Consider the following 144,179-nt stretch of genomic DNA (forward strand, 5'->3'; position numbering starts at 1 on the left):
ATAAGCACAGAAACAAGGCAGAAAGCATAAAAGGTCAAAATGACCACTTGATTTTGAAGCAACCAGCAGAAAACAATTGCACAATGAATGACTTTTTACTTTTCTTTTCACGTGCAAGAAATGTGCATTCAAATCCATTGAGTTTCGCTGTATGAGCTTCAAAGAATGATGCATATGAACTAAAAAGACATCGGTATCCTTTGCAGTTGTATGGCAATGTGCATGCAGTAACTACTTGCCTTCTCAAAAATTTAAGTCATGGGTCAGAAAATAGAATGGTATTTTTTTACGATAATTTCCATTTTCAGTAGACAAATTTACAACCAATGTACCAGTCTTGCTCTGATTAAAGTCAGCAACAAAACTCTTATTTTACTTTAATCACTGCAGGATTATGTTCATTGCTAAGTACTACATTAGTTTCTCATGGTAAGGACAAATATGGATAAAAAGGCAAGTGTAATACTTGCAATAGTTTGGCTAATGTGATCAAAAGCTTCGTTTAATACATAATATTGGTGGTAATGATAGGACTTGCTAATGAGAAATCTTTAAAAATCATTGTTTCCAAGTCATTATCCACATATATTTCTATTCTGAAAAGTGAGAATGGACTCATTAAATATTTAGAAGTCTTGTGTTATATTTTTTCTACTATTATTAAGAACTCTATAGAAGAACTGTTAGTTTTTAAAAAGGTGTACTGTTATCTATATTTCAATTTGACAGGTAAAATACATTATCTGTCATCTGTCCTTCACTATGTAGAAATATAAATTCAAGATAGAATCAAATATGTTTACAGCTAACGTGATTTTCTATTAGCAAAGAACTTTTACAAGGTCACATTATAAAATCAAATACATATGAAAAGAATAATTCTTGTTTTATTTTATTTTAAGTTAGATAAAAAAGATCAGTTTTAAATGGGAAAATGTAACTGTATCAGTACTGCATACTAAACTCATACCTCAAACAGTGGTCAAGTCTTTTTAAACCTGTTGGGGCAATTTCAATAATCAAAGTTTTTCATATGTATATTTCTGTGAGCAAAGTAAAATGTCTCATTCCAGAGGCTGTCTTGCAGCAGCTATTGTGAAAAAGTATGTTGCATAAGTAACCACTTCATTTCACCTAAACACAAAAAGCAGATTGGAGATGCAGTTTGGAAAGAAAATGTGGAACAAAACAGCTTTGTCATATGTTTTGTACAGCTCCATGGTAAAAGTGCTTCAGGCTTTCTGCATTTTCACACTTCGCTGCAGAAGTGACCATTCCATAAAGGCTGTCCTCTCCTCCATACAGAAGCCCATTTGGAAGGATCTGTGCTCTCCCCTCACCTGGCTGCTGCTCCACAAGGATGCTGATCTTAGCCACAGTTGCATAGTGTTGGCAGCAACACCCTGTCATCACTGGATCAGCCAATGAGGATGATTGCATTCCCCAATTTATCTGCCAAAAAAAGTGCAATAACCTAAATCCACTAGTTTAAATGTTATCACTCACAATGCTGCAGCAAGTACTATATGACTTAATTCTGACATTCACTTATTCCCTGGCAACAGGACCAGGTTTCTGAAGCTGCACTACATGGGTTGCAGGGAATCTACTGGCAGAAGCATTGAGAGGTAGAGCTAGAAAGTAACAGGACTGACAGTTTCCTCTGAGGATGAGTTTGTTCAGGAGATAAAACAAAGTAGACTGATGTCACCTTTTGGCTGTCCAAAACCTGATGGTAACAGGACACATGAAGGAACAATTATTACTTCAGGTTTTTCATGTATTGTAGGGTAGCACACACACACACACAGAATCTTGCATCTATTTTCAGATAAACAGAAAACCATAATTGTTCTCTTTATCTTCCTCCTCCCTCTTCTTTTCCCAGTTTTGCAAACTGCCCTGGAGATACAGGAAGACCTTACTGAAAATCAAAACTCACTAGTGACCACTGTTTAAAATTTTTCCCTCTTCCTGCATGAATTTGTGCTTGTAATAAAACTGGGCTATATAGAACTGTGTATAAGACAATATAGATAGATAATTGTATATGTTTCTTTTGTGCAGTCAGTGCTATTTAACTGCAGAAGGCAACTGTAGCAAAAGCCTAGACAAAAATGCATCTCCCACTCATATCAGAATGCCTTCTGAATTTCTAAGGCTTGCAGCAGGTGCTACATGCAAATGCTATCTGCAGAAGCACTAATATTTGAAAATGAATAGGGATGTCTGAGTGAAAGCTGACTGCATTCAACATGTGAGTGAGAGAGTTTATGAAAAGTCATTTGTAGGAATAAATCCAAAATTTTGCTAAAAGGGAGTGGGAGGAGAAGGAAAATAAAGCAAAGGGAAATGAACATAAAGAATCTTTGTAAAAGCAGTCAAGTGTCATTTTAATAACTTTCTCCTTTTGCCTTTTAAACAAATAGGAAATTGCTGAATGGCAAAAGGCAAGTTACCGTCCTGACTTTCAGTGACTGATCGTGATAAAAAAAAAATCCAGTGGCATTGAGGCCTACTTGCTGAGCATGACTGAACAGAGAGACACATCTTGATCAGGTCACACTATGTGTTTGCAGTGAAAAATCGTAGGGACACTGGGCTTTGTCTACTTCAAGGAAAGTGTAACTAACTTCAGGGGAAAAGGGAAAATACTGGATGTATTTTGCAGCTTACAAGAAAGCCCTAAAATTATTATGTTTTAGAAAAAAGTCATTTTTTTAATGCATAGTATGTAATGTAATTATAGAAAAGATAGGAAGTGAAGTATGTTATTTATAAACTTCATTCTGCAATCTCAGAAAGATTACAAAAGGAGATGGGTGGCATTGTCTTCAACCCAGACAGAGATTATTGCACAGAAGGTTGAACTGACTTGGCCTCACTTACAGAGTAGCTTAGTGTCAGACCAAAGGATAGAATGGGGCCTCCTCTTTCCCAGACCTCCAGTTTCTCTGTATGAATGCACCAATGTTCATAGGAATAATTGTGCTCTAAATACTTAAACACCATAACCAGCCACAAATGTTTCTCTGAAAATATATTCCTGCAAAATGGAATGCCTCAAGTGATGGTCAGTGTATTTCTTTGCCGGTTAAATGCAAATTTCTCTATTTAAATTTCACACTTTTTAGTAGTAAGTAATTGCAACACCAAGACAACATCCCACTAAATACAGTTTTCCTTGTCTCACACAAACATAGCTTTCGTATTAGAATCTCCTAATATGAAAATGCAAGTGTCAGAGAGGTTTATGTAAGTACGAATTTTCTAGGCTCTAAATGATGTTCAGGTTGCTTCACTCTCACAAACCCTATTCAAGGGAAATAACACCAGCTTCATGGACTTTCTGCCTGGAAGAGTACTACAGTGTTGGACGTGCATATCATTGCTTAGAGACTCCAATTTCCAAAAAATACTGACAGCATTTTCCCATTACATGTAAGTTTGTTGAGAAAGAGCTCCTAAATTACCCGTCCCAATTCAACACACGCTCTTTGTAAATTATACCCAAGGAAAAGATTCCGTGAAATAGGGAAAATTGTGGGTGATGCTTTTATGTTTGGGGATGCAAACAGCAGGCCTTTCCATCATTTTAGACAAACTACACAGCAACTTTCATAAGGAGATTATCTCAATTTACATATTTTTAATAGTTCAGTTGAAGGCAATTAATAATGTAAACAAGCCAATCTAGCAATATGTACAGACATTATTAGATATAGCCATTAATTTCAGAAAATGATGATCAATTACATTGATAAGTACTGGTGCAGAATTTGACATTTGTATTCTGGCATCTCTAAAAAAAAGAATTCAATAAAACATCAGGTAGCATAAGAGTGTTCAATAAAGAAAATTTAAAATGTATAATGATTTAGCATCCTCATTTCAGGATCTTACCAAAATATTGGTTCTTTATTTCCTCTATATTCCATCATTCAATATTTGCTCCTGTGGAGATGACAAAGAGGTAAAGTGAAAAAGGTGCGAGTTTGGGATAAGGGTGATATTAATCCCATTACTTCTATTTTGAAAGAAAAAGTAGGCATAGTACAAATGAAAATTAACATTTTTAAATCCAGCAGTTATAGGTTGTATATAAGTAGAAGGTATCTGTAAACTACTCATACCTGAATTTAACAAATCAAAACAGCCCCAGTTCATTAATAGAATTCTTCATATATACACACATTCATACAAATGTATACACATATACAGACATAAACCCAAGCATAATTAATGTAAATTATAAGAAGAATGATAAAATATTTTCAAAAGGAATACATTAAAATGAGTTTATTTAAGTCTGCAGTGCTACTTACTGGCTGAATTTGTTTACCTGCTTATTTTGTTGTTTATCACAATATTTTTACATGATTTGCATTATTCTTTATAACAATACTTTATACTAATGGATTCAAATGTCGAGTTTTGTAGTGGGAAACTACTGTAATCAAGTTCTTTCTTCGTATTTTTAAGGCATAAGTGCTGGTTGTGGAAAATCTCTTGGAAATTATTCCACCTGTGTAGTAACAGAAAAAAAAATATCAGGAAACCAGTTACTTCAAAAGGAAATTCTTGCAGTTTTTTTAAATTATTTGTCAGGAAAGCTGTTTGTGTTTGTGCCGCATTTCAGAACCCCTATTCAGAATGACTAACATTTTGCAGTATGACTAGTCCCACTGAAGCCGGAAATTGCTTTTGTGCATTTCCCTTACCCAGAATAAAAATGAGTGCTGAATCTGTGTTTTTATGATTCTATCTGATAAAAATATATTCTTCCTCAGAGTAAAAATAAAAATATTATGTTACAGAAAATATTTTCCTATTTCCTGCAAGACTTGCAATAATCCTTACATTTGCTTCCCAAATGTAAAAGGAAATTTCACCTCTAATGAGAATTCAAACATGTTGCAAAATGGAAATTTATTTAAAAATTAATGTAGAATCTTCATTCCTTGCTGTTATCTGAATCCCATGGATTACCAGCAATTGAGCCAGATCTTGGTCCTAATGGTTTTATATTTGTGTGATACATGCCTTCTTTCCTAACCAAGACACATTTCTGGATTGTATTAATATCTTCTCTAGGGCTAAGATACTAAGTAAACCCCTTTGTGTTCTAAGGAAAATTAATTAGTCTCTTAATTTCTCTTCATGGAGATAAAACGTCTTTATCTATAATACTGAAGATACTGTTCTTTGCTTAGTAGTAGTAGTAGTAGTAGTAGTAGTAGTATCAAAGCTGAGAAATCACATATCACTTCAAGTAACAGTTTTGCAAACTTTTAATAGCATTGGTCACATTTTAATAAAACCCAAGCTTCTGGTGCTGCCTGCTTCCCCAGTCATAGTCCCACTGAAAGGTTTTCACTACTCATGATAGCACACCATCCCTGCAGCAAAGCAAAAGGACTTTCAAAGCACGAAAGTGTGTCATATTTTTTATGTAATTCTAACTACTTTTTAAGGCAGTTAAAGCGACGAAACTCTCCAAAAATTTTGTACAGCTGCTCTCAGCTACAAATAGCCAAAAAAACCCTACTGTTTGAGAACCCTTTCCTGAAGCTTTCATTCAGGAAAGGGGAAAATAGCACTAGGGAATTCAAAAAGGGGAGTAAATTATGAAGTGGCTAGACTGTACCATAGATTGAAGGTTTTGGCAAAACAAAAGAAACAAAAAGTAAAATTAAAGATGCCCATTCATAGTGTCTCAGATATATCTGGAAAGGTTTAATCTAATAGATAATAGCTTAGGGATGTACCTAGTGTTGCACATTCAGAAACACAACTGTTAGCACTTCTAGAAAGAAAGTCAGCACTCCTGTCAGTTTTACTCACTCTAATTATTTATTTGCCATTTTAATTTACACTCATTCCATTTACATTTACATTTTAAAGCAAATTTGTCTAATAGCCCCCTACAGAGAATAAACTTCTCAAATATACCATGGTCTTCAGTGTTCTTTTCTGTCCTCAACATGTTCGGATTCTAGCTCATACTACTTCCCAAAACTAAAAGCTTACAGGTAGAATAGATATATATATATTTTTAAACTACTTTAAGGATTAATTTTACTAAGCATTTGTTTGATTTAACAGTGAACTGCACTGCTATACAGACACAGAACTATAGTTACCTTTGATTACTCAAGAGATATACTCAGTAATAGCAAGTAATATATATAAATGAAGATTTCAAAGAAAACATACATTTGAATATTTGCTAAAAAATGCATATGAAAATAGGTAGGGTTTGTGTAGTTTGTGTACAGATCTGTGTGTGTATCACACTAGCAGTAGCATATATTCACAGCTTGAGTGTTAAACAGAACTAAAATGTGTGTTAAGGATTAACTAGTGCAGCATTAAGTTTCTGGTCTCATGACATAAAAAGGTTCTCAACTTCTAGTCAAAAAAGAATTTTACTATTTTTTACCTGGCAGAGAACTGTATAAACTGAGGGTAAATACCGAAGTGATATTTTTCTGAAAGTGCAGCTAGTTTGACACAGTAGCTATACGCTATGCATGTCACTGGGAACTTTCCAAAGACCAAACAATACAAATCCGGGGCAGAAATATACAAACAACTGAGTAACCCAAGGTAATTGTTAAAGGACATGCCTAGAGCCAACAGAAGAAGCGCTGTCAGCCTATAGAAAGAATCACTAGTTCTCTGGAGATGAGAGGAAGGGAGGCAGGCAGCCTTCCTCTCCAGAGCTTCAAGGGCAGATTCACGAAGCTGAAGCAGCACAAGCATTTGTGTAAACCAGTGTGAGAATCCCAGTTAGTTGATTTGAGCTCTTTTTAAATGCAGTAGTACTGTGCGCAGCTACAATACAAATGGGACCAAAATGAATGTTGCAGTTTATCTATACCCTTTCTATGCAAATAGCATCAGAATCATTAATTTATACAAACTGAAAGCTGAAATCTGAAAAAAAAATGCTTTTAAAGAACATAAATACTGGGACATTGCTGTAGAATGGAAAATAAATGAGTGGCATTACTTTTCTGCTGCCTTCACCTCAAGCTGATTGGCACTGATTAAATTTCATGCTAGTCAGTCTGTGAGTTTAGTAAGCAATAAAAAAAGTCCTAACATTTCATTTCTTGTGGTGAAAACATACACACATATATATGTGCATACATGTATCTATATCTATATTTGTACCTGTATTGATATCGATATCATTTTAGAGATAAAGATGAAATAGAGTTAGCTAAAGATTTCTAAAGATTTTCAGGTATCTATGTAATATGCCTCTATTTCTATATAATATCAATATAGATACTCTCATTGTAAGGTTGCCAGTGGTATATGTTCTAGTCAATATCAGGTAAGGTAAGATGCTTACGTGCACTGAACTGAGAACTCTGCAGACCATTTCAAGTTTCTATTTATTAACAGCAGATCCAGACTGGCAAATACCAGAGGAAGTCACAGAAAAACAGCTGCTCTGACTACACCATCAAGCCAGTATCATAGAATAGATTGGGTCAGAATGGAGCTTTAAAGATCACCTAGTTCAACTCCTCTGCCATGGGAAGGGACATCTTTCACTAGAACAGGTTGCTCAAAGCCCCATCCAACCTGCCTTTGAAGCCTCAACTGTCAGCCTCAGTTTATTCTTTCAAGATTTTCAGGAGACAATTTCCACTTCATTCAACAACTTTGTATTGAGGCAAGAATTCCATGAAAGAGGAACTGATGACTACATCATCTTAATACAATTATATGGCATGACTGATCACTTTCTGTGAAGCACCTGTACTTTAATACCCATACACTTTCTACCTGATTACATTTATTAACAAAATTCTTATCTTCAGAAAATTTAAGCAACTATTTCAAAATGGGGTTTTCATCTTGTCTGACTGTTTCTTACCTGAAGGGGCAAAGATTCAGGAAACCTGTAATCTTGTTATTACAATGTAGGTTTTGGAATATCTTCAGCTTTACTGTATGGTCATCTAAATGTTCTACCTCAAGGCAGACATAGCAATATCTCTGATAACTTTCACTTAAATGTTCATTTACAGTGCAAATACGAAGTTCGACTTTTTATTCCTACTTTACTTAATTGTCCCTGAAGTTTATCTTTATCCTGATAATTGACAGGTCAAGTGATGTGAGTATGCTCCTTTTAAAGAGAAATTTCCATCCCAGTGGCCACTGTCAGGTATCTCAAGGACAAGAAGGACAAGGAAGATATAAATATGTTCTCTTTCCTTTCCAGATAGTCTGTAGTAGTTAATTCTGAGGCACATTAAATGAAACATGAGGTTTTCAGATTGCCAAACAGCATCCAAAATTTCTTATCCTATTTATAAAAAATAGAATTGTAGATATTAAGATTTAAATAAAAAGGTAGTCATAGGACAAAGCTACCACCTCCATTTATGAACAATTTTCTTGTGAGGTGTGAGTAACAAACAACAGCATGTATCCCATTCAAAAGATGAAGAACTGTTATTTGGCCTGAAATAAAATGGTGTTCATCTTTGGAGAGAGCATGTATTGTAATTTCTTTTTTCCCTCAGGAAGCAAAAAGTTAACCATATGTTATGTTAAACTGTTGTGTCTGAGAATTGAGATATCCTAATACTTTGCCAGCCATATTCATTAATGCTAGGAGTAGATGTTTACACTTGCAGTTTATCTCACTGAAAATTTAATAAGTATTTGTCAATGTTTTTGTCAGTTTGCTTTATTGTGTCAGTATTTGTCAGTTTGCTTTATTGTCCAATATTCTATGACATTTTGTGTGAAAGAAATTTAAACTAAATCAGTGTGAAACCCCGCAATATTTAAAAGCAAGAACATACATATGCTTTACATATGCATATATGTGTATTTAAAGCATACATTTAAAAAGATGGAATTGACTTACTAGTGAAAGTCAGGTGCATTACAATTTCATAGAGTGCATCTGCTAGTGTGCAGGTATACCTCAGGATCCCAGTAGAATCTTAATTTATATGGTGTCAATTACCAACATTATTATCTGCCAGAATGGCAGCTTTATCATAATATTTCCAACATTTCTCTCTTCTCATACTCTGCACCCTTCCCTGTGGCCTGACCTCTGCCTTCTGGAGCAAGTGGCTTTCCTGTGCCCTGGCTGTGGTTTGAGCCGGAGGACTATCGAGTTTTATGGGATCAGAGAGATTTGACAGTTTGAAGAGAGGACAGTGAAGGGGACAGAGGTTTCTGACTAGTCTTCAGTCTGAGGGAAGCCAGGAAAATGAGGGTGGCACCTTATACTATAGGGTGATCCTTTCCCTTTGCTCTGGAGACCAAACTGGTTTAGCAAGTGGAAGAAAAGATCCTCCCTCTCACTCCAGGTCTCTCTGACCTCTTGTCCAAAAGAATCAATGTCACCATCATGTTTGTTTTAACACTTTATTGAAATTCAAAAGTTTCAGAAGGTCTGAACAATCACTAATGTGTGTAGTCCATCTTTAACGAGATCTCCAGGAAAGGTCAGGGACTGGGCTAAAGCATAGGATCCAACCTGACCTAAGTACATGCACCCACATCACTGGACATCTATAGCTTGTCACCCTATTAGGACAGTCATTGGTCAGTCCACCTGCAAATTATATAGTCTTCTATCATATTTATGTCTAATGACAGTCACTGTCTGCCTGTCCATCCGTCCACCCAGGAAAATATTGACTATTTCTGAAGTGAAAGTCAATCTATTATGTATAAATTAAAGACAATGTACCCACTTCTCATAGAACAACACAACACTACCTAGCTCATTAGGGATATACTTTTTTAAGTGAATTGTTTTAATCCTGTGAGTCTACAAACTTTTAAAGAGCCTACTTATAAGAGATCCACACAAAAATACATATGCTAGTTACAAGCAGGTTTAAATTGTCATATGGAATCCCACTTTCCTGACGGAAAATATTTATAGTGTCTGTAAACCATAGCAATCAAAAAGGAAATAACTTAGAACAATATTTGCCTACATTTTTGACAGATTTGAAGTTTATTAAAAAAGATATGTGGCCTAAGTAGCCTTGTGTTCATATACTGAAAATACTGGACGCACAAAGGGAGAGGTTGTGAAAGGACTTGAGAATAGGGAATTTTTTATTCAGACTTTGTTGTGATTTTGATATTGCTAATAAATCTGATGGGCAGGAGAATAGACAGGAAGGCACAGACAGTGCAGTTTTGAAAATGAGAAGTTTCAATCATTCCAGTTTTAACATGAAGCTACTGAGTTCAGAAACTTGCATGGATATAGGTCTGCATTTCTTAAGTTCAAGTTTTGTCATTACCTTCAGCTAAGAATAACCAAATAATTTTACTACTGAATTTCAAGTCCTGTAAAACTACCGGTACAACAGGAGAGTATAAGCAGTCATAGCTTACTGTTCAGTAAAAAAAATACACCAACTTGAATAACAGCTTTTCTCATTGAGCACAGAACACAACACTGAAATTAAATCTTGAAGAAGAAATCTGAAGAAGAACCTGGGAAAATTATACAAATAATATTAGGGCATAAAATGTAATGCCTTTATAATGATATGGTTCTATCCAATTACCACTGAACTGAAAGAAGATCAGTGTTGTATTAGAGACCAAGTAAACTGGTATTCAGGTGGTGCCCCTCAGAAATTACCAGTTACCAGTCAGGAATTACAACAAAGTATTTCAACACATTCTGTGAAAGCAGTGAAGTATAAGCTCCAGGTAAACAACAGAAATGCATATGGTCCAGATGGAAAACTCAGCATGGTCTAGCTGAAAATTCCCATGGACATCAGTAACATTTAGATTCAATCTTTAGAAAAGGAGGAAATATCGTCATGGTCATTAATAAGCAGAGCAGACAACCTGAGAGCTGCAAAGGGACAGAAAGGGCAAAATTTGCTGCACAGTTGAGCACTAGCTTGCTCAGGAATGCCTGAAGTGCCCAACCTGTACCAGAGTAACGAAACTAGGGGGGAAATGGTCAACTATTTTGTAACCAGGACTAATGTTAAATCATAAGAATTTTTTCTTTCCAGGTTCTTTATACCTTTCCTCCTGCACAGGGGTTGGTATGTGTACAAAATCTGCATTCATTTGTATAAAGTGCATGTGAATAAAATGTAAGTAGATAGATAATACCTATCTAAAAGCCAATTTACATAAAATATATCAAAAAAATATTTGGATACTTATTTTTTTAAAAAAACATGTTATCTTCTGCTCATAAGTCATCAGTATTCAAAAATAAGTAGTATAACTACATGTTCCTTGCAAGGTAAATGTCAGAGGAAACAGTATTGTAAAATGCCAACAAATACCGATTTCTGGTACATCAGAGGATGAAGTTAGAGGAAAATTCAGATGGTGTAAAGAGACTTCTTTCTGCGCAGACTAGGAAAGAAAAGGAAATTATAACTTGTTCAGCTATTAAAATGAGATTGAAATATAATTTCAGTATAGCTTTAAATGGGATAAATAGAATACTGTGACATACTGCTTATAAAAGTAATAAATTATCTTGTTAGACAAAATAAATGGTTACACTTGAGTACTGCATAATTAAAACAATAGATGAACACACAGTACAGATTTCAAATGTATACACAGGGCTAAGAAATCTTTGGTTTAAAAAATCCAAATCAAATGTATGTATTAGTAGCGTGTTGAAGTAGCCATTACTTTAGAAGGCATTAAAATGTATATATCATTGAAGAAAATTTCACTAAAAGACAGACACATTAAATGATTAATGCAAGACAAAAAGCAGAAAAACTGGAGAAATGCAAGAAAAACCTAACTGTAAGCCACTGGAGTGAGCAGAATCTTTTTACTGACTTACACAACTTGGAAGAAAATTTTAAAATTTCCTGCAAAGACTAGAACAGCAAAAAATATGAAAAATATTATACGCATCTGAGCAGAGCAAATACAGTGCCTGCAGGAAAGAGAAAAATAAAATAGAAAAACCACCCTTACAAAGATTAATTGCTTATCAAAATAATTTTCTGTGTAGGTGATGGAGGAAAAAAGAATGGAAATAAAAAGTACCTTACCACACTTTAGCTTTGAATGCATGCCAAAATAAGTATGATACTGAAACAAACACATCAGAAAAATCCAGAATACTTTTGCTTTCAGAAAGAAAAAGCAAAACTACAATTGTATGTTTTGTAGAGAAAACACCAGAAACTGGACATTTCAACTATGAAGTAACCACCTAAATTCTTATTAAGACAACCTTTTCTAGCATAAGTGCAGATACAGCCTACATTAGAAACAAACAATAAAGTATTGAATCATAACTCACTGTATTGCAGAGGACTTGCATCATTAAAATGAAACAATAGATTGAAAGTATTCATGGTTTTGACTTGGTAATGGAGTACTCAAAGTTAACTTGATGGCACATAAAAGAACCTCAGTTAACGTAACTGAAGAAAACGTGAACATATTTTCAAATGCCAACAGAGAAAACAGAAAGTAAAAGTATGGCTGGCATAAGCACTTTTATTTTTAATTACATTCACAAGCCTCACATCCAAATGAGGAAAGTTTCACTGTAGTACATTTTTCAATGCATTGTCTGTTATAAATTCAACCCTCACAAGCTGGTGTTAACAAATATATTTTCATATGTATTCATCAAGACCAAAAGGGAAAACTCGATATAAAAAAATAGGTTTAACCTCAAGCTCATAATTTCTTTAATGATGACTTAATAGCAGCTGATAACAATTTTTTTTTTAATTTTATGAAATTAACTTATGTGCAAAATTACTCTCATTATAACACAAGTGGGAAAGGGGGATCAATCTGGAAATTAAGATAAAGCATTTCATTTTGTATTAGATAACAAGGCCTTCAATAATTAAAGTGGATTTATTCTTTCATATTAACTCCGAAAGCATACCATGTCACAACAGAAGTGGTGAAGTGGAAAGCTGTTCATATATTGTGAGGCAATATAAGTTCATGAAACTAAATCTGAAGAGCATAAATTCTAAAACATACCAACTAAGAAAGTTATTTTTCACAGGAAATTTAGAAAAATACTAGTAATGAGAGTAAATTATGAAAGGTGATCAACTCTTAATAATAGCTTGTTGAACATAAATAGCTGTAAATGATCTTTTTCATCATTTCTGTTCAAATGTATTGTTGGAACAAACTATTGGGAGAGCAAGTCACAAGGTGTTCACCAAGGTGCATCATAGGCTGGAATGTCCTCATGTGATAGAGATATGTGATAAGCAAAAACTATCTAAAGAATTTCAGAGTGAAGAGGAAACTGCCCAGATGCTTTGTTCAGCTAAACTATTTTAAGGTGGAATTTTTATCCTGTCATGCTTTATTCAGTTGACTGCTTTTCTCTAAAAAATTTCAGTCCTTACCTGTCTACTTTGAAGTGGAATTACTCTTAAAATTTATCACAACCCAAGTAACACAGAGCTTTTCTTAAAACTTATCAATCAATACATTATATTGCAGTAGAAACTGTTAGGTGACTTCAGATACCACCGTGGTTAATACCGATTTCTGTGAAAGATGTTTATTCCCAAATTTGTATCTTTGAAGTTCCACAAAAAGTAGTAGAGGCTCCTAAAACACATAAACAAAATACTATTATTACACATATTTCCAATAAGGAAAAGCTTTGGACAGAAAAGTTTAAAGGATCTCAAAATAAATGACACAACAGATCCAGTGTAACATAGACTATTTTCAGAGTTGCTGAGCGTTTATAAAGCTGGTTTAATTCCTGGACATGCTGATACTCAGCAGCTCTGAAAAAGTCAGATCCATGTTTCTTGAACTAAAGAACTGAAAACAGTGATTCTAACAGACAGCCAAACTTTATCTAACAAATATATGTTATGAATGGAATGCTCACATTTAACTTCATACAATTCTCTGAAGCACGCTTACCTTCCTTTCCTGCAGCTTTTTTGTTCCCAAGTTTTCTATCTAAGTTTTTATTCCAAGATTTCTATCCTCAATCCTCTTTACTCCCACCCTTGGTACACTTGCTTTTTACCTTCCCTGTGCTCTCCTTCCTCTTTTATTTACTCAGCATTCATTTCAGAGAGGAGGGGGTGGGGTGAGGGTGGGGTGGAGAGGGGAAGAGACTTAATGGATTATACGGTACATGCAGGCTAGGATGTTTAATTTTACTTAGGAATAAGAAAGAAAAATGCTACAAAGAATTTTAAAATATCACATTCCATGCAAGGAGTTACATGTATTTTCACGTTTCATACATAATTTGATGTCTATTTGAGCATATTTGCTTTCAACCACAGAATTTATATATGGACTTGCATCACTAGGGTTTAACTTGGCATGTCCTTTCTTGCTTACCAAATAGGTCTATAATATCAACATTAACATTAGTTTCTGCCAATTACATTGCTATCAAATGAGATATGGTCATAGACAAACCAGCAAGATTTTTGATAAAGCAACAGGCAAATCAAACCTATGTTTTAGTTTAAAAATATTAGAAAGAGATTAAACAACTATCAATGCTTCTCTGATGCCAAAAATGCCAAAAGTCCCTCCTCACACAGGCTTACTGGGGTGTGCTGAACTCCCCATGTGGGACACAGACCTATCAGGAAGACACAAAGAGAATGCTCTCAAGAAATTACAAAAGTAAAGCAGGTGTTATTGATCACTCTGCACTTTTCTATTCTACTCTTTCAGACACATCTCAGATCACTGACCTTTCTGATATGAAGGCAATCCAGTCTATGCTTTCCAAAATATGGGTAATGCCTTGGTGAATACTGTGGTCCTCCAAGCAAGGGTTCCATAGAACTGGATGTCTCATCAGTTACTAAGAGCAATATTTTATGTCAGTCTCACTTTTTACAGAGACAAATAATCAAAGTATGTTTAGCAAATATCTCAAATATTCTTCTTTGGTAGTTATATTTTTTTTTCCATTTCATAAGGTGGGAAATGAGTACCCATTTCTCAAAATCCGTAAAAAAGCAGGTAGTGGAATCAAAAGCAAGATAAATTAATCCAACTCTTTTTTATTCCAGGATGTTTTTCCCTTGTTTAAACATATTTCACTTTACTACAACCATTTCACTCAGCTCCAATAAGATTATCAGCATGCATTACCTAGTTCTGAACTATATTGCTTATTCATACAAAACCAAAAAAGCTCAAAGCAAACATCATCTTTAAGTACAATTAAGAAAAAGGAACAAAAGAATATATACAGTTTCATTGTCTCAAAAGTGAAAAGATATAGTATAATGTTATGGCTCCCTCTTTTGGATAGATCATATCTAGTATTCAATAATAATAAGAAAACATCATGTCCTTAACACCAAAAACATAACACAAGCCTCTGTTACTGCCCCAGATCCTGCTTAACAGTGATAATTACAGCTGATAAGCCAAGCTTTTTATAAGTTTCTTGTAAAATATACATATTGCAGATCTCTACATTCTATAAAAATAGACAGGCATTTCCCAGCTAGGACTGTAGCTAAGATATTTTTGAAATATGTTAAATATTAGTCTATCAAGTACCTATAAAAACTGGAACATAAAATTATCTCATGGATTGCTCTTTATCTTAGCAGTGCTGTGAATATATAATGAAGAAGAACAATAAACAGAAGATTGATGGAAAGCACTTAATCTAACTTACTGTCTGGACAAGTGATCAGAAAGGAAGAAATTTTCTTCCTACACTATTATTACTTCATTAGGGACTGTGAATGAAAAGTAAAAGAAACAGTCATTTGGGTTTCAGTTTTAAAATCTTCAGCATAGCTGTGACATAATTGAAAGCCCACAGACTTATTGGCTTCAGGAAAATTTTGAAAATACCCTTGAATAATTAAAAAACCATAACATTTTCAGAAAAAAAAAATCCTGTAAAATAAAAGCTGTTTTATTAGATGGGAAAGGTGAGGAAAAAGTTAAACTGTTAAAAGATATCAATCAACACAAAGAAGTGAATCTTGACAGATCCTAAACCCTTGCTGTTTAGGATTTTTTCCTCATGTAAGAGTAGTAATCAAACAATGTTGGCTTTATAGATATAGTTATATACTTCTGAGTTTGGATTTTTGCTTTCCCAAGTATTGGATGCATACCACCATCCTTCTACGTAAATATCTAGACACAATTTCACTTGACAAAAAAGGCTCAATTTTCTCCATGTCTCCATGTATGCTATTGTGAGACAACTAGAAATAAACTTTTTGGCAAAAAATGTTCATGAAAAATTTAATACCACTATTCGATAACTTCAGATGTGTCAGCTAGGAGACAGACTTCATTTCACTCAAAAAAATCCTTCTCATTGTTTTCTTATTACCATTATATGAAATATGTTAGGCAGGTATATATAAATCAATTGTTCTATGGGCTTTGTTTTGTACTTCCTAGGACTAGAAATAGCCACTCCTCAACATTCATGAAGATACTGGATTATACAATGAAAAGATTAATTGATTTATATCAACTAGCTTAAAATTTTTGTATCATGATGCCTTTCCTAATTATACCATTGCAGCACGTTTTCCTTTCACAGCATCTGAACAAGTACAAGGACAATTGTACTTGACTATGCTGGGCCAATATTATTCACTTTATTTATGAGTAGCTGTTAATATAAAACGTTTATTTTAAAACCATAGCTGTAGTAATGACATTTAGATGAAGGTACATTCTTTTCCATTAAGATCTGCCTGTAGATAGTGTGCCTTATGACAGTTCTTCAGTCAGAGAAAAAAAGGCAATTTAGCATGCTTTATTGACAGTAGTAATGAAACTGTTTCACTAACTGATACTGTGTACACCCAGCTATACTACAAAAAGTGACATAAAAATTTCTGTAATAATGATTGCAGACTCATAAAGATAAAAAGAGGGAGGAAATTCACATGTATGAAGTGTATGTTTCATGTAAAATTCCTATTCTTACATATAAACCAATGGAAAATCAAAAAATAGTGACTGACATACACATCCCTATGTACAGATTAAGTATGCACTGTCTTTTTTCCTCCTATATGATCGAGTTAACTTGTTTTCTGTGAAACTGGATGTTCTATGCCTTGTTTTAGCAGTATCTCGCCCAAAAATAGCTATGGTCCCTCATATACTCTTTTCCCTCGTCCTTTAGGAATGCTAGAAGGAAGGTAGACAGTCACAGGCACTTGAGTTTATGCAAAAAAGTTTTAAAACTTAAGTATTCCCTGCCTTGCCCCAGGCAAAGCTAGATTGAAAAATACTGCAGCAGACAACACAAAGCAAATCTTTGTTACATCAACTTGTTTTCAGGTATGTTTCTACTCTTTTTTCACTCTGAAACTGGAACCATATACATGGTTTCATGCAGTTGTATCTTTTGCTTCTTACTGAGTTGTAATGGAAAGGGCAAGAAAATATAAGCAGTAGTTCTGGAATGCTATCTGACAGGTACTATGTGTGTTTTGAATTAATCCAAATAAATTACAGGAAAATCTGCATGCTCTAGGAATTCAGGAGATACAGATTATTAAACTCTCAAGTCTGTTTCCGATTTTACTAAAAGAAACATTATCACGTCATTTGAAAGCTAAGAGAAATAGTTATTTTTACCTCTGGTTGCTAGAAACAAAGGAACCAAATAGTAAAACAGTTGGTATCAGCAATAACAACTACAGTCTCACCAGAGCACAATTAAATGGTTAAAAGCATATGCAGGTGATATATTTCCTCATCTTTAGACTCAGTTTCATATGGGTCTGAAGTCTTCTGAAGTTGTGTATCATGGTAGCAATAATAAACCACATATAAAGTCTGCACTAATGCCAAATTCAGGAAATACTATAGGAAATCTCAAAACCTCAGTGAGGGTGAAGGGAATATTTTTTAGAGGTTTTCTTTCCCCGTAGGGCTTTAAAACTCGAAGTAATCAACATTTCAATATGAAATTGAGCATGGAAGCCATACTCTGAGCTATTGATCAGAGTTCTTGGTGGGCTTCTCTGCAGGGCTGCCAAGCACTAGCTGGAGTTTGACCACATGTAGGCTACTAGCTCTTGGGAGAGAGCATAAACCCTTAGAAAACAAATAGCAGAAATGGGGTCCACTAGAACAGCCCATACAGCCAACATCCAGTGCCATGTATCTGTGCGATACTCTTTCATCAATTTCATCATTTCATCAAATGCTGGGGTAACATTTTGGTTTTAACATATTGTTATAATTAAACCCCAAAAACTTGTTTGGGAAGTTCCATGAAAAACTTTACCATCAGTACTATGCTTAGGCTTACCCAGTGTTCTGTGGTTCATGTCACAGTTTTCAGGAGAAAAAAGGAATTATAAACCCTTAAGGATAAAATGCTGGATTGTTTAGTTTTATTTTTGGTTGGTTGTTTGTTTGTGTGTTTGTTTGTTTTTCTCAATTTATTTAACCAAGGACTCCTCAGATTTAATTTCAGTACAGTGGGATTTCAAGTTACAGTAAATGTCAGTGACTTCAGGCATCTTAAAAATCTCAGTGATGAAACTGCTGAAATAATCATTTTCTTTAACTCTTCCCTTCAACTTCCTTGGTACTTGAAGGTTTCAAGGTATCAAATGTGATGCCAACTTTTTTCAAGGTATCACATGTGATGCCCCCACCAGTTCTACCATGGACAAGTTGCAGTAACAAAGTCTGAGGCCGAAACCAGTGAAACTGTTAGCAACTCTTATAAAGAATACAATTGCTGGACACATGACATACTGGGAAAAAGTCAGCATAGTTTTTGGAAAGAGAAGTCCTGCCTCATACACCTATCCGAGTCCTCTGAAAGAGTTCTCAGTCATATGGATAGCTTTGACCTCTTTGATGTGATCTAGTTGTGCTTCTAGAAGGCTTTTGACAGGGTCACTCATCAAAGACTTTTAAGCAGCTATGAGCTAGAAGTGAAGGTCCCTGCATATATCAGTAATTGATTAAATGACAGGATCCAGCAGGAAGAAGTAAATAACAAGTTTTCACTTTGAAATAAGGTCTGTTGTAGTGTTCCACAGGGATCTGTACTAGGGCCAGCACTGTTCAACATGCTCATAAATAAACTGAAAACAGGTTTGATCATCAAGGTGAAAATCTTCGCAAGTGACATTCAGCATGTACTGGTTTTGGCTGGGGTAGAGTTAATTTTCTTCACAGTAGCTACTATGGGGCTACGATTTGGATTTGTTCTGAAAAGTGTTTTTGATTTTAATGAGAAATTACTCTGTGCTTTCATGCATATGGTATTCGGAGAATACGGTGTACTGATTTTGGCTGGGACAGAGTTCATTTTCTTCATAGGAACTCGTATGGGGCTATGTTTTGGATTTCTGCCGGAAACAGTGTTGCTAACACAGGGGTGTTTTAGTTATTGCTGAGCAGTGCTTACACAGAGTTAAGGCCTTTTGTGCTTCTCATCCCACCCAACCAGCCAGTAGACTGGGGGTGCACATGAATATGGAAGGGAGCACAGCTGGGACAGCTGACCCCAACTGACCAAAGAGATAGTCTATACCATAGAACATCATACTTTGCATATAAAGCTGGGGGAAGAAGAAGGAAAGGGGGATAATTTGTGGTGATGGCATTTGTCTTCTCAAGTAACCATGAATGTGTGATGGAGCCTTGCTTTCCTGGAGATGGCTGAACACCTGCCTGGCCCATGGGAAGTGGTGAATGAATTCCTTGTTTTGCTTTGTTTGCATGCGCAGCTTTTGCTTTACCTGTTAAACTGTCTTTATCTCAACCCACAATTTTACTCACTATTACTCTTACGATTCTCTCTCTCATCCCACCAGGAGGGAGTGAGTGAGTGGCTGCGTGGTGCTTGGTTTCCAGCTGAGATTAAACCACAACACAGCATAATAAAGCCAAGAGGCCTTTGCAAAAGCTTGCAAAAGGATCTTATGGCTATGATTATACCAATATACTTCACCTGGCAAGGGAAATAGATTTTGCTATGTTGCTGACCATACTATTTTGCTGTTAATTCAGTCCCTAACATTAGTTTAACCTGTACCAACCAGCACTGTCCCTGAAAATTCCTGTCAGCGTTTGGGGACCAAGCCCAGGGTGATTTGATATAAATGATCTGGACATGGTAACCCTGCTTTGGAGTGAGGCAGGGGAGAGAAGAGGAGAGTTTAGCCATATGGATTTGAGCCTTGCCATGCCAACCACTGTCTACCTTACAAAGGTTTAATAACTATAGCAGTTTGCTATATATACTTTTGTAGCCTATGCAATACAGTGATTGGACATAAAAGTGATGGATGGTGAAATTGTTATGAAATTATGCAAAGCCACACACAGTAAACCCCATATTTTATGTTTAAAGGAATAAAGTCTGCCTATTGCCATTGGGGAATAACACCATTATGTAACGATTCATAATAACAGGAAAACATTAGCCCAGGGGTCTTCAGTGGTCAAAAAAAGCAAACAATGCCTTGTATCACAAGAAAATTAAGTAAAGAATATCATTAAGCTGCTGTTTATACATGCATGAAGCTCCTGAAGCTTGAATACTGCAACAAATTATGATTGCCAATCTCAAAATACACCAGAAGAGATTCAGAAGAGGGCTACAGGTCTGACCAAAAGTATGGCACAGCTTCCAGACAAGGAATGATTAAGCAGACTGTCCCAGAGCTTTTCATCTTGGAAAAGAGACAACTGAAGAAGTTTATTTAAGTCTATACATTCAAGAGTGGTAAAGAAAAGGAAGACAGAATGACTATTTACTATGGCTTCTAATGACAGTACTAGTTGTCTAATGAAGCTGTCAGTTATAATGTTCAAAAACGAATGAAAAGAGTTGGTTCTTTTTACAGGACTGTTAAACTGTGAGTGTCCTTGCAGACTGTTACAGCTTCTAGAAACTTACACTTTTCAAAGTAAAAGTGGGAAAAGTCATGACAAAGAGAATCTATTGGGGATTACTAAATAACTAATATTTGGAGACTGATAAAACGTGCAGGAGAAAAATCAATATATGCTTCTCCATGCTTATACACTATAATGGATATCTGCTTGTTGAAGACATCCTCATCTTGGTCTATCAGGTTACTAAGAGAATAAACAATACTTTGTTACACTTCTTTTGAATTTGTTCATGTTTTGCACTTGTCTTTCACTAACAAAAACAAACGAGATGCTAGTGAAATGCTTTTGGGGGGGGGGGGGATGATGGTGGTGGTGTTTTTTTGTTTTTAAGGAGGAGATTCAGACCTAGAAATAACAAAAAGGAAAGTCATTGTACTTTATATTTCTGAGTTCTATATTATTCCTGTAAGTGGTAGGTTTACCACTTATAGGTATTTCAGGGTGCTTATTATGGAAAAAAAGGCTAAAGCCTCAGCTGTACCAGACTTCTTTGAGATTAACTGAGATAATAAATAGCCAAAAATTATGTTAAACCTAGGCACTATTTCTGTGCACAAATTGCTATGTTTGCAAGGGGCCTCCTCAGCTATGAGGATGAGGCTTTTATTGATTTTGGACCCCATTGGAGACAGCAGAAGGGCCTAAAGGGTGTTGAGCCATGATAAATGACAACATGCAGCAGCTGCTCAGCTCCTTCAGGAAGGAAGCTGCAACAATGGTCTGCACTTACCAGTCCAAATCTGCTGGTAGATGCCTTTAATTGGTCAGCAACAGTTTTTCTAGTCCAGATAAGTGGATGTATATTCCTTTGCAAGTAGTAATTAAGTCTGATTTTCACAATCCTTCTCTACAGGAACAAGATTTCTAATGACTCAGATTTATATGAACAAATAAAGGAGTATGGGAGAGATTAATGGCTTTTAAAAATCTGGAAAATACTAGATTGAAGATGTCTTTATTCTGAGAAATTCTGGCTTGTAACAACCTCTTAGGCCATTATACCAGCTGTAGACTCAGAAAGTTTAGTAAGCTCTCATCATGGTACATACTACTATGCCCAGGAGATATGGAGATGTAGGAGGCACTTGATATAGAGTTTCAAACTGCTTTATTAGGATCTAGTTGTGTGACCAGAGCAGACTGCTGCATAATGAAGTGGTAAGAAAGAGGCATTTGGTGAAAGCACATAGTTCCATTTATACGGAGAACTTACAAGTATGTCCTCTGTCACACGTGAATCTTGTCTGCTTCATGCAGAAAACCTGGTGAGAATCAGTGCATCTGGAAAATAAAAGCATACACCTCCAGATACTCATTGGTTTTGTACCATGCAGATAGAGGGTTATGCTGTTTATTAAAGAAAGCAAACAAAAAAAAAAAAAACCCCAAAAAAACCCCAAACAAAAATAAACCCACCAAAATACCCCACCACAAAACAAAACCAAAACCCAAACCTCACAAGAAAACCCAAACAAAAAATGTTTTAAGTATTGCAGGGTATCAATATCAAAGTACAGCCAACCAATTTATGAGTTGAACTTGAGACAATCTTAAAGGGGAAGCAAAGACAAGAATTCTGCTTGATGGCAACATTTATTCTTTCTCCTGTTTCCGAAGGCTATTTTTAAAAAAACACAAATGTGATGAGTGTGTTGCATTTGTAAATAAGGTGTGGTATAAAAAATTATAATGCAGCTTCATTATATGATAAGAGTGAAATGTATTCCCTGTGGAGAAATATGATACTAAAGATCAAAGGAGTATCTTCAAAAGGCCTTGTTTTAAGGGTTTACAAGTGCTGTATTTCCTAGCTCTCCTTGTGCTGATGAAAAGCAGATCCTGTAAAAAAGTTCATTATTGGGGAAAAAGGGTGTTCTTTCTTTTTCAAAAAAAATGTGAAAATAGACTTTTCATTTTTCTATTCTAGTGACCTGCTGCCATATCATTGCTAACAAGTGAGAGACCCTTATAGGGAATGGGTTGGAAGCACTGCAGGCTTCTTCACTAGTTGGCAGAAGGATGGTTAGGGGAGAAAGAGTTGAGAAATAGTTTCATCTGCACCTCAGAAGAGACTTGCTCCAGAGGAGGGCAGATGATATTTTCACTGCCCAGGGACAGTTGCTTTAAATCACAGCTGTGTCTGTGGCAAGTCTTTGCCAGCAAGGATTGTCCAAATATGAATCAACACATGCTTTTGCCAGATCCACCCACTTAGGGAACTGGCATTAGTCACTGTGAGTGCTGTAAAGAAGATGAATCAAGCCATGTTGAGTTGAATTTGGACTAGCATCTCCAATGTATGTGCCCAAGATACTCTCTTGTCACGGCAAGATAAAAATTTCTTATAATGTGCCTGCAAACCATAGATTTGTTTGCCTAAAGGTATTAATTCAACAGATTTTTTAATACAAATTGCTATTAGTTCACATTCCTTAAAATTTTGTTTATATTAGTGTCACTTCTTGACTTATGCAGCTAAGGGAACCTGCACTGGTGTTCCAGACATAAAGAACTGCATTCAGCTGCTTCCTGACAAAATGTTCAACTCAGCTTATCTCCACTGTATATATTGCTGAACAGATCAGTAACCCAAGGGGCAAAAGCAGTTCTGAAAATCTGTTCTGGAAGGTTTGCAGCTGGAACTGCTGAGTAGGGAAATGTTTCTTTTTCAGTATGGCCCGTATTTCTGTGCCTGAATGGGATCTGAGTACTTGTACTAAAAGAACGCGTGTTCATCAGTCAAAAACCTGTCCCTTAAGTTTTGAGGATGCCTCAAAAACTACTTCAGCTCTCATAGAAATAAATGAAAGCACTTTTCTCGATTCTCTCAGGTTCAGTATGGGAGGTCAATGAAGATGCACATCGACTGTTTTGTTTTCACCCTTTCAATATTACCACCAAACCCATCTTTGCCTATGAAGGGTAGGAAGGGAAGGAAAAAAAACTTTAGGAAGATGAAAACAAAAGGAGCTTGCTTTTTGAAAGTCAGCCATTACTGATACATCCACAGTCTATATTCATGTTTGTAGGATATCTGCTCTCAGAGAATATTTGGGTGCTGTAGTCAGAGGGAAGCACGTGTATGCATACTTGGGCTATCGTTAAGTAGTTAGGGCAGTAATAAAAGTGAACCTATGGTGGCACAGATTTAGCCTCTACCTAAGTCTTGATATTATTGGTAGAAGTGTGCTGTTTACAGCACCGGTGTCTAGCTGTTACAGCTTTACTGTTCTTAGTATTCAGGCTAGGTAGATTAAAGCTACATTCAGATATTATTTTGTCAAAAGAAACACAGCCAAATGAGACCACTTCCATGCATACAGGCTACACAAGATCTATACTTGCTATATCCTGTTAAAATACATATTTTAGTTTTACAGTTTGTTTGGGTCATCCTGAACATCAGTTGCGTCTTTCCTATTTAAAGATCGGTGAGCGCAATATGAAGCACTGCTGCTGCAGTTAACTCTGCTATATTTAGCTATACAAGAGCACTACAGCCTTTTTCTTTTAGAACACAATTTTACCTCACTATTAAAAAATGAAATAAACTAATATGGAATACATTATTGAGTTGCCAAAGGTTAGCCTTTCTTCATGTCACACCTGTGAGTGACTGTGCTGCACTAATTAAAAACATTACCAAGGCAATTGCTATAGAAACATTTAAATTGGCATTATTGCTAACAAATCCCTACTATTGATCCCAGCAGGGCTTATTTCACACTACACATGAACAATCTAAATAGAATATTTAAAATTCAAAAGGATTTTGAAAGATAATATTTTTTCCACTTGATAATGTCCTCAGGAGAATAATGTCTTTCAAACAGAGATAATTCATTTACCTGGAACTGTGTAGGATTCTGATATCATAGTCCTTACTGCGATGAGAGATGTTAATGGTCCTAGGCTACTATTGCATATCCCTCAAACTGTAAAACATTAAAAACATGTATTGCTTCAAATCAGATCCTCTGATCTGCAAAGTAGGGAAAGAATGTAGGTTCTCCACAGTTTGGGACATTAAAGTGTTTAATATTAAAATATTAATATTAAAATTAAGTCCATCCCATCCAGACCAAGCACACATGAATACCACATCAATGCAACTAGGAAGAAAACCATTTCCATTGTTTGACAAAAACAATAGGATGGCCATTGTACTTATTAAATGGTGGAAGCAGAAGTGAAGCAAGATGATTTCATATATACTGTTGATCAGTTACTTAGAAAAAAAACCATTAAAATTATTCTCTCTGTTTTCATACCTAAGATCTTTGCTCCTCTTAGAAGAAATATCTCTTTATACCTAATAGATGCCACTATTGTAAAGATAATGGGTTATATCTTCCCCCTCCCTCACTTTTTTTTTTTTTTTTGGGGGGGGGTGTGTCTGTGTCCAAAAACTGAGTTTTACTCTTGACATGAAGGATATTACTTTTCTGCTCAGCAGTAGTAAAGCCTTTCTGTTAATTAGTAACAAAATCAGTAGAGGGCAGCACTACACAGAAAACCACACATTTTAAGCAATCTCAGAAGTTCTGCCCTGGCTGGACAAAATACGGGAACCTAGATTCCTCCTAGAAAAATAAAAAAAACCAAAACAACAAAAACAAAACCAAAAAAACCAAACCACTCTTGAAAAAATGGTGTTTGTCCAGAAATAACTTCTTATAGCAGACTCAGAGCATCTGTGCATAGTGTATTGTGGTCCTTTGAACAGCTGGCTCTTCTTGCTTTTCAAGACTACACCAGAACCGTTTGTTTCAGTATTAAAGTACACCTTCTGTCTACTGAACATGACTTTTATTTGCAGACTGCAAAGTAAGATGGTCCTAGAGAGTCTTTCTCACTGTTTGTCAGCCAGTGGCATATCTCTTGGACTGGCATGGTTATGCTCTTTGTTATACTGCCAGGAGCAGATTCAGCTGTGGATTTATCTCAGTCTAATGTCTGCCACAAAGCTACTTTGGTCACCATTGTCCTTCTCTGATTATGAGTAGGTTAAACTCCTGACCCATTCAAACAGCTGACTATCAGACAAAATGCATAAGCCAATGACTACCTTGAAGTATATCTTTGAGTACCAAGAAAAGAGTAGTATAAACAACTTACCCATTTGAATTAGTGTAGCAAATAGTGTTAAGACAGAAAGGAATGAAGACAATGTCAGAAAATTTAAATTGTGTAGCTTTGAAAAAGCAGAAGGGAAACATTTAAAATTTGAAAATTTATTTCCATTTGAAATTATCGCAAAACTGAACATGTAATCACACATTTTCAAATGGCGAAATGAAAATATATTGATGTCCCCTATCTGTCCCCTTGTTTCAAAACAAGGTAAAACTGAACCAGAATAAATCAACCGTTAGATTTGTCTAAGTTTTAAAATAATGTCATTTTAAGAGAAAATTTAAACTCTTTGACATTTTTGGATAACTTACTTTTCACAGCAGTCTTCCAAGTCTTAGAGAATTTGTACAATATATTTTTAGGATTTTCAAGTTTCATAAATCCATTATTTGTTATTTTTTTTCCAAATACATGTGTAGTTTTCAGGGATTTGTGGTTTGTTTTATTTTAATGTAGAAGAGCTGATGTGTTCCAAGAAATTAGATAAATAAGTCATAACCTTAAATATATGAAACCATAACATTTATCAGAATAGTTGAGTAGCAAAACATCACTCATATACAAAGCAAAAGCAATCAAATCCAAAATTTGATCAATGTGAATACCTGAATATGTTATTATTCAGAATGTATATAAGATGAATTCTTGAATACAGTCCAACAAAAAGTGCTGTAATGCAGCTATGAAAGAGGACTGTTTGAAGACACATCAAGTAAGAGTATCTCAAGAAAAGAGACTTCAGAGCTACTGAACAAACTTGATAATCTGCCTTTTGAGTAGAGTATTTTAAAAAGTACTTCCTGTTGCTGTTTACTTTCATTTTACAATATCTTAACCAGGTTCTAATTATAAATGTCTGAAAAGGTCCTGCAATCTGCCTCAGAGGGTACAGTAGGCTGGATTTGAGGATCTGGAATGATCATGTCTTATACACTACATTGATAAATAGTTTTATTTAGTGGTAAAAACTACTTCCATCTATATTGTACAGGGAACTAGAGTCATTAAATTTAAAGATGGATAAAAGGTTAGCTGAGATTTTTTTTTTTTCGTTTGATCTATATCCAGTAAATTTCAATCACAAGGCAAAATCATCATGTATGTGACGTATTTTCCAGTCGACATCAAAATTTACTGATATTAAATTAGACACAGGAGAGCTCCCCTTTGCCCCTCTGCACTTAGCTGGAACATACTGAGCATTACAAGGGAGAAAGCAAGAATTCAAAGTAAATATATCCATTAATTTATGTCAGGATCTATGTACATTTATTATTTGATGCAAATAGAATTAATTTACTTTGTGCTTTGATTCTTCAATTAAAATAAACTATAAGAAAACAAGAGTTTTCCAGCATTATATACATGATCTTCTGCATAAATTTGACACCTATGAAATTGTTTTCTTTTTGGTTTTGAACATGATGTTAGAAAGTGATAAATATTCCAAGCCTTCACGTCTTGCTCAGCTAAAACTCTGTTTGAAGTTGCTAAGATACTAAGACTTTGATCCTCCTTCAGGATTGCTAGCTAATATCCTGAGACCATACAGAATATCATAATTTTAAGGAAAACTTCACACAAGAGCAATATTCTATTAGTTTAATCATTAAAGCTTTTAGAGTAGAATTCACACAATGTTTTCCGTTAAACAGTTTTGTTTCTCAAGTGACTAATAATTTTCACAAAAAACATCTTATTTAAAAAAAATATATCTTTCCATACAGAAAAAAGACTCCTTTCCCTTCCCCTAAAAAACCCCAAAGTGCAAGTAACTGCTAGTAATGATGGGTTGTGGCAGAAATGAGGATAGGTATGTATGTTTTTTTTTAAATTTCAATATTTCAGTACTCTAAAATGTCTGGGTGTTGTGACTTCATGCTACTGTCACTGCTCATAGGCTAGGATTCCTAAAATAAATAATACTTTTGATGATGAATTATTTTCCTATACTTTCTGTAATATACAAGGACAGCTCAGCTAAAGATAACCTAAAGTAAAAACAGGCTTGACAAGAAACCCAGGTCATGGCAAAGACTGGGACATAAGGCACCTCAGCTGTACTGCTAAATAGAGTATGAGGGTTTTTTTTTTTTTAAAATATGATTAAATACTCTTTACAAACTTCTACACAAAACATCAGTACCAATATAAGAAAAATAATAGTAAGAATAAGAATCCATATCATGAAAATTTCCATTCATTCAGGAGGGGAAAAAATAAAAGACATTCCAAAGGCACAAGTCTGTCATAAATGCAGGATTTTGTTAACCCTAACAGGATTCCTATGAACCAAAACTTATTAGATAAGTACTTTCTCTTTCTTAAGGAATCTGTTGAAAGCATCTTTAAATTTCATCTTATATTATGATTTCCTTTGTGCAGAAACAGAAGCAGATCCTCTGGATAATTAGGGGCTAGCAAAGGGGAAAAAGAGGTTCCATTAATTATGAAGGAACAGAAAATTCAAGTTTGCAGGCAATTCCAAACAGATAGCAAGAGAGGCTGAGCTAGGAGTGATTAGGCTGAAGGTTTTTTACTATTTGGGCTGCTTCATTGTGTCAGGATGCTGCTGGTAGCTAAAGTTTTCAGATGAAAAAGTGTTTTACTTAGATTGTGTTTTAAATTAATGTCTATATAGAGTGTAAGAGAGTAAAATAGAAGAAGATAAGCAAGACAATAAAGAACTTGACTTAAAACTCTCTGAAATATTCTCATAGTTATGTGTAATTTCCGTGGGTCATTGTCATGATCACTAGGCTATTGGTATTCCTGTTTCCCTCAGACCGAGGCCTTAGGGAAACAAAATTATTGCAACTTAACTCAAATACTTTTCTCTATCCCCTAGGTCCTACTTACAAGAGGAATATAACATTTGACAAAATTGTTCTGGTGAATTTTAGAGGAGTGGAGACTAACAGCTTTTCTGTAAATGATGAGGACTTACTCCTTCTTGACAGTTTTGCTTTGGAGCTGTATGTTTCATGTGATTCATATGATGCCATCCCCAAAAAGGACTAACAAGCACTCATACAATGAAAGGATAACAGGATTGTCAAAGAATGATGGAAAAACCCTGCACCGCACCAAGCGTGGTTGGATGTGGAATCAATTTTTCTTGCTGGAGGAGTACACAGGTCCAGACACTCAATATGTGGGTAAGGTAAGTCTTGTGTTTAGAGGTGATGTATCTGACACCCTCAGTATTTTCCCTCCTTCTATATAGTTGTTTTGCCTTTTATACAACAATTGTCCCAATTTCTCATTTAAGTCAAAAAAAGAATACCAGGGACCACCTGAGGCTTCCTTCCATGATTGTCCAAAGTTATGAGAGAAATGAAGTACTTTAGTGACAATAAATAGAAAAATGTTTAGACTAAAATGTTCAAATTTCCTATTACATATGCCCCTGCAAGTTTTATCACTAAATAATTTCCAATTTTCAACTGTTAAACACAAATATTAGATAAGGGAATAGAGAAGTTATGCTTCCATTCATGTACCTCATGGCATTTACCAGTATACTGGGATGTGTACCTCCTCAAGTGAAATACAGAATTCTATTTATTAATAAGAAAATTGCTCTCTATGCAAAATATACATGTATAGATAGTGTTTGAAGAGGAAAAAAAAAACCCTGGTTTTCATAATTTCTGCAATAAGCTGAGATCTTTACTTAATGGCTTGAAAGATTCCATTCTTTGAGACCTATCTGTGTCAGTTATTGCTGACAACAGCATCTCTGAATTCCACCTGTCTGCAGTCCTATTTTTTTTCTGATAAGACACAACTCAAAGATTTCCAGATTTTTAGCCCTTTTTGGTGTCTCACCGTCCATAGCTCTGCCTTCTGCTCTGGTATAAATAAACAATCTTGATAGAGAACTAGGGTACACACAGCAACCACCCAGAATGACCTACAAACTAAGGAAAATTTTATCTTACTATCTTAAGTTAATAAATGTCCATTCCATATTCTGTCACTCACTACAATGCTGTCACTAGCTTGGATTGACAGGTAGTTCTCTCACTTTCTGGCGCCTAACCACCAAATGGATTGAGACATTTTAAATTCAAAGACCTCAAAATGTTTTCAACATTTGGTAATATCTCTGGTCATTGGAGGCATAATCATCTAGCAAATATGGAAATCATCTTTGTCTATTAAGAAACAAACGTCAAAGAAGCCAACCATGGTAACTATGAACTTGATTTATTCTGACCTTGTTTATACCAATACTACACCCATAAAATTCTGTTTTCAGTGAAATTAATTCTGACTTGCAGTACTGGAAATAACATGAGAGGAAACAATCCTATTGCTAGATCTGTTTATCAGTGTGTAAATTAGGAAGGTTTGTTTCAGGCAAAGGGATCTTTAGAAAAGAGTGAACAAACTGCATAGACAGATTTCTAAAAAAAATTTGGTTAGAAGTATCTTTTAGGATTGATCAAGCTTGCAAGGAAAACATTTGATAAGGTACACAATACTATCTATCTCCATAGCGGTAAGTTCTACCTAGATGCACAGACATTTTTTTTTTTTTTTTTTTTGTAGTAATAGAAAGCTGTCATAAAAGGCAAGTGTCAAACATAAGAGTTGATTCCAGTTTCAATTCCACTATATATCCACTGCTAGAGATGAATGGACTCCAACCTACCTATGTCATTCTCAACCTCAAATAAATTAAGCTTACATCAAAACTGTCATCACCGTCTCTGTTTCACACAAGGAATGCCCATGCAGTACGTTGCAACAGATGCAAACTTACTCTGTACTTACTCCAAACTAACCAGAAGCCAATGAACCTTACTACCATAGAGCTAAGTCCAGGAAGGAAAACAAATTGCTGCACAGCAGCTGGATTTGAGATGATTCATTTCTCACAACTCAGATAACATGTTGAGATTTTTCACATTTGACTGCAAAATATCATACATCGGCCCTGAGGGAGAGGTCGGTGCTACTGATTCTCTAAACAGATGGAAATCACCCCAAATATACCCCATGTTCCAAAGACATGGAGTTGGATTGAGGTGATAAACTCCATGTGGTTGCACTAACTTTAGAACAGTTTATAACATGTCAGAACGATCATAGTTCTTTCCTCAGTGGTATAAAAACACAGTAAATGTATTTGAGTTAGTTCAAATTATCCTGGGTACATGTGATACACCAAGAGGGAGCTGCTATAAGGATTTTTTTTTCTTTTTTTTTTTTTTTAATAATAATAAAAAACCCCCATGCACAACTTTTTTGAACAATATTATTCTGAGAAATGCTTGCATCTCAGGTTTAGTATTCTCCTGCTCAAAGTGATGATAATTAGCAAACTGGTAGTGTGGAGAGAACATTTTTATTCCAACCCATGGGGACTAGTTCATAGCAAGTATTCTTATCCAATCCCTTTTTAATATGGATATGCACAGGCAGATGGATTACTGGGGTAGAATAATAAATGTTATACTAAAAACTAAATGAACCGAAATGAGAAACTTTATCAGTTAATCAGCTTCTGAAGGATCATAGCCATAATACTAAAAAGTAGATTTCCCAGTCTAGTTCAATTTGCAAACAACTTTAATCTGTTAGGTCATTCTTCATGTTTTGTTAGTGATGCTACTTTGTTGATGCTTTATTTTGTTATGATTGCATTCTGCTACTGGCAGTGGGCTAGGGTGACTCAGTATGACATAATGGGATAAAATTTATTTATTAAGAAGCATGGGCACATGGGATGGAGAACTATTCTGTGACATCCACACAGCTCTCACTCCCAGCGCTCAGTCCCCCAGCACAGTTCAGACCAGCAGCAGGGACCCGAGGGAACCGGACGCTTGCTTTGACTGCTGGACTGCCCAAGTCCTGGCGGCAGTCTGGCCCCTGAGAGGGCATTTCTGCCTTGTGCTTAGGCACCACTTGTGTCACAGGTCCCTGGAGGGAGGAGTTTCTTCCTCATATCTGAGGTGTTCTCATCTCAAGTAGTGCTTTTCAAAATCAGATTGTCAGCAGTCAATGGCCTTACTAATTCCTTGATGATATCTTTCCCCATATCTAAAGCCAAGTAGCAGTTGTTACCCTTGCTACCAGCCTTACTCTTGCCCTCTGGTCTCCTTCCCAAATGTCTTCAAAGAAAGTGGTTAACAGCTCCATCATTCCTGCTTTTTTTGTTTCTTGCATGCACATACCAGACTAATCTAAACAGTTAGAGCTGGCAGATGCAATCACGGTCTCATTTATCTGTGAGGTGCTTGTGGGTAGGCTTCACCCTGCGACAAGAAGTAACTGAAAAAGAAAATTTGTGTACTGGTAAGGTAGATGAAAAACCCAGCTCCACACAAACCTGGTGCATGGCTCCCAAACTCCTTTACAGGGATAACGTGGTGTTAATCAACTCTGAACAGCTAGAACAGAGCTTATGTTCCTAATTGTAGATAGTTTTTAGACAAAGATAGTGGCAGTGATGATAGGCGACATAAAATGGAGACCAGTAAGTGCATCTAATGCACTTAGCAGAAATAGACAGTATTGTTTGATGAACAAAGGAATTTATATTAAAACAGTATCACAGAGCCTTGTTTGAAAATCTGGCCAAGAAAAAAAAAATATCTAAAACAAATGACCACATTCTTTCAAGATATTTGTTGCTTTGTATGAATGTTGAATATCTCAGTGAGATCGTTGATGTGAGGAACTTTCAGACTGGAGGAATTTTCAGAGGATGTAGGGAGGGGAACTGTAAAACTCATTCTGCCCACTAAAAATTCACAGGGAGGGGCAGGGAATAGATTACAATACAACATCCCAAGTCAAATGTATGAGAGAAGATTCTTTTTAAAGGAAAAGAAACAACTGGCAATTTTTTGTGGAACATAAAGTGTTTGAGAAAATACATGTAATACCTGACTGTATATGTCACTGTGGCATTCCTTGGTTTCTGGGATCTCCTTTTCTTTTGCTAGGGAGGGGCCATAGATCCAGCTTCTCAGCTGCGACTAACTGTAAGTCCCATGCAGAACCTAAGAAATAAAATCTAAACCACTGATCTTCTATGAGAAATTTCTAACAAATTTACTCATGTTCTAAACCAGCAATCCAAAGACATCAATATCAGCAACCGTTTTGGAAAATGCAGTCTTTTATGCTTTGCAACAATATACTTAAGTCGTAAAAGACTGCATTTTCCAAAACGGTTGCTGATTTTGATCCCTCCTAGGGATATTTTGTAAGGACTGGAGTTAGGGGTGGGATATTTGGCATTTTGCACAAGTGATGCCCCTTCAGTGGGTATTGGATAAGTTATTTAGAAATGGGGACACACAAAAAAAAGAGGTTTTTCCCTCCTTTAAGTCACCCAATTAGATTTTTTACATAAAAGCTAGTCTCTCCCTATATCAAACAGGCACTTCGCTAACCAAAGGCTAATCTTGAATGGCAGATAATGTGTGAAGTTCCATGCAATGTATGTTAGATCCAATGCTAAACGGTGCAATCAAACACCTGTCATATCCCGGAATCCAAAAACAATAAACAAACAACAACAATTTTGTATGCTACCTGCAAACTTTTTTTATATTAAGGGGGGAAATACAAAATCAAATTAAAAAGAACTGGCACTGCTTAGAATTAGCTGCTCCATGAATAACTTTCTGTTTAATAACTTCCATAAAAATAAATGAACTAGGCTTTGCATGTCATAAGTATCATTTAAATTGGATGCAAACTGAAGAAAAATCTCGGTTCTACCTCCAGTTAAGCAGTGAGTTTGATTCATGACATTTGCCTCAGTGCCTTATTAAGATACATAAAGTGAAAATAAAAATATTCAGAGGGTGGGTTGTTTTGTTTGGGGGTTGGGGGGGGGGGGGGAATGTGTGCGTTTTGTTTTCTTTTTCAGGGGAGTGGGATACAACATATATTTAAATGTAACCATTATTTCTTGTAGTTTTCACTTACAAATATTCAGACATCTACAAGTGAGGTTGCCTTATAAGTGCAGTCTGGCTTAAAAGAAAAGAGAGATTCAAGACCAAAGAACTTCATGTAACGAGTCAAGAAGTCTCACTGAACTGCCAGCCTCACCAGACTTGCTGTCATTTAATACAAAACTTCACTCAACTGCCCCATTATACTGTCTGTGGTTTTTGGTTTGTTGTTGTTTTTCCTTGCTTAATGGACTTGGATAGTATTTCCTTGTAAATAGAGACTGAAAATGTATTAATGCCTGAAAATATTATTTCACATTACTTCATTTGCTGCCCTAGATACACCACAGAAGCCCAGAGTAGGCTTCCTTTCAATATGCAAAGCAGCAGGGAACTCAGAAAACGGGATCAGTGAAGCCCTTACTCTTACTTACTTAGTCTTATTCCGGTTCATCCATGTCCTCTCAATATGTTGCCAAGGCCTTGGCCATTCTCAGCCTCCACTCCGACCAGTTTGGGAGGCAGAAATTTAAGGCCAAAATGGGTGACCCACTGATGGGCCACACTCTGTAGTAACCTGAGTTTCTGCATCCTGAAGCATAATGTTTCACACCGCCAAAATATCTTTTTATTAATTACCTAGTATTTTTTTCTTTAGGTACTGAATTTTATCTTAATCCTGCCTTTAAAGTATGTGACAGAACTTACTTTTTCACTCATGCCTTAATCAAGCTATGCGATTAATCCATAAGGATACCTTTCCAGCATTTGTTATTTTCCCTCCAAAGAGTCAGTTTAAGAGCTGCCTGTTCTTAGAATGAGAGAACATACAGGTGCACTATTCTTTTGTGTTTCAAGTATGCTAACCACTTTGTTACAGATGCATCCCACTTGTCTTATTGGAAAAACTGTTGCATTCAGTACAACATCTAAATGCTGCTAAACCCAGCATGTTTCTATGACATTTTTTGACTTAGCAGTATGATACGTTTTGAAAAAAACAACAAAATCATAAACAATCATACGTTGTTGACATACAATCATTTAAAAGTGTGATTCAGCTGGGGGAAGATGTCATCACATTCTTAACGTATTCCATCTAGCATGCACTATACCCCAAAGCTATCTTTTAAAACACAGCTTTTGAAGAAGCCTTAATAATATATTTTCTTTAGACTCTGTGCTCTTAAAGTAAAATAAGTATTTCACATTAAATAAAAGAAGAAAAATCAGTGGGGTCTCCTGAGTCTCCTCCTTTTGTCTTTCCTTTCTCAGACTCCAAGTTTTTGCTTGTCTTTGAATGAATACTGCAGAAATAATGATGTATCAAAACAAAAGGGAAAAAAGCTGTAAGGACAGAAAAGATCAAAGAAATAAGAAAAAAGAGTCTGACTAATATTTAAAAAAATCAGAAATGGAAAACCTATTTGATTCCAAAATTAATAAATTAACACATTCTCTCCATTTACATTGCATTTGTCAGCTAGCACATTTTTTTCAACAAACATTTCAAGCAGCCATATCTCTAGGCAGATGAATCCCCCAAAATAAAACTAAAATGGAAACAGGCAAACCTAGAAATAAAAGGTTAAAAAAAAGCTACAAGGCCCTGTCTCCAGTTATATTCATAACAACTACAAATACTAATGAAGATCCATAGCCTTACTTGTTCAAAAATAATTCATTTTATGAAGGTTTCAAAAATAAAACATATTGAAAAATTGTTGGAAGTACACCTTATTTTTGTCAAAAAATAGCAACCCCCAAAGTTTTCAATAAAATTTGATTGCTACTTTTAAAAGAAACCTGGAGAGCCAGGGAAGAAAACAGTGAAAGAAAAATCCTACATCTTCCAAAAATAATGGGACTGTTTTCCTTTGAAGAAAGGACAGAAGCTCATTTCTGACAACCTAAATACATTTTTAATTGCAGTTTCAAAAATAGTGAAGAGATCTAATCACATCATGCATAACCCAAGTATAAACAGTTTAAATACAAACTGTCCTGAATGTTACATTGCAATGATAGGCCTGAGTTAGAATTTTGCAAGCAAATTTGGATATCATATTTCACAGAGTAAGAATAATTTCTGAAAAAAACCTGCAATGATCAGAGACTTCAAATGCATGAATAACAAGAGTGAGTTGGCATTGTTTGGTACAGATAGAGCAGCTGTCATGAGATCTGACAGCTTCTGTTTCTTCAACTACATAAAAAGACTGCTAAAGAAATATTTTCAAGTTCTTATGTTCAGGGCAAGAAGTTGGGTTCATACTGTCATAAGGCTGATTTGCATTCAATATTAGAAAAAAACCTGATTTTAAATACAATCAACACACTGAAGTACTAGGTAAAGATCACTCAGAGAGACAGGATTATCTCAATACTGGAGGTTTTCATGACAAACTAAAAAATCACGTGCCAGAAAGTCCACACTGATCCTACCTGGAGCCAGGATGATGGCAAAGATTATCCCTTTTAGTCTTTTTCTGTTCTGTTTTCAAGGATTCTGTGTGTGTTTTTCAAGTTCAAATGCTAAATCAGCCAAATTGCTTGTGTAAAACAAAACTAAACCAAGAATAAACCCAAAGACATAAGAAACGAGGAAATCCTAACTGTTTATTCTAAACTCTTTCCTTTCCCTTTTTCCTTCCCCTCTCATCCAGTCCTCTCCCAGGACAGAACATCTAGTATGTAATGATTTTCAAGTTAAAAGAAAAAAGCAAAAGGCTGCCAACTATGTGCCTTTAGAAAGCCTTTGAGCATAATGTAAAAAGGAGAATTTGCAAGATAATTTTTGAGAATTTAGCAAAGCTAAGCAAAAACTTCATCCATAGCATAAATATAGGCATCTGAAAAATTACTAGCTACCTTTGATGCCAAAGCCAACATAAGACAATTCAATCATAATACCAAACAATAATAATTCCCCAATTCTTTCACCTCTCTCCCTCCATGCTTCGCCTGTCAGGTGTGGAAAAAATATGTTCACCCGATACCCAACATAGCAGCAAAGGCTACTATGTGGAGTCTAGCTGACTGTTCACTACAATGTTTGCTCTTTGCTTACTAATAGGTCCACTTCTCCGGGCATCTCCCAAATGTGCTCAGGCCAGGACAACAGTAATGGGTGCCTGTGCCTGCACGGGAGAGGTCTCCACGGGAAGTCTGCTAGGATTGAGGGTGTTGACAAACTAATGAAAACCAAGGCTCAAAGTAAAACCACATAATTTAAAGACATGGTAGGCATGGAGAATGGAGTTCTCTTCTGTCTCCAGTTTTAATTTTCAGTCTCCATCTGAAATACCATTTTCATTTTAATAAAAACTGGCTTTTCTGAGTTTAAAAGCCTCTTGGTCTCAGTAAGTTTCTTATGCAAAAACATCTAAGTAGGTCTACCTCAAAGACCTGGCTGGCTCAAGAACCTGCCACAATAGGTAATTATTATTCATAGGATAGCCCAATCTTCTTATTACAACTTCATAAGGTGGTATTTGTCTGCCTTGCAGCTTTAAGCCTGTGAGAAGAGAAGATTAGAGTAGTGGCAATCTACAGACCTATCTTCATCTGTTATCAGGCAATTATTTATTGTGCATGAAAAGGTGGGAAGGTGAAGAAAATGTGTTTCACAAGATACTTTTCATGATGTTGTGTATTTACTGCATTGATTACATTATGGGAGTGATTCTGAAGAGGCGAAGTGTTTTGAGTCTATTGTGGTTTACTGGTACTTGCCAGCCTGGTGATAAAAAGAGTGCAAACCCCATCAGAGCAAATCAATATGCGACTGCTTAGAAAGGGCAATTTGACTGCATCAGAGGCTGGTATTGTGCAACATCTTGACTGTTGGAGAAAGGCTTATGAGTACTCACCTTGAAGACAAAGAGAGAAGCTGTCAACAAGCAACTGTCAAGAACAGCAAGTCTTTTCTTCCTGTATGTGTCTGATACATCAAATCCTGTCCATTGCAGGAATCATCACACATTTCAGCCTTCGAGAAACTGAGAAATATATTGGTCTAGACAATGCAGTCAATTTAACACTATGCTGAGTATCAATCAAAAGAGTAATCTGTGATCTCACATCAGTAATAGAAATACATAATTATGGTTAAATCCTTGCCGTAGCAACACAATCACACTGGCTAACTTCTGCTCTCTCTTATATCAATCTATGGTCAAGAAACTCTGCTGAAATCTTTCTTTTCTGTTTTTACACAGAAGTGTGTAATAAAAAAAGCTAGGTAGCATTCCAGCCTCCGTGAACATTTCAGAAGTTACAAATTCCCCCTATCTTGCATCACATTTCAGGAACAGGTATGCCTATTTCAGATGGAAGCCATAATACCAGTTTTGTCAAATTGTGAATGTGAGGAAACTACAAACAGGCTGATGATATTAAATTTGGTTTAGCCTTAATTGAAAATAAATTGCTTTTATGTATTCTCCATTTCCATAGAGGGAACCTAGGGATAAATGACATCAATTTATCTGTATTTAAGTTTATAACTCTTAACAAAATATCAGAGGTCTTTGGAATGGTTGATTCGTCTACAAGAACAAAATTTTGACCCAAACCCTGCCATAAATTGATGATGCTGGACATAATTATTAATAAAATTTGATTGGATGTTTGCTTTATGTGAATTTTGCTTTATTTTTTCCATCTGTAAAATGCAATTGCCAACACTTAACTAATTAAGCTTTTCCTCAGAAAATGTCTATGTGTCAGTTGTTCTCACATCGTATTACAAAAAAGCTCTGGAATATCATGAAATCATAGCCATGATTCAGCCATTAGACTGAAAGCATGGTTTGGAAGTATTTGGTTTAGTAAGTTACCAGGGCACACTATGAAAAGAAGGAAAAAAACCCCAAAACCTAAATATTTAATAGCTACCTCCCTGGTGAACAGTGCTTGAATTTGTGATAGAAATGACTACTTTGACTTTTCCTAAGGCATAGAAATTACAAACACAGAAGTAATAAGCGGGATAATGTTATACTTCTAGTCAAGCATACATAAAATACATTCATGTAATTTAAAACTTGTGAATCTAGTTATCACCTGTAACCATTTCTGTCCCTGGAACTTTTAGCTGCTGCTAACTTATTTCTACTTAAAAGCTGAAATAGATTTAGTTTCTAAATACTGAGAACAAATTTGGCTTTTACAAAAAAGTTCTGTTTTACAACGTGTTATGCAACTTGCTATGCAGCTTATGTGGACTTAACACTACTATATTACACTGCTGCAACTACTGATGCAAGCTTTAAAAATGGTGTATTTCTGATAGTTCAGTCTTACAGGAATTGTAGAAGTAAGCACATTTTTCTTTTTAATAAGCGTTTGTGATGAATAAATACTGTCAAATACCATGAGGTATCAGAGCATTAATTTTTCAAATATAACTGGGTCAGGTAGTTGACTAATAGGACTGAATTAAAAATTGAAAAATAAAATACAGAAAGTATTTGCTTACCTTGTCTCTCTACCACTGCAGCATCTACATTCAATTGTTGAGACTAAAGAACCTTTAGATCAATAATCTGAAAAAAAAAAAAAAGGCAAAGTTACTGAACGTTCTATGTAACACAAGTGACTAAAAGAAATAATAATGATAATTTTGAAACTATATTAATTAGATATAAACAAAAGGTGTGAACAATAAAATTAATGTAAAGAGCAGTTTGGCATGGAAGCAGGTATTTCTGTATATATTGTTGCTGAGGTAAATAGAAGAGACATTGTTGCAAGAAATCAAAATAAATCATTACAGTTTTTTTAACTGTCCCTCTGAGTTTCACAAAACATGGAAATACATTAATCTTTGTACAGGCTAGTAATTGCAAAGTGGAAAAGGTCACAGTCTGATTCTCACCCATTCCATATGAAATATTTAGAATCACATTCAGAAAGGCATGAAGCAAAGTGCAAAATGTGAACCTACCCCAGAAGAAAATCTTTAGTCCTTCAAAAATACTGCTAATGGAGGGAAACAGGAATGACCCATTCTGTTTTCATTCTATTAGCGGTACTGCAATTAATTGCCTTTGTACCTCAGGTGGCTAAATCTGGTCTAACTTCAAAGCGTGTATGAGAAAAAGAAACAACAAAAAACCCTCACAGTTTAAAATAATGTTGTGCTTCTAAAAAGCTGAGAATATGTATGTGTGTATTTATGTATATGTATAAAACTCATTGTTTTCTCTTCAGGATAAAGAAAAGATTTAAGTTGATCTTTTTGATGAGGATAAAAGAGAAAAGGATAAATAAACCTTATAATGATGATGCTATGATTAATAATAATAATCTCCACTTATGTAAGTACCATTCAATGAAATATATCAAAGTATTTTATATAAAGTTGACAGTACCTAATGTGAGGCAGGCAATGTCATAATATGTATTCTTCCGAGGAGAAAACTGCAGCAAAGTTGCTGAAACAGTGATTTGAGGTCACAGAGCCAGTCAATGACAACAGTTAGATGCAGCACTGCATAGCTATTGCACAGGGACAAATTCAGCGTAATGGTAAAGCTTATCTATTTGAAAAGATCAGCGCAGAAAGGACAGCACACATCAAGAGTGAAAACCATTTGGAAAAAGAGCGGTCCTGATCCTTTATTTTTAAAATTAGCAAAATCTCAAGTTCTGTCATAAAACTTATCTCCAAATGGTCAACAAGACTGTGTTCAACATTGACTTCAGATGAAGTTATAGGATAATTAGCAAGATAATAAATTTTACTTTGTGTGCTTCTCCAAAGTACAGAGTAATTCTTTAGGCAAAAACGGATTTCAGCAAAGAATGAAGACTCCATTTTCTTCTAAAAAATTTTTATTTTTTTCATAAAATTAATACAAAATTAACATCGCTGCATTCAGATTTTTATCTGCTTTAACCAGACACAAATGCTCTGACTATCCATGCTGTTAAACTAACATTAGTTTAACTCATCCTTTATGCACCTCCTGCTGTACTTCCCTTTTGTTAATATTTGCTCTGAGAATAAATAAATAAATAAAAAATCCCTGTTAAATTACTCCTGCATTGTCTGACATCTCCAGATTAATCTCACTCCATCTGATCAGCTTGCAGATTCAGCTATTAAATTAAACATACCTCAACGAAGCAACACTGTTGGTCTGCAGGGCTTTGTGCTTCTTTTGGGCCTTATGCTGTGGCTTCTCTAGGCACTACTTCTCTTTCATGGAGTTTTCATTTGAAGCCTCAGGCAGCCTTATCCTGGCTCTCCTCCAAGCCACAGTGTGCTTAATCAGACAGGTGCAATCGGCCTGTGGTTTATGCAGAACCTGAAGCCCATCTCAGGTCCCTTCCAAATGGCATTACACTTATCAAGTTCTGTTGTGCCAGGAAAGTAATGAAGTTGTTTTGATAACTCTTCCAGCCACCATCTTGTCTTTGCTATCATTACAGTGATTGCCTTTCACAGGTGGTATTTTGAAACAAGATTTAGAAAAAACATACAAGTAGGTAATGCAAATTTCAATAAATATAAAATCAGTGACAACTAAGAAGAAGCAAAACAATGACCCTAAATACTTCTTTCCTAACTGCTGGTTTTCAGCATACTCTTCTTGAAACAACAGCTTCACTTAGGAAGCTACATTATCGCAAGAAAGATTCAAGGCTTGGTGCTTATTATACCCCAATCTGATTTCAGACCTTATGCTTTGATATACCTACCTTTGAGAATCTCCTTCTCAGATTTTATCAAGTGTTGGGCATGCACCTATGTGTCTGGGAACAGGCACAGGACAGGGGGATTTCATTCAGACTGAAGAAAGTATGAGATAGATAATGCTACAGTATACTTCCACTGAGCACCCTTCAGTTGTTAGGAGTTTACATTTCCAATACAGTCTGCAAAGTAGAGAAACAGCAATAATACTGTGTTTTTCCTTTTTGCTTGGGGAACTTTGCCAATAAATAAGCAGTAGCAAAAGACCTTGGTGATGCTTTAAGTCAAGCAATGATCTTACCTACTGTTCATTTGAAAGTTTTGTTTTAGATAAACAGGTAAGGTATTTAAAAAGTCACCATTTAATAACCATATACCAAAACGACTATTGGGGAATGGACAGATTATTTCTTGTGAGGAGTGTACAGTGTCCACAAAATATTTAGCTTATCATTTTGCAAACCAGGATCTTACGAAAAATATGCCTTTTAAAATTGTGATTTGAAGCTTTGTGGTAGGCATTATTGTGGATAAATAAGTATGGAACTCAGAATCATCATTTTGGGGTTTGAAATATATTCATGCACAAGTAAATATGATTTAGGATAATAAAAATATTTTTAATATTTCTAGAAACAACATATAGTTGAACGGTAAAGGAAAAATGCACATTTTGGGATCTGCTTCAAGTCAGCAAGCATACAGTCTGTTTTTGTTTGTTTGGTGCTACAAACCTGGAAGCCTGTTTACATATCTTAGGCCAAAAAAGACTCTTTGATCATATTGCCACACATCTTGATGTTTTATTCTATTACTCTTGAATTGTGCTGTATGACTTGCTGAAAAAATATTATCTTGATTTGTAGACACCTGTCTACAAGTACACATATATGTATACATATATACATATGTATATAGAGACAAAAAATTGTAATTAAAAGTAGTAAATTCTCCTGTTATTGATGTGTTCTTCAGATCATTGTGAGAGACTCAGAAATGGAAACAGTATAACATTGGTCAGTTCAGTATAACTTCAGTCAACGCAGTACTTATCTACAGTCGGTCAAGGGGTAACTAAATAAGTTCAGACATCAGATTCATAAACCGAACCAAATAAAAACAAAAAGACCCCCCTCCGTAGGTCCCTCTAGCATCCCTATTCTAATCTGACAGTTGCAGATGTTGGGGCTGGCGGGGAGGTGAGTGTAAAAGAAGCAAAAATCACAGTGGTCAGACCTGCACGCTCTCTCAAAACAGCATCTCCTATTGCCTCTGAGATAAAGTACTTGGGTAGACAAACTGTTGGTCTCCCCTGCTAGAATATTTCTTATATGCTTACTAGCCTAGAGCTGAGCCCAGATCAATTAGTTCTGTGGAGGGTAAGGGACAATTCATCCATATGACAAACTCATGTTTCCAGGGCCAGAGCTTTTATTCCTGCCTATCTCTGTGCAGATCTTTTGGAACTGCAGCACAGTTTGAGTGCCTCTGAAACAGCAAAAGGTATCACACACAGAGACAGATTTCACTCAGAAGTTTCTGGTGAGAGAAAAACCAATTCTTATCGTGAGGCCTTTAAAATAATGATGGATTTACCAGTTATTCCAGGGATTGATTAAAATGACAGTGCTTGAAGTTATGATGTGATAATTTCTGACCTGTGGATATAACTGATGACTTATAGTAACTTCCTGTAAACCTCTATCTCATTTTATGGAACAGCCAAATGACAGGGTATGGCAAACCATAAAAGAAGCGTTTGTTTCTTTTCATCGGGCTGAAAACCTGCAACTCAGCTGTTGATCTGGAGAACAGAGAGAGAAGAGCAAACAAAGAAATTCTATGTGCTCTGAAATCCAATTCTTTGTGCAGAAGAAAGATTGCAACCAGTTCTCCAGATTTGTCTACAACCTAGCATATAGGGCACAGGAAATGTAGAAAGTATGCATAGGAAGGAGGCACTTGAGCAAACAGCTCTGGTTTCCAGGACAACCTCCTAGGTATGGGGAGATGTAGGTGGAGGGAATTATTTTCCCTGTATTGTGTTTGTCTCAACAGAACCAAAAGACTAAGAATTCTGCTGAACCTTGCCTGAATTAAAACCAGATTTACCCTTACCTACTAAGTCAAAATCAGCACCTGCAGCTGATGTCAGCAGTGTTTTTCACAATGTCATTCTCTAGAGAATTTGTAACAATAGGCAGCTGAACACAAGAACCAGATGCTGGAAAACAGGAGATAAGAAAAGTAAATGTCATTTGCCTTGTTTAATATACAGTCACTTAGGTTACCATCACACACTGAGTTTGGTTGTTTAATTAAGTTTGTGCTGATGTCACAAATTCAAGTCAGGTAAACACATTGCCATTTAGCACATACATAAAACTTTTGATTAAACACACATAAATAGAAAATTAAAGCAATGCAGATAGTGCTACTGCAATCCACATTGAAGAACTACTGCAGTTATTAAGATATCTTTAGCGTTTTTAATTAGTTCAAATGCAAATCAAGGAGAATACTGGCGGAGCTGCTGGTGGTGCTCTATCCTAGCTGCTGTAAATCTCACAAAGGTCTGAAATCATACAGTGGGGAACCGGTTGATATCTTACCTGCCACTAGCACTCAATGTGTTTTCTGTGAGATTTTAGGGATGGCTAGGATGCCACAAGCTCTTATTTCAAGCTCATTTCTTTCAATTTTTATATTAATTAATTTTGTTCTAGGTAATACTCATCCATCCTCCTTTGCAAATACTATCTTCTTTCCCATCTCTATATGCATAACCTTATTTACTTGGAGTAAGCTTAGAGTGATAATTACAGTCAAGTTTCCTGGGGTCAAATCAATTTATGATTTAATACATATTGGGCAGACTTGGAAAACTCAATCCTTTTCTATGCCACAGCTTCAGAATAAATAGCATAGTACAATCACCATATATGAAAAGAAATTTGATGTAAATAGGCACATGGATTTGTAAATGTGACATACACATGAACTTGTGTTTTCCTGTATTATGCATGTAAAGTTCCTAGGCTTTAGCTAGAAACTGTGATGAAAAGAAATTTGAGGAATCCTAAAAGTACAGAAATCACATTCTCTCCTCTTACTTGGGAATAGCTCATGCTTTCCTGTTCCTTCCCAGTCCTTACTATTTATGCTTATTGCTTTTATATTTAGGAAGATATAAGCACATTTGAAAGAATCATACTAAATCTGACAGTTAATGACACTGTCAATGATTGTTTATGCCATGTACAGTCTATCACGGTTTCCTTGTACATTTCCCAGAGTCAGTAGGTTGGGATATATTACAGGTAAACCCCAACATTTTATAGCTGTCAAACTACTATTATAATGCTTCATTATGTTAAATTTATGAAAAGTTTTTTCAATCTGAAGTTATACATGGTTTGAGACTTTTGCCTTAAGCAATAAAGAAAGCAATGTTATGGAAGGTAAACTCAAGGAAAAGACTTCGTAGTGAAGGCAAAGTTGTGACTAGCATGTGGAAAACACCTTAACTGTACCACGACCTAAGAGGCTGAACATACAGCATTTGAGGGGGGTGGGGGGTGGGGGTGGGTGACAAAGTTTTCCATCTGAAGCATAAATTGCACATGAAACATAAAAAGAACATAGATGTGTTCGAATAGCTGCATTATGCTTCAGCAAAACCTTAAATAGAAATATATTTAGTGTAAAAAGACAGTCCCAATGTAACTCTTGGTTCAGCTTTCATTTTCACAGGGGATAAAAAATAATCTGTGACTTTTGTAGCTTCCAGTTTCTCCTGCTGACTTATAATGCCTCAAACCAAAATAACTAGCACCATTTACACTTTATGTTTTAAAGTTATGCCCTCAGCAACTGGCAGAAAAAAATCCCAGCAAGCAAACCCTAATGTCCTCCTTCAAGAAAGACCTTTGAATTGCACATACTAAAACAAAACCCTATTCCAGCCAAAATTAGCAGAGATTTTGTAACAGGGTACTGCTCTAAACATCTAAAATATGTATACAGGCATCAACAAATGTAAGATTTACCATTAGCATTTTCAGTGTTTTCTGTAAATATAAACGCAATCTAACTTTAGTGGTGAAGATGGAAAGGAATAACAGAGAAGATTGCAGTAGCCACCTTAGAAATTGATTTATGCAACTATAATATGAAAGAGGAATTAAGATTAGCATAGCGAATTTACAGACACTATGAAAATACCTTCACAATACTACAGGATGAATTTTAAAAATACTGTAAGGACATTAAAATTCTCTAATGTAATTTGTAGGACTTTTGCTCAAAGAACTTCCTTTCTTCTACTTATACACAACAGTAACTAGCAAGTAAGGATGAACACCCAAGTGCAAGTACTGCACAATATAAAGGGCAATGTTTTTGACAGTGAACACAGGAAGAAAGGTATCACACCATAGCTATACCTGACCTGTGGGACCCAGAACCACTTCTCCATGCCAAGAAAAAACTCAGATTTGCATCTTGCTCCCATTCTTCCCTGTCAAGGTTTGAGGAGAGCAAATAAAAATAGGTGAGACAGATTAAAACCTTTGTTCTTTATAATGTGTGACCAGGATTTTAGTGAGTTTAGAGTTTCAGGTGTTTGAGCCTGGGCCTGGGTATGCCCATGAATTCACTTGTTCTCCAGGTCATATATTAATAATGCCTATCTGATAAGTTTATGACACAACTTAAAAAAAAAAAAAATATCTGACTATAGAAGTCTGTATTTGTGGCCTTTGTCCTCACCATGTGCATCTGCATTCTAACGGTGATTGCAGCTCCATACAATCCAGCACCCTGGACATACTCTTGAAGAGGCTTGCTTGTGTTCTGGCAGCAGTTTCACCACAACAATATGGAAATCAGCATCGTGACACTGAAAAGAGATAATTTGACCCCACCCCAACATATCTTCACTTAAAAAGGAAGGAAAGAGCATTGTTCACACTTTATACAGGGTATTTACAGACAAATAGGGGCTGAGATAGGATGGCCATGGGATATCAGGATTCCTCCCTGGAAACAACTGTGTGGGTGGAGGCAGTGGAGGTAAGAAATCTCTAATAGCTCTTTTTCTATACTGTGATACAGAGGTATATTTTAAACCAAGTTGTAAGCATTAGTACAGTACCTACTACAAAGTAAACATCAATCTACCTTCTCCTTGACGTGTCTTCATCCTTCCTTCTCCCTTATCCCCCTCCACAAGAGACATCATACCTCTTTTCTGGATTTAGGTAACTAAATAAATGTTTTCACTGTATTTATTCCTAACAATCTTGCTAGTCTTAAGTAGCTCATCTTGCTCTTTTTCCCCCCGTTCTTCTGCAACAATAGTTGTATAGAAAGGAATTGCAAATAAAAGGAACTCTAAATGAAATCTGGCAATTTCTTGCTTCTAAATGGAGAAAATTCATTCATATGTCTATATAATTTTTTAACTGTGTCCATTGATTTTCCCTGCTTCTATTGATTATATGTCTGCTTAACCTGAAAAGAGTTACTCTTAATTACAAAGCGTGGAGAACCAGATCACCTGCACAGTTTTCAGGAAATTTATTTAATTAAAGCTGAACTCAGAAGAAAAAGTCGAATACTTTTAAACATGGGCCTTAGAGGAACTGTTTTCTAAGGTAATTTTTTTCCAATTTTTCCTTCATATTTTGCATTCTATACCAATCCCTGAACTTGATAATTTATGAGATATATTTTCCCTCCAAAGAATGCTGATACCGTCTCCACTGTGTATAATAATAGCACTTTTGAGAGAAGTTATGGATTAAACTTGGACATACTAAGAATGCATATTCAAATAATACGATATATATTGAGTGCCACATGAGGGTGAAGCATAAGGTAAAGGAGCAGGGTACTTAATTTAGAGGAAATAGAATTATGCTGGAGAACTTTGAGATAATCTGTTGTTTGCCTACTCACTTACTTATTGGAAATTGCAGTAACAGGGACCCATGTAAATTTATGTCAAGATTTCTTTTCAGAACATCAAGGTCTCAATTATCACATCACATAAAAATTCAGTTTCACAGAACTGGATATAAAGGCTGATTAGAGATGCACACTTTTCCTATGTAAATACAGAAAAAAGATTGAGAGAGCATTTTATGAGTATGTCCATATTTATAAGGCATACATTGTTACAGAAATAGCTAATTATCACTCCCATAACCATTACCAATGTCTTCTCTGATGATCCTCAGGAAAAGTTGCGTTGTGAATGTGTATAGAAGACTATAGAAAAAGAAATGTGTTCAAAAGAATATTAAGAAATCAAGATACCAAGCAGTGCATCTTCTAAGTTATGTCTTCATTCCAACATGTTTCAGATGAATTGATACTAGGTATTGAATGGAATAAGGATGACATTCGTTATCAGTGTGGCCACTATATACTGAGTAACTTATTATCTGATATGGGAGGGAGGTTGGTTTGTTTGTTTGCTTACTTTTATCAAAGTATTTCATGACTGTCCTCTGACCTGCCAGCTCTTCACAGAAATTACAGAACAATTTTTGATATGAGAAAGGATACATTTGACAGGTTCATTTTCCACCCATATAGAGGTTTTGCTTGCTAACCTACCCCACCACAAATAGAGACAAAGGATCACGTAGAGTAAAACAAACCAAATATTTCAATAGGAATGACTTTCTGCTGACAGTAAATGGTGGCCCTCCCTGTACCTGTTGAATCTGTAAAATGTAGAGGGAAATCACAGCAGTCAAAGATTACCTTGGATCAAATGTATGAATACTATTTTTCCAGTTTGAATATCTGAGCCTCCTTCACACACGTGAAGTTTCCTAATTTAAACCAAAACAAAACAGTTTACTAATTAAAATTTCTAGGATGTAGAAAAAAATTGTACTCCTGTTCCTTGGTGTTTGTGAATAAAGGCCATGATATTTTGTAAACTCATAACACACCACATGTTTGGACGTGATTTTCTTTAGGTAATTTTCTGTAGGCTCTTTGTAGAACAATTAAAATTTCAAAAGATGAAATCATCGTTTACATTATAAATTCAAAATATCTAAGCAGTTTATGGAAGATTACCAGTCATAGAGAAACACAATATAGATTGATCAAAATTAAATTGCAGTTTCTTCATACAAATGTGTATGTTCCTATCTTCATCTGTTTTGCATAAACATCTACAATCTCATGGGGAGTTACTGTGTCTCATAAATTAAAAGCATTTTTCCTAATCATGTAACTCCAATATAGTGAGAGAATGGTTTGATTGTTCTTTTTTACACAACTAGTATCCTGTTTCTGTAAGATGCTGGATAATGTTTCACTTTATTTATTTATTCTTGAATACGAAAAGGTCCCATTTTTTCACAAACTGTTGTTGCAAAATTACTTCCCAGATTAATGAAGATTCCTTGAATACAAAGTGCAAACCAAAACATACATAGGAATTAGAAATTGTTACAGTTCAAATAAGTGGTAGTTTGCAACTGTACTTCAAGTGATCTTCTTATAGTAAGTTGGCAATAGGAGGTGAAACTCTTCATATTTAGGAAATCACATTCTATTCCCATATTTATCATGCTTTAAAACTCTGTTTATCATTTGACAGAAACATGAGATAAGTAGGAAGCTTAAAATACCTGTAACAGTTTGAGTTACCTTACATCTTTGGAGATGGTTTGACCAACAAGATAGAATAAATTAACCTGTTGTTCAAGGATCTATGTATAGTTGAGGAGCAGGGTAAGGGAATGGCAACAGACAGATGTGATTTTTTTTTCCAGAACCACCCATTAGCACAAAAAAGATCATTGCTCCTACTACTTGTTCGTCATCACCCCATTTCAAGACCCCATTATCAACCCTGGATTACCAGCAGAGCTGCTCTTATGAGCAATCAAAATAAGGTTGGCAAGCTAACATTTACATTCACAGCCCAGATCTCTGCTACACTTCTGCATCTGCCTTCTTTTAGTATATAGGACCTCTTTTCAGCAGATGACCAGCTCTCCAAATTTAGAAAGAGTTTGCAGGAATAAAAAATTTCAAATAGCAAAATTTGCAACCTTTGCAAGTAAAGGGCAAACTTTAATTCAGTTTAGTGTCTGACAGATTCTATAGGTAGCAGAACTGCCTGGGAAAAGAATTTAGCAGGTCTTCAAATATGAATTACATTACCACCACACTTTCAACTAAAATTATATTAAAATAACATTCCAGATATAACTTCCAATAAATGCAAATTATCTACTTATTATTTCCGATAAAATTTCATGTATACAATATTTTCCTACTTAAACTAAGATATTTTTTTCTGTTCTAAATCAAGACAAACAACATAAAAATTTAATTCTACCCCTACCCCCTTCTTTTTATTATTTTCCATTTCAGAACTGTGTAGTATTTTGTTTCAGTAATGTCTACTTTTTTTTAAAGTGGGAAACTTCCAGTGTCTCTGGACATGTCCCATTCTTCCCATGCATAGCAGTCCTGATGATTAAAAACCAGGGCTCCTGTAAGTCTCTTCCTTTGCAGTCTGCCAGGCAGGTGGATGGAGATAATACCTTTAGGCCAGAGTCCAGTTTAATTCATATAATAATAAGTAAGTTAAATAAGTGTTGGAGTATATACACATGCAGGAAAAATACAAAAGCCCTAGGGAAACTGATGGAAATTACTTCAAAAATACAAGAACTTCATAAATACAGGCAGAATGTGCAGCTACTCAACATCTGAGAATTTACATTTCTAATGTAAGCAGTTACATGACTAATGTTGGTACTATAAACAGTTTAACAAATTACTGATTATTCAGTGACAACTTATTATGTGAGAATCGAGTACTTCCTTGTATTGTGTTGAGAATATTAGCTTCACGGAGGCTCCAACCTCCCTAATGCCTTATGTTAAGTGATTTCACTTCTCCTGACCCATGGGATTAATCCCTCACTGAGTTTCCAGACATGGCTCTTGCCCTGGCTACTCCCCCGGCTGGATGGCTGAGGATGTTAAGGGGGCAAGTAACAACACAGGACATTGTAACAGGTATTTGACGTTTTAAAGACTCAAAAAGAAGCTGGCCTGTCTTCATGAGAAAACTGGGCTCAGGTGCTAGTCATTAGTCCTGAGATCTGATTCTTATTAAGCATATTTCAAAAACCTACTACCTCAAATAAAAAGGACAAAGCTATATTTATTTCACAAGATGAGGAATATTCTCCACAAGAATGAACGTGTGCTGATTTGTAGGGATAGGAAATTGTCCTGTGTGGCACAAGCCAGGATCATCTGACTAAAAGAAATACACTGTATTTTGTACTCAACATACAAAATAAGTCTGGTTTTTTTTTTTTTTCCTGAAACGAAGAATCAAATATGTAAACAAGATTCAAATATTTTGAATGAACTTTGTATATTGATTACACATTTCTCCGTATTCTGTGTCAAAATACCCATACAATATTTAAATTTATTTTCTCTGTATTACCTGTAGAGTTGGCAAGTTACAAGGATTTTTTTTTGGGTGCTGTGTGCATGTTGCATATAATTCTTTCAAACCATTGTATAGAATCCTTAAGAATTTTCACAGATATTACAGATATGCACTGAATATATTAGGTGCTAAAACTCTTTGGACAATTATCTAATCCAGTTAATCCTCTTCTAGAGTCAGAAGACTGTAACAATAATCAGATTGCATTGGGTGACTAGTGTTAGGCTACAGTGTTAAACTAGAGAAAAAATCAAAGTGAAGGAATTTAAGAAAATCCACCCCAACCCGGCTTCATACAAATGGAGTAATAAAAAGATGCAATGGCTCAGCTATGAAATATGGACATACATACTGGAATACAGAAACAAGGAAACAAGGAAAGTGGCAGCATATAATAACTTGTCTGGCCATAGTGTCCATCTAGAGTAATACCTTTACTGATACTGAATAATATTTTCTCAGGTGGATGTCATACTATATTTTTCTACTCTGAGAAATAAAAAAAAAAAATGCTGGGATAAGATTATTTCTGTCCCCATTTAAAAACCACTCAGGTCACTGATCTGTGGCCAGATGTGACTGTAAGCATATATCTGAAGAATATATACTACAGATGCTCATAAAAAAGGTACTGTGAGTCCCTGTAAATGAAATTAGAGGAATAAACTTCTAAAAAAGAGTGCTATGTGAGAATTCCTAGTGGCTGGGTTAGCTTCAATGGCTTGCTTCGACTTTGGTATTAGGTTCTTTTTCATAATGGTGCTATAAGGCAAATTAATCAGTGCCTAAGTTCACAGGGACAGAGTTTTGAACACTCATGAAGAGATGTAGTAGGAAAAGGACTGTTAAACACCACGCAATGCTTTGAAAATTTACCTCCTGGTGTTCTTGAAAATTATTTCTCCTGTGTAAAGAGGACTAGAAGGAAGTAAGTAATTAACTGACTTAAGATGTTCCTGAAGAAATAAAATAAAAAGAGGGGAAAAAAAGAATATAACTAGAAACACAAATTGGTTAAATCAGAACATTTGTAGGTGAGTTTGGGAAGTTCAGAAGCTATAATCCTTAAAACCCATTTCTTCTACGTTTTTACAAGGTAACTTGTTACCTTACCATCAATCAATAAATGGGAAGACAAGTATTTTTTTGCAAATAGAAACTTGGGGATTCTAGACCCATCATCTTCAAAAAGGAGACTTCTGGTGATTTCTGGACAGGTTATTCAAAGAGATGTCTTTTCTTGGTTTAAGTTAGTCATTTTAAGCACTACTCCAATATTTTCTACCTTGCCCTGTGTCCTTATGAGTTTTATTAAAGCTATTTTTTGTATATCACTAAGTCTCAAACTTGCAATTTATTTTACCAACAGTGAAACAGAAGATAACCACAACTGACCTCAATGATAGTCAAGATTGTACAGACTTACTCATATATGCTGAATGATTTGGTCTGTAATTACAATGCATGTATTTATAAAATTCTTCTTTTCTACCTCCCTGAAGCTACACACTGACCAAGATAAAGGAGATGGAAATTTAAAATACATATTAACAGGAGATGGGGCTGGCAGTCTGTTCATTATAGATGAAAATACAGGAGATATTCATGCTGCAAAGAAATTGGACAGAGAAGAAAAGTCCCTGTATGTGCTACGTGCCAAGGCTATAGACAGAAAAACAGGAAGACAAGTGGAGCCAGAGTCTGAATTTATCATTAAAATCCACGATATCAATGACAATGAGCCAAAATTCACCAAGGACATGTACATCGCCAGTATTCCGGAGATGTCTGGAGTTGGTAGGTAAAAACTTATCCTTACATAAAATATAAAAGGGTTTGAGTTGATTTGAACATATTTTATTACTAGAGGCACTTAATACTAGCTTCTGTGAATATCCATGGAACAATTTTTCTTGCAAGTAATGTATCATAAATGATTGGTTTCTGCTTTTATTTATTTCTTTCATCTTCATCCACTTTTTAATCCTTTTTCCACACTATAAGCTACTCATTACTCTTTTAAGCCCACTGGAACCATCAAGGAATGTTGCATATATGCTTGTCTTACCAGTTACTACATAGTTTTGCCACAGCTAAGATTATCACTTGCATAAAATGTATCCTCTTTGTATGTGTAAAGTCTAATTTACCAAACATTTCTGTACCTTTAGAAACAAATTTAAGCACATAAGTATGTAAAACAATTAATGTATCAAAATGATGCAAAATATGTTCTTATAAATACCTAAATATTTACTTGATGTGGTGTTTGTTTTGATTTATTTTGGGTTTTTTAATTATGTTTTCTCTTTGGTATCAATATTAGTAGTTTTTGCTGTTGAGGTTTGTTTTTTTTTTTTAAATATGGACTTGTGTGATTGTTTGGGTTTTTTTTTTTTTAAGATACCAAACATGTGAATTCCTTCTCCAAAGAAATAACTCCTTCTGTTTAAAAAATATTTTTCTTCATGGACAAAAACTTACAGCTAGTCACAAGTGCTGCACTGAAAAGTAAAAATGTCAAATGACAGTAGAAGACAGGTGAGAAATATAGCATCAAAGGAAATTAATTCTCTGACTTTTGTTCAAATAATATAAAAAGATAGACAATATTCACCAGCACACATTCATCAGAAGTTGTCATGATTACCTAAGTGCTCCATTCTTTTACAGCAGAGACAGTCTCTCTAATGAGTAAGCATACAATACATAGGCTATGGGAAACAACTGACAGCTAAATTCTCAGAAGTTATTTACATTAGGAATTACTGTAATGGTTTGCAAAATCAGCTTTGGATGATGGAGAGACAATAAGACACCAATCAACATTTGTGATTAATCTGTATCTTTGCAAAATAATTTCCAGAAGCTAATAATTATCTCTGAGAGCACTGGCAGAGATACAGCAAAGGAAGACTATTTTATAACTCTCTTTTATAATCACAACAAGGGAATACCTACATGACTAGGTATAATGCAAAGAGTTCAAGAATTGTTCTTTTAAAGATACCTGGAAAATAGAGAAATCCTTTCCATTCCAAATTTACTTTGCTGATAATCTGTGAAGGAGAAATGCTGGCAGTGCACATGTCGTATTTAATTTGAAATATATATTTTAAGGAAGGAACTCTGTAGGAATAGATAGGATAAAAAGTGTGATGTCCCTGTTTAACCTTATCACTTAGTCCAACTTCATTAGAGTCAATGGAGAAGTATGAACAGAAGAGAACAGAATAACATCCAGTCGTTTGGCACTGCTTGTGAAATTTTAAGTCTCTGAAATGTCTATATTTGATGAGGATAGTGTAAATACCTCTTTAAGCTGAAAAAGTGTCAATAAAAGACCCAAGTAAAGGGGAGGTTTACTGTGAAGAAAGAATTAGAGGAAAAGGATTTAAATAGTAAAAAAAGCCCCTTAACTACCAATATGAAGACAAAAAAAAAGGGAACTGAATTACTCTTTTCTCTGTTTAGTTGACATTTCTATGTGGGGATATAAAAACTATGCTGGAATGGCAATTCTTAGCATTGAATTTGAGTAAAAGTAGTTTCGTAATTACTTGAGGTAGCAGAGCATAAGAACCCAAATCCAAATCAGCCCGTTCAAGAAGCAGAAATTCTGTATTTCTGAAGTGAGTAATAAGAATGTTAATTCAACACTCAGGATGTACAGATAGGCAAATAAGGGATAAACAAATATATTTTTTCTTGGAGTTCCTTTGTCCCATCCCTCAGATAAGGAAGCAGATGGCATAACTGGAGGAAGTAACTTAGGAGTGAAAAGGTGAGATACTTGCCATAAGTGGAATACAACTTACAGGTGAGCAAGTGGTACTTTTTTAAACATTCCCATACAGCACACAAGAGAACACATAAAACAAAAAATGAAGATAATATAGTTCTAGAAATATCTAGACAAAAGAAAGCTATGCAAGCATAAGGCAGCAAATATGCACTAGGCAGCACGTATAAAAAAACGCAGAGAAAAGAGGAAAAGAGAGAGACTGACAAAACTTAAGCTCAAACAATGGGCTGTGGAAGTAGCTCCTGGTTCATACTTTCTACGGTGGCTAGGATATCCATTAAAAAAAATCTCCAATGCATTATAAAAATGGCATTTAAGCAGTTGTAATTATTATTCATTCAAGAGGTAAGATTTAATGAACAATTAGCTTTTCTTTTGTCTGGATATGCGGTCCAAATAATTCTTTCCTGAACATACTGTTTATTGCAGAACATCATAAATTTACAGAATTGTCAATTATGCAAGTAGGTTCATTACACCTCAACACTTAATCTCTTCAGTGGTTTTAGTATATATTGCTGTTTACAGATTAGATAGGTGTCAAATAGAAGTTTAAAAGTTGAACTTGGTAAGGAAGTAGGACCAAACCTTTTAGTTGCTTCCAGACTGTAGAATTTAAGATGGAATTTGAAATCGGAGGTTTGTGTAAAGTAAGTCATGAAAGAATAAGAAATAGAAGTTACTGAGTGCATATTAGGATTATTGCTGCTGTGAAAGTAAGTAAATCTAAAAGAATAGTATAAAAAATATACTGAAAATGAAAAGAAAGAAAAAAGACAGATCACAAAAGTGCATTTCAGAAAACCAGAAGACTTCAGAATAAAAACTCAAGTGGCTCTTAATTCTATGTTTCTCTAAAACAAATGAAAGAAAATAAGAATAATAAAATAAAACCAAGAATCTCTGGAACAAAGTGATCATCTTTGGTAAGACCAAATCAAATGAAAAGGTCAGTGTAGCTCTTGATTACCTGCATAAATACTTAGGATGATGAAGGTTATTTGTTACAACTATATATACACAGATTCTTGCATACCTAACCAAGTAAGTTTTCTGACTGCAAACAACTACATAATTATATTATACATATTTTAAGAAATATATTCATGAGAGGCAAGTAAAAAATTTGTGGGAAAATCTCTTTCATCCTATTCTTTTCTTCCTCCCAATTTTGTGTCTTAAAATATATTTTTTTTTACCTGTTATGTTTATTGTTTGCGAAGTTCAACAAATATGGCAATGGATATTTATGAAAGCTCAGGAAAATGTCACTAAGTTTGAGAAACTGAAGAGGAATAATCACTAGCAATGTTTCTAGCTCTGTGTGTATCTGTTAGTCAAATGACATGTCATACTACATATTTCTCACTATGTTACTATTGGAAGAACTAGATCTAAAGCACACAAGGGAAGATGATAAGTCAACACCTCTGACAGAATGTGTGATTTTCAATACCAATCAGCAAAACTTACTCATGTTTAACTAGTTTGATAGTTAAAACAGTGAAAGTGTAACATGGATTTTCAGCACAACCTATCCAAGCCCAGAGGGAAATATAAATGCTTATTTGTGCACTAGTTTGTGGTAATCCTGTTGTCATATCTACATTGTAGTCATCCAGCTATACATAAATTAGCCTTGCTATGCCTAAATGGGATCCAGTCATATCTAACAGCATTATGGGTATACCTAAAATGCTGTGTAGCAAAGTTAGTACTGGAAGCAATCAAAACCACTGAAGTGAGCTGACTGCAGTGTCATTTCAGATAGCTTTTATGGAAATGATCATGCTAAATGTTCACAGCGATATTAACTTCAAAAATAAAAGGAGAAAGTTAGTCTAAGAGATATCAAAACTCAATAACAGAATTTCTCATTAAAATCAGCTGAAGAACTGGAGGATAATAACTGCTGTAGATATATTTTTAGAGTGCTAAAATTAACTGGAAGAATCCTGAGATTTATGTCAGACTAGGTAAGTAGATTCAATAAAAAATAATTCAAAAAAATGTGAAAAAGATGCTAGACAGACCATAAAGGTTAATCAAAGCATAATACAGAAAATATAGGAACAAAAATGTTCAACATCTTTAACAGAATGTCAAAGCTATAAGATACAGTCTTGGTCACAATGAAGAACATATGGATTTGAAGCATGACCTGTTCTGATTTGGCTGTATTTTAGAAATATTTTAAGAGGAAACTTCAGAGAAGCTAAATATGCATCTTGAGCATAATCTTTTAATTTCCTCTTCATGTAGAAGGGAAAGTACAGCCCTGATCATACTTAAAATCTACTTTCATCTTCAAGGCTTAAATGAGTCAAAACTATGATCGAAGTATTTTTCCAAGTGAAAAATGATTGCTAAAAAGCAAAAATAAAACAAAATCAAACCTAACCCTACACCTCATTGTGAAAAACACTTTTGTCAGTATATAAATAAATTTATTAAGAAATCTTTAAAAAGGGAAGTTAGCAATGAGATCTCCAGTGGAGTTCAATCCCTTTTGACACCTGGGTCAATATTGCATCCTTCTGTACCTTCCTTGCTAATTTTAATGAGTAAGGCTTACCATCTTTTCTTATTAAACATCTTAAGCGTGCAGCTGATGAGTATTTCACAACTTCTTTTTAATCTTTGAATTGATCCTATTAAGAGAAGGGATAATGCCTAATTTAACTTAGCACTCGTTTCTTCCTACTTAACTGCTACTTTCTAGATTTTATGGATCTAACCAAAGGCATCCCCTAGTTCAGAATTTCTGCATGACAAGATTTGTATGAGTATAGAGTGCCATATTTTAAATGGCTAAATTGAAAATTTATAATTTTTCCATTAAATTACTTTTATTGCACATACACTCAGAATAAAAGAGTTTTCCTTATGGCTGAACAGTGAAGCTTGATAGGACATTATATATGAAACATAAATATAGCCATTTTCAACTCAGGCATACAGGATTAGAATGTGCCTAAACGTGCCTAGTATTTAACAGATACTCTAAGATATATATATATAAAATAAATATGCACAGATTAAAAGAAAGAAGAAGAGATGAAATTGCAGTAAAACACACAGGGTAATATGCACTAATACTTCCATTTTTATTACCATGCTATTGTCTATGAGTGCAGTAGTATATACTGCAACATCAATTACATAATGATTGTGAAGGAAGTTCCATTATTGTTGCTCACTCTTGCTACAGTATTGCTTGGGAATCTGTAAGAATCACAACTACTACTGGGTTTAAAGTAAGAGTGCTTTGTGATATTTAGTTTTAGTTACATCACATTTTCAGCATCACATAATCATAAATGTATTTCTCAAGAACAGTTTGTTAGCTTGTATAGGAAGCTCTTACAAGACTAAGTAGGCCTTACAATTAAAAAAAAAGAAAGAAAAAAACAAAACAAAACAAAACAAAAAAACCTGAACCAAATACAGGAACCATCACATTTTCTATTTTTGAATTTGCTTATGTCAGTAAGCATTAACGTACAGATGTGTGTAAACGACTAAATGGAAGCAGCTCTCATCTTTCATATTTCAGCAGGAAATAATTATATTTTCCTCTCTGCATATTTTCCCTCATTTCAGCTGCTTATTAAAAAAAGCTGTGAATGACTGTCTTGACTTTGCCACAAGCTTGTGAAAACTGCTTTGCTAACTTGCAAAATTCCAGAATGATAATTATTAACTTATACTCTATTTTTAAATGAATTGAGTTATCTTTATATATAGAGGAAGATATATTTCAAATAAATATTTCACCTGCAAGTTCATGTTTTACTGCACTTAAAATACAGCATTAGAATTCCTTTTAGTCAAACTAAGCACAATGGCAGAAATCCTGTAGATAGAATACTTCCTATATTTCTGTCTGCATTTGCCAGTAGAACTAAAGAATTTCAAAACCTCTGTAGAACCTGCATAGGATTCTCTTCTTTAAATCCAGTATTTTTATCCTTCTTAGATTTACCTTCTTTATTATTTTTATGCAAGTCTTTATAGTGAAAACAAAGCCACCCTTCAATAAAATACAGATGAAAACATAAAATATGAGTTCAATGCCTCATAATATTTTCTTAAAATAAACCATCTAGGTGAAAAGGGAAAAACCTCATTTTGTTGAACAGTTAAAAATATAAATCTACTTTTCCAGTAAAATTGGTGTATTTTGTGGTTTTGTCAGTTCTGCACATGCATTCTGTTAGATACATGCATAGCATTTTTATTTCAATAGGCTTGCATTACATTTTTATTAGGATAGCATATAGAATTCTTTACAAATATTTTGTATTTGACATGAGGTAGAACTTTTGCAGAAGTGTATGAGTTGGTGTTTTAAAAATTTGTATTTCCAGTTAAAAAAGAAAAGAAACATTAGAACACCAAAGGAATCTTACTTTGATCATGAGGGTTTTTTTCCTTAAATTATTTTATCATTTGTATAAGTATGTATATAAAATATGGACAGCATTTTCCTAGCAAAAAAGAGGTCTATTGTGCAAGGAACTTACTTACTACAGCTCTGATACTATGAACAGGTTATTTTGAATTTCTGCAGGTCCAGTGATTTCAAGCTGGATGTTATGTAAGTGTTAGGATCTCACTGCACCAACTTTATTTCATGATTAATGTACACAATTACTGTAAAATTTAATAACAATTTACAATTACTGCTTTTTTCCTGAGGATAGATAAACAAAATCATAGTTAATGTAGACATTTTGGCTCTTCAAGAGAAAGAAGGAAACCATTCTCAGAGGAAAGATCTATGAGTTTACAACACTCCCAACTAATTATTTGAGCTCGAGAAACAAATAAACATACTCGCTGATCCAAAAGAAATACAAGTTTCCTTTTAGAATCCAGAAAGCAATTTAACTATTTTTTAACAATAACATTTTGGGACAATATTGTTGTACAGCTCTATTCAACATCCAAATACAACATATGAAATGTAAAGTAACTATTGAATTCATCTATTTGTTTTTCTCTTTCAGAGCTTTGTTGATTTTATATTTAGTCATTTTATCCATTACTGATGCTGCATTATTCTGTTACTGACTGAAAAAAAGATAAACACTTAAAAAACTAACATAAGAAATCACATAAAACCTAATATGTATATATTATGTATATATATATATGTATATGAAGGTAAAGAGGAAACTTAAATAAATCATGTTTATAAAATTTGGGAAATTCCTCATAAGTCATTAGAAATACTATAGTTCCTTTAAAGTTTATGCAGAATGTGTTAATGTCACACCTGAAAAAATCGAGGGACTGCACATTCAGAAAAATGAGGGACAAAAATCAGCCTTAACAAGATTCAAAGCAGTACTTCTGAAGAATTTAAATAATCCACAAATTTAAGATTTACAGAACATTTTAACACTACAGAGAAGCAGATCTCAAGCTACAGCCAAAAGTAGTGGTGCTCTTTTTCTTCTTTTGGTGTCTCTGCTCCTATTTGTGCTGTCTTATGCCTTACCCAGTTTCCTTCTAAACATAAAAGAAGAAAGTTTAAGGAGCTAATTCATCAGAAAAATGGATTGTTCAAGGTCAATATTCTTTTTCCACTACTGTTTTTCCCTTGGAGGGTTCACATGAAGTCAGATGCCAGAGCTGGTACTACGGAAGCGACAGGACCATGCAAAGCATAGCAGATAAAAGCAGGAGAGACTCTTTCATCCAGCAGTATCTAACCTCAGCTAAAAATCACTTGACATTCAGTTTTCTTCAGCTACAAAATCCTCATATCTTCTAGACAAGACTCCCGCTTCCTTTCTCATCTTTTTTTTTTTTTTTTTTTTTTTTTTTTTGGGGGGGGGGGGAGGGGAGGGGGCAGGTTTTGTTTCTTATTAAGACACCACAAGTCTGAGGCAGCACAACGGGAAAATCAGAATCATCTATTCACCCCCTGTGAGTAACTGCTCACTCTTGGTGGTAGAAGAAATAAAGGTTTTGCAGAAGTGCTGTCAACAAATAAAGTTAGCACTTGCTGTAAACACAGGAAGGTATAAATAATTTCCATATTTCAGTCCTACAGGAACTGAGCTGCTGTCAATTCATTTTTAGAAGTTTTTGACCTCCTCTGAGCTCCCATAAACCTCCACCTGCTGACCTTTCACAGCATGCTGGTCTAAACTATTTCTCATAGGAAGAACTAAGATGACAGCAGTTCAAATGCAGCGATTAGTAAGCAGGATGGGTGACTTTTAAAGCACTATAGGCTACTATAGGCTTTGTAAACTGGTTAGCCTAAACTTTGGAGATGCAGTTTGTAGGTGAACACAAGCTCATTTAATCTCTCTATGTATCAATTCCCCACCCACTAGTGGAAGACTAGAACAGCTCTGCTCCATCGATATGTCGAAGTGTGTTCAGCTACTGCAGCAACAGACATTACAGCACCCGTGGAGTAGCAGTCTTCTTGCCAAATGGAATTTTCAGGCCTGGGCTATTTTAAACGTGGCTCCCCATTATATTCCTCTGAAATGACTCAGTAAAATACTGTTTGCCTGGCTACTTTATTGCAACAATTTTATTATTTCCCATTATCTGTGTACATTGAAAACAAAACAAAAAAAACCATAGGTCTGGACCTCTGTAGATTAGAGCTTGAAATCAGCATTAAAAGTTCCTGTATCATACTTCCACTAAACATTTTTTAATCTATCCATTTTCCTTCTTTTTATTTCAGTAGATTTTCAGCTATAACACTATAATCTCTGAACAAAAGCATAATGAGCCCAAACTCTTTACATCAGCACTTTTGCTCACACTGCAGTGCAGTACAATGGGATAAGTTCTGCATTGTTAGAGATGTCTTTCTGATAGGATGTTAAACCAAGGTCTTTTCATCTTTCACGGCTTCACATCTAAAAAACAAAAATCTCATTGACATTCTGAAAGTATAAAGGAACAGCCACATTACTTCAGCCAGTATATATACCTCCTGATATGAACATGCAACCTTTATACATCCTTTGATATAAACATGTTACAATTCACAGCCATGTGCAACTTGTTTTCAGAGCCACAGTAAATACTGAGTTTCTATCTATGATGCCAGTTTACAGGCACCTAATTTATTCCCTTATGAGCTCTTGCAGCTACCAGCTGCCAAATAATTTTGCTTCTTTTAAGACAGCATACAATATAACAGGTGCGGTGAGCTCCTTCTCACATTTATGTGACAATATTGGAGCCTGAGGCTATTGAACTGCTAGTACCAAGGACTGGAATAGCTGGGACTAATTGACATTACTTCTTTATCAGAAGGAAGATGTCAAATAGAGGCATGCCCATTTTATATCCTTTATTACAATTATAACATGACGTTAAAGTAAGCAAGTTAGTAGTGGGGAGAAGGTAATCTGTTGTCTAAGGTCAGATCTTGGTCTTAAAGTGCTAACATTAATGTCTCTGTTTATATCATGCTAATGTACAGGATTTTTTTCCGACACTGTGTAGTTAAGTTACTTGTGTAGGTTTAGGTGTCTAAATTTTTTTTTTTTTTTCTTAATTTAAATGAGTTTTGAAAATGGGATTTCTCAAACTTTGGATCTGTTGTAGGCTGGGAAGACTGGACACACAGATCTAAGTAAGGAATTGTAATTAACTAGGTATAAGTTAAACCTGTTTCAGAATTGGTTATATGTAGCCATAAAATAAATTTACAAATTATATTGAGAAATATGATTTCTCTTTTTTATTCTGTTAAATCAAAGCACATCTGGGATGCTTACTTAGCCTAATCTTCTGAATGCAGAAGCTTTTCAGTAATTTATAAAAGTAAAGGCAGCTTTCTGAATGCTTGAATATACATTTTAGTTGCTAATGTTATGCAGCTGCGTGTAGAATGTCAGGTTTATTTTTTAAAAACATGCTAACGCATGCATGCATCTATTTTGAAAATCAAACACAAAGGCAGGGTGGTTTGGATTTTTTTTCCCTGCCAGATTTATCTGTAACTTCTAAGGGTTTCCAAAATGTGTAAGTAATATACAATGGATCATACTTGTGCATAAGATAAACCACAATTTTTTACAATTTATTTTTCTAATATATGATAACTTAAAGTAACTGTCACACAGAGTAAAATGTACATAAAGATGTGTTTACATAATTTTCAGTCTCCCAAAGAACTAAGTCTCATCAAACAGACCAATCTGTCATGAAACAAAGGTCCATGCTCCTACTTCTTTATTTATGTGTATCTCATTTAATGAGCTATCCCACTCCACCCCTAACTCTCAGTTTTAGTAGAGCTACTGAGAAATGAAAACTTTATCTCATATGAATCTGAATGATTAGTACTACTTCTATTACAAATGATCTATCTTCAGTGTACCACCAGCCTAAGAGTAGGAAGGTCAGGAGAGGAACATTACCCTTCCAAAAGAGTTCTCCCTAAAAGAGACCATTGAATGGCTCTCTACTGAGATGGAAGGACTATGAAAGTCTGCCCATAATGGATACAAGATTGTTAAATAAGTAAATTTCTCACTGAAAATGTGCCCATACATATATATATATATATGTATATATAATAGATAAATATGTTTATATATATTACAGAAATGGTAAATGACATTTCTTTCAGTTAAATGATGAAAATAGGTATAAGAATTGGTAACAAGTTTCTAGCAGCATACAAGATGAATAATTGAAATGGCAATTACTGTGTGCGTGGTTTTCTTCAATTAACAATTCAGCTTGAATTCTATTACATGTCATCATTTTTCTTTCTTGCCAATCATATAGTCATTTTGGAAATTTTCTGTGTCATACACAGCCTTCACAGAGTCAAGAAAATGAAGGTAAGAAGTCTTATCTTGGACTATCTTGTCTAACTCCTGCTTATTTGGAAGCTACTCTACATTATTCCCACTGATACTCATCTTTTACTAAGTACGTGGAACAAGATAGGCTACAGCACTTGTCATGGCAAACACTGTATTTTTCTTAATATCGAGAAAAATATCCATCTGCAAGTTTTCACAGGGAAATCCTGAAACTCACAGTTACTTTATTGTTTACTATGTAACCAGATGCCTCAAAAGACTCTCCAGAAGAGCTTTTTCTTACAACCTCATAGATATGTGACATTGTGAAATTAAGATCAGGTATAATTAAGATCTGTGCAAGTATCAATTTTATTCCTTATGAAAGTTGTTCATATCTTCATATTTAAAATACATATTTCTCACACCTAATTGATAATTTAAAAAACAAAGCAAAACAACCTAATTTGCTGTCCACCAAAGTATATATATTCGTTTAAATACCCTGCTTTTAAGAGTTGCTGCGAATAAATAGCAAATTCTCATCAAAGCTTTCTGTCAGAAAGCAAACTCAATAACAGTTACTCCTCTCTGCTCCAAGGCAAATGATTAATAGCCTGTGATAAATAAGGTGATGTGCACAGTATACTGGAGATGTAAACAAAAGATCAAAAGGTTTATTTCATCATAAATTCAAAATATATGACAGCTGTGTAAAAAAAACCCACCTGAATAATAGCCAACTCTTTATTGCACTGAGGTGGTTAAAAGAGAGGACAGAAAAAAAAAAAAGTATCTTATATTTCATGGTCTAGAAGACTAATACTGACTTTTCATGAACAAGATATTAAAAGATACCTTAGTTATCAGGAAAGCGTGTCTACCTAAGTAAGAGAAACAAACTATTTAAAAGCATATGTCCAACTAATTTTCACTGAGACCTAGACACTCCAGCCTCTAAACCTTTGGAAATTAGGTCAGGCGTTTCCCAGACAAGAAATTTGGAATCAATACCTTAAATTTTTTCAACCAGAAGATTTAAAATCTATGAGATTTGTCCATATAAGATAACCCTTATTATGTGCGTCATTTACTGTGACCATAACCCTGCAATCAATAGCCAATGCACTTGTGATCAATTTGCAGACATTGGAAACTCAGTCTTCAGTAAAGCACTTCTGCATGGGTATCATTTGAAGATTATACTCAAGATATTTGAACACTTTTGAAGATAAATGGAATGTCTAGAAATAATAACATAAAAGTCCCTAGTGAACCTATTTAATATTTCAGGAGGTTTATCTACATGTATATACATACACACGTATATACTTACATCTATATTTACTTATATATATAGCCATGCAAGCTCTAGAAGTCTTGCTTTTGTCTAAAAATAGTATTCTAACTAATGTAATTTTAAAAAAGCCCATGACTGAGACAGCCCTGAATTTGTTTCATTTTCTCTGCTTTAGACTCCATTTCTCTTCCAAATTACAGGTCTTTATTGTCATTTCCACAGACAATATCCACAGTATCTAATGTGACAGAAGCCAGAGGCTTTCATGAATCACATATCAGATACTAATGTAGATTTTTTACCGATAACTTCTTTTACTGCACTTTCATAGAAAATTATTATTTTCCACAGCTGTATTAATGTTTAAAGAGTCAGACTTTATCACCACCCAAACAGGAGTTCCCACAGATGATAAAAATGCCCCAAAATAAAATAAATATGAAACCAGCCTGTTGTCTTAATAGTCATGTACTACATTTTCATGGTCATAATAGAAATTCACATATGGTTTCAAATTGCACCTGTTTGCAGAGCTGGCAAAAGATAGATACTCTGTAAAGATTTCTATTTACTTGTATTACAGACAAATTTTTAATATGCAAAAGAGAGTGAGGTTCTAGCTTCCAGTCATAAACAGAAATCCATAGCAGAATCTCTCCGAAATCTAATAGAGAGATACAAAAGCAGAGCTCAAAAGAAGAAAGCAAATTTTAAATAGGTACAGAAAACTAACTTTTCCTTCCAAAAACCCCATAAACTGGTCTGTGTTGCATTTTAAAATACAGAGCTGTACAGAGAACTCAGAAACTCAAAGTTTAGTCCTAAAAGGTGGCGATTATTGAAAACACTTTCTTTTAAGCTTGCTTTTTTGCTCATAAGTGAAATCTGTAGAGATTGTATGGAGGACCCCAGGTAACTCCTTCTGAGAAAAGGGCAAAGCAGATAGCTTCTTAAAACTGTACTGCATGAACAAAGGGCACTCAAAGTAGTGGAGAAATAACATCCCTATGATTTCTTCATTATTTTATAAATTAAAAATTATAATAGGACTGAAAACTTAGTTGGAACTGTTGGCTAGGAATTAGGATTTTTAACCAATAGATAACTATGTTTGAGTCTTTATGAACTACTACTCCTAGCAGGGTCAAGGAGGACAAGTTCTTCCTAAGTGTATCATAAAAACAGCTGAAAGCTGGGGGGTTTTTTTGTTTGTTTGTTTGTTTCTTTGTTTTTAAGTCTTCCAGAAATTAAGATGGGAAAAAGGGCCAAGGTCTCCAGCTCTCATGTTTAACAAGGAAAGAAGTGGTGGAGTTCCTGTGGCTGATCTGCCACAGATGGCAGCTGGTAGTCCATAAAGCTGGATTGTTTCCATATACTCCATTAAAGCATTGTGGTCAGTGAAAGAGCAACCAACATAATTAACTGCCAAATTATGGTATTACTTGTTGCTCCTTCAACATATTGGTTTCATTAGCAACTAGTTCTATCTACTTGGAACAACCTTTCAATATGCATAGCAGCTCCAGGCCCAGAAACATGCTGCGGGGGAGTTTCACTATTTTGAATAGATATTTTGAAGATAATGTTGTGTTTTATTATTTTCATTTTTGGTTTCAATTTCTTTTTGAACATAGGCTGCAGATACTTGCTTTGCCTAAGTGTGATTTCTAATTGCAAGTACATACAGTGTATTGAACAACATGAAGATTCCTAAGCTGCATTTAATTTATTATAATTACTTTATACTGTACCTCTTTAGTCACTAGGGAATGCAATGTAAAAGCCAGTCAACATTAGCACTTGAAAACTCTGACTACTCTTTTCTCTGTCTTATCACTGCCATTTGATGGTACCAGTATTGTTATTTCAGCAGTGACTTTCTTTATGGTAAGAAGGGGAAAATGAAGCTTTCCAAAAGAATAAACAGTGTTCTCCCACCGATACATCAAACTGCTTCTTGTTCTTTTTGCTGTTTCCCACTTGTTATTGCATCTATAACACTTTCCAAATTCTCATGCAGGGCATCTGATGCAGTTCACAGTTACAATTGCTGCCAAAGGAAAACTAAAGTTATTGTATCAAGGTATTGAACAGTGGGAGGGCTGGGGCTGGAGGCTTTGTTCAGCTTTAGCCATTCTTTTCTAGTCCAATTTAAGGTACTAAGTTAGAATGGCGTTTGTATTGTATTCACTGGCAAAAGCCTCTACCTCATGCAGTATTTCAGGCAGATTAAAGACAGAGTAGTTAAGTCACATTGCATTTTTTTATGTGGTGAGACAATCATTAGCACATACTTCTTTAATGCAAGTTCTGGTAACACAATCTAAAATTTTACTTCATTTTATCATAGAATAGGAAGCACTAAACAAAACACCAAAACGCAACACTGACAAGAAGTGACAAAAATTATTTCCCCATTATATTTATAAAATCCAAGGGACTGTTTCCAGAGTAAAGCTGCATAAAAAACAGCATCTTATGTTTCCAGAATGGATGGTAAGGTCCATCTGTTTTTACTGGTATGCAGTGAAATGGAGAGGAAAAGGTATCTCTGACAGAAGTAAGGCTGTGCCATGCAGCATAACTTTGTTTTCTTGCATCTCTCATAAATTAGTTTCAGTCACCTTGGCAGAGGTTACAGTCACTGTTTATGTATATCACAGCAGTGCAAAGCTTGTGACTCCTGGATGGAAGATCAGTGGGTAGCCACAACAAAAGCACAGTACTCACCTACAGGAGGTAGCATATCAGCTGACTTCTCGAACAGCCATGTGAGACTGTATACACAAAAATAACACACATGTTTTCAAGTGAAATTAAGTTTTCACCTCATGCCTATAAGGCAGATTATTAAAAATCATAGATTTGATAAAGTGTAATTTATAAACGATTGTATCTCCAGTTTTATGCCACCTTTTTCCTCCTTTTTCTTTTTTATACATTTCTATTGAATATACATAGCTGAATCACCTTTTAAGTTTCTTCTTAATTTTCCAATATCATGTTATTGCTCCATTAAGTCTGCCTCCTCAGGTTCCTTATATGTTCTAAGTTGGCTTTATTTATTAATTTATTATTTTTTTTTTAGTCATGGCCTTTTATTCCTCTTCTAGCCTGGATCATTTATCTATTTACCTCTTGATACTTGCTCTTTTCTGCTTTGACTCTTCCTTTTCCTTTGCTCTGACAAATATTTCATACTACCAACCTTCTGGCCTTTTCCACATCAAAGAAAAAAACAGTTCAGTAAAATCTCCATTAAATTGTGGTCATGTACAAAAGAGCAAAGTTTACTTTGCAGTTCCCTATTTGTTCAGCTTTCTACATAGAATTGTCTTCCAGTCAAAACGTAAGAGTTATCTCTCAACCATATTTAGTCCTGCCTTTTGTATAGAAAGCAGTCTGAAGTGTTGTAGTCCAACTGATATGGTAATGAGATATTTGATGGTGAATTCTATGTGTTCCTAAACTTTTTAGGCTTGGGTAGTGCCATCTGACTGCTCCTAGTTCATAATTTCTCCAGCTCATTGCCTAAGCACAGACTCATATCCAGAGAGAACAAAGTGCTCTCAAAAACAAAAGTGGTTTAATATCTGTCAATACTTTTGTAGATCACCTAAAATTTCACTCATGTCTTCAGCTGGGGCATCTCCGTAGTATATCCACATGAAAATAATACTTGGAGCCATGCTGTGTGAGCAAACTGTCTGTTCGCTTATCTTCCTTAGGCTTTTAGCCAAACAAAATTCTTAATTTTGCCTCCAGCGGTTTTCCAGAGCTCTCCCAAATCTTTTCAGCTTGTGAAAGTAATCCACTTCTAAAATCTTTCCTCCATAAATAAATTTGATGAACAGCAAGCTGTCATTGTGTGTGAAAACAGGAAGCAAGCACAAGACCTTCTCCTTTAGGGAGATAAAGTCCTTCCTGCCTCTCTGCTTGCCCCAGCTGCTCTTCTATTTCTGAAAATGAAACAGCCTTTCTGCTTGGAGTGGAGCGCTCTCTTAAACAGGACTAGGTACACATACACACACACACATTGTCTGTAAAAGTCAGAACTTTTCAATAATTTCCAATTTTGACAGAAGTTGAGAAAAAATAGAAAGGAAGCTGTCTGATAATGTAATAAACATCCTGGTTTAGCAATTTCAGATTCTTTTATTCCCAAATTACTTTTTGAAAACTTTACATTAGAAGGCTAAAGGCTAAAGCAAACATCTTATTTTTTCTTAAAATCAAAAGTTTGAATTGATCTAAAATCTTACTTTTATAAAAAATGTCGGAGTCAAACTCAACATGCATTTTGAAGTTACAGAATTCCCTTTGGAAAATAAATGTCATAGCTCTGAATGATATTTAAATCCCTATCTGACACTTTTTGATCCAACGTTCATGGTGGAATCTTGAAACATACTACGTTAACAAAATAATCTGCTCATTTTTTTCACTCAAGCTGGAGATTACTGTTCAAAATGAAGGTTACAGAAAAAGTTATCAGTAAAAATAGCATTTTCAAATAGATGCAGATATATTCTTCTGACTGGCAGCTGTTTTAACTCATGTCAACCAAAGAAGCCAAGTAGGAATAAGAGTTACATGCTGAAGAGTATGACTTTACATGAAAAGATAGCAAAATATGTGCCTATATCATCAGTGGAAGACCTTTTTTGCACTATAGCAGTCTTCTGCAGGTTATTTATTGCAGTTTTGCAATGCACTCTGGTATGGTGTTAGAAGACTTAATTATACCAGAAAGACTCTTTCAAAGACTGAAAAGCACAAAAAATTTGAAAATACTTTAAACATAATTCAGAAAAACATTCTCATTTCAAATGTTTTTTTCAATTTTGTCTTAAACCTCCTGAGTTCTGGATATCTGTGTTAGTGGCACTTAGTCCTAACACTGAGTTATACTGTCCTAGATGTGGAGTGATGCTCTCCCTAATTCAGTTTTCCTTTTGTGGACTGTACATTCTTACATGCATATACCTGCATACATACACACACACAAACACATGCACACAAAGACACTACTTAAACAAATTTAATCTAAATTTATTTTCTCTCAGGTTATCTTCACAATTATCCTTCATTTTTCTACCCTTAAATTAGTACCCCATCCATCACAGCTGTGTTTTCAAAGTGCCTTAGCTTCCAGACTCAAATGTACGTCTAAGCAGAGAAAAAAATGAAGAAAAAAAACCCCAAAACACGCTGATGCTTGGCAAATTCAACACATTCAGCAAACTGCTATTCCTTACTCATTGTATGAAGACATAGAGAGAATCTTTGAGAGTTAAACGCAACAAAACAATCTGCAAGTTGCATGAAGGAAAAGAAAAAGAAAAAAAGAGAGGAAAAGAAAATAAGACATTCCTCTTAACTCCGAGATTTAGTTCCCATCCTGAAATGGGATAGGCTTGCTGGGTAGGTTTGGGTTCACTTTGTTTTGCAGAAAAGTGATATTATCACTCAGACTGCTATTGTAGTTATTCTCACATTTTTTCTGTCAGCTTTCACACCAGTTTGATCTTGGTTGGCTGCAAGAGGGCCATCTAGTTGCTCTCTCACTCCTTCTCAACAGAACAGGGTAAGAAAATTATATGGAAAAGCTCATGGGTTGCAATAAAGACAGGTAGATCACTTCCCATTACCATCAGGGGCAAAACTGACTCGACTTGGGAAAATCAATTTGATTTATTGCCCATTAAAAATAGAGCCGGATGGTGAGAAACAAACAAAAAACCTAAAATACCCCCAGTTCTTCCCAGGCTCTACTTCACTTCTTCATTACTGCTCTTGTTGGCAGCTGTGTAAGTATCTCAGAAAACTTCTAATTTCTAATCTAGCAGCCTGATTCGTATTTTAAATAATGCAGATTTCACTGACAAATGTGGGGGAAAGGCTGCTTGTGAGTTAATCGAGAATATAAATAAACAAATTAATAAATACATTCACATTCTGTGGGTACCATTCAGCTGGAGGTGAGGACAGGGCATAATTATCTTTAATTAGAAAGATCCAGACTGGTTTAATTTTGGATCCCAAAACCTGAGAAGTTTCTTTCCTCATAAAAAAAGCTGCACAAGCATTTCCTTTTGTCTGTGAGGATTCTCCTTTATGACACAGCAGACTGTTGGCAGAGAAAAGTGTGAACTGCATGCCGACAACAAATTTTCTGAGGACATACTTTTCTTAATCATTTCTCACAATTGTATTATTAGTTTACTAGGAAGAAACAGCTGTTATAACCCTATTTTTTCACCACTTTACAAAAATTAAAAAATAAAAAAACCCTGATATTTTGCAAACTATAGTGAAATCTAATTCTATCTAAGATCCAGTTGAATATCTGGTGATGACCCACAAAGTTTCTGTAGGGTTACAGCTTCTGTGCTGTCCTCAGCAACCATAATTATACGGCACTTGAGCCTCAGGAAACAAAGATATACATTCCAATGAGACAAAGATAGAAATTTCCCCAAAGACTGCCCTGAGCTCTGTAATGACTTTTAAAAAAAAAACAAAACCACAAATATATATACAAAAAGTCATTCTCAAAACAGGCATCAGCATTCTTTTTTTCACCATAACAGTACAATAGGAAAAGAAAGTTAATGTGCATTCAGTTGTTACAACCAACATCTGTGTCTGTACCAAAAGAGTGCCTAGGTCAGGAGGGCACAGCAAAAGTTTCCCTGATGAAGATATTTTGGGGTTTTTTTGGGAAAGTGTGGGATGGACACACACCTCTCCCTTGAGCATTAACTTCGAGATGTCACAGTGGCACACAGTATTAAGCATATGATTCTACTGACAAATTTTACTTTTTTTTTTTTTTTAAATAGGCTGGGAAGTGATATTAAGTCTCTTTTCCTTGTTAGTCTTGAGGAGGCATGGGATTTAACTTACTTGCTTTTTTGAAAGCAGATAAGAGTCATAGAACTTTACATTTCTCAAAAATCTATTTTTTGTCCAGACGAGCAGTTCTGCTGGACGCTGTTAGTGATAAAATTGTCCTTAAATATTCACCTCTTCAGGATTACCTTTACAGCTCATCTTGGCACTGTTTAACCAAGCAAAAGTAATCTAGTTTGCAGATGGTAAAAATCCTCTTCAGAGTTCGATGAATTGTGATAAAACATTTTTACAACTTCATTCTGCTGGTTTGTTGCACAGAAGGAAGTATTCCTCCCCTCTTGTCATGCTGTTCAGATAACCTGAAATAGTTGGAATTGTTACTATTATGTAGGAAAAACTATTATGTGTAAAGAAGTATTACATACTATAAGAAAACAGATCCAGCTAACAGGATCAAACAATATGTGCCTTCATAAATCTGTTTTGATTAGTCTGGATTTCTACTTTCCCCGATCCCTCATATACAGTGAAGAGCGACAGTAGAGATGATTCATTTCAATTGCATTAGTCACAGGTAAATAAGCATCTTCTAAATTTATAGTCAAGACAGATACTTCAAGTTATCTGGGTGAACTTCAATCTAGAGAGGGTGCAGGTGAAGAAAAAAAGGAAACACTTCAGTGGACAGTGTTCACTAGACTTTTTTTCTTATAAGGAACGTGAGATACTTAAAAAATACCCAGCCACAAACAGGGTGAAGAGCTACTTCTCAGTCACCCTTCTGCCCTTGGCAAGGATTTAATGGCCTTTACACTTCTAGCTATTGGACTGCCTGCATTTATCCAGACATCTGTCATATCTAGATCATGTTAGCAAAATGTATCCTGACATCTTGAAAACTGCTTAGACACAAAAACTTCTGAATAACTGTTTTTTCCATTTATATATCTTATAAGAAAGGCTTTATGGAAGCTTTCACTTGCTTCTAATCCATAAACTACACCAAATTTAAAGGTTCACAGTGCTCTTAATCCCATATAACCTATATTCTCCTCATTGTGATTACAGGACACGGGTAAGCCAGTTCCATGCAAAACAAGTGAATGCTGAAAAAATGTAGTTGTTGTTTAATGGCAATTATTTGCCAAACAGGTGGATAACTTTGATCCAGGGAGAAAAAAAACCCAGAATTTCTTATTGCAAAACCAAGCTAATATTTTTAAAAGCATCTTAAAAATTAGGTAGGATGAGTGTCATGGTTTGATCCCAGCTGATAACTAATTACCACACAGCAGCTCACTCACTCTGCCCCTCCCCCCAGTGGGATGGGGAGGAGAATCAGAAAAAATTAAAACCTGTGGGTTGAGATAAGAACAGTTTAATAATTAAAATAAAGTAAATATAATACTGCTACTAATACAAGTAATAATAATTGTAATGAAAATGGAGACCACAAAGAGAAAGAGAGGGGAATAGAACTGAAGAAAAGCAAGTCATGCACAATGCAATTGCTCACCACCCACAGACTGATGCCCAGCCAGTCCCTGAGCAGCAATTGGCTCCTCCTAGCCAACTCCCACCTGTTTATATACTGAGCATGACATTCTATGGTATGGAATGTTCCCTTGGCTTGTTCAGGTTGGCTGTGCTTCCTTCCAGCTTCTTGTGAACCTCTTCACTGGTAGAGCATGAGAAACTGAATAGTCCTTGAATTAGGGTAAGCTCTACTTATCGACAACTAAAACATCAGTAAATTAACATTATTCTCATATTATATCTAAGACACAGCACCGTACCAGCTACTAGGAAGAACATTAATTCAATCCATTTGAAATCAGGACAATGAGACAAATTTTTTTATTCTTTCTGACTTCAGATATTTGGAGGTTGTCATGTAAGCAGAAAATTAATATGGGGAAATTTGTTTTAGGTTAATTTACTGAGTAATCCAATCTTAAGAATCATAAAGGTACTTTCACACTTTTTACCTACCTTTCAAGTGAACAGTTTCAACTGAGGTCATGTTATAAGAAAATAAAAATCTTCAAGTCTGATCACCCAAAACCTAATGTTGCGTTGGGCTTCAAAGACGCATCAATCCCTATGCATTTACTCATGTTTAACTGAAGCGTGAATCTTAAGTAATAAAAATTTTAGTTTTAGTCATGAGGAAGATGAGACTTTATTTTACTGTTTGCTTGGGTAGGGTAACATTGGGTTTGTTCACTGGGTGCTGTTTGATGTTTTGCTGAATTTAATACTGAAACAACTCTATGTGGTTTACAAGAAGTAGATGTCTTAAAATCTGCTGATTCCTTGCTTGGTACCCATTTAGGTACATCTGTTATTCAAGTGACAGCCACAGACGCTGATGATGCCAACTATGGAAACAGTGCCAAAGTGGTGTACAGCATCCTCCAGGGACAGCCATATTTCTCAGTGGATCCAGAAACAGGTTAGTAATTCATTTAGTCTTACTTTTTGCAAATACAGAGACAGGATGCAGGGATCAAGAGGTTTTTCACTTGCATTTAAATATTGGAACAAGCTTATGGTATCATATGACTTGTCATGAAGCTGATACACTTTTTCTAAATGGCAACTGGAATCACAGTGAAAGTATGCCTTTTTCTGTTAAAATAAAATTATTTCAGAAGAACTTCTTTACTTGGTACCAGAAGATGAGTGTTAACTGTAAAGGTCAACAGTCCAGCAAGGATGTAGCTTACTGTAAAGGGTCCAAAGAATCATGAAAATATTAAAATTTATTTTACACCAGTTTCTGGGAATTTCATCTGTTTGTCTTTAAGAAAAGAAAAAAGGAGCTGGAAAGTGTCAGAATATAAGGTTTAAAAAAAAAAAATATATCCCCAAAGGTAAATTAAATATTTCTAAAAGTTTGTGATTGATTCTTGATTTTTGACAATTTTTAACTCTTTAAGTTGAAGTTTTTAACAACTGTACTCTGATTCCAACAGCTATTAGAATTGAAGCAAGAAGCATTAATGATTCTAAGTTGTAAAGTATGAATGGACACCCTTTTCACTGTTACACCAGAAATTACATAAGAGACAGACACAAAGAAGAAAAACTTGTTTGAACTTTGGATATCTATAATCCAAAATCAGGATTCACAAAAGAAACAAAGAACACCACTCTCCTCTCCTCCAGATATTTAATCCTAATGCACATAAGATTTAGCAGGAATTGCATTATCTTGTTCCTGCACATTATCTACATTTTTCTAGTTTGAGAATCCAGAGTTTAAGTGCAATTGTGCCCAGAATCCCTGAAGTTAATAATCCATTAAGCACAATCAGATGATGCCTAATTTCCTTTTGAAACAAATTCTTTTTTAAATACAGCAAGGGCATTGTATAAAAAAGATTGTATGTCACATGGCTATAGTTTTAAAGGGAAGCATAATAATTTTGCCTAGGATTAAAGTGTTTGGGTTTTTTCCACCTTTTCCCTGTCTCTCTTCTTTTTCTCTTTTCTCCAGTCTCCTACTCAAAACATATGTACTAGGCATAAGCAGGGAAACAGGCTCAGTACCACATGGTCATTAACTGATAGCAGCAGGAGATCAGGCAGGCAAACGGTTTTGGGGAGACCTGGGTTCTCATCTTTGTTTCTAGGATTATCTTTCATTTTTATCCAATTTGCTTTTTAATGTTACATATATTAACAAGTAAAGTAATCAGAACCTGGTAATCCTGGATCAGACATAAATGCCATAACCACTAGACTACAAAGGTGTTTCTTTTTTTCCTTTGTTTCACTCTCTTTCTATGAATAGGAGTCTTCCAATGTAGCTGCTTTTTGCAGAATAAACCAGTTTCCATATCAAGATAAGCTTGTAATGAGAGCCACCTTCTGAGAAAGGAAAGGCAAAGGTGTAAATAACCCGGGCAAGAAGGATGCTGTGTTTAAATTCTCCCACTTCACAAGAGAAAACCCTCATCACTTCAGCCTTGCAAAGCCACCACCTTCAAAATACAAAAAAAAAAAAATAAAAAAATAAAAAAATAAAAAAAGTTCTGCTTGATTTTCTGAAAGAAAACTTGTGTGTGTCCACTTCAATGAAATGGTCTTTTGGGCTCTGGACCCCAAGAGAATTGAGGTGACTTCTGTGTTCAGGCTATGGGATTTTTGGTTTTGTCTCCTGAGCTCCCTACTTTTGTGTCTTCAGAACACTCTGAGACATTTAAATTACATTTATGAAATTAGTGAGACTGGACACCCAGAAAAGATTTTATAGTCTTGTCTAATTTTTTTTTTATTACTTATAACCCTAGCTATCTTACAGCGGCCATCACTGGACATTAAAATCTATGCTCTATTACAGTCCAAAGAATGAATCCAAGGCATGTTAGAGTTCAGTCTTGCGCTATAACATCAAAACCTCACCAGGTTTGGAGGTTAAAAATTCATTAAAATAATAGCTGGGGACAGTAGCTGAAAAGTATCATTAATTCAACAAATTTATATTTTTGTCATTGAAAGAATGATTAGATTCATTTAGCACATCACAAACAATGAATAATATCCCTGTTACATTTATTTCTCCTTTATTTTTCTTAAAATCACATTAAATCAGCCTTAGATTGAAAGGCTTATTGCCGTATTTCTTGTTTTGATTACTATGGATTAACATCTGCACAGTTACCTTATGTGAATCCATGTAAAAACTCTGAGATTAAAGTGGGTGGTACTTCACTTCTCTGTTTCTTCTTTTCCTCTCTTTTCCAAGGCATAATCAAGACTGCTTTACCGGACATGAGCAGAGAAAACAGGGAACAGTACCAAGTGGTCATCCAGGCAAAGGACATGGGAGGCCAGATGGGAGGACTATCAGGGACCACCACTGTGAACATCACTCTGACGGATGTCAACGACAATCCACCTCGCTTCCCCCAGAGTATGGAGCATCTCATAGTTCTGTTGTTTTCCAAAAAAACTCTCTAAAATCAGCTGTTATACTGTCACAGTCTGGGATTTTTTTTCTCCCTTTTTATTTAGTATAAATACTAGCCCACTGCTGCGTCTATGTTGCAGCATTATTAAGACAAATGGGAATCACTGCTTCCATTTCTTTAAGAGCAAAATACTTCTTGGAATGATAAACTTACTTCCCATTCTTAGTGTGCTTACAGGAATGCGAGCTGTAACAATAACCTAGGCTAACTGCAGTGACTTGAAAGCCTTTAGAGGAATTCAATTACAAAATCTAGAAGTTTTTGGAGGCACTTATAGTTCCACATGTTTAGCTTCCTTTTTGTTATAAATTTATATAAATATAAGGTATTTGCAGTGACACTTTTGTAGTTTGTACAATTGGGGTTGAAAACCCATTCAGCACTCGGATGTTTGGTATATTAGTTGTATTTAAAAGGAACATTCAGGACCCCTTAAGTGTCTTAGAAGAAAGCAAAGGGCTTGTAAATACGGGAAAAGAGGGTAGTTGTAAGAAAGATACTCGACTGTACTTTGTTACAAGTCAATATTTAACATACAGGTCCTTATTGGACCCTTCAAATAAGGATTGTGCATTTTATCAGGTGCAGGTGTGCATTCTGTCAGATATTTAAGGTATTTTTCCAGTGCTACAACTTCACTCAGTAAATTAATATTAATTTACATAAGAAAACAGATAAAAAAATAACATCAGATTCGGGAATGTCACATGCAAATGCTGACTATATCAGATTATTTTTTTTTCATATTATTGGTAATAAATAACTGAAAACATTGATTTAGAAACATTTGTGTATTGCCTAGTGATGAGAGATCTTCATTGTCTAGTTCTGACTGGACAGAATAACCAGAAGAAAAACACTGGATTTATACTTTTTCTGCAACAGCTTATCTTTATAGTTAGACTTTTATGGCAAATGTTGTCAGAAAATATATATACATTCACTTTTCAAACACATGGGCAAGAATAAAATGTATAATCAGATTTCTTTCTAGCAAACCTTGATTATAAAAACATTAAATGAAACCAACCATTGAAAGAGCACAAGTATATGCACAGTAAATTAAAGAAAATCTGAATGTATCTGCATTTAAATTAACTATAGCAATTAACATGAACATGTATCAAATGTTCTTTACCATGACACTTTAGTATGTATTACCAATAACAGATGAATGAATGACTTTCACACAGAACACCTACAAATCCTGAGTGTATTTTTCAAAAGAATTTTTTAAAAGTGCCTATTTTGTTTTAAACTCTTTTCAAAATCCACACTGATTTCTAAAACTCTTGTGCCTTGAGAAAACAAAACAAAGTCCCCTACTACTTCTAAATATATCTGGGAATATTTCTAGAAAACTGAGAAAATAGATCTATATCTACTGTTAAATAATCAAGGTTAGAACTGTTTCTTATTGTTGAGGCTCTCTGTTCCTTAAAGCTGAAGAAAAAAAAAAAAAAAACACCACACATTAAAAGCACAGCACTAAATGGCTTTGAAGAATCATTTGGAATTTTTGTGACAGTTTGTCAATCAACTCCAAATCTTGTTTTAAAGTTTAGTATGATGACTAACTGCATTTTTCTTACAGTGTTTCAAACTTCAGGTTACTTAAAAAATCCAGGTGAAATTGAAGATGTTTATTATTCAGAAGAACAAAGCTTCTCAAAACAAAAAATGCTTGATTTTGCTGTTCCAGGCACCTACCAGTTCAGCTCTCCTGAGTCTGCGCCACCTGGGACTCCTCTTGGCAGAATTAAAGCCAATGACCCTGATGTGGGTGAAAATGCAGAGATTGAGTATAACATCTCCAATGGGGATGGATCAGACATGTTTGATATCATCACTGACAAGGACACACAGGAAGGGATTATAACTGTCAAAAAGGTTTATTTTTTCTCCCTCTTTTATATGTACTTAGCTCTCCAGGTGTTATCGTTATTTTTCTTTTTTCAGGGAAAGGGAGGCTAGATCTCATGAGGGGTCAGGCTGCCAAGGAGTTGTTGTATTAGTTTTGTTCTTCTCTTTCTTCAGCAGGTATCTGTTATTTTCAAGTCTCAAGGGAAATTTACTGGCATGTCACTTCACATAAAGCAATATTTCAGTGGCTGCTGTCTGTTCAATATATACGTACTATCACACACAGTACTTTCAGATTAGGGCTGTGAAAACCTGGATGGGTTCAGTTCACAGGGGGATTTGTCAGCTGAATACTGCAGTAAGGCTCACAAGGGTTGGAGGCTCACCTGAAGTCTGATGAACTTACACCTCCCAGGCTAAATTGTCCCTCTCTAATCTGTCCAACAGTCAGGTATTCCCAGTACCTAAAATCTGTTTTGGTTTAAGTCCAACCTTAGTGAAACTCAAGTTGTTATATATTATGTCAATGGAAGTCCAAAGAGCAAAGACATGGGCAGAAATTTAATTCAAATTACTATATCTCTGACAGATTTGTTTGCAGCTTTTTAGTGTTCAGACTGTTGCACTCTGAATGCTCCTTTCAGTTCTATTGTTACTGAACACATCAGTAACAATTAATTGAGATATACATATATATAAAATATAGATCTATACACATATATTTGGAAACAGGCAGGTTTATGTATGTGCATGCATGTATATGTTTGCACATATAAATGTATGTATACATGTGTGTGTATGGATATATGTAATACAGATGTCATGTACATTGGAAATCAGACTCCATAGTTTTTCTTTTCACTTTGGAACATGGAGGCCAGAGACAGGCCTGGGTTGCTCCTAATGCAGAAATTGAAAGGGTAGATGGTATTGGGGGAGGAGTAAGGAAAAAGGAAATAGGACAGAGAGCATTTAGGAGCTGGGATAGTTGTTCTTGTTCCTACCAATGAGATGAGACAAATAAGACCTTTAGCAACTCCTAGTGATGGATTGAGTCCAATTTCCCTGTTTCTTTCTTCTATAGATTGAAACCTCCTGGTTTTCCAGCAATCTGAACGAGTAGTAGGCAAAGGGATTATAATTGCCTTGCTGGACTATAATATTCACTATTTTGCTTATACTTAGAACAAGCCCTAATATATTCCATCTTCTTCAAGAGGCATTAAATATTAAAGTTTTTGCTGTAAAAGTGCCTGTATTTCTAATTCAGCATTAAAAAACTGACTCACTTTTCTTGTAAAGTGACACAATTTTCTCTATTATTATTGTTATTTGCTCCCCAGCATCTGGATTTTGAAAACAAGAAGTTATATAACTTAAGAGTGGAAGCAACCAACACTCATCCTGATCCTCGTTTTCTCCAACTGGGGCCATTCAAAGACACAGCTATGGTCAAAATTTCTGTGGAAGACATAGATGAACCTCCAGTGTTCAGCAGACCCTGGTATTTAATAGAAGTAGATGAAGATGCCAAGGAAGGAAACATTATTGGGCAGGTTGTAGCCCAAGACCCAGATATAACAAAGAATGCAATAAAGTAAGCCATTACACAATATAAAATGTTTTAGATGTGGGTTGAGTCTTATGCAAAAGAGTGGTGAGAGTGCAATGTAATAGGGGGCCACCTGCATAATTAAGCACATAGGGGCTACTGAAAAGTGTCAAGCAGATAAATATCAGTGGGAGCTTGTGAAGGCAAATACAGTTAACAGAGCAGACTATGCTCCTGAAGGACAGCTAATAGGATCCAGGTAAAAGGAAATGAGAGGTCAGCATTTAATGACATCTTGTTCTAGTACTTTCACCAAACTGTTCATAAGATTATCCTTTTGAAACATGTTTTCAGCAGCAAATTTATGTAAAATACTCAAAATGGTGTATTTCTACACTCATCGCTGGTTGATAGCTGTTGGCCTTCTGTACCTTCATAATCCCTTAGATATAACATCGTCCACCATGTTCTATAGCTTAACTGTTTAATGATCACGTTATAATAAAAAAAATAAATTATTGTGATAAAGTCATAACTATTAGAGGTAAGAGTTCAGTGCTGTGAAATTGCTGTAATTGTCAGCCATCTGCTACTATTATCTGCAGTGACAAACACAGCACTGACATTTGTGTATTTACCATGCAACTGATTATGAAACTTGATTTCTGCATTTCTGAACAAGCCTGTTATGTTCTGCATCAGTACAGTTTGAGGTAGGAGATATGAGGGAATGAAGAAAATAAAATATTTTAAAGTAATCTATGTATAAAATCTTGACTCAACCTGCTATAACTGGTAACTACTAGACTAACTTAAAAAAAATTCCCAACAACTGTAAGATGATTTTTTCCTTGCTGAGAAATAACGAAGCAAAAAAAAAAAAACTGTCATAAAACGTGATTTTAGGAATTTTCATCTTAAACAACAACAAATGCAAAGATTTTTATGGTGATTTTGATGGTCCTTCTAACATCTCAAAAATATCTTGCTATAAATTGATAGTTAATTATATTTGAAATGCATGTCCTTTAATAACTGAGTTCTTCAAGAAACAATTAATTGGCAAAAACATTATCTAGAGAATGTTCATTTTTTAGTTGTTATCCCAGCATTCACTTTATAAGCTAAAATGTAATTTCAAATGTCAGTCTAACAAACTGCCCACATAAATAGTTTGCTTTTCATCCCACCCACTGGTCTTAAAAATCTGTTCAGTATTTGTAACATGTTGCACTTCTCAGGTAGCTACAGGAAAGCTTAAGCTAATTGTAAAGAAAATGTTCTTGATTAACCACAGTAAAAATTAGAAATGTTTTAGAGGTGGCTGTAGACACTGTCACAGGAGATAGTGATGCTCAGTTGTACTGTATCTTGACAGATATTCTGTGGATCGACACACTGACCTTGACAGAATATTTAACATCTATTCAGGAAATGGATCCTTATTCATCTCAAAGGCACTTGACCGGGAAGAAACTCCCTGGCACAACATCACTGTCATAGCAACTGAAATCAGTAAGCTGGAAATCATCTACCTCGGAACATTAGAACCAAGAAAAGATTGAAATTCTATGATTTATCTTGTTTCATTAGTTTTGCCCTTATTCAGTTATTAACAAGATGCAGAGTGTCTTTAAATGCACATCTCAAAGTTCAGTTTGGTACTTTAGGATTGTCTTTGCCCATTTATGAAAAGATAATTTTGAAATCTCAACAAAACTATATACAGTATATCTTATACAAGTTAACTGGTTCTCTGAGAATTCCCAGCAAATAATCTGGTGCAGGTGTGATGTACTGGCTTTATCCTAAGCTAAGTCTTTGGGAAAATCCTTGGAAAATAAAGATATCTATGACAAATAATACACTGTCAGAATGACCATTGTAAACAGGGGAAGTATATATGATTTACTTCAACCGTTTTAACTTAGATCAGGAAATAGCTTCATTTGAAGCCAAAACTAGAGGAAATTCTTTGCCTTCCATGTCTGAAGCAAAGCCTGGCCCTAAGTCTTTCACCTGGATTCTTTACTATTCTGTTGGATCCTTTTAGATCTGGATGTCTTTTGCCTGTCTTTTTTTCCAGCAAACTGCTAATAGAAGGGAAAGAGAGATACTGATTTTAAGGAACAACTTTTATCCCGTCCTTCATTCTCCCTATAAATTCCCCAGGAGTCTATGTGCTTAACAGTCTGGGAGTCGGGTAATATGGAGAGATTAATTATATCCCCATTTTCAGAAAGATTTTCCTCATAGATGCTTTTTCATTGTTTGGTCAAATATGGCCTTGACCTTGAGTTGTGTTTGGTCTATTTTTTTTTTTTTTTTTTTTTTGTGGTGGTTGTGTTGACTGACACTGTTTAACTGCTTTACCAATGTTCTTGACAGCTCAACCTCAGGAAGCAGCTTCTTCAATGAATCATTTACTGCACTGATGTATGGAATACAAGTCCATAATAACTCAGTGACCTCTTTTAATGCAAATCAATTTAAGATTACTTTATATTATTTCTAAAGATATATATACTATTATAGAACAAATTGTTTTAAATATATGCTTTATGCATATGGGATGCATGTCAGTAAAAAATGAAATGCAATTTTTTTGGTATAATCAAGAAAAATGAACATTTCTATTGTCTATTGAAAAAATAAATTTTATAATTTCAGGTCTTTTCATAGACATAGACTGTAAATCTTTGCATTGTAATATAAATAATTTTCTTGTTTCAGATAACCCTAAACAAAGTAGCCAGATACCTGTCTTCATCCGGATTTTAGACATAAATGATCATGCACCAGAATTTGCCAAATACTATGAAACATTTGTTTGTGAAAATGCAAAAGCAGGACAGGTAAACAAATACTTATTTTAATGAAGTACTTGTAATTAAACTATCCTGGAATATCCTCATGACGACTTCAAGGTATCTTAATTTGAACAACTGCAAACCAACCCAGCCTCTTTATTCCCTATCTTCTACAGAATCTACCAGTTGATTCAAAAACTGAGGAGATAAAAGATGCAGGATTGTACCCTAGTATAATAACATAACGTGTAATACAAAATTGTACTCTAATGTGTTTTTTCATTCCTAATATCAGAATGTATTTTTCAGAAATACTTATCATAATGCTACAAAACCCTTTATACCGTCCGATAATTCAAATTCTTTCTGGATTTTTTTCAAAGCTATAGTTAAAGTAGCCACATCTTCAAGTGCAAAAGGGAGGAAAATCTTCTATTATGCTTTAGTAAAGGAGATGTGAAAAATAGACTTTTACAAAAATAACAGATAATGCAACTGTTTCCATTTTAAATTAAACTTCATTTTGGAATTAAGTAGAATTTGATCAAAGCTCATGTAGATCTCATTCTAAACTATTTCAGCAATTCTGTAATAAATTAAAAAGACAATAACAAGGTTTGTAGTGAAAATAAAGTGAATAACTGGGAACTGGGAAAGAAGGCAGACCAACGGAATTCAGAGCCAAGATATTACAGAAATCTTTTGGTATTACTGCCATTAGAACCAACATCTATTTATGATAATGCCAGTCAGACTTTCAGTTTTAAATCCTGTGAAGAAAGGTCTATGTTTTGCTGAATGTTAATTCTGACAGTATTTAGCAAAGAACTGGATTTAATAGCAGATTGGGTATCTCAAGATGGTCTTTCAAGTATGGGCCTAAGTCCATGCATAAGCCTATTCTCTAGACTGATGCATTTTTGAGTGGAAGAAAAAGCTTGAGATCATTTTCACCAGCACAAATCTGGCTGGGCTCCTGCTCAAGCATAGACACCAGGATGGCGTCCTAAACTCAGTTTAGGTCTGTCCTTGTGTCTTGTTAGTTTTATGCAGACACATCCAACCAAAGCTGACTGACTTCACAGAAATTATGTTGAAAGGATCAGAGTGTAGGATATTTTGCTTGTCCTTAGATCACAGTGAGAATACAACAGTCAGAGGCTTTACAGGGCTGTGGAATATGGGTACACGTCAGGAAGCATGCTCATGTTTTACCTTGGTCACTGTCCAGTGCTGTATTTAACACAGCCACGAGGGCTGCACTGAAAGTAGCATAAATGGTACCTGGGATGAGTCTAGAATTTCAGATCCTGCAAAACTCTAGACAGAGCCAGTACATGCAATTTACCAGTTGCAATTCAAATGGTGTTTTATGAGTGGTTTAACAGATGTGGGAGAGGGGAAAGAAAAAAAAGAAAAAAAAAAAAAAAAAGAGACCAAAAAGGGAGAAAAAGAGGATACAGTGGATTGCTGGAGCTTGCTTTCAATTCTACTATTCTACTTATTTTTTATTCATTGCACCTAATACTGGAATTTACGTAAGTGTGTTAGAAAGACAGAAGATACTTTGAATGAAATCACTTGGCTTTGAAGAGGTACTTGACCATGATTTTAATTCTTATGCAAGAAAGTCTTTTTTAAGAAAGTAATTTTGATGTAAAAGACATAAATAGAGGGATATGCATATCAAAGGCTGTGCTGAATTAAATTAAAACAGTGGAAGAAATTACAATATCAGAAAAATTAACAAGGAGCACCTTTCACAACTGGGGTTTATGATCAGAACATTGTGCCTTAACCAGAGACATAAATTGTCATGAGAATACAGTTCAAGCATTACATAATGAGCAAAAAAATCCCTAAACTTCTGGTTCTTGTACCCTCATAGTTGTTTGTTGATTTTTTTTTGTGTGTGTGTGTGATTTATAAGCTGTTTTTCCAGGTGGAATACATGCAGATAATTCTAGCCATTCATTTCCAACAGCTGGCACATGACCTAAATTCTGTCTGTGCAAAAAATTCTCTTTGCACAAGATGAAACAGACAAATAAATCTTAAAATCTCAGTATAATGACTGATAGCAAAATGAGTTATGTACTTTTATTGCTTAACACAAAGAAAAGTTCCAAAGTTTACAAAGGAAGATTTCATTGAAATAAATCATTTGTAATTTTATCAACTAGCAAGACAGGTTTTGTCATATATTTGAATCAAGTTCAATCTAGGCATACTGCTTGTCACTTTCCTTAGCCCTATTTCCATCTAGTCTGGCATACCTAATTAAATATCCATTAATGGATAAAAATTAATTTATCTTTCTGGTAAATTCTGTGCTTTTCTAGCAGACATGACAGAGGTCTATTAGATAGGCATATTGTTATTCAGATCTCCCTTACATGTAGCATACCAATGTAATTCCAGGAATTATTTTCCCTAATTGGAAAGATAGTGTGCATCATGTGTAGCTGCAGAAGAATGAGAAATCCAGGCTGTTTGTTCATGTTCTGTTTGTTAACAATTAGGTTCCTCAACACAGGCATGAGTTCGTATCTGGACATTTATGTGTAGTCGACTTAGCATTTCAGAAAACATATTACCTTCAGTACATGAGATAGATTACTTCTATTTTGGCGCCTAAAAATATCAATGAATATAGAGATATAAACTTCAATACTTTGGCCTAGGCTGCTAAGTTCCATATAGCCTGTTTGGTTCGTGTTTAGCAGTCCCCCCACAATACAATGAAGATATAGAATCATGTTGTGTTCATTTGGTACTACTCCACCTTATTTTAGAGATCACCTAAAGTAAATGTCTTATTAGAATCATTATTGCTTCTTTACACATCACAGCAGTGCTTCTACATCTGGTACCCATAGCAGGAGAGCCAGACTGAGAAGATAAATACATTTAGTTAATTTTTAATATTTTTTTTAATCGGGCCCAGCTATTAATCACACTGCTCTCTAAATCTCAGGTGCCTCAGTAAGCAGTCAAAATGATCAAATATTGCTCTCTGTAACCAAGTGACATTACTCATTCTCACATCAGCAGATTTTAGAGGCTGCATTCATTGGGTTTTTCAGATAGCCTTTGGAGGGTCAGAAAAATGAAAATCCTAGAGTCTCTCCTCCTCCCCTGCCACTCTTTTGTCTCCAAACAACAATGGTAAGACTGAGGAGAAGCATCGCTAGAGGTACATAAATAACTATGTTCATTAGGCTGGAATAGATTTGTCACCATGCGAGTCCCGTTCCACTGACTAATACACAGGCTAAAGAAAAATATGAGGCAGCCTTCCTCTTGCACAATTTACAAATCCCTAATCCTTTGCTGGCATGTTAGAGCCCCAGGGACTGTTGTGGGGAAGGCTCTGGTACAAGTTCTCTCATGCCCTTGTCACAGGAATTAATTGGGTCTTTTTAGCTGGATTAGAGGATGAGTCCTCTCCATGGAAACCAGGAAGATTTACTTGAAAAGAGTCTGATTTAACTGAACAATTTGCTAGTAACAATTTAGCTACTTTCAGCACACATCAGTAATAATATTTAATAAAATAGCCTGGGTTGCTTCTTTTGCACTGATGCTATATTCTTTCCTGCCATTCAGGGGCTCTCAGACATCAGAACAGAGAGAGTTTGTTTCCTCCTTCAGAAAGCTGGCAGATTTTTCTTTTCATTAGTCTCCACACCCCATCTCCCTTTTTCAGATGGAGCAGAGATCAGATTTTTCATGTGGCCATTGCTAATTATCAGTCATGAGTTGTTTATATATTGTAGCTGCTTTCTCTGGCTAGACAGCTATTGGTGTGATTTAGCGAGAGACCCATGCTGACAGTCTGTCTCTCTTTTGAAGTAAGAATTGGAGTTCAAGAAAGAATTTTCCAACTTCTGATAAGCATTCAGTCCTGTTTTAAAACTGCCAACAGATTTGTGGAACAGAGCCAAGACTTGAAAACCAAACTGTTTCGCATTACCAAACATGAAGCTTTGTTAAGTGGCAGGCATTTTAGAACATTTTTGAAGACGTGAAGCATCAAAAGTCTATTCAAGTTTGCACACATGTGATGGAGGCAGCTTTCTGCAGCTAGCACCATACAGGTGTATAGACTAAAACTGTGCCTGTACATGTCTGATCACTCAAGCTGCAAAATGACAAGAAGAGCATCCACTGACAGCTGCAGTGATTTTGAAACACTTCTATGTGAGGACACTTGAACTATATTATTATTTCACTCCTAGAGAAATGCAGTGACTTCAAAATCTACAAAATCTTTATTCAATCCACTGTGCTGTGTTATTAATACATTCAAGAACTGTATCAAGGAAAAAGGTCAAGAGAGGACAGGAGAAACACAGTTGCTCTTCCACCATTCCCCCATAGCATTTGCACACTACAACACTCTGATGATTGTCAAAAGCAACATCCCCCTTACATGTTTTTCATAGTATATTGCAAAGTGGTGATATCTTTCCAGATTCCTTGACAAATATATTCAGCACAAAGCAAGTGTAATAAATTTCAAGAATTACAAAGGCAGTGCTCCAAGATCCAGGATTTGTTCTGACCTCTCCTATACCACTTCCGAAAAAAGTGTCAGACAAAATCAAACAGCAAAATGTCCCAAACATTCCTTTCTCAAGTGCCTAGTGATACTTTTTAAGTTTTATCTCAGAAACAGCTGGAAGTAGATAAAGTGGACATTTGAGAAATTTTTCTGTTGTGCAGAGGTTTACTCTGTTGTACAGGTTTAACTAAGAGCATAGTAAAAAAGAACAAAAGCCCAAATGATTCAAGCGGATTGAAGGCCTACTCTTCTGCATATCTATAATCACATACAAGAAACAGCAAAATTCAGCAACTGTTAGTGTATCTCTAGCTTAACAATGTCTGTCTCTAGTGGTCTTACATCTCTGAGCCTGAAAGTACAATTTTCATGCTATATGATATTTACATTCTTTTAAAACTTCAGAATGGCACCGTCTACAACAGCAGACCATTTTTAAATTCCTTTGAAAGTGACATTTTTTTCACTGTCTTATTTAAAGTGAATTTTAAAAGAAGGAATTTTGAAAAAAAGGTTTAAAAATACAATAGCAATCACCAATATGCTGCTGTTTTGAAAGAAGAAGCAGCAGATTACATTACACTCTTTGTCTCAAATTCTGTTTTATTAGTAAAAATTTGTAACCTGAAAATATATTGCATCTGTCCATTTATAGACCTCATCTTGTTCAGCTTTCTTAAAATGAGCCTTTCAAGAATCTGTCTGAAGCACGTTGCTGCATTTTTAAAGTGTGTTCTGTGGAGCCAATGTGCTATGGGTGTTTATTCTCCTGACATGCCAAGCCAGCACAGACTGAAAAGCCAGTCTAAAAAGTGGCTAGCTGGTGCTGACCTCTATACTGTTCAAGATGCACTGCTAGCTTAACTTTTACTTTAATGGTTCCTATATTCCTTTTGGAGACAGTCCCAAACCCAAGTCCCCCCCTTGTGCAGCTCTCCATGTCCACAAATGCAGCCTCGGGAACAGTAAGGGCAAGCTCTGAAGTGCACAGGGACCCTTGATATCTCAGAATCTTTCCCCCTTGTCCATGTGTGTCGTGTCCCCCGTCCGTCCGTCCGTCCGTCCGTCCGTCCCCCCCCCAGCTTTTACTCAATTTCTGTCTTTAAAAAGCTTAAAGAGAACTAGAGTGTGGGCTATGTCTATGGATGTGCCAGATACATGTAAGGGATCTGTTACTAGGCAGTTTATTCATCCCCGATCACTTTTTCAGAGATGAGTAGCTATAAAATAGCTTGAACATAAACTATGGTCACAATTATGACTGTGGTGTAAGTCATGGCCTTAAAAACACAGTATCTAGGAGAAAAAAACCACCACAAAACAGTATTATAATCACACCATTTTCACTTTTGAAAAAATAATGCCAATGGGAAATAGGTCTAAACCCTTTAAAAGAATCTCTGGCCTTCATCATGAAATAGAATTTTCAATATTTTTTTTCCAGTGTGAATAATTCCTCCTTTACAACTCACTCATCTTACATTGTCAAACTGCTACAAACACTTTGTCCTGAGTGTAAAAGAGAAAACTTTATGTCAATGCCTAAGTTCAAATTTTCCATACCCTCAAAGACAAGTTGACCTCTAAAAAACTGAATTTATCCAAGAAGATCCACTCAAGAGTATGAGACTGTTTCTTTAAATACACAGAAGTGCAGTGCACACACAACCTTCAAAATAATTACAATAATGCTGTATTTTATAAATCGTGCTCATTTTCATGGGAAACTATGGAAGAAAGAAAAAGAATTTGAATGCTTTTTAGCTTCTCTAAGCCTAATACGCTTGAAATATATTTGAATAATTTTCTTGAAATAACTTTTGCCTCATAAATCTTAGGCTATTAGAGATCTTTCTCTGAACTTCTGGTGGAGTGATCATAACTCAATGTACATAACTGCTTCAGACTGGAAGAACACATTTCCAACATGAAATTACAATGTGTACAGGGAAAAGTAACAATTTTTTTTCCTGTAACTCTGATACCTACATTAAAAATGGCTACATCTTTTTCATTTCTGCAGTGATTATCTTTGACATCATTCTCTTTTATTTAAAGCTGTATAACAGAAAAAAAAAAAAAACCCAAACATTAATTAGATAATTGTAATTTCATTTTACCTATTCATAATTTGGAAAAATTAACCTGCAATCATTCTCTCTTATTGTTCTTTTATTCCCCTGTCTACCTGGTGGAAAAGCAGTCAGTTTTCAATTTTGTAGCCAGTAGTTAGAGCAGGTAATACATTTTGGTTGTCTTTTTTTTTCCTTCTTCAGCCTTACCATCAACAATAAATTTTCAATGTAATTAGGTTCACTTATGCCTGATACAATTGTCCTTCTCCATGTGGCTTGCACATGAAGGGAATCAAATCCATATCCTATAAACATTCCACTGATTACCACCTGAAAAAGCCCCAAAATACTCAACCACAATTTCTGGTAGCTATTTATCAGGGTATTTTCTCCAGAAGTTTTTCAGCAAGTAATTGCATAAATACTATCACATATTCTAATTCTCTGTTCTCTCTGGTACTTTTGCACTTTTTCTGTCTTTTCAAACTTGTGAAAATATAAGACAAAAATTTTCTCATTTCAATTTGGTATTTTAGTCGTATCAGAAGGAAATTTTTTTGGTAGCAATATTACATTTTTGCATTAAACAGCACAAAACTAAAATCAAGCACTATCCTGGTCTTGCTTTCTGTATTGCCACTCTCCAAGGCAAATTACAGCATGAGAAAAGCAACGGAACACTGGAAAAATGTCAACATAATCAGACACTCAGCAACATACTGAACAGGTTGCTTTGCCATAAACAGAGATTTGGCTAATCCTGGGAAACAGCTACAACTTTAAAAAAAAAAAAAATCTAATACTTTAAAAGTGAGGAGACCTTTAATATGAAGTTATTATTCTAATCACACTTAGAAATCCTACCTTCATTATAGTCACATCCTCATGTACAGGCTGATATTCACAAATAACCTTTCAAATTCCTCAACATGACTCAAAAATAAAAAGAACATGATAAAAACAAATCTTTTGGTTGTTTTCAAAGGAGCTGCTAGGAAGTGAATGAGGCAAACTCTGATGTCTCTACTGGGTTATTTATAACAATATTATTAGCTATAATAAAAGTATCCCAAAATTAACTAAAAAAATGGGCCAAATGCTCATTGTGCAGTACAGCACTTGCAGCAGCAGGTTTCTGAAAGATACAGTAAGAAAAACCCTTTAGTATTTTTGGTAGCCCTATAATTATATATATCTAATACAGTGTTCCATCCTGAGAGATGCTAAATACCCTCCAAAATTTAACAGTAGCCTCGAGTAGCATCAAGCTGATGTTCAAAGAAAGAACATAAGGAAAAGGCATTCCTCACTTGCTTGCTGCAAAACTTAAAAATCATGTCATTGTTACTTGTCAATTACTGTATTTCTTGAAGAAGTCATGCTGTACTTTCCCTGGAAATATCAGAAAAACAAGCTGTGAAGTAAGTCTTTGATAACAAGGGGCTTTGATGTCTGTGGGATTTCAAGAAACCCTCCACACTGGAAACACTTGAAAACCTCAAGACAGGCATTGGCTCCCTCATGACTTTCAAAGAAACAAGTCTGACTGCTGAGCTCTTTCTGCCTTTTAAGTTTAGGGGCCATAGGAACTTGCTTGTACTGAGTTGCAGCATCCTTAGTTGAATCTTACTCCCATTCTCATGCCACGAAGTTTTGTCATCTTGTGATTGAACTCAAACATGTCCTTGCAAGCCAAGGTGGAGTATGGGTCTCTTGGTGCAATACCTGCTTGGAAGTGCAACAGACAGAGCAGTCACTCAAACTGCTCCTGGAGTTACTGTGACTCATGCAACCCGGCATGGTGTTAACTGTTGCAAGTCATTTCACAAACCACAGCTATTCCCAGCTATCTTTTCCTTCCTCAGTTCTGCAGTTGTTTTCCTCAGCCTCTATCTGTCAGTCTAGTAGCAGATAGATAGCAAAAGAGTCAAATGCTAGCATATATATGTGTCTCTATATATGTAAGTATACACATCTGCATGTTTTGATGCAACAGGACAGCCTCTGCAATCCAGAGGCCTCTCTGTTTTAGTCCACTCTGCTCTGACCCTGTGCTGGCACTATCGTGGCTTCTTCCCAGCTGGGCCTGAGTGGCCTTGTTAAAGCAGCTATAAAGTTCCATAGCCAGAAGATTCAATTTAGGAGGGAGTAAAGCATCTCTTTTTATTATCTCAGGAGAACTGAGCATCCTGCCAGTGCAGTACTCCAAATTTATCGCCAGAAGCAGATGAGATGGACTGGGAATTAGACCCACTTAGCAACTGGTTTACGCACTACTCTCTTATTGCTACATGAGGCCAAAGGAGGTTTATAGCTTATTCAGACAGTCAACTGTTTCTGTATCACTGCAAGATACTGAGTACAAATCAAAGCACATGGCTGTCCTGCAGTGAGGACTGGCCCTTTTTTCATCCTTTGTTATGTATTTAAACAATAAAACAACAATTTGCTTACTGTAACCTCTCCTGTGTTTATGTGTGGCTTAGGACATCAATTTGTGTCTTTACATAGAGATTCATTGGATTTTTTACTGCACATGAAAAGCAGAGACCTTATTTCAGACACAAGATTTCTAAAATATCATGATATACTGTTTCTTTATAGCTCATACAGACTGTGAGTGCAGTTGACAAAGATGAGCCTCCCCGAGGACACAAATTTTTCTTTGAGTTGGTGCCAGAATTTGCTGTTCATCCAAACTTCTCCATTGTAGACAACAAAGGTAACTGCTGACCAGTACCACCACCCCATCACCCCCCCTCCAATACCACTTAAAACTTCATCCAGCAACATCTATTTATTCTCCTTTTTTGTTCTAGATAACACAGCAGGAATTATGACTAGAAGAAATGGATACAGCCGTAATAAGATGAGTACCTATCTCCTGCCAGTCATAATATTTGACAACGACTACCCGATCCAGAGCAGCACGGGCACGCTGACCATCCGGGTGTGCGCCTGCGACAGCCGGGGGAACATGCAGTCCTGCAGCGCTGAGGCCTTGCTCCTCCCGGCTGGCCTCAGCACGGGGGCACTGGTTGCCATTCTCCTCTGCATCATTATCCTGTTAGGCAAGTACATGTAACGAGCTGTTTAATTGACTAGGTAAAGGTCTGGTCACTTGTCCACCCCTGATATTCTTTAACCCCTTATTCTCATGACCCTGCAGAACAATATTTCATTTCTGATGTTTCGGTTTAGGTTGTTGGGTTTTTTTTAACTGTTTTATAGGATGGAAAAGGAGCTGAGAGAGCAGGAGGTGGAGCTACTATGGGCTGTTTGTCATCATTACTCTTCAGAACAAAAGAATGAGACAATCAGTGTTATTTATATGAAATAAATTAGAAAATCTAGGGTCAGGATTAGATACCATGCTCATTTGAGTAATGTTTTATTTTATAAATAGATCTTAATTTATATCCAGGACTTTAAAATCATATTCCTGAAGCTGCATAATAAGTTTCTCAGGGATTAAAAAATTATCAATTATACTGGTTATTTAATAATGAATTATTTGTAATTTTTATATTTGGGAAATATTTAGCTCAAAAACATAGAAGAGAAATGTTCAATTATTTGCAAGTTGCAGCGAGAGCAGCTGGTTAAATAAAATGTGAACGCAGAAGTTAAATGGATGATTGGAAAGCAAAAGCATTAGAAAGATTATGTGATATATGAAGAGATTAGAATAAATGTTAGATCCTAACCTGCTGCTAAGAACATAAAAATTGCGTCTTCAATATTTTTCTTACCAGAGAAGTGACTCCTTGAAAGTGTCATCATCATCTTTATTTTCCAGTCAAACTCTGTGGAAAACCTCTTTCCCTTTGCACCTGTCCTAGCAAACACAGCTTGCCAAGGGAGCAGTGACATGTTTACAAGTGTCACTTTATATCATTCTAAGGACATCACTTTATTTTCAGTTTTTAGGTTGGATTCAAGTTACCTCCAGTAAATATTCAGTGGACCACAGAGGTTGTTAGGAAAGGGGCAATATGTAGGAACTGTATCAGTACTTTTGGGCATAGGGAAGTGAGGGTATTTGAGCTCTGACAAACTGATTTGCCGTACTGCTTAGCTTCAAGCATCACTGCTGGCCTGGGTTTAGTGTGAGTCAGCTTGGATTCCCCAACATGTTGCCCAGGCATAGTCTGAGCCGCAGAACTTGCAGGGCACCACTTCCAGCAGGCAATTACGGTTCAAACTCTGCCACATCTAGCACTCTACCTTGCATAGTTCTTAACACAATGTCAACAGGCTCTGCATCTTCAAAGCCACCCTTCATGCACGTTCCCAGCATCGTACCATGATATGTGAAAGATATTAGTTCCCCTCTCCCTACCCACAGCACATTCAATCTTCCCTCTTACTCACCAGTACTAAAGTGGTTTGGAGTAAAAACTTTGCTACTAAGACTCAACAAAATTGCTCAGCATTGCTGTAATGTGTGGTTTGGCAACCACTCTGATGCTTCATTGACAAATGATCTCCCTGGCCCCTCTAATTTACTCCAGCTACTGGAGCTAGGGTCATATTTTTAAATGCATTAAAGCTTTGAATTCCTACTGAAACCAATAGCATTTAGACACTAGAACGTATTTACAAATTTTTCCTCAGTTTTTCATCTCCCTCTGTAGAGGTTAATTGTTGTGTCAATCCTTACCTCTCCAAAAGGAAGAGTTATTCAACTAAAATTTCTTAAACTAGGGGGATCGTGTTTTTAAAAAGAAACACTTAATCATTGCTCCTGTAGGTTTAAAATAGCTTAACTTTTTGACTGCCATGAAATCATTAATATTTTTCCTTATTAACTTCAACTTGGAGATAGCTTATATCATTATTTTCCTGCTAAAATCCCACCCCAGCCTTAAAACTTTTCCAGTTCAACAGATAATGTAAATTATTTGTTCATTTATTTAATTTCTAACTGCCCATTTCTTCATTCATGTTTTGTTTCTTTTCAGTATTAGTTGTCTTGTTTACGGCTCTTAAGAGACAGAGGAAGAAAGAACCCTTGATCATCTCAAAGGATGATGTTCGGGACAACATCGTGACCTACAACGATGAAGGAGGTGGGGAAGAAGACACGCAGGCTTTTGACATTGGCACACTGAGAAATCCAGAAGCGAGAGAGGAAAGTAAGATGAGAAGAGATGTTATCCCAGAAACTATATTTCAGATAAGACGGACTGCACCTCTTTGGGAAAATATTGATGTCCAAGATTTTATTCATAGAAGGTTAAAGGAAAATGATTTAGACCCAGCTGCCCCTCCTTATGATTCACTAGCAACATACGCCTACGAGGGAAATGATTCCATAGCAAATTCCCTGAGCTCCCTGGAATCACTTACCACAGAGGGCAACCAAGACTACGATTACCTCAGTGACTGGGGACCTCGGTTTAAAAAATTAGCAGATATGTATGGTGGAGAAGACAGTGATCGAGACTAAGCAAGTAATCTGTGACCTGGTCAGTATTAGTGGAATTCATGTCTATGTTACTAGATACAGTGGCCTACCCTCTCTTACTTGGGAATAAAAAACTTACAAAAAATAGGTGTTGTCTTAGTAAGGGTTTGCTTAATCAATAAGTCAACGTGAATGAATATAAATGATTTAGATTTTAAAAAAATCTATTGATCACCCTCTCTGCCTAGAAACCTCTGATGAAAGGTTTTTATTAACAACGAAAAGACAATAAAAGGCTTTTTGTGCCTTTAATAATGAGATGGAACCTTAATTTTTTTTAATTGCTTTGCATTACCTTTCCTACTAGCTGGGACAGTGTGCACCTGCATTGTAACATATTCTCAAAAATATACTTTAAAAAAGTTTAATATTACTGCCATATTTATTGAGTTAAAGAATGTCTGTGTGTTGATTCATCATGATATTTTTATATATGTATATTTATATTTTTGTATTTTTATTAAATAAATTAGTATTTATAAAAACACTACTTATTCACGCACTTTGTTAATCATAAGGAACTGTCCAATCTTTCTGAACAAAGGAAACTGCGTATTGTGCAATACTTCAATTTTGAATGCATCTTCTTATATTGGATTAGTGCTTGAAATGTAGAGAGTTCTCTGTGATGGGAATGCAGTGTAGAAAAAAGAAAAATTATTTTGAAAAAGTGATTATAAATAAATGCAGTCTGACTTGCAATGTGTATTACTATATGGCATAATAGTATAGTTTCATTGTGAAACTTGCCCCCACATACCTTCTTATATAGGTGACCAGTGATAAGATTTAACAGATATAAGCCTGGGCATTTAAGGAACCATGAAGGTTTATCCTGCTAGATATGAAAATGATTTTATAATATGCCTTTTAAAAAATTGAATAATTAAGAAAATCTCAATAATGAAAGGAAGGTTTTTGTATTCTAATCTTATTTTTAGGTTTTGAGGCAAATCAGACATGTTACTAATAGCTTCTTTTAAAATCAAAGTGAGCCAAGCAATAAAAACAAAGTCAAACTACTAGTTCATTAAAGATGCTACTGTTTTCTTGCTTCAAAGAAGTGCATACACTTGCATATTTTCTAAAACATTAATGAAAAACTTCAAGTATATATTTGTGTTTAAAATCTGTTTGCTGGATCAGCGTTTATGCAATGCACATTTTCTTTCAGAACACAGGACAGGAGGAATTTACCTGGATCACATGTGACATAATTGAGACTTGCAAGGTTCATCCACATTTGTTTAAAGAATAGAAAAATTTTTAAAAGTCAATTTTTTCAAACGAAAAATCAATGTCATCAACAGTATAGGATGTACACTACCCATAATGTTTCCATTTTTAATATTGATTTTAGGGAAAACCAAGTGCATATTGATGTCCAAAATAATAATATTTTAAGGTTTTATCTAGTTTACTTAATTATTTTTCAGAAGGAAGCTTAAGATACACATTTGCAATGTTATGTGGACTACTGAGGCACTCACCTCTTACCACAAAGATACAAAAGACGCTACACACAAGGTCACTTCACCTAGATATAGGAACACACTCCTGCTTAACATTTTCTTCTCTACTATGTTGACTTTCAGATGTTTTCTCAAAAATATCACTTTACTATTATTTATTTTATCCTTCTATCATATTCTTCTGACAGCCCCAAGGATGCTTCTCGTTTTCTGATACTGTACTTCTCTTTTTTTGGGGTGGTGGTGGTGTGTGTCAGGGGATTGTTGTTCCTTCCAGACAAGTGCCTGAACAGCTCACTGAGCTGCGTGTCAGGTCCACAACACTATGTTGCAAGCAAAAAACTTGAGCGGCACAAGTCAAAATAACCTGTATCCATGTGGGAGCCAGGTACATGGATGTGATGTAGTTACAAGACATCAGCGTATAGCATAAGAATGCATATTTCTTATTTTGGGGTTTTTTTGAGGTGAAAACAAAAGACTTATGCAATGTATGTTCTCAACAGTGTTGCAGGCAAAGTGAAAGTACACCGGAATGCCTTGGTCTTTCAATGCAATCTTCATAGTTTTAAGGCACTTCCTTAAGATGTGATAGAAGGAAAAAAATGGACAATAAAACAGCTATGTCCCTGAAGAGATATGAGTGTGGAAAAAAGTTAAAAGAAAAACCAAACCAAACCAAACCAAAACAAGAATATAGGAAGAACTTCCTTGACTTATAGAAACTGTACACCTAAACTTCATCTTCAGTGACAAACACAGTAGATTGGACTAAGAGGAGTTGTAAGTTGTCATTAGAAATCTGCATATCACACAGTGATGTAGAATGGCAGGAGAGAGGAAAAAGAAAATACATCTGACCTCAAGCACAGACAGATACAGACAAGGTATACGCCAGTGGAGCTGAATAACTTGTTAAGATGTGAAGAGTTGGTGCAGGACACATCAAAGGGCATCAGTTTGATTTAGAGAGGCTCCTGGTGGAAGGCAGGATGAAGGAAACAGGGTGTGAGGAAATCTTTCTTGAAGACATATAAATTTAATTTATAAATTAAATTTTCCACACAGAAATAATCTTATTTGTGTATTGTTATTTATCTACACCCCTACCCCACTCCCCCCCCCTCCAACCCCCTTTTTTTTTTCTCTCTCCTCAGAAAGGAGTGACAGAAAATAAGAAGTAATGTAGAAGTCACCTCACAGAATGCTCTGGTAAAGACATGTCCTCAGAATCATGATGTCATAGTACTACAGTGGTACTGGGAAGAGCATAAAAAAAAGGCACCCTTCTCCTCTCAGTCTAGGTTTTCTCATCACATGAGTCATTGACATGAAAACAAAGGGAACTTTAGCCTTTGTTTTCAGCAGAGAATGAGACTCTCCCATGCTTTCCTGTTATAGTAGTGAGCCCAAGAGCCCTGTATCACTTACAGTGCTGTATGTTTAATAGAGGACTAACATGGATTTACAGCTCAAAGAAATTCACATAGTTGATATAGCAAAAGAAGTAATTTCTCAAAATTGCTAAAAATTTTAAGATTTCTTAAAATGGCTAAAACTAGCTGGCAAGTTACCACCCGACATGCCTAACTGTAAGATGTGTGGGCTTGTTCATTCAAATGGGCTGCAGAAACTAGTTCTTCTATTCAAAATGTGTTTTTAAAAATGTGTCTTCTATTCCTCTTACATCTGAAACAACACAGTAAATAGCACATCACAGATGAAGAATTTGTATTCATGGTGGAAAGTACTGTGATATGTCTGTCTTGCACTGTACCATTTTCTTCTGTTTACATCCACTGAGACTGTGAGGGAGTGGTGGGTGGGTGGCGGGTGGTGGGGTATTTACATATCATAGAACCAATGAATGACAACCATGTGCGACAGGATGAACTGCTGCTTCTGGTGTCATAAGCCAGACTGATTCCCAGGGTATTTCCCATGGAGGAGTCTTCTTGCACAGCCATAGTTGTATCCCTCAGGAGTACCACAGCCACCCTTGCCCGTGACAGAGGCATGCACCTTTGCTGCTATGGGTACTCAGCAGAGCAGCTGTGCTGCCTCTGAGTTTGCCCATCCATAATGCTAGAGGGTGTGCCTGCAAAACTCACGGTGTATCACCTTATGGTGCTGGGGACATTCTGAGATGAACAGGGGCAGCTTCTGGCCCGTGACTTACTGAGGCTGCTACACGGCCAGCTGCTCTGGATGCCTCAGTGAATATTGTGACTAATTAAATCTCAGGTTTTCTATGCCTCTGAACAGGCAGAGGGATAGATATAGTCAATAGGAACTTGCATAGCAGTGGCAGATATAGAAAGCTACCTTGTTGGGTTACAAAGGTGGCAGAAAAACTTCAGCTCACCCTTTGATTAACTTCTATTTTCCAGTAATAGGTTCCAACTGATGGTGTTATGTACAGCAATTTTTTAATCATTTAAACAATATTTTTGTGAAATAAATATTAACAAAATTCATCATTCAATGAATAAATAGGTATTCCGAGGAAGAAGGAAAGAATATTGGATAATAAGCATATATATGAACAACCACATTGAAGTTGTTACTGGTAAGTCGTCTCCTTTTAAACATCGGTGAAACAATGGCTGTATGTTTTCTCTAAGTCCTAAAAGAAGCATCACACCTAGATCCCACTATTACATTGTATCCGGATTCCTAAAGATACACAGAAGGAAAAGAAGGTCCTGAGAGGCCTGTTAGAGTTTGATGCCTGTTGTCAGTTTCATGGGTCCACATTTAGAGGAACTGGGTGAGGTCAAGCATGGATACCACTATCCTAGCATAAAACTAGTTGAAGGATCATATTTTTATATGCTGGTCCTTTTTATCCACATAAAAAATGTCTTTGAGATGTCCAATACCAATTGGTACTGATTAAGTTATTAGCTTACTTTGGCATTATAAGATCAGTGATGTTGATGAGTATAACTGACAAAAGGTCCAAAGGAAAGACCAGGCTTCAGCTGGATAGGCAACAATATTGGTCCAATACTGGGAAGAAGTGCTGGTTGATGCAGTGGGATATGCAATACTGGTTAAGCAGCAAGAAACAAAGAGAGGGATGAGAGGTAGGAACTTCTTTCAGTGATGTTTCTAGAGATGTTTCTTTCTCTGTGAGAGAACTGAGGCACAGAATTGCTGGATATTTCATGTTTTTGCACTCTTCATCCTCTGTGAAATCAGCTGTGATTAGCAAAATTCCAGATCTGTGGGATTGTCTCAAACCTTAGACATATCTTGCTGGAAAGTTCAAGGACTTGGGACCTTAGGAGATGGTCAATACAAAGGAGAAATATAATTTTTTATGATGTTAATCATAATTTTTTATGATGTTAATCTCACCAAAGATCTGCTTCTCTGCCACTCAGATCTGTTGTGGTTCGCTCCAGAGGAGAAGAAGTAGCTGGAAACACTTAGGATGTACAAGACTAATTTCTGATGTCTTGCAGTAAAACTACTTGTGACTGCTAAGGGCCAAGATAAATTTAGTAACTCCTAAGGAAATACCATAGGATTTAGTTATCATCCCCAACAGTCTTAAATCCATTTTGAATGGGGGGGGGGGGGCAGGTTTAAGAGCAAGTAAAACGAGAAAAAGAAGTGAAAAGGAATAAATATGATTATAGAAAAATTCCATTCAAATGTTTCAAGAAAAATCCGGAAAAGTATATCCATTTTATCATGAAAACTGGGGGGGGGGAGGGGGTGGTGGTGCAGAGAGGAACATTTTATGAAGGTCTTGTGTTGTCATGTTTATATTTTTTCTATTTATTTTCACTTCAACTGATTTTTTTAACATCCTCAAGCTTATCCTGATGAACAGCTTTATCAGTAAAAAATAATGCTGGAGACAATCTCCCACAGAAGGTTGCATCTTTCAGCAAAATGCCAAAACAGACTTATTATGCCAGGTTAAGCAATTTAACTGCAACCAGCACTGTACATAAACTTCTATGTAGTAGCATAGGGATGTGGCGATGCGGAATATCACGTGTTGTGACGGAAACGTAGGAACTAAGTAGAAAACTGCCCATGAAGGGGCTGGCTCTGCTACTAGTATATAAGTACCTGTGTCTTTCAATAAACTGCCGTTTTGCCTTCCTCTCCATGAGAGTCTGAGTGCTGATGGTCCCCCAGGTGCTGTGCTCAGGTTTGGACACGTCATGAGCTACAACAAGTGGTGACCCCGACCCCATGGGTGCCAATGGGTGACCACCCCCACCCCTCCCCCCCCACCCCCACCCCCCAAGGTCAAGGTCGGGGTGTGTGTGTCCCCATGTCGCCCCTCCTCCCTTTTGTAATTTCAATCAATTCGTGGCTTTTTTTAAAATCGATAAATATTGACGGGGGGGGGGGGGGGGGGGGGGGAATAATAAAAATGGAATGAAGGGAATGACCCCAGAGGCACAATTAAAGAAAGCATGTTCTGTTTTGAACTTTCTGAAAAACTCTGCTGACCATGCGGTGCCTCCCATTGTGTGACATTTTGTGTCAATTGGTGACAAGCAGCAAAAGCACGAAGGCATCTTAGTACGTCTGAAAGACCCTCGTACCGGGCATTGGTCAGGACCCCATGAATTGTTAACTTGGGGGAGAGGTTATGCTTGTGTTTCTACAGATGAAGGTCTGCTATGGATACCTGCTCGCTGTGTGCGGCCTGACCTTAGGGTGCTGGATCGTGCCACCAGTCAACCCAACAGTTAATGTGTGGCCTCTTTTTGAACCAGTCCTTGTTTGGTGTGCCCTTCCTTGAAACTGACTTGCAAACATTGTTGCAAAAAAAGTGAATGTATGCGGGGAATGAAGAATGAAGAATCTTACTGAAAGTCTTGATATTTTCGATAACTGATTACCTCTGTATAATGTTAGCCCAAAAGAAGTCAATATTGTTTGCACTTTGAACGTCGATACCTTGTTTGTTAGGCAGTTAAGAATGTGAGTCAAATTTGCCACCATTATATACAAAACAGAGCAACTATTGTTTTTTGCTGTTGGCTCAAGAACATGGCTGTGAGGATTTTGATGGTATGTGCTGCACGGATTTTAGGCGCCCCATTGCAGCAACATGTTACCAAAATCTGAGAAAATGTCAGCCTTTTTGGCATCAATTCACTCAATTGGCAGTATTGTTAGTTTGCTATTGCCTTGGTTGACATCATGTTTGCAAGGGCCCTGCAGAACATGACAAACCTGGTACTAGCAGTTAAAAAAACAAGGGGGAATTGTTGGGGTCTGCAGCGAGTCTGCAGACAAGTTAGCTGACTTCAAAGAGCTTAGCAAAAACTACAGGGATATCATTTTCAAAAGCTCGAGAAATTGTGGCAATGTGTCTACACTGTCAAACATCACCGCTCTGGTAAATGGGAGTCAGCCCACGGGGATTGGCTCCATCAGCGGTTTGGCAAACAGATGTTACAGTCTATGAACCTTTTAAACCTAATTCTAATCTGTTTGTACCTATTGATACCTATAGCGGTGTCTTAGTTGTTACAGCTAAAAGGAGAGCCTGTGTGAAAGAAACAATAACACATTGGCAGACAGCTATGATGTGGCTAGGAAAAGCAGATAACATCAAAACGGACAATGGACCGAATTTTGTGGCCCAATCTGTAAAAGAATGGGCAAATCGTTGGAATATCACTATCACACATGGTATCCCCTATAACACAACAGGTCAGGCGACTGTAGAGCATGCTCACCGTACATTGAAAGAATCTTTAAATCGCATCATAGAAAAGAAAACACATGTCCCTTTAGATCAACAAGATACTGTCTTAATGAAAGCGCTGTATCACTGGAATCAATTTGATAGGCATGGCACAGACTGTACACCCATGAGAAAACACTATAAACTTCCCATGACTGATGTAAAAGCAAAAGTTTTTAGTATGTTTTCCGGGAACAGATACATGGTTGCCTGGGTGGTCAGTTGTAGTTTTTGGTCGGGGATACGCAGCTGTATCTCATCCTGATGAACCAGAAGTTAGGTGGGTCCCTCCGAAATGTATCAAACCTGACCTTAACTGTGATAATAATGCATGACTTTAGATTCTTTACAGGGAAAAGGAGGGATCCGAAGTTTTTAGCACTGCTACTGGTTTTGGTGTCCTTGGTCAACGGTGATCGCCCGTACAACTGGACACTGATACAACTTCAAGAATCGCGAATACCACAATCTATAGTGACTCCGGGTGCTCCCTCCTTCAATGTCATGGTCCGTCAGCTGATGGGCCCAGATCTACTGGATGGTTGGTGAGCCCCGAATTGTGCTAGTAACAGTAGCAGGTGGGACACCGGGTAGGAATACATATTGGTGCCCAAGTTCAAATCCCGGTAGAAGTTATTGTAATTCCCCTGGTTATTTTTATTGTACCTACTGGGGCTGCGAAACTATTGCCACAGCATGGACCCCGAGTCAACCTGATAGATTTCTTATGGTAACGTGGGGTCGCTTTGGCTGTAATACCCCTTCTAAAACTGATGGTGGGACGGTATGGCACCGTGGAAGTACCTCTGGATAAATGTCACTAACTCGTCCAATCCAGCTTGGTTTACTGGCAAAACTTGGGGAGTAATGCTTTGGACATCAGACACTGATAGGGGCACCCTTATTAAAATCATAAAAGAACCCCCACGGTACACCCCTCAACCTCAACCCCTAGGCCCCAACATAGTAATCTCAGGGCTTCTACCCCCACAGACCCGTGCCCCTGACACAGCTCCTGAAGTGACTAAAGGTACAATTCCTGTCCCTCAGAGGACTCATACCGAAAGCCCTGACCCTTATCCCCTTTGGTCCATGATGCAGATGATGTATTTCACCTTGAATGAATCTAATCCAAACCTCACTAACCCCTGTTGGCTCTGCTATGACAGCAAACCCCCGTTTTATGAAGGTATTGCTTGGAATGGCACCTATAATTTCTCTACAGCGGATAACCCCGGGTGTTCATGTAAGTGGGAGAAGTCTAATATCGGCCTCACGATGACTGCGATCAGGGGGAGGGAACCTGTCTGGGCCGGGTGAAAAGGAGCTGGGTCTCGTTGTGTGCTTATAACATCTCTCAACAGTCCTTTAGTGGAAACGTCAAATGGGTTATTCCTGGAGAAGGAGGGTGGTGGATATGTTCCAGGAAGGGCCTCGTACCGTGTGTATCACTTGAACCTTTTAATAACATCACTGATTTTTGTATCCAAGTTTTAGTTATGCCAAGGTTTCTATATCATCCCTCGGAGGACACATATGCACACTGGGAAAAACAACCATCACCTGTCTGGGTCAAGAGGGAGCCAATAACGGCCATAACGGTCGCAACCTTCACGGCACTTGGAATCACCGGAACGGTGACTGGCGTCACTTCCCTAGTTCAACAATGGCTGGACCTCCTTGCGCGCAGCAGTTGATGTGGATTTAGAAAGACTTAAGCGATCTATCTCAGACCTAGAGAAATCCCTGTCCTCGTTATCGGGGGTGGTCCTACAGAATAGGCAGGGCCTAGACCTTCTTTTCTTACAAAAAGGAGGCCTCTGTGCAGCCCTGCAGGAAGAGTGCTGTTTTTATGCGGACCACACAGGCATGGTTAGAGATTCACTAGCAAAATTGTGTGAGGGTTTGTTACAGCATAAACAAGAACGTGAGGCACAGCAAGCATGGTATGAATCCTGGTTTAACCAATCACCCTAGCTAACCACTTTATTATCTAGTCTTGCTGGTCCTCTTCTTATTCTGATGTTGCTTTTAACTTTTGGACCTTGCATTTTTAATAGACTAGTAGCATTTATTAAGTCTCACTTAGACAGTAGAGGCACAGTATGTTTTGTCGGCTCACATGGCTGACCATCATCACCAATGTACTTAATGTTGTATCTTTGTTAGCATGGAAGGGGGGAATTGTAGTAGCACAGGGATGTGGCAATGTGGAATATCACCATTCCACGTGTTGTGGTGGAATCGTAGGAACTAAGTAGAAAACTGCCCATGAAGGGGCTGGCTCTGCTACTAGTATACTACCTGTGTCTTTCAATAAACTGCCATTTTGCCTTCCTCTCCATGAGAGTCTGAGTGCTGATGGTCCCTCAGGTGCTGCGCTCAGGTTTGGACACGTCATGAGCTACAACACTTCTAAAATTTTTAGTCACTTCATGAAATGACTGTTTTCAGAGAAGAATAGTCACACACACACACACACAAAATATATATAAAACTTTCCCTTAGTACTTTTCTTATGCATTGATGACAACAGGCATTAACACCTTCTGCTCTAGGGAAGGCATTTCAACTAGTAATGGTCTAATTTACACTGAAAGTTGTATTTTAAAGTCACATTTACACTTCACTCCTCACTTGTACTAAGCAGACAGATAGAACACATAAGTCTTTGGGTCATTGCATATTGGAGTATTATTATATTTTATGTTTTACAATTGAACTTGTAGATGAACTTGAGCAGTTCTGGAAAAGGAAAAAAAAACTAACAAGAAAAAAAAGCAGAATGGGGAAAACATTTTTACCTCTGCTATGGAAAGATGAATGGGGGAGAGATGAATTCTAGAAGAACTTTTCAGTAACATAATGTGGATATTACTTTGTATGAATATGATTGTCTGTCTATATGTATGAGTGAGCTTATATATACACATATATAAAAAAAACCCCACCACTTTATTATCTATAAGGTTTACCAACAGAAACCCTTAAGTACCAGTATCTATTCAAATAGATATGCCCATCTAAGAGAAAAAAACCAAGTCAGACTACAAGACACATTCAGCTATATGCAAACATATTCAGTATGATCTTGCAAATTGTTTTATGTTACTCTAGCATCCTGCTGTTAAAGGATATATTTGCATTTTGGTTCAGTTTCAGTTCATGAATCATAATTCAAACTAAGAGGGATCCGGCCTGAACTTTGTGTAAAAATCACTTCCAAATTTGGGATTTTACATCTTTGTTAAAATTCCACAGGAATGGAAATGCAGAAAAGAGTGTTGTGAATATCACTGTTCTTGTGTTCCAAAGAAATCATGTTGACAATATTTCTGCAGGGGAAGCGAGTGCCTCTGCCTGGAGTCAGCCCACTGCCTGTCACAGGGCACCATGCAGCAGAGGAAATCCAGGAACATTAACTGCTTTCCTTTCACTCCCTGCCCCCCACCATCCCCATTCAGACCAAAGCACTCTACAACACCCTTTGCCCACTCTAGCAAAAATCATTAGAATACTTTTTAGCAAATTTTAGATCACCAGTAAGAGCTGAAGAAGTGACAGTGTCTTGTCACAAATTCATTATCTTTTTCTTCTTGCTAGTGTGCAGTGTTTTAGCAGGCAGTACATTTTCATAGCAGTCCTGTGACTTAAAGTATGAGCTTATTCCTGATATTGTTCATTTTACCATGGAATTTGACACAGCTCCTGTCATAACACATACTAATATACCTTCATCAAGCTTGGAATGAACTCCATCATTTTAAAAGCATTTGCTTTTAGAGTCAGTGTGCTGAGCATTTCTTCCATCACTTCTCACAGGGGAATGACAGGCTGTACAAAGTAAGCCTGCACAAACACAGATTTTGATATTTGTGGGAGTAAAATGATTATAACATTGTTCACTGCTTATAGTTCTGTCCTTCAGTTTACCTTTTGAGTTACTGGTAGACATTTTGACCACATTAGAAACAGTTTATGATCTTTTAGAGTAGTTCAAGAATATCTCTGGAGCAGCACAGTGTTCCAAAAGCAGTCCAGGATCCTGACAGCCTTCCTTTCCTTCCAGCAACAGGAGGCAGGATGACCCTCCCAGACACTGCATCACATAAGTACATATCTGGCACTTGCTACTGGAGAGGTGAAAGCTAGTTTCATGAGTAAAAATGGAGAGAAGGAAATTAGGGCTGGGATTTTTGTCACTTGAGAATTGCTCCTGCAGCTGTCAGGAAGCAGGCTGCTAGTTGCTAGGGGCAACGATAATAATACTTACTTCTTATATAATGCTTTTCATCCCTAGTTTTTAAAGCTTTTTACAAAGAGGGTCAGTGTCATTATCACCATTTTACCAGTAGGAAAAGCACTTATTTGAGCATCAGTTTCCCCAAGGATGCCCAGCAGGACAGTAGTGAAGACAGGAGCAGAAACTTGTTCTCTTCACAGGCTGCACTTCCTTAAGGACAGCTAACCATTTAGGAGCCATTAATTTCTATACCTTCACTGTTTAAATTGATCAGAAATTTTCCTTTTAATTAGCTTTTACTGCCCCACACTTTTCAGACATATTAAAGGAAGATGCCCTTCCATGGGGGAAGATGCCCTTCCATGGGACACCATGAGTAAAAGACCCTTTCCAAATTAAGGTTGTGCTTTGGACAAGTATGTGTTTCCGAGACAGGTTCAAGGTAGTTGCGAGGAGAAGTTAAGGTGCTTTCTCAGGCTTGCTTCCTTCTGGAAAGCAAAAGAAAGAAGCTTTTAATTCCAGCTACAAAGTGAAAAAGACAAAGAAATGTGGAGTAAGCCCTAAAACCTGCAGGAATATGCCCCGATTTGGCAAATTTGCTTTAACCTAGAAGTTAATCTTTCATTTAAAGCAGAAGACAGTGGTACAGAACGGGCAAACAGTGGAAGAATAGGAAATTGTGGTACCGAACACCAGCTGGTCTCCACTCCTTCAGAATTTTATTTTTTTTTTTTAATTTCTAAGAACTCTGCTCCTTGCCTTTCCATTTGATGTCTTGATAAGAAATTATTTTTTGATTGATAAAAAAATTGCTTTTCCCTTAGTAGTTCCAGATTGGCAATTTAATGACAAATCTTTAGAAACAAGCCTGACCAGCAGTCAGCAGAGATGCGGAGAGAAAACAAGATACGAAGAGCCCCATCCTCTATGTAAATGAAGGGCTTTGTTCCAACTAAAGCTCAAATTAGGATATAGAATGGACAGCAGGTAGCATGGCATCATCCAATGGGATCTAGAGTGAGACCAAAGGGTGTAAACAGCTTCTCCACCTGCTAACACATACGCTGCCATCTGCAATTTGTTGACCAAGGGAAAAGTTTGAACTTTCCCAAAGCAATGGCAGTGTGCTTTCCTCTGTGCCATAGCCGTGTGCCTTCAGAGGTCCTGTGCACCAGTGCCAGAATAGTTGTTGTCACTGATGTTCAGCCAGCCCTGTACTGTTTTACAGCCAGCATTTGCACAGCACTACCAGTAAGGGCCAGATTACACCCAGGGCACTTTTCTTCCAAAGTCAGTGACATGCTGCTGTACTTCACATCACCAAACTCACTGCAAAATACTATGAGAAATCACACACTGTAATTTTTTAGAGGAAACACAAACCTCATGTGAATAGTCTTTCTCTTGATTTTATGAAAAGCCCTTAAAAATTAAATGAAAATTGGTTTTGCATTACATCATTAATCCAAACATATGCCTGTACAAGTGATGTAATCTGACATAATTTTTACCTGTATTTGAGTGATATAAAGGAAATCTCTTTCGATGTTTTATACCAGATAGTTGCATGTAAATTAAAATCTTGATCCTAACAATCCTATAAAGCAGGTTTAAATAAATGTCAAAGGGTTAGATAGTACTGTATACTGTGAATATAATTTGCAGAAAGATTCTTTGTACACATTTTAAAATTATCTTACAAAAACTATGACTTTATACTGTCTTACATAAAGTAGAGGGGGGAAAAAGGTGATACATTTCTACTTAGCAAATAGAGACTTTTCCATAAAGAAGATTTATACACTTGTAATAGAAGGAAAGCCTGAGGAGAGAAGTAGCATCTATTATCCAACTATATTAGCTGCTTTAATAAAACCAGGCATTTTTTAGGCTTATGAATCCCTACTCATCAGGACTGTCAAAGACTAGAAAAATCTCTAATGCCACTCTGCAGTGTAAGCTTTTAAAGTCCAAATGCCAAATTAATTTTTAAATTGTTTATTAACAGTAGTTCTCGTTTATAAATTACAGATCTGGGGTATTTTGGTAAGGTAACATTTGCAAGGTAGATGTGCTGATATAAACTATAGCTAAATTTAGGGACATTTGCCAATTAATGCTTTTCTTAATTCACTTTTGTCATATATGCATAAACATGGCAAATCAGTCAATAAGAAAACATTCTTCTAATCTTGCTTTTCAGCCAGTAGGGCAACACACTGCCTGAACTTCGTAGTTTAGGACTGTTAGCATACCCAGAGAGGCAGAAGAGCAGAATTTCAAAGCAGCTAGTTCAAAATAAACCAGTTTGCAACAAAGTAGTTCATAATTCATATGCATAACACATACATAAGCTGAATAAATTCTGCTATGTAACTAAATAAAAATTTATTCTGTGGCTCTTGCAATATACGGAGTTCTTTAAAGTATTGCACAGAACTTCTGTGAAGCCAGTGGGTCACAGCAACCAGGTTTTGGATTTTAAGAAAATTCCTGCCATGCCATGGTTGTCCTGCCAAAGATGGGAGCTGTGAACTGCCACATTGCAGCCCTGGATGGCTAAAATCAAGAGCAAAGGCATAACATTTGACTCCCAGCCTTCATTGTTCCAAAGTCAGTTACACTGCTGATTCAATAAAAGTCTCACCTAAATCCAGGTTTTGCTTCCCAGTAATGCTCGGATGTGGAGTACTGTTACAGGCAACTCTCTCAAGTTGAAACATCGTCATGAAATCAAGCCTGAATGATTTTGTGGATGCCTGCAGTTACATTTAGTGACAGAATTGTTCTAAATATCCTGGTGAATCAGGACACTACATACATAGGAGAATTCATCTATGAAAATGGACGTTCATTGATAGAGCTTCAGTGTTTTCCAGCTTTGAGAAGAATATGATAAATGGGTTATCGCATTATCCTGAGCAGCTCCAGATTTCATTTTCTGTTCCCTCAAGACAAATTATTTTGGATGTGGATAGCCATCTGTCCCATAGCATCATATCCTTCCCTGAAGAGTGTGACTAAGTGAATGATGTCATGATGAACCTATACAAAGTTCCTTTAATATACACTGCTTAAAAATATAAATATAGGAAGCATAAATCTACATAATACATAAATCATTGAATCTGTGTAGTGCCTATCAGCAGATCTGAACAAAACTGTCGTGTTCTACCAGGTTCAAGAACAAATCCATTTTTCCTTGAGTTTCATTTTCTCCATTGTCCTCTCGCCATCTTTTGCAATTAACCCCAGGGCTTGCACTGTCAGTCTGAATATATAGGACATTGTTTACTGTTCTATAATACCTTGTGCACCCATATACATGAGTGTAGTGCTAATTCGGTAGTATTGATTTTCTCATTGTGTAAAAATGCAGAAGAAACATTGGATGTAGTTCTGCTTTCCAGAATATTGTTACTGATGATGATTTGATACTAATCTTTTCACACAAACAGCCAAACCTGCAGACTGTAAATAGAACAGACTGAGAAAACTAATGTTCTTTCCCTCTTCCTCCTGACACACAAAGAGATTTCTGCAGCAGTTCAGCTCTTTCAGGTTGGTTTAGATATTGGGATACTATTATTTTTTCGAAGAGATGCTTTATAGGACAATAATTGGATTATCTTAAATGTTTCCACTTCTCTACATTCATGTATAAAACTTTTGATTCATTCTCATTTCAGGAATATAAAAGACCTATTTTATTGGTTTTGTTTTAACTAAAGAACATGCTTTCTTTTCTTTATATAACAGTAATACCAGTAAGCTTCTTACAAGCAGCCTCTAGAAATGAAAGAGGAGAGCTTAGTTCAGTACTAATCCTGCTCTGTTCTGGACTATCATTTTAATAGCCACTAATAGATCTATCTTCCATGAAGCTTTTAAATTCTCTTTTGTTTCCATTTGTGTTTTGAATAGCTTCTATTTAATTATGATATGAGCTTGCACTTGCTTTAAGCCTGCTAACAAATTTTCTTAAAAAACTATAAGATCAAGTTTTAAAGTTTTTAAAATTTATTTTTTAATGTTATCAGTATAACTTTTCATGCATAAATAGATTTTAAATAGTTAATTTTTTGGGGGGGGGAACCAAACAAACAAGACACCAAAACCAACAACCTGAAGCTTAAATGGCATTGACAACTTATTGAAGTTTAGAAGGATATAATGTCATTCACAGCTGATTAATGTAATGTTGTTCTAGTTTCCTGAAAAACCAAGGACAGTCATTAAAGGCTGTAGGCATTCTTGTAGCACCTAATTGCTTCAGGATGGAAAAATAATAGAAAATAGATTTATGGTTTTTTACACTCATACAATAAACCAACATTTGGAGAAAGAGCAGGACAAAAGGAGAATACTTATACACAAGTACTTTACTGATTACTGCGGATCACAGATCTCAGATTACAGTTTGGGAAACCAAAATATATCATAAAATAAAGATACACAGATATCAGAATGACAATACGAAAAAGAATAGATGCGTGAGAGGATGAAAGACAATGGAAATTTGTGAGTAAAAATAAAAATAAATAATTTTGATCACCTTTTAAAGATGACAAGGGTCACAGAATGCAGCTGGACTGATCAAGGCACAGACAGTGGACTGTCAGAGATGTGGCCAGTGAACAGGAACAGAAACTGGATAACTAGAAGTCTGGTTATGCATCTGCATTATGCTATTGGTTTCAGTAGTAGGAAGAATCACAAAACTAGAACACGTTAAATTTGTAAATTAGTTTTGTTGATCATCGGATCAATAGTGATTGCTTTCAAAACTTTTTCAGCCACGTCCTATAAGTATTTTATTATTTGCATTAAAAAGGTGAGTAATTCCCAAACCAGGCTTTTAGTTTTTTAAACTAGCTTGTTCTTAAGAACTCTGTGTAGCAAATTCAAAAGAATTTGAAGTATGTTTTCTCCTAAAAAGTGAAATTACATACATGTTGTGATGGCTAACAGACAATAGAATCCTACCCCAACAAATAGCTCAACAAAAATGGGGATTCCAAATTTATTAAGTGCTAATGACTTCAGGATCATATTTGTTTAGTCCTCTAGTAGAAATATTGTTTTCATTCTTAGTTGTGCCTCTAGCGCTGCATGGAAGCAGGAAGTCAAGCTGTGTCCCTTTTCTGCCCATGCATCACCCACAGTTCTGCAATTAGAACTTATGGAGTGAAAAGGGAAACGGAATGAAAGAGAAGATTTTGTAGTATAAAAATACAGCAAAAAGGTAAAGCTTCTTCTGATATCATATAGGTTAAGAAATAATCCAGTCAATCCAGGCCTCTTTGTGAACTACAGAATGTCTAAAAACATTAAAATAAATAAAACCAAGAAGTGTCCTTTAAAAACAAGCAGCTTTCCACAGTAGGAAAGCACCATTCAAATTTAAGACCAATGTAAAAAAGTCTAAATACCAAGTGTGGTCTACAAGACATTTATCTTAAAAAACGTAGGGTATTCCATTTAAAAATTAGGAATAGGGATGTGTTAAATAAACACGAGAAAATTCAGTATCAAAGCACTAATATTTATTAAACTGGAGAGTTATCTCCCCAGGAAAAAATGTAGAAGTTCGTTTACTTGTTACAATTTAACTAATAGAAGATCAAACAATAATGCAGTAGATAGCTATTCTACTAAAACATAAGGGATACAAACAGAATGAAGGAAAGACAATATTACACTTTTACAGCAGTAGCATCTGCAATATTAAATAAGTGTACATAGATTCCTTTTTTTTATTACACAGTATTGAGATGCAGAACCTGGTCCTGCAGAGCTTTTCCACGGGCAAACCTTTGTATACCTGTAAAACAACCCTATCAAATTGCCTTTATAGGGCAAAATTGTGGTTTTTGGAAGAAAGGTCTCATTTTGTAGCCCTGCTACATACGCATAAACTCTCTGGGGCATGGTAATACCAAATTTACAATCCTGCTGTCCTTTTTTATGTGTGTGTTTTCAAAAAGAAATGTTTATGCTAATACAGCAAAATGCTTGAATCAGCCCAGTATGTGTCATTTATGTTTTGTTGCATTCATAAGGAACTTTAAAAAAATATGGTGTTTCATTGACCTTAATTTCAGCATTATACAGAAGAAGCCCCTAGAAAATATTAAATAGCTTGATTACACGTGAAAAATATTAAACATGACATTCAATGTATCAGTTGTTAATAGCATAAATTTCTTGTGCTGCTTCTCGGGATGTAATCAAAGAAAAACAAGTCACCAATATGTCAGTTATGGAAATTTAAATCTCAGTAGCATATACACATTTTGTACGCTACATTCATATATAAATATTATCATTCCCATGTGGACTTTTTCTTCATTCTTTACAATATTTTTATATAATACAGTGCTGAAGTATATTTGATATACTGCCATCATCATACTGGGATAAAGAGAGAATAAAAAATGTTCTTAAAAAAAAAAAGAGAGAGAGAGAGAGAACTTCATTAGGGTAGGGTTCTCTGACTGGGCTCTGCTGTTTCTGTCCCACTTCCTTTGCCACCCAGAAGGCTACCAAACATATCACCCACAGGGAAAACCGCTGACATAGTTATTTTGTCATCTGCATATACTTTCCAAAGATGTCTAACTTCTTGTGAAGTCATGTCTTAGTAATAATTTTCATGCCAGCAATTAAACTTGCAACCTGGTATTCCTCTCCTTAAAACATGTAACAAACCACTTAGAATTTATTACTGTAAAACAATATTGGGAATCTACTAAATGTAGACAAGGGAACAGAGGAAGACTGTACAGGTGAACACAGAAAATGGGATCGTGAGTCTCAGCTTGTTACGTTATAAGCAGAAACTTTAGCAAGACGTAGCCCAAATTTGAAAGACAGAAATGGATTAGATTGGTAGGGTAACTAGGATTGCTATGGAGATATTTCAGGAAGATGGGATTATCAACAATGTCAAGTATTGAAATGAGGACTCTTCGTTAACAGAGAATAAGAGGACACTAACTACTTTAGTGAGAGCAGTTTCTATGGAAGCTGCAGCAGAACCCTTGCTGTATTTGGACAAATAAGTTGCTTCAGGGTAAGAAAACACGTGTAAGAGATGTGATAAGCAACAATAGATTTCACATCCCTGCAAAAAAAAAAAAAATGAAAATCAAGAGTTCAACATTAGAGAAATTGATGATACTATAACACACAAATCACCCAGAGCACCATGATGCAAGATTGAAAGAGGATAACAGGGAGCTTACTTCCGTGTTATATTGTTTTCTTTTTGACGTTTCTTGTCTTGTCCAGATTCAGAAGTATATGCAAGATATTGTTAAGTTAAAAAATAAATTAAGAAAAAAAGAAAGCAAGACAAAAAGAGGTAAGGATAAGCAGTAGGGAGTAAAAAGGCGCAGGCTTTTTGTATCTTGCTGGAAGATGTAGCTATGGAGGAAAGGTGGGGAAGAAATCTGTCACAGGAAGACAGGCTATTGCATTTCTTTGTCTTTCCCAAAGATGTGCAAACTAGATTTTGTAGTTCATAGGATTTACCTGTGGGAGATTCTAATAAAAAAATTCCAACACTACTCTCTAAAGCCAGTCATTTCATGGCAGTATCAAAAACTAAAGGTCACAAAAGCCATAAACATTTAATACATTAAATGTTTATTACCCATTTGTGGAGCACAGTATTGAACATAAGGAAAATAATTGCTACCTCAGTGCATAATTACAGTGAGGTTACACAATCTTTATATACAGTTTAATAATTACTTCTTAAAGGGATGGGAAAGTTTATAATATGTCAAAAAATGTCTGGGTTCATGCTTAAGCATGTTCTTTTGTGCACTAAGCAAGAGAGTAGCATATAGAAAATGTTGGTTTATTGGTAAAGCATCATGGGAGTATTCTCAGATATTGTGAAAACTTAAATTACTTTTTACAGTTGAAGGGCACAATCTGCATTTACTGAGATCAATCACAATGCAAAGTTTTGTTTCATTATCATTAATATTATTGCTGGCTAGAAGGAAAAAAAAAAACAGTAAAAAGATGAAAGAAAATCTGCTATACTTCTGAAACCATGGATGAAAGTCTTACTATGTTGTTGCTTTCTCTGTTAAGTAACACATTAAAAAGGACTAACATAAATGTACACTGCAAAACAGGATGTAATTTTCTAGGCTGCTTAGTTAAGTGGCAGCAACTTTACTGATATTTTGATTAAACTATCACCAGTATCGCTGACTACTGTATAACTAGATAAAGACATTAATGTTAAACTTTATTTTTAGGTGCTTTTTAATGAATTAAGTGGTTCTGCTTTTACAATAAAGGGGAAAAATCAAGAGCAGCACAGTTCTGTTTAATTTTCATATTTGTGTTAAGATGTACTCTGTCATACTGAACAGAGTCAGTAGATTCAGATTTCATACAATTTTAAATCTAACGAGTTTTAGAAACCTATAATATCTGGGAACAATTTTGTCATAATCAATATACGGTTCTGATTGTCTCTGGGAATATTAAGCTCTCCCAGGTTTTTAATATGGCAGAAATTTGTTACTGCAGTTTAACCAAATTAATGATTTTGCTAAACAGCAGTCATCAGTAACATGTTTCTGAGAAAGTCATGCCTTCTTTTCCATTACATACATATTCTAAAACTAGCAGATGAGATTTTTTTTTTTTTTTTTACTTTTAGCAAAAGGCATTTTAAGGTGATTTTCAAGCTATTTAAAAAGAATATGAATATACAAATATCTGTAGTAGCCTTATACATTGCATGCTAAAAGTGAAAAAAACCCCAAACAACCAGAAACCAACTCTCTTCACTTCAGAGGCAACTGCTGCTAATATAAAGACATCACAGATCACTATTGTTTAATAGGAAAGAGTTTATTCTACCTTCTTTAATAAAATGTAGGTAAACTTATTAATGTGAAAACTATTTGAGATTGCTCTATAACATATATAATATTCCATACTCATACAGTGACAGACAGCTTTGCAAGCTCATAAATACCATGTAGGCAGTAATACCTGTAATCTTAGTAAATAAATAATAACAGCAATAGTCAACAACCTACATATTTACGTAGATTTTGTTTTTGGTATCATCACCTACAGTTTATTCATTCTGTAATTCATTCCACATGTCTTAAAGTTTAGATGTTTTTAGCTTTGTGGGCCTCAGTTTCTTAAGGAATTTCTGCATTATTTTATTGCCTCTGACTCTTTAGGTATGGAATAAAAACATTTTCCTTGTTTCCTAGATAGCAAACTGTGGAACAGAAAAGCAAAATGAGTACCTAAGTAATTTGTTGCAATTGTGAAGAGGTTTAACATGCTGTACTTCAGGACTTTCTTCCAACCTCAGTTTTATCACAATTTCAATATTAAGCTATCTTAAGCTAGATTGAGTATTAGTTATATGGGATTTTCAATGTCTTACTTCCATTAATTATTCAATGCAAATGTAAGTTTTAAAAGTTGCTCACCAATCCTTCTACAATTGCATAGCTAACCAAATGCTTTGCAACATTTAACTCTAGTGAACACTCTGAACAAATCCTGATTTCTGAAAGTATTTACAGTATTTGTAAGCATTCAGGAAGGGTGAGGTTTATCCCTTTGCAGCACAAAGACTCTGAATATTAGTGGATCTCATAACCAGCTGCTTAAATAAACACCTTCTTCCTGCAGGTCATCATTATACACTTACTTTGGTTTTTCATCAGTTATATTATGTGTTTTGTTTCCAAATTTACATTTCATTTTCCCTCTTTTGATGAATAAAAGAGAAGAGAGCACTGGAAGAGAGTGTGGGAGCTATTAACTATGCCCAACCTGCAATCACAACCAATTTACGTCTGACTCAAAGGGCCCATAAAATCAGGAAAAGCTGATTTCCAGATCTTTGTGACAAATCAAAGTCAGGATAGTAATCATCACTACTACAGCATGCTGTAAGAAGAGACAAGACATCAAGGGCACAGTCAAAGTCTTGTGTTAATGCAATAACAACAAAATTAAGTGATTTTGTACTGGTTTTGGTCTTTGAATACAGCTTTCTGAAACAGAAAAATAATAAACAACTGCAAATTACGTTTTAAGCATTATGTAAGACTTATTGAAGTACAGGTGATCAATTGGGTATTCTCAATAACATTTAGATAAAAAACCTGCTTGTGCAGGTAAAAACAGGAAGAAAGGTCCATGAACGTGCCTGAACTGGGAACCACCCAAAATTCAGCTAATTATTGCAGCATTTGGTTAGCTCTAGTTAACAGATTATAATGGGATCATGGAAAGCACAAAACCACACATACTTGTATTTATTTCATCTTGTTTAAAAACAGTTAAAGTTTAATATTAACAGAGATATGCATAAGAACCCTTTCTTTATATGCAACTGAAATAAAAATTACATTGGAAGATTACAGAAATTGCTAACTAGTCTGAAAGGAAGTCAGGCTCATGGAGAGCTAGGAGATGCTACAAAGAACTATGCCAGCAGAACCTATTTTTTGTCCCCTAGTGTATAGGTATTACAATGCAGCATTTAATTGCTATTTACATACTGTCTCCCCAGAGGACCCTCTCTACCCTCCCATTTCATATACAACATAGCTGGCTTTGTAAAGGAGGAGTCACCTCACATCTCCTATACTGTCATTGTTTAATGTTTGTCACATAAATTATTTACTGCGCACACTGCAGATAAAGCACTGAACAGTTATCCATGTTCTCCCTATAGGTCTATTCACTGTATGAGATAGATCTGGCATATCCATCAGATACCTTTATTCAAGAATTCTTCCAGAGTATTCCAGAGTAGGAAACAATTCTTTAGGTTGCAGCAGACAATGATATATTGTGCATATTACATACTTCTTCATCTATAGCATACTAATTGCAGTCTATCTCAGGCATAGAAATCTTCTCAAGAAGCTTCGCATAAGCATTGGAAAATACAGGAAACATGACGCATTACTGTCGGATGTTGCTGTGAATTGGTGTGATGTGTCAGGTAGTTACTAGATATTCTTTTAGCCATTTCATTTAGTGGTATAAAATCAATAATCTTGCAAAAGAAAAAAAAAAAAAAAGAAGATAAGCAGATATTAGGCATTGCCATCTAATTTGTGAGGCATCCTGACTATGAAAGTATTAAAACCTATGATCATAAAGTGTGTTTCGAAATCCAAGGAATTATTTGTGACTTATTTGAAACAGTATTTGAAAAAAAAAAAAATATAATATATATAGAGAGAGAGAAAGAAATGGTTCTGAGACCAGGGATAGGAATCTGTGCTTGCCTTTTTTCAAATAAGTGCACCAAAAAAACAGGTTGTTCAACTACAATCACTTCAAAGTTCTCTCTCCATCACATGAAACGGTTTTGTTTCAGTTTTTTTGACTGGTACTGATACAGTTTCAAAGATAAGAATGAAATGTTCCTATTAAACATTACTGTCTCCACCTCCTCACATTTCCCTTTCCCACCCCTGCAATAGCTAGAGCAGGAGGTAAAAGATACAAATATGGTTCACTACAGGCAATTCTCAGAAGCGGAGACATGACTTGAGGCCGAAGCCTGGAAAATTCTTTATTTTTATACACACACACATACACACACACGCATACAAAGTGCACCATTAGCTATCTTTTAAGAGAGAAATAGGATCTCTGATCAGTTTCTGTAAAATAACATTTAACAGGTGCTTAACTGCCCAGCAGAGGTGGAGGAAGCTGGGACCTCGTGAATACGTATTTCCTTGAGCTGTGCATTTCAGTGATGTGACAGTGACGTGAACCAGGTTCAGGGTTGTCATGGCTTAACCCCAGCCAGCCACTAAGCACCACACAGCCACTCATTCACGTCTCTCCCAGGGATGGGGGAGAGGATCAGAAAAGTAAAAGCGAGAAAAGTCATGGGCTGAGATAAAGGCAGTTTAATAGATAGGGCAAAAGCCATGCACAAAGCAAACAAGTAAAGCACTACTTTGCATCGTCAGGCAGATGTTCAGCCATCTCCAGGAAGGCAGGGTCCATCACACATAATAGCTGCTTGGGAAGACGAATGGCATCACTCCAAACGTGTGTCCCCCTTCCTTCTTCTTCCCCCAGTATATATATAGACTGAGCATAATGTCATAGAGTATGGAATATCCCTTTGGCCAGTCTGGGTCAGCTGTCCTAGCTGTGTCCCCTCCCAACTTTTTGTGCCCTTCCAGCCTTCTTCCTGGCAGGGCCTGAGAAGCTGAAAAGTTCCTGAATTAGTATATAACATTACTTAGTAACAACTAAAAGCATCAGTGTGTTATCAATATTATTCTCATACTAAATACAAAACACAGAATTGTACCATCTACTAAGAAAATTAACTCTATCCAAGCCAAAACCAGGACAAGAATGAGTGAAAGTTTCTACATATGCACTGCACAGCTAATAAATGCACACCGAGCCCCATACTTCCAATCCACACCAAATTCTCTTTGTCTCTGCAGTCAGAGGCATGTAAATAGTAAGCAACGTGGACTTCACAGTTATCTTTCAGAATGCTCAACATGGCTGCTACAATGCAATATTATTTAGCAAGAACTACTCATTTTTCTTCTCCCTTTTACCTCTAGAAAAACCTTCTGAACAGAAAATGGGACATACCCAAAACAAAATAAAGAAGGTGACAGTGTCTCTGTTGAGGTCTGGGATAATAAAATGAATGTCAGACCCCTAAAATTTACAACATTTAACTGGAAGGTGTCCAAATTTTTTCCCAGATGTTGTTCCAGGGTACTTACTGTTAAAATCCAATAAAAAGGTTTCAAACACCACAGGCTTAGGGCAGCAGTCCCAGTTATTAAGAAGTTCCTTACATTCTGGTCAGTTGGTATGAAGTCAGAAGGACAAAAGCGTAAAATGTGTAAACATAAGTGGAGGCTACAGCCAAACTGTATAATTAAAATAGAATTTTAATTTGGAACGATCAAAATCATCAACACAGGATTTTATCTGTGAAACTACAGTGGGTTTCTTGCATTTGTATGGGTTGACACCACATTAAAGAAGTATTTAAGCCTTCTTACATGCTTGTTGGGCAGGAAAAGTTTAGGACACAACTGAAAAGCTTATAGGAATAGAAAATTAGAATAGAAAACAGATTTTCCCTATTTCCTAACTCATTTAGTAAGACTGCCAAGGTACACCCTCCATGATACTTCAGTGATGGGTTTTGTCAACAGCATTCAACATGTTTAACATAGTGAACATTTAAGGTTTTGTTACCTTTTCTTTAAAAACAGAAAGAAAGCTATGTGATAGCAAAACATTCCCTTACAAGTTTTCTGAGATTATGTACTGGGGTTTTTTTGTTTTGGTTTTGTATTTTGTTTTGTGTTTTTTGTTTTTGGGTTGGGTTTTTTTTGTTTTTGGTTTTTTTTTGGGGGGGGTGTGTGTGAGGGAGAACAGAGACATTAAGAAGCTCTTTAAAAAAAACTGATTAGCATCAGTTGACGACATATTAACACTAGCCAGCATTGCATAACTCTGCAAAATTAATGCAATTTATTGTGCTAATAGAGCTGAGACACTGTCCATTATCTTTCACTCTGCATAAGCAGTTAAAAGCTGTTACAGGAATTTGGCTTGATAAATGTTTCATGAGCAAAAGCCAAGGTCTCCTTACCTTTCCTAACCAGCAAACTACCTTTCACTGAACTTTGTGTATAACAGTTTGTTATTCTGGCTGATACTGGTGTGAAGGCTGCTAATCTGCTGTCCCTCAGAGTGAGCTGGGAGACAAAAAAACCCCAAACAAACAAACAACAAAAAAGCTATTCGAGTTATCTTCTTACTACAGTGAAGTTATGAACATTTTGATTTGCCATATGCCAAGAAGAAAAGCTTTGAGCAGCAATTCAATATTTACGAATCATTGTAATGTTTCATTCTCACCTGCATGATGTTGTTACTATGGCAACTAACCTTTCTGATCTGGTGAAGCCAAAATTGTTTTCAAATTTCAAAATATTTCAATAGTTTTTGTTTCAGTAATGCACTTTGACTTCACAAGTTTCAAAATTCATGAATGTTTAGGTCAGAACACTATGCGGACACAGTAAACAGGCAAATGGTAACATGGGACAGAAAGATCTTGAGAAACTGTGATAGGAGTCTTTGTTGGCAATTAGGGCATTCAGCAAGGAAAACCATTTGTGTAAACCAAACATGAATGAGCACATTTAGCGTGTCAGCTTCATAAGTAAGAGTGGTCAAACTAAAGAGCTGAAGGCACACCTTGACAGAGGGAGTATGCTGTTTAGCTTCCATTGTTCTGCCTATTTGTTTACAGAAAGCATGTCTTTTTTGTGCCAGAAATCATCCTCTCATACTGTTTTTGAGGATTTTTATGAGAAGTTAATTAGCTTGCTTATGTAGAGAAATGCAACTTTTTTGCTCATTGCACACCCTTACTCTTCCGTTAACACTATTGCTTAGAGACTCAAGCCTTTACTGTAACTATTAAAGGCAACACTAAGTATTCCCTCAGCATCCCCTGGCTTGGTCTGTAACAAGAGATACTCACTCCGTGTAGGAGTCTGGATTCCTTGTAAAAGTAACTTGCTTGATGGCTCCAGTGGGAGTCAGTTGCAGAAAGAATTCAAGTTAGAGCTTATAAATATGATGTGCAGCAGTTCTGTGTGCTTCACAGGGCAGACACAAATACAGAAATCTATATGCACATACCTATTTTCAGAGGCTACCTAATAGGTTTATACTGAGTTTAAATAAATTTAAAGTATTCAATTTGTAAAATACGTTGGGATCATTCTTAGGGGAAAATACTGTAGTTTTATATAAGATAACATTAAACAAAGAGAGAGGAAATATAAAAGAGAGGAAATAAATGGCTTATTATCATAAGGCAATGAACCTCTCCTGGAAAAGTTCAGTAGATCATGGAAAACCTCAGACATGTTAAAAATATAAAGGCAAATAAACACTTTTAGGAAGCACAGTTACTCATTTCTATGCTCTGATAATGTTAATATCTCAAAATACGACTCTTAAAGGTAAACTAATTTTGATACATAGGAGTTTCAAACAGACTGGAAGCAACTGGATTCTGTTCCTTATGTGTTTACTTACAGTTTCATATAAATATAAAAAATTAGTCGAGCAGGGCTTTAGTTCAGGCAGTTATTGTCTCTAAAAAAAACTCTAAAAGCTTTTTTAGACTGTTTCTTGCTCCTCATTGCAGCCGCCAAAGGAGCTTGGCTCAAAAGCAGCTACCACAGCCAAATTAGAAAATCTGTCATCCCCATAGTGCAGTACATGGTAACAGCTCTTATGTGACTTCAGGTGCAAAAGGCAGTGGGAGAACAGGAACCCACTGATGGCCCCTGTATGTTTTGTAGGAAGACTCCAGACCTGACAAGACAAAAATCAGTAAGCAGGAACAGAAGAGTTTAGAGTGGCAATGCAGAAAACACCAAGAAGCAGGAATTGTAATAGTTTGAGGGGACAATTATTTTAGTAGAATAGAGTAACAGCAGTTGGCACATTGTGAGTGTTTGAGATAAACTCAATTCTGAATGAACAAAATTCATTCTCTCTCTGGAGAAGATAATCTGGAGACAAAGTAATCGTGACCTATCTGAGCACAAACCATCAATGGATATGGAAAAATCCATGAAGAGCAACAAAATGGAACAGCACAAGTGAGTTACAGTGAGAAATTGATTGTGATTTTTGGGGAGGATTACTTAAATTACCCACTTGGAGAGTAAATGTGGATTGCTTATTTCTTCTTTTTAATTACTGTTAGTTTAAATTTCTTTCCAACACCAATGGCATACTATCTCAACTGCAAACACACAAGAACTTCAACTATAATTGTAAGGTTATTTTTTTGTTTCACATGAATTGGGGTGGGGGTTGTGTGGGGGTTTTTTGGTTGGTTTTTTTTTTTTTTTTTTTTTTTGTGGGGGTTTGGTGTTGTTTTTTGTTTGGTTGTTTTTTTAAAGTAAAGCTTCACAAACTTAAAACTTGAACTAAATTTAACCTGGCATTACTTTTTAAAGAAGGGAGGGAAAAAAAACAAACAACCAAAAACAGAAATGAGAAAAAGGGTAATCTTAATTAATAGCTCCTTGAATATCCCGAAAAACATTGTAATTGCTTAGGAGGAAGGGTACTGGGATCTCAGGTTTGGAAGTACTCTCACCATATTAAAACCAAAGGAACTCTTTGAACTATCAAGTGCCACTGTGTATGCCTCTTCCAGCATACTGCATGCAAAATTTATAAAACGGCCTTTAGAAAAGACCTACATTTCACATATCGTTTTAGCCTAAAGGCAACGGGTGTTCTGTTGTTGCTTTCAGTTTTACACTATATCATGCGAAAGTTATAGGTACATATCAACATCTTGCATTGTATAATCCCACCATACTTCACTGAAATGTTAAGCTTTCAGCACTCTCGCCCACTATATGATAATTACAGCCATTCAGGCACTAAAACTGGCACATTTCTTTTGCATGGAACATCACAGGGTATTCAGACATTTCACACACCACCTCCTTCTGCAATTTTCTAAGTAGCACTAAGATAGATATAACAAGTGAAGTTGGCAAACTGTGTGCCATATAAAACCGAAAAGCAGACCTTTGTCCCCAGTTCTATTTCTCACCTGCAACACCAAACTCCAGACACTTGTTCTCTCTCCTCCCTCCCTTCTTCTTCTCCGATCATACGATAATGTAAGATATTCCTCTTTGATCTTTCGAAACATATTTCAAGCTCTTTTGAAGATTGTGTATATGTAGTTTTTATAAACCCTTTTAAATTTTTTATAGTTTTAAAGGCTTCCTGAAGTATAAGAGGCTTTTAAAATTTAATATTCTCACAGCCCATCCTCTCATGTCTATCTTCGAGAATGCTGTGAAAATCATGCTGAGTGCCCTTGTTCTTTGTGTTACCCTCCTGGAATTTCATGGCTCCCTGCATGAACAGTCATACAAATTTAGTTAGTAAGGAACACCTTGAATATTTCCTGCTAGGAACTATGCCTCTGTAATGGACTGTCATCCTGATTTTAGGAAGCATCAAGAAATGGGTGTGTTGTGTCTATTTTTATGATAGCAATTACATAGCTTTACAAGAATATTTTTTCCTCTTCCTTAAAAAAAAAACCAGTATCACTTTTATGAAGATGTTAATGAGTAACTGGAATTGAGAAGATTTTCCTGGAAGTACTAAAAGCTTAAAGAAAATGTTGCAAAGAGTAATTACGCTAGTCCTGCTCTTAGTTTAGCTATCCATTTGAGTTTGAATTATATGTAAGTGCTTTTAGTTACACAAAATAATATATTCACAGAGATTCATAGAATCATTTATGGTGGAAAAGACCTTTAAGATCATCAAGTCCAACTGACATGCTACTAAAAAGAAGATTTTTATTTTTTTTTTAAATATCTGTGCTGGCTTTTTGATGTAATATGCAAGGCAGAGGAACTGGAGTTAGGGAACTAGTGAATTGAAATTATATCTTTCAGAATTCATGTAGTTTCACCAACTAAAATCTTGTCATAATACTTAAAAAACATACATCAGATATCAGACAGACATCTGATGAGAGCAATTGTTCGCAGCCTGACGTCCACAGCCAGCACAAGAGGATAACAATGTTACTCCTCCACTCTGTGGCTAAGTGGACAGATGTAAATGAAAGTTGCAATGATCAGAATGGAGGCAATTTCTTTTCCTTTTTTTTTTTTTTTCAGCAATATCTTCTGCAACTTCCTTCCAGTAGATTGATTTAGATATTACTAGTCACATAGATACAACGGAATGCAATACAGTGGACTTGTATAGCTGTATATGACTGAACCAGTGGGGGCTTTCATGAATCATTTATGTTTTTCAATTTCATTGATCAATAAGGTGATTTGACTATGATACTTAACATAAAATGAATTTAAAAGTTAGAAAAATCCAGCATGTAATGAAGAAATTAAAAGGTATTACAACACTACAGCATGTTGATTTCCTGTTTCTCTTAAAAATATCCTATTAGGATCATTTAGTTATTTAGTAGAAGCACATAAAACGCATACAAAGATTCAACATGAAGGAAATTTGTTCTTGAACAGCATCTCTTCTGTGCATAAACTGAAGTGTCATAGGTGTAAAGGGATTTGAACAGTCTTATGTACTTGCACTCAGAAAATAATGCATTTAAAAAAAAAAAAAAAAGATTTCCTGATATAAATGTAATTCAATATTCAAAAGCAGCACAGGACAAAGTGCTTGGATATTCCTTTCTAGTTGTAAATGGAACATAAGCTTTCACGGGTGAACATGAGGTGAGATAGCACTCCATCATTTGAAGTCACCATTATCAGGGAATGCTCCCTCCTCCAAACTGCACTTTAGGTCACCTACAGATTATTGGGTTCAATAGCATTGCATTACACGTTAAGAATAAAGCCAGATTAAGTATAGGCCAACACTTTTTTTCCATTATACAACATGTGACACTAGAGCTACACAGCAGCCTATTTTAGCTATTAAAAAGAATAAATAGCCCCACCCCAAACAAAAGCCATGAAAGGTTTGCAAGACTGTGCTAGTATTAATTTTTTAACTCTCAGCACATTTTCTATCAAAGTCAGGAGTGCCCACTTGTTCTCCTAATCATCTGCTCTGATACTGCTTATGACTTTATTCCATCTCCTCTCTGCGTGCAACAGAGGATACCAAGTGGCCCTTTACCAGCAGCTTCTTCCTACTTAGCCTACCAGTGGCTTTTGAGAGGCTACATGCAAATACCGTGCTGCAAGATTACAGTCCCAATAGCAACCAGGGTAGACATCTGTGCTTTGTCCTGCTGCCTGATTCTGCAATGTGGTTTATTAGCACACTGCCCATGCTGATTTAATGTGTAACAGACCAAGTAAATCACCACTATGCCTCAATCCAACATCTCCTATGATAACTTGTTTCACTTTCTACTACTTATAAGAAATCCCCGTATTACTCATTTGTTTGAGAAACTTCTCCATGCTGAACTAGAAAATTTTGAAGAGTCTTGATGCTGTTACCATAGGGGAAATGCTAGGTAACCATTTCTTATTTCCATGGGATTTATCTGAAATGTTTTATACCATAATGACTCTTTTTACTTTGCTCTTATGAATTGTTGTCTGCCTTTGTAAGCTGAGTCTTGATTTTTTCACTTCTGTACACAAAGACAGCAATATATCCATTCCTTCATTACCTACAAGCCAAACTGACACCAGCAATAAGGAAAGTGAAGGTGGTAGGATTTTCCTTGTCAAGCTTGGCAGCATCAGAATTGCAGGTATGAGCACTGTCTATTAAAAGAGCTCTTTTCTTTTGTGCTGAGAAGCCAGCCAGCATTTGTTCACTAGAGTAACACAGAGATAGGAGCTGCTGCTTTGTTGTTGAACATTCAAAGGTATCTATTTTCCCTTTGATAGGTCCAGCAACTCTTTCTAAAAATCAGTGAGGCTTAAGCAGAGCTCCAGGATTTCATTCTAAGACCAGTACCATTTCTTAGCTGGCCCACAGAAGTGGTTTCCTTTGTGTTGATTTCTTACAACAATTTTTAATAAAACATTTGGGTTGACCTTGATACAAAATGGTGAAGTTACCTATTAATTTGTGTGGACTAATATACTAAAAAGTATAGGTAGTAGCTATTTACAGCATTACCTACTGCTTTTCATTTCAGTGCTGCCTCTACTAAATAGTCCTAGGATGACTAGCATGTATTTAAAAAAAAACAAAACAACAAACAAAAACAAAAACCCAAACAAATAATAATTTTTGGTTTTAAAAGTAAAAAAAAAAAATCCAAAACCATGATATGCAGGGGAAAAAAAAAAAAAAGCTTGAACCTTTTTGAACCTTGGAAGACTTACCTTACCCCATTTATATTAGGAACATTCTTCCTCAAAGAACCCTCACAAAGTTAAATGAGACTGGACAACATACCACAAGGACCTACGCAGCATGGGAAATGAAATGGAATCAGTAACATAACAGGTCATTTCTTCCTTGATACTAGTGCTCCATATTTTACCTAGTATTTTCCCTGTTATTAATCCACATTAACTTTTTAGGTCTAATGATTAAAACAGAGGTGACAGAAATTTGTGTTAATGTTTATTAATTTAGAAGGGGGGGTTATATTACTTTAATTTTGTTTATTATTTCTCTAACCAACTCCTGCAATAATTTATATTTCCTTGTGGCCATTTGTGATGAGAACTGAATATACTTGGGACTGTTTATATCTCTCTGCCTGAGCAGAGGTGGAATATAGTAAGGAAGAAGAGAAGAGTTCTGTGCAGAGGGGAAAAAAAACCCACAAAAAAACCCAGAAAAAAAAAGAAAAGACATGAGAGAAAAGGATTAAGAGAAACAAATGAAAATGTATTCTGAGCCTACTGTGAGAGAAAATAAGAAGAATTTCAATCAAAGTTTCTTAGAAAAGAGTGAAACACAGGAAATACTCTTACGGCAAGCAAATTATTTTCTTCATGTGTATATTCCTTAAAGGCAACATTTGCATACTTTGAGAATCATGCAGAATAGTCTTCTGATCTGTTTTCAAAGTCCATGCATGTACTTTGCAAGCCTGGCAGAAATTGTTAGCGAGTCTTCATCTGACTCAATTATTGGTTAAAAAAAAAAAAATCAGGCTTGTTCAAACTTATGGAATTCAAGATTTCCAGCAATGGAAAAAAATAAAATAAAATAATCCAGTAAAGCCTGTACACCATCATGAGCTTTTTTGCCTACAAGTGGTAGGTGCATTTTAGGAATAGTTAGGGACATGATAAATTTACACAAGACTGTTGGTCAGACTGTGCAAACAATACAATTCGATTTTCACAAAATGACAGAAAGATATTACCAGATACTGGATGGAAGCAGATTTGTGGAAACTGATGCAAAACTGGCAAAGATTGGGGGTGGGAACAGAGGGCTTTTGGAGCTAAATACTATTACAAAAATAAAGATGTAAAGTAGGGAAAGGATCTAGAATCTATAGCAAAGAAAGATACAGAGTGGAAATGTTTGACAGAAAAAAGCCATTCAACTGACAATGCTGGTTTACCCATAGGTATCTTATTCCTTAGTCTTCCTTCCCATTGCTTTAGCTTTAATTCTTCATCCCCAGAGACAAGGAACAGCATCGCTACCAGAGGGCTTGTGGGAAGCATGGAGTTGTCACTCAGCATGTCAAAGCAGCTGAGTGTTTGGAAATGACTAACTCCCAAAATTAATAGCTGCTCTCTACTGCTGCTTGCCTTTTCCTCAGAAGCAGAGCTAACTGATGAAGGGAGGGGAAGCCCTGTCTTCTCATCATATTTAAAGTTCAGGTACAATTAAAGAAGAGTTAAATAATTACGGACAGATGAACTGTGAGCAAATTACCTTAGTGCCTTAGGAAACCAAAATGAAAACCTTGGAGATAAAAACAAAAACCGTTATCATGCACAGAGACCTTAAATTGTACACTGCAGCTGAATTGATCAATCTGGCATACGTAGAGTATGAACAAGTGAAATTCTCAAGAGTTTATAATCAGTGCTGTCTATTTTTGTACAAATCTAGGAACAGCTTTTTTAAAGGTACCTGGAGAAAAAAAAAAGAAAAAAAAAAAAGAAAGAAAGAAAAAAAAATCCATGAGAAGGTAGTGGAATATAAACCAGATTACTTTGGGGAAGACGAGGAGTATGTAAGGTTGTATGGCAGTTATTTTTACAAATTGCTCTTTCTATTCCTTTCTTCCTCAAAACTTTTATCATGTACCCACACTGGATACTCATCTTCAAATCATTATAAGGTCATTACGATATTTCTTCCCAATACATCTTATTTCCATTTGGCAGACAGAGAAATGGAGGCAGTGTGATTGGAATCTATATAATGCTGTTTTGAAGACCATAAAGAGAACCAAATTTAAATCCCAGTTTTGTGCTATGCTGTGTTACAGGCTACCTTAACCAAAAGACCCACCCTATATGCACTAAAGCTTTTAATAAAATAAATAAATAATAAATTTAAACAAGACAAAAGTTAAAAGAAAAATGTGAGTCAGAAGGAATCAACAAAGGAGAACAGAGACACAGGGTCTTCTACGCCAGGATCTTCCAACATGGTATTATCCCCTTAGAAAGCAAGGGAGCTGTTTTACCTTCAGCTCTCAGTCTCCTCACCTCGCCTCCCATAATAACTGGAATAATTAATTAGCCTGTTTCTCGCCAGAAAAAAACGCAACAAACCAGCACTTAAAAACTCCTGTCCCTTTTGCTCCGGTTCCCAAAAGACAATAGTTCCAAACAAGCAAACCCAAAAGGCTTTTAAAATAAAACTACTTTTCATATTCCTTTCAATATCATGCTCCCCTGTACCATTAGTGTACTTCCTTTTGCAGCCAGCAGATCATCTGTTACATATTTAAATAGCAGATACTATCTACAAAACAGTTTTCTGGGCAAAGCTTGAGCTTCACTTTGGTGCTCTTTCAGGTACAGATGTCCAAGTAGGTCTTGCCCTGGCAGAAGACAGCGCTGCCCTCTATCAGTTGCCTCTTCAATGAGACAGAAAATATCTCTTACTGAAGCCAAACACAGAAGTACATGGATACCAAGTTCCCTTGTGAAAGAGGCTGTATTAACCAAACTCAGCAAGCAAACACACAAGCTTTCCTCAAACTCCCTTTTAAAGTATGGAACAGTACTTCTATCAGGGATGTATCTGTCACAAACTAAACTAATGCCACTGCTTATTAAAGCTGCTCTGACAAATTAATTTTTCATCTCTGAGAAAGACTAGAATTAAAGTACTTTTGATGTTCTTTTACTTTCCTGGAATGATAACTAAGCATTACTGCTAAAGAATTTCTCATGGAATAAAAATTACGAAGCATTTAATTGAGGGCTATCAAAACATACTGATTCAGCAGTGTCGGAGCGGGATCATAATGGAGCATAAATAAAATTAATTACTTAAAATAAAGCATTACCATTGGAAGCATTTCCAGAAAAAAACAGCACATATGCAACCAATCAAAATTCTGATCACCTCAAAATCTGAGTTGCAGTACCGATTGACTAAATCTACATGGCATTGTATAAGTGACCTTGAGGTCAAGGTTTATGTTAAGTTCCATGTTATTTACCCTCAGAAAGACAAGGGTAAGACCCAGCGTGAATCAATTTGTATGCACAAATGGAAAACCCAGTGCACACCCTGCATTTTAAAGTGCCTTCTGTTACCTGCCATCTAGGTAGGCTTCCAGAATGCATGATCATGTACTCCTATCCATCTTTTCCGATACCTTAATGTGATTAATATCAAACCAAAAATACAGTCTGACACCCTTCATGTAAAGACATAAACATCATTCGCTGCAAGGGCAAGTGGGATTTCGATCTTCTTGCAAGAGTAATACCAATAGTTGGAGCTGTGTCTGGGGAGTACAGTGGGACTCTTCAGCCCAGAGACATTACAGATATAGTCAATTTGTAAGCAAAATCTCACTCATGTACCACTACAATATATTTTTTTTTTTTTTCAAAAACTACCAACTAAAATGTATATAGCCTCCCTTCTGGAATGGTGATACTTGAAACAAGGAGGATAAGGGCAGAACAGAAACATACACTGCATTGCAATGACCTTTCCAAGCAATGTTTCACTGTGTAAACAGAACTCATGGTATAACTCACCTGCAGCTAATGACTTTACTGTAAAATTAATGCTACATCTAATCCTAACTTACAAACTAGCTGCTCTCCTATGTCATTGACTGCACACACTCACAAAAACGTGCAGGAATTGCATGGCCTTGCTGAAGGGAAGGAAGAAAAAACATCATGGTTCTGCACAGCTGACATAAAAGTTTTGATAGCGATGCAGAAAAAGAATTGAACCTTTCACAATTAGCCTATGGACAACCACAGTAACTGCTGCCATTGACACTGGGAGAAATATTCAGCTTTCATCTTAGTTTTAGAAGCGAATCTTCAAGCACATTATTACACTTCAAATCAATACTGCACAGCTGGTAATCCTTTGTATGACATAGCTTGAACTAGAGTAAAAAGAGAGCAGCTTTACAAGATTGAAAAGGAATTGCAGTTGTGTTTAACGCTATCCTTTGAACTGAACACTTCTGCAGTTGCTCCTTAACGATGAACCATCATCCTTCAGCTTGTTTCACAAGGTCCAAGTATGAATTCAGTGTACAGCAAGAGGAGTAATAGATGTGTTGCAGGCTGACACACTGCACCCACCGAAAGCCACGAGCAACCCAACCATAGGAGCACATTCAGAGGGAAAACTGGAGGGCCATCAAGTGTGACCTCAAATTATACAAATCAGTGGCCACAAACCCATAGCAATTGTCAATGGTGCATAAACTGTGGTTTTGGTTAAAGAATGGCTGCATATATATCTGACCAAAGTGCGTGAACAGGACTGTAAATAAATAAATAAAATGGTTCAATTCTCCGTGTTAAATGAGGAGCGTCTTGTGAGAACTATTCATTCCTGTAGGTTATATGAAGGACAAAGGAATATGACTAACTGGAAAACGGAAATTTTATTCTGAAAAAAATTTCCACAACTTGGTATCGTTTTTCCTCCCCCACCGCAGCCCCGCCCCTTGCAAAATACACTGGGGAAAAAACACCAAAAAGCCACAGCAACCCCACTTTCAGGACTGTTCTTTAGTTGGGGGTTTGGGTGGTGGTTGTGTTTTGGTGGTTTTTTTATGTTTAGTTGTTGTTTTTGTTCTTGGGGTGTGGGGGGGTGGGGGCATGGAGATCAGAGGAAATGAAGGATGAAAAAGGGAAAAAAAAAAAAAAGAAGAGAGAAAAAATTTGATTTTCACACCAAAAATCCTGAAAGGCGTTATGGATGTGGCAATCCAAGATTAAAATTTTGAATCCTGCAGAACTGTTTTCTTCCACCCTGGTGCATGACTTAGCCCCCATACCATTGGATTATTACAAGAGAGTGAGTAAATATTTCCACATCCTTTCTGACGATATCTTTATCATGAATGACACTGCCGCAGATGGTGATATTTCTGTTTATGATCATATGCAACTAGAAAACTGATAGTATTAGAGTTAAAAGGCAAATGTTTGGCAAGGAGCCAAGTTGTTAACTAAACCAGAAGTTTCAGGACATTTAAAGTGTGCTAAATTTAACTAAAACAAGAAAGAGGAAAGTGGTTTCTCCTGCTACCGTAAGACAATGACTTTCAATCTGTCATAGGTCTCAAGTAGGGAGAGCGAAGGGCTAGGGAGAAAAATTCTATGAAGTAACAAGTAGCTTTTCAAATAACATTACTTTCATTTGTAGAAAAACTCTCATTCTTCAACACTGAAGTGCATTGTGAAATTGGCATCACTGATTTAGTGTATGTTCTATACTTGCTGCATATTTGATAGCAGCTGAGAGCTACATTTGGACCCAATCTCAACAATTCTGATAATTATACTGTAAGTCTCAAAATATTTGGTGTTCTTCTCAAAAGCTTACCTCACTGAAACAAAGTGTTTACATGAGTCAGTTAAAACAAAAAAAAGTTTTTAGCCCTTATGTTTGCAGAGAAAATCTTTAAAACATGATCTGAATTTATTATAAAACTTCAAAATAAGTAAAAACACTCTCAAAATCGAGAATTAAAAATGTTTTCTAAATCTATCTTGACATTGTATCACATGCTGCTTACTTTCAAGTCACTAGATATGCAGCCTTCAAATTTAGTGCAACAGAAGTAGTCATTAAAAATAACTAATAGAGATATTTTGTCTTACCTGTTTTGATTTTTTTACAGGGACTTTTCATAGAATCATTTAGGTTTGAAAATACCTTTGAGATCATCAAGTCTAACCATTAACCCAGGACTGCCAAGCCCATCACTAAACCATGTCCCTAAGTACCACATCTGCACTTTTTTTTAATTAAACACCTCCAGGGATGGTGATTCTACCACCGCCCTGGGCAGCCCATTCCAATATTTCACCACCCTCTCAGTGAATTTTTTTTTCCCTAATATCCAATCTAAATCTTCCCTGGGGTGACCTGAGGCTGTTTCCTCTTGTCCTGTCACTAGTTATCTGGGAGAAGAGACTAACACCTATCTGCCTACAACCTCCTTTTAGCTGTAGAGAGCAGCAAGATCCCCCCTGAGTTGCCTCCTCTCCAGGTTAAATAACCCCAGTTCCCTCAGCTGCTCCTCATAGGACTTGTGCTCTTCACCAGCTTCATTGCCCTTCTCTGGACACACTCCAGCACCTCAACATCCCTCTTGGAGTGAGAGGCCCAAAACTGAACACAGTATTCAAGGTGCAGCCATTTTCCATTCGTCAGATTTGTTTTCTCCCAAGTATGCAGAAGTAATGTCAAAGATGTTTGTGGTGTTTTCATTGAAGAAGCAAGGGGCCAGGAGATGGAAAGACCTCGAAAGATGTAATATATTATCACTCATCCGACATTTAGAATTTAGGAGGGAGGTAGGGTGGTAAAATCACAAGCACTGTTATTTCACAGATTCACATCTTATTTACGATGGAGGAGAATCACCAATACTGTGGCCACTCTCTGGTAATGGAACTCTGACATACCAAAAGATGGAGGAAAAGGTGCCATATTCTTCAGTTAGCAAAAGGCACTGATTTTTTTTAACAGCATGCAAGATGCATTCTGTAAAACTGGACATACAGCGAACAGTACAGCAATTTGATCCATCACCTTTTTATGGGGAGACACTACTGTAAAGCTGGAACTCTGTAGAAATCAAGGGGAATTAAGATATTTGAAATTGTGCAGAATCATTACAGATGCTTTTACAGAAGGATTTAATCAGCAGAGGACTGTTGGGACCTCTAAACACAGAGGATGTCAGAGATTCATTGCTGGGTCAGCTTTCTCGACTACTCATCTTAATCAAGACAAAGTGCCTGATGCCATTTTGAATGACAAGCCTCTTGGTAGTATCTTTGCTAATAGGAATTTGTGAAAGCAGCATAAAGAACTGAACAATTCCAAAATCTGTTGTAATCACAAAGGCCAGTAATTAGACCTTCCAACTTCTGACTCTGAAGCAATTTACATAACTGTTGTGCTGGCATTCAAGCTTTCATGACTAAATTAAACATTTACAATGAGATTGTTTTACATATAAGTCAAAAATTATAGTTTCTTACAAAATCTATTTACTTGTAAAATGAAAAAGACCACAACACAATTTGTTATAGACTATCACTTCGGAGTTTTCATCAGTCGTATACAATTGGCTGCTCCCCCTATGATAAAGGCCTTCCACAGTTACAAGCTGCCAGAAAAATACAGTAATAGCTGAACATCCCTAGTGAAACCAGTTTGTAAAAGCTAGTGTACTAGTTTATTTAAAAAAATAAGATTTTTAGATCATGTAAACATCTTTTTCCCATTATAACATGTTTCATATTGTCTTAATAAGCAAGATCTTCAACACACTTCTTGATACCATCTCTGTGCCAGCAGAAATTTAGACCAAAATGTCAATGTTAGTCTGTCATGGTATCAAATAAATGAGTAAAAAAAAAATAAAAAATCACTAGGTCACAAGCTATGTTCAGCTAGTGAACTATATTGCTTTGTGTAAAACTTCAGATTAATTATTATTTTCAGAGGTCTTATTTGTAAGCGCTATGCATTAAGATTTTCTATAGAACCAAGAACAAAACTGGCCTTGGGACAACAGTGCTGGAAAAACAATATTTAACAGGTTTTTACAAAATGCAGAATCATAGAAGCAGCATCAACCTGGTAGAAGTAACTAAAGAGCAGAACTGATAATTCTCTCTGGTTTTCAGTACGGTTCTCAGACAGAACAGTTCAAGCATTACAGCCTTTGGTAACAGCAACAGAGAAGGCAACAGCCATCTCAGAGATGGATATCAGAACAAGAGGAGAGGAACCGATCATTTCATGACAGGCATGCTCCTCCTTTAGCTTCTCACCTCTATCCTACTACAGCAAAACAAACGAAAAAAAAATCCAAAAGGGTTCTTCAAAAGGGACTTTTAAATCTTTTTTTATATGTGGAAAGCTGTCAGCAACAAGACAGCTAAGGTTTTCACCCAACTCCAAGAGCAGCCAACTGCTTATGAAAACTCTACAAGTACTCACCAGGATGCTTGCGACATCTGCCATTAACATGAAACTGTCAGCTATTTCAGAGTTACAGTCTAGAAGTATTTGCCTCACTGGAGAGTTTATCAAGTTCTTGCTACTCAGTAAAATACATTACTTCTCCATTTTCTAGGGACACTACGAACCTCAAAGGAGTTGGTTAAGCACACTTCAATTAAAAAAAGTATCAAGATCTACTGAAGAAAGAAGCTTCACGTAGGAATGCATAAAACCTATTTCATTAACTTTGTCATGTCAGAGTGATTGGAACTAGATGATCTTTAAGGTCCCTTCCAACCCAAACCATTCTATGATTCTATGATCTGGATTTCCTTGACTGAACGTCATTGATTTCTTCCCGATGAAAACTATTTTTGAATCTCAACAGTGTGGTCGCATGTTAAAGCAATTTCTCGTAAACATTCATAGAAGTTGCACAAGTATCTTTAAGTACTTTTCTGAAATTTAAATAGTAACAAAAATTACATCATATATTTAAAAGGCTTCCTTTGCAAATAAAACAACAAATTCAAGGGAGGCACATATGAGTACCCTGTAAGGTATGTAGCAAAAACTCTAGAAGACTTTTTAGGAAAAAGCATGCAGAATTAAATTTTATCAAGTAAAACAGGCAAGGTGAAGATTCAATTTCCAAAGTGATAGGCTATAACACAGTCAAATTGCTTCTTTCACAAATTAATTTGACATTTTGAAGCATAGCGTACCACTTTTTGCTGACTACTTGTGTCTTCATAAAGACAGAAGGATGACATATTTTCTCACATAATGCGATCCTGAACAAATCCTATATAGATAATACAAATCACATGAACTTGCTAACATCTCATAAAGAGACTTTCTATATTAATTTGCATACATTGTATTATTAAAAATATTCTTTAGATTAGAGAACTGCAAAATATAAATTTGACGACATGTCTACTTCAATAAATGTATCTCTCTAACACCTGGAATACCATTTTACTTAAAACAGCTCAGTATATCAAAAAACCTGATGCATAGATTTACGTTCTAGTAGCATTGACAAGAATCAAGAAACAACACACAAATAAAGAGTACTACCTTACATCAAAGCAAATGATTCAGAAATCAGATGCAAGATCAAAATGAGCGTTCTCAATATCTGGCACTTTCCCCTCGTGGCACTCAAGCTTAATGAGTGAATAAAAATAATAATAATAATTAAAAAAACCTTAATGGTGCAATTTTACAGACACAAACCACCACAACTACCCCACCCCTGACCAAACCACACCAACGCATCCTGTGCATCTGGTTTTCCCCTGTACTTGCCTTGGCTCTCATCCCTTTTGCTCTGCAGTAAATGGCCAGGCAGGGTAGGCCATTACAGTGCCATGATTCAACCCTAGCCAGCAACCAAGCACCACAATGCCATTTACTTCCCCTGCATCAGGACAGAGGAGAGAACTGGAAGAGGAAATGTGAGAAAAATTGTGGGCTGAGATAAAGGCAGTTTAATAGGTAAAGCCAAAGCCTCACACACAAGCAAAGCAAAACAAGGCATTCATTCACCACTTCCTATCAGCAGGCAGGTGCTCAGCCATCCCCAGGAAAGCAGGGCTCCATCGTGTGTAATGGTTACTTGGGAGGAAGAGCACCATCATGCTGAATGTCCTCGCCCCCCTTCCTTTTTCTCCACCCTAACTGTATATGCTGATCATGACATCATATGGAATGGAATATCCCTTTAGTTATTTGGGGTCAGCTGTCCCAGCTATGTCTCCTCCTAACTTTTTGTGCACCCCCAGCCTACTCACTGGTGGGGTGGTGTGAGGAGCAGAAAAGGCTTTGACTCTGTGTAAGCACTGCTCGGCAGTAATGAAAACACCTCTGTATTATCAACACTGTTTCCAGCACAAATCCAAAACATAGCCCCATACCAGCAACTACAAAGAAAACTGACTTTGCCCAATCCAAAACCATCACACCACCTACAGAGATAGTGCAGGGAATGCTGGAAGCTTGCTGTGACCCTCCTGAAAACATCACAGCACATTTTCTCTGCAAAGTGAGGTGAATCAAGCCAGTGCAAACAGAGAGAGGTAACCACAGGGCAGATGAAACTGGGTGATCTAGTAGTGAATACGTGTCCCTTTAGGGGAATCAAGGGCTTGTTCTGTCTCAACATGCAGAAAGAATTCAATCTGAGGGAACAATTGCCAATGACAGAGATTCTAAAAATGATTTTGCTTCATCCCAAGGCAATTTCCCATGCACATTGGGAAGTTCTGAATTGTTCCCAATACCTCTAATAATTGCGTTGGATCAAAAGATTCAGTGAAAAAAATTCTCCCTTTACTGTTCAAAATATACATCCTAACGGAAAGAATGTAACATATATTAATTTCAACTGTAACTGTGAATATCTGTCATTGTGGAAAAGCAGTCTTCTCAAAGATTCTACAGAACACAATTCTGTTCATTCAGTCTTCAGCCACTTCACCATCATGGAATAATTAGGCATCAATTATATCTCATGCTTCTAAGTCAAATATGTTAAGCCATGATGAGCACGATGCATTTAGATTTAGGTCGCCTAAATTAATGCAAGAAAACCTACATACCCATCTGAAGACCTCCAGAAAAAAAGCCTTTTTTTTAAACCAGTCTTCCAGACACCTGAATTATCAATAAATTCTATTCCTTGATCTCATAATAAAACAAACTTCCCTTCACTGATATTCCTGCATGATCCTAATATTCCTCATTGAAGAGATAATACAGACTGTGGGGTATGACCTAGATCATACTTGAACAGAAGACTTCACAAAACTGGTACAACACAGAAAAAGTCAAGCAAGATTGGTGTTGTGTTTCATCTCCACATTGTTACTTTTGAGGGGTAACCATCTTTTTTTTACAACACAAATTAACTGATTTTTTTTTTCCTACCTAAATAGAAGCTGTTAAGGCCAAACTTACTCCAAATTATTTCTCTCCGTTCTAGAGGCACATTTTCAATCTCATCATATTGCTGGGTTAGGTTTGGCAAAGGTAATAAAAAGCAAAATCAAAATCATATTTGCCAGTCCTCTTTCTCCACCTGCCAGACTTTCCTACATTAGTGCCCTTGAGCTCCTCTTGCATTTCTTTCTCTTCATTCTTCCACATGTAAGGTAAGATGGTTTATTTTTTATTTTGCGATCACCAGAGCATACTTTCCTATAACTGTATGACAATGTACGAACGTATACTTTATCTAAGGCAAAGCAGTTATGTGCTTTATATTACATCATTAACTCTTTATCACATAAGTAAGACAGACTAAGCACCTCCTGAAGATAAGTAACTTGTAAAGCATGTTATGCTACACCTGTCTTGTTATATTAGGAAGACATTAACTGAAGTATATTACATATCTTTGCAACCAAGAATAAGTGATATAAAACAAACTATGCTCAATAGGATGGACTCTAATGAAGTAAGCTTGGACTGTTATTTAGATAGTTCCTTAAGAAATCACTGAAGTTTAAAATTGCTTCTCCTTATATAAAAGGTCTTGTAATGCTGTCATGGGGTTAATGGCTTTACTGGCATGTAACATTGTGTCACTATAATATCTCTCTATATGTCTCACAGGTCATATGGTATTGCTTCATTTGAGGTTCATATAACCTAACCTTAATCTTTGGTGATGCTCCATTATTATCTGCCTGTACGTATGCTTAAACAACTGTCTGTGAATACTGCTAACTTTTTCAGACAAAAAGAATAATCATATATTTTCATCTCAATTTTTCAATTTTTTTTTTTTTAAAAACAACCAAAACCAAACCAACAACACACACAAAAATAAATGCCATTGAAAGGAGAAAAACCTATTTGTCCAAGTTTTTCATATGTTTCTGAACCCTCATTATTATAATAACTAAATACCTCTGGTGTTATCTTCACATCACTACTCTAAAGTAAAGTAAATCGGTGATATTATTTCTGCAGTACAGCTGGGGAACTAGGTCACAGAAATGCTACACAACTTTGCCATACCACTTGATGAGCTAGAGAAGATTCAAGCGTTCATCACCACTGCTAAGCACCCGCCTGGATATCTAGCAAACTAGCTATCTGCCTTGCCAAATAGCAAGACAAGTAAGTAGGTGGAATCTTAAAAGCAAAGCCCACAGAATGACAAAGGAGAAGAGAAGCTTCACACAGACACTGATCAGCTTTACAACAAAAGCCTTCCTGAAGAGGTGTTTATCCACATGGCTCCACAACTCTTACAAAAGAGTGCATAAACATATTACTAAGGCCAAAGAACAAACTTCTACTTTACAACACATCTAGTTTCTCTCACACATCTGCCTTCTTTTCCTTAGTCTTCAGTGTGTAAAGGGAACATATGGGGAAAACCGAGAAGTCTGAAGTTTTTAAAGATATCAAGAGCAGACCAAAGGCAGCCAATTTTGTATCTGGGTATCAATCACCAGCACCCACCATTGCCACATGAATTGCTCTGTATACACAGTGCCCTAGAAGCCTGCTAAATGGTGCTGAAAAGAGATGGTAAAAACTTCTTTCTAGAATAACAAAAAGAACTAGAAAGTGGTATCAGTTAAGGAAGGTTGCCTTTTGTTAATCAGAGCTCACCATCCTAGATTTTTTTCTTTGTTTTTTTGAGATTCTGCATTGCATTACTGTGTGCAATCAACAACAAATCTTCCATCTGCACCTGGTCAGGATACACAATATGGCTGTTGCAACACTGCTTTCAAGAACAGCAACAGGATTGAAAAAGCTACAGGTGGTTCAAAATTCAGCACCCCGCTTACCTTCCTATGCAATTTAGGATGATTTCAGCATCCATCCACATTATTCTGAATGCTAACTTGTCTCTTCACTGAATGCCAAAAAAAATTACTTTTACCCATGATTTGCGGCCATGTAACTGTTAAAACTTTCACCAATAATCCTTCTGTATTAAGAACCATACTCAGAGAAATTACTTTGTTTAGCTCTTCCCTAAGCAATGTGACAGGGAGTAGATAAATAATCTTTTCCTCACTTAAAAAATCCTTTTTGCAAACACTGCAAGACCTTTCTAACAAAGTAAGGGCTTCCTACCAAAGCTGATTTAGTAGGAAATCCAAATTTCTTCTAAAAGAAAAAGCTTGGTTGAAAATTTTGGTATTTTCCAAATACATATTTGGTATTTATATGAATATTTTAATGTGCCAAGGATTTAATCCTTAAAGATTAAGAATACTTTTAGATTTCAAAAATGGTATCAGTGACACCTACCCTGGAAACAGCTAAGAATTTGATATATCTTTCTGGCTGGCATAACTGATTTTAAGTAACATATAGCATAACAAGGCACATAAAATCTGCACTCTGAATTTGATGCGCTTTGTTCTAGAAAAGGACAAACTAAAGGGTAGAGTGAAGGAGAATTCTGAAAGAGATCTGAGGAAAGCCCCAAAAATTTAGTGAGAATTTATGCTAACACCTGAGCTCCTAGAGAAGAGCCCTTCTCTACGGGTTGCTGTTTCACCCAGCTGGGCCTGTACATAAGCAGCAAAGGCCACAGCTTCTGCCTCCTTTAAGCTAACACACACCTGAAATCGAACTTGAGTGAACAGTCCTTGAAAAGGTTAGCATATCCAAGGTTAGCACTTCTGCAGGACACCTGAAAACGAAGTGAATTTCTTGTTCTGCCTTTCTTTCTTATGTCTCATGAACCCATAGAGAACAGTACTACAATATGCTGCTCCTCTGGGAGGAAGCCTCAAAATCAACTTCAGACTTCAATGGTAAGCACCTGCTGTGTGTTTGCTCTGAAATACTTATCACATGAAACCAGTTTCAGTGGATTGAGGTTTAAGGTGTAAGCACACTGAGTAGAAAGAGGTTGCTCACAGCTATGTTTGTTTCTGTTAAAATGTCTTTTGATTACTTTTGCTTAATACAAATTTAGAGATAGCATTGCTCTTTGCTACTGCACCCTGAGAATCTGCTCTTTTATTCTTACTGTATTAGTCCAATATGTTCTTTCAACCAATTAAAAGCTTAACCTTTCAATTTGCACCCAATTAATAGCAAGATGCATCTTCTTTTAGCCAACATTGGGAAACATTTCCTTTGTTCATGATTCTAAAAAAGTCCTGAACTCCAAAACAGATGCTACATGATATGACACCTATACAATTGTTCCCATGTTGCAACAGGAAAAGCTTCTTAGATCTTTGAAATAATTAGGACTCAAGCAATGAGTGTTTCTTACCATAAGGTCTTACTGAATATATCTCAAACAATTTGAATTATGACATAATAATAATTTGCATGAGCTTAGGGCTGCCAGATTTCTTATTTGTTGAAGTGATAACCAGTTCAGTATCATACAACAGACAATTATGACAGTCTTTTGTGCAAAAGTATGGGAAGAAAAGACAGCGTTGAGGGAGCAAGTTGGCTCACTTTGTAATACAGAAAAGATCATGATAAGTTTAATTTGTATATTTACTGTTTTTAAGATTACACAATTAAAATAAAAGAGTACTATAAAAGCGTAGAATCAAACGGATGATGCTGAAAGAATAAATCAGTGGCTATGATTTTTTCAAAAGGTCCACACGGCAGTCCATTCCAAAGTAATGGCAAATGACAAAGGTAAGTCAGGGGAACACGTATCTAGCTTCTTGTGGTGGGTTGACCTTGGCCAGATGCCAGGTGCCCAACAAAGCCACTCTATCACTCCTCTTCAACTGGACAGTGGAGAGAAAATATCATTAAAAGCTCATGGGTCAATATAAGGACAGGGAAATCACTTAGCAGTTACCACTACGGGCAAAACAGACTCGACTTGGGGAAATTAGTTTAATGTATTACCATTCAAATCAGAGTAGGATAATGAGACAAATAAAACCAAAACTTAAAAACACCCTCCTCCCCATCCCTCGCTTCTTCCTAGGCTGAACTTCATTCCTGAATTCTCTACCTCCTCCCCCCCATGAGTGGCACAGGGGGACAGGGAATGGGGGTTCCAGTCAGTTCATCACGCGTTGTCTCTACTGCTCCTTCCTCCTCAAGGGGAGGGTTCCTCACACTCCTCCCTTGCTCCAGCCTGGGGTGCCTCCCACAGGAGACAGTTCTCCATGAACTTCTCCAATGTGAGTCCTTCTCATGGGCTGCAGATATTTACAAAATGCTTCAGCATGTGTCCCTTCCATGGGGTGCCGTCCTTCAGGAACAGACTGCTCCAGCACAGGTCCCCACAGGGTCACAAGTCCTGCCAGCAAACTTGTTTCAGTGTGGGCTCCTCTCTCCATGGATTCATAGTCTTGCCAGAAGCCTGCTCAAGCACAGCCTTCCCACAAGGTCTCAGCCTCCTCTGGACATCCACCTGCTCTAGCATGTGCTCCTCCATGGGCTGCAGGGTTGTTCTGTTGTTGCAGGTGATATGTTTCACTGTTAACCTCCACAGACTGTGGGGAACAGCCTGCCTCACCAAGGTCTTCACCATGTGCTGCAGGGAAATCTCTGTTCTGGTGTCTTAAGCACCTCCTTACCCTCCTTCACTGACCTTGGTGTCAACATAGTTGTTTCTCTTTCATAGTCTCACTCCTCTCTTTGGCTGCAATTTGTTGCTCAGGCTTTTTTTTTTCCACCTTCTTAAATATGTTATCCCAGACATGCTAACACCATCACTGATGGGCTCAGCCTTGGCTAGCGGCAGGTCCATCTTGGAGCCAGCTGGCATTGGGTCCATCAAATGTAGAGGAAGCTTCTAGCAGCTTCTCACAGAAGCCACCCCTGTAGCCCCTCGGCTACCAAAACCGTGCCACACAAACCAAATACACATCTTTACTTTGTCTTTGAAAATACCACCTGTACATCAACCACAAAATCAAGAGTTTCATTGCCATGCAGTCATAAATTTGACCAGTGGGCATTGCTGTGATTTGTCTCCTCTCCCTAGGATCTCTGAACATCCTCTTATAAAAACATAAAGTCTTGAATACACTTTCTTTAGATTTTTGGTTTTTCATTGGTGAAGATTTGCTTCAGTAATCATTAATGGACTTTGATCAACATCCATTATTATTTTTTGCCACTAATTCTATGAAGGTTTGGTTGTATGAACTGCACTGTGCATCAATGCAGCAAGCTACTTCTCCATAACTTAACCCATCACTGGCAGCGTAGGAACAATATGCACTCAGCTGCCTAAATAATGCCTCAGGATACCAGGAAGATTTGTTTACCTGGCTCAATCCCAATAGGATTCCAAGCAACAGAGAGGTTCAATCCCTGGTTTTCCACAGATTTATTTTATGAAACAAAGGAAGAAATTTAATTTTGTCTGTTGAACAGTTCTTCATGAGCTAATGGGAGGGATAATATCCTCCTCTTACCAGTTGACTGCTGCTTATTAAAGTTATACTAGAACTAGAGCAATTGAACACATAAACTTGTTGATGCACGGCTAAACTTACAATAGTATTAATGACATTACTGCCATGATTAGCGTAACTGCATTGGAGGGCTTCATTCTTTGGAACTGTCAATTGAGAACTTTTCAACAGCATTGAAGTATATGTTGAAAAACCCTCATTATAGCAAGAATGCAGACTTTTCCTGAAGGAAACATGAATCTAGGCTTTTTTTCTTTCACTAGAACTACTGAAAGTAGCACAGACATTTATCATCGGCCCTGACAATATCTCATAAAATCAATGTATCTGTAGTCTTGTTTTTGAACAACTGAGGTTGCCTTTTACCAAAAGCAAATCATGCACGTGCTTCAAATCTTAGAAGATATCCAGAGATGACAATACTACCTTATTTACTACTCAACTAACTGATTTGCTGTAAGGGTTCTAAATAGATTTAAAACTAATGATAAAGTCCAATATAGATAAAAAAACTTGACTGGAGGAAAAAGAGGTAGACTAAAGCATAAAAATCTGTGTGGGAATATAAAGGTTTGGGAAGGCTTATGCAATCAATATCACAGGAGACAAAACTCCAAAGACCCCCCCACCCTAACATTAAAGAAATAGCTAAGGGACCCTTTCGAGACCAAATTTTTTAGCCAGTTGTGTGGGTTGACAGCTGTCTGAAAGGAACATTGAATACCTATTGTATGTAATAAAGCAATGAAATAAAGCAGTAATAAAATAATATCAAGGAACAAGAATACAGTCTGGTAGTTCACCCTTCTTCCACTTGATCAGTAGAGAAAATGACATGTCTTCCTCATA

General features: G+C 36.1%; 1 protein-coding gene across 1 annotated transcript; it reads left to right on the forward strand.

Annotated features, from left to right (window-relative positions):
• Window positions 1-28,897: 28,897 nt before the first annotated feature.
• CDH9 (cadherin 9) lies at window positions 28,898-95,773 on the forward strand. The gene is made up of 11 exons (XM_005432793.4): window positions 28,898-29,206; window positions 52,687-52,981; window positions 74,287-74,406; window positions 76,705-76,872; window positions 78,633-78,820; window positions 80,137-80,390; window positions 81,724-81,860; window positions 83,079-83,200; window positions 92,402-92,519; window positions 92,617-92,868; window positions 94,762-95,773. The coding sequence occupies exons 1-11, from the start codon at window positions 28,976-28,978 to the stop codon at window positions 95,247-95,249; spliced, it is 2,373 nt and encodes a 790-aa protein (XP_005432850.3). The 5' UTR covers window positions 28,898-28,975; the 3' UTR covers window positions 95,250-95,773.
• The last annotated feature ends 48,406 nt before the right edge of the window (window positions 95,774-144,179 follow it).

The sequence above is a fragment of the Falco cherrug genome, chromosome 3 (genome assembly GCF_023634085.1).
Source record: "Falco cherrug isolate bFalChe1 chromosome 3, bFalChe1.pri, whole genome shotgun sequence".
NCBI lineage: Eukaryota > Metazoa > Chordata > Aves > Falconiformes > Falconidae > Falco > Falco cherrug.

Coding starts and splice junctions, on each gene's coding strand:
- CDH9 (XM_005432793.4), top strand. CDS start 28,976: ATGATGAGGACTTACTCCTTCTTGACAGTTTTGCTTTGGAGCTGTATG. Junction 52,982..74,286: donor TCCGGAGATGTCTGGAGTTG/GTAGGTAAAAAC, acceptor GTACCCATTTAG/GTACATCTGTTATTCAAGTG. Junction 76,873..78,632: donor TCCACCTCGCTTCCCCCAGA/GTATGGAGCATC, acceptor TTGCTGTTCCAG/GCACCTACCAGTTCAGCTCT.